The following is a 126,226-nucleotide window of genomic DNA, read 5'->3' as shown; positions in this document are numbered from 1 at the left end:
CCTCAGGTGGTCCAAATTAGTCCGGAGTATCCCACTACGTCGTGCCTCATAATCAGGTCGTGGTTTTGGCACGTAAAACGCCATACTTTAATTTAACATCTATACACATACTATAGCGCCGCACACAAATATACTAGGGCCAGGTTTCGCCCTTTCTTATCTTTATTGACATCATAAATACGTAGTAGATGTTTGTGCGCGATAATCTATCTTACGCTCGCTCTGTCTTACGAACAGGTAGTGCTGCACACACATACACTTATGCATATAACTTGTGCAGAAAAACGAGTATGTTGCAGTTAATGCACATATAACGTCACCACAACATCAGGTGAAAAGAACATAACACCATCAGAGAAAAACACTCAAATCGACCGTGCGAGCAAGGGCATTGATACATAAAGCGTCACATCACTAATACAAACCTAGTAGAAATTACGTGGGCGAAACTGCCTTCCCTCACTTAGAAAACGAGGCCCTTGCGCTATTTCGGCTCCGCCCAATACACGGAAACTGCCCTTGCTTAGTACTCGGGCGTCACCACTGCCATACTGGACGCAACGCGTGCGCGCGTTATCTTCGTCAGCCTATCGATAGAGCTCGCTGCAGGACAAAAGTGACTGTCCCGACAGTCTTTATAACTACCCTCGTCTTTCGCCAAGCTGTACCCAGCCGATCTCCTCATTCCGATCTCCTCAAACCACCTGCCGATCTCCTCATTCCAGCATCGCACCTGAAACGTGGAGACAGCGTTTGCCTTTCATTGCTACGAACTCCGTTATTCAAGTCTGTCATCGGGTTTGTGTTCTACGCATTGTACGGACTGCGCCATTCTGCTTGTTTTGGTTTAAGCCAGAATATAATTCACCCACCGTGCTTTAGACCAGTGGCTATGGCATCGCGCTGCTGAGCTCGACGTCGCGGGTTCGTTCCCGGCCGCGGCAACAGCGTTTCCGATGGGACCGGAATGCAAAAACCCTCGTGTAACCGTGCAATTGGGTGAACGTTAGAAAACACCAAGCGGTCAAAACTAATCCGAAGCCTTCGCCCCCACTACGGCGTAACTCATAATCAGATGGTGGTTTTGGCACGCAAAAACCACATAATTCAATTAATTTAACGTCAGAACGAGCGAGCGCACGTGTACACGCGCACGCGCAGCAATTTGGTATCACGGGCTCTGATGCCGCAGAGGCGCGGCGTTCTTCCGTTACGTAACGAAGTGCGATGACGTGTGACTGCGTTGATAAGGTACACGGCTTGACGTGGGCGCTCCGCGATAACCTCACTCAATCGCTTCTCGTGACTCATCTCGCGTTCCTACGCGTGTGCATTGCGCAACGTACACGCAATGCGAGATAAGCGATCAATGTCTAGGTCACCACGTGAAAAAAACAGTCTGTACAGCAACAATGTTGTAATGCGCTCCTAGGAACCGGTGTCTAGACGTCACCGCCGTAAAGACAGCGATAAGCTCTCGGTAAGAAGAGGCCGCCGAGACGCTCCACCATGTATACTCGCGAGAATACTGCTGTTACTCGAGTCACTCACTTCCTTGCAATCTTTCGCGTGACGACACCGTGGTAGACACTTCAGTCGCGTGCGAGGCGATAAGAGGCCCTTGCGATTACACTGTCCGATCGGATGACTCAGGACTATCGCGGTCTTGATTTTTTTTCCCGACCTGACGATACCGATGACATCGAAAAAAAATAAAAGCATGTGACAAAAAATATTCCATTCGCCTGGCTCCATATCTAAATACTACAAACTACCCGCCGGGGTGGTTCAGTCAGCTAAGGCTGCTGAGCACGAGATCGCGGGATCGAATCCCGGCCGCGGCGGCCGCATTTCGATGGAGGCGAAATGCAAAAACGCCCGTGTGCTTGCGTTGTAGTGCACGTTAAAGAACCCCAGGTGGTCAAAATTTATCCGGAGCCCTCCACTACAGCGTGCCTCATAATCAGAACTGGTTTTGGTACGTAAAACTCCAGAAAGAAGAAATACTACAAACTGGTCTGTTTTGGTGTGCTCCAAAAGCAAGCTTCGCACTTGGGGAAAAAATAATAATGCAATAAACGTCCTCGCCCCGTCTTCAAAAAACAAATCTGTTCGGGTCCGGCTTTGCTTCCGAACTTGTTTCGCGACCAGAGGAATTCATTTTTGGTGCTGTAATTGTTTAAATGGCGAATTTGAAGACATTCACATTTTAATGCATCCTCATTTTCAAAAATCTCGAAAGGCGCGCCTAATTCAAAATATTTATCATCGAATTTCATCGGTAAATCGAGGCAATGTCGAAACCGAGTTGAAGCCATCAAGATATGACGAAAGCGAAAGTTCGACGAAGGCAGCCATGACAAAGAGCGTGAATACAAGCCACGAATTCTGATGAGGCAGGTAATAGTAGCCTGCATTCGAAGCTCTGCAGCTGTGCTTTGCTTCACCTCAGACTTCACGGCTGAGCATGCCGCGAACCTCGATGCCATATAGCGTCGGCTGCAGTCGCATATTCCCCTGGATGAAGTGTGCAGAACAAAATTAGCTGCTTAATCCACAAAGTCTCTCTTGAGTTGATGTTAAATAAATGTTTTATTTTGCTAAACTGACTTAGCCTGCTCTATTACTAGCATGTATGTACGGCGCGTGACCATTACAACGAAGTGACCTATATAACGAAAGTTTTTGGAGGTCACAAGCGTTTTGATATAAAGGCGTTTGGCTGTATAAGAACAGCCAGCAACGTATAGCCCGGCCAGGCCGTCGGACCACTCGGCCAGACGCCGGCGTCGGCAGAGCCGGAGGAATTGGTGAAGTGTGTGCAAAGCCTTGGGTAGATTTCGGGAAGAGACAAAACGGACCCCTAGGACTCCCGAAGGGTGTGAGAACTCCCTTTTACAGCTTCGCTGTCTTTCATGCGAGTTGTTGGGACTGTCATACATTCTGAAAAGCTCTTGTTTTCTCCGGGAGTGAAGGAAGAAACCTCGCATACGCATGAAAATAGGGAAGCAACGATGGTTCAGTAATAGCAATTGAGCAGCTCTACAACGAACACCTCTACAACGAAATTACCAGTATAACGAAGAAATAATTCTGTCCCGGTTCTATTGTGAGCTGTGCGGTGAGCGACCTTTACACCGAAGTCATCTGTATAACGAAATATTTCGGAGGGCCCAAACTCTTTGTTGTAAAGGTGTTCGGCTCTATTTGCAATGCTTCTAGTTAGGACGGGAACGTGAAAGTTTAGCCGCACATCACAGTCAGCATTTCCCCTATTTCCATTGAATGGGAAGTTGCTGTCCTTTACAGTCGCTTTAGGACTCTGCGAAACAGTACGGATAACGGCAGTGTGACATGCCAAAACCCTTAAGTAAATTTCAACGAAGGGCTGTACTAGTTACCCTACACACATTAAACATTTATCGCTTGTCACTCACAAAATACTTCGTGCTTCAACGAAATATAAACAACATGCCTAGCAACGTTCACCGAGGAGACCGATAAAAGGCAACTACATGTCTGGTATAACGCATAGAAATTGGATGAAGACGAGCATTCATTAATTGTTTTCAAAGCACATAATTAAAAAATTAACCTGCGCACTTTAAACTTCCGGTACCCGTCATTCATATAGTGGCCCCCATTCCTCTAAATGCAATATCTCTGCCGTTTTGGTGCTTCCGAGGAAGTGAGGAAACTTTGTAAGCGTTTTATATAACACCTCTAACCGAATCGAAAATCGAGGGTTTAGCAATTTTCATTCAGCCCCTAATTAACACCCACACGGACCCGCGTGCTTACAGGTGACACACGGACGTGTATCACCTGCTGTAGACTTGCCCCAAGGCATGTCCGGGAGCCCTTGCTCAAACGCGCTGACCTCCGCAGCGACTGGCATGATGACTTCAGCAAGTGGAGTCAAGACGGCTCTAATTGCAGAGCCTTGCTGGACTTCCTGCGTGATGGAGGATTGTACTCAGATTTACTAGCTGTTCTTTCTATATATTATTTGATATCCCGTAAGGCAGCACTCCTCAAATTGAATTCAAAAACAGAAAAAGAATCAACACAAACACTTCACAATTCGCCTGCATATTGCCACTAACATTCCCCACATCTCCTCAAAATATAAAGTTTGTGAGTGATCTAGCTTTTCCAGAGAACCATGATAACTGGCATATAACGTTTCTGAGCGCTTCTATAGTCGCATTAACAGCTTCGCTGTAAAAGCAGGCATGAAAAGTAAACAGCTTGTTGTGCGAGCAGTCGTGCGGGCTCCCCTCGTGGAAGCCTGATGGCTGCATCGTCAGGAGAAAGGTGCGCGCAACGAGCCAGGAGCACGAGTTATTCCCCGGAATCCGCTCTAATCCGTTCCTCGGCCTCTTAATCCTCTGCCCCCCACGTCTGAATCTTGGCTTTCACTCGATCATCTTGGATTACAGGCGGGCGCTCAGCGGACCTCCCTACACCGCCCTACTTGGGTTCCATATATGTAGCGCGCAATCGCCGGCATGAGGGGAAAATGACGAGTTCGTCTTCGACACGGTTAGCAGAGAAGGCGTTCTGTAGTGAGCGGGAAAACGAAAGAACCATTTTGCTCTCATGTTTCTCATTCGAGAGGTGCAGGGATTTTGCCACGGTAATGTCACAGCATTTATTTTTATTTATTTTTTTTATTTGGGGGGGGGGGGGGGGGGGGGGGGGGAGGGAGGGGGGCGCTTTCGAGTGGAGTGCGCGTGTATTGCTTGCGGGAGTATACGCGTGTGTAGTGCAGCCGATCCTTTGTGCACAATGAGCAAGCCCACGTGTGCGCGCGATTATATGTGGGAAGCAATAAGCAGTAGACACGCTGACGTGGCATACATGGTTAAGGGGGCAGGGGGGGGGGGGGGGGGGGATGCGCACTGAGGCACTTCCCAATTCGCGCACTGAGCAGAAGAGGAGGAACCCATTAACTCTTATTGGATGATTGTTCTTTTTTTTTTCGATTTGAGTGGCCTAGTAGTTCTCAAAACCAGGTATATTATTGCTTTATATAGTATATTTTAACTGTGAGCAGAGAAAATTGGACGCATAACTAAGGTATTTTGTTTGTCTAGCATTTGTGTATAGGACGTCTATTACTTGTAGGTATTGATGACCTGCCATGACCTCAAGTAGCACGTCAGGGCGTCAGCCGGGCTAGCTGCTTATAAAAGTCCTTGATCTTTCTAAAGGTATTTCTTGCTTCCTTTGATTCTTTCCTTCTTTCTTTCTTTTTTTTTCTTCTTTTTATTCTTCCTCTTTTTAGTTTGTCAACGAGTAATGGTGCCAAATGGAACGTTATATAACCGTACTAGTAAAAAAATGCAAATGATTTTCGTGGATCCATTTCGTAAAAACGTTTCCTACGCCTGCGGCTACTTTGTTCCAGTCTGCGACCTTATAAACATTTCATTATTTGAAGTCCAATTCTTCTGTTTGTCAGATGGACTAATCACAAACAGACGCATTGCAGCACGGTGATTCAAGCGTCATGCTGCGCAGGAATGCAAATAACGCATGAATTACTCTGCAACTGGATTTAGAGTATGGCCAATGTATACCAGTCGGTCGTCTTCAGTCAGCGGTCGATCGGCAATTTTGGAAAGAGGATCAGTCAACGCCTGCCGTTTGCGCGCGCAATAGGGGCAAGCACTAAGGAACAGGGGCGTAGCTAGCCAGGGCGGGGGGGGGGGGGGGGGTTCAAACCCCACCCCCCGAAATTTTTTCCGCAACCCCCCCCCCCCCCCCACCCACTTACCCACCCTCGCCGCTTCGCGCTGACATAATTCATGAAACCGGTGCTACTATCACAATTTCATTCCTGGGCGCTTCCGTTTGGGTTGGCAGAGAGAGAGAGAGAAATAACATTTATTAGCCCGAAGGAACTAAAGCCCAAGCCCGGGCCTCCTGGTAGGCTCATGCCTCCTGGCCCAGCACGTTCTTGACGTGCTGCACCAGAAGCGGCCACCATAGTTTTTCAAACCTTCGTGGGGGTTAGTAATTTACAGCGAATCATGTCTGAATATGGAAAAAACTGTCACGGTGTTTGTCAAGGCTTTGACACTCTGTAAAGTTTTGGGCGAGAATGTGGCGGCCGCATTCTGAAGCAACAAATGCGCTAAGCCGTGCTCCCTCAAGGGCTGCAGAAGATAGCGCCAACCTTTCCTTTTCCAAAAGAACCACTTAGTAACAAATGCGCAACAAATGAAGCAACAAATGCGGCAGCCGCATTTTAGATGATGGCGAAAACGCTCGAGGCCCGTTTACTTAGATTTAGGTGCACGTTAAAGACCCCATGCAGGTGGTCGAAATATACGGTATACATTTCCGCCGTTTCCCTTCAGGTGCCGGTTAGGCCGCGCTCACGCAGGATCTTAGTCTGCGCGAGAAACGTCTCTTGTTTGTGATTGCGCCCCTACGGAAGGCTGGTAATTACTGTTGTGTTGTTGAATCCCAAACCAGCAATTACGGAAGGCTGGTAGTTGCTGTTTTGTTGTGGAATCCCAAACCAGCAATGTACACACAGAGGGGTTGATGACAGCAGTGAAATTCCACCGACTCGCAACAGAATGCACGAAACAGACAGACGACAAGCATTAATTACTGCAGTGCGCAGTACAGCGTAAGTAAACTCTTGTTGCAGGCGCTGACAGTTCTCGTCGGAGTTCACGCGTCCTGAGAAATTGATTATGTGCACTACGCACTGAACAAGACCGGAGTTCATTCCTGCATCACTAGTACACCAATCAGTCGAGATTCTGTGAGGTACAAGGCCGCTTCCTGTTTGCACCGGCGTAAGTGAAGCAGAAATGAGTTGCACGCACTACTTAAAATGCGTACACATGCCATATTTATGCTGTGCGGTGAAATATTCTGTACAATTTTGAATCTGTTGACGTAAAGGCAAATGACGGCTGCACGCTCGCACACAGCGGAAGACACAGCGGCCCATGCACTTGCCGCAGGAAATGCAACCCTCTCGTATGACGGGAGCAGGGCGACGAAAGCTTCGAAAAAAAAAAAAGCCTTACGCGTTTTTGCGCGTATTTAAGTTTTCTAGCGCATAGACGCAGCGAACAAGCTATTGTTATCCATGGGAGTATAGGTATAGCCTGGTCACACGTGCATTTTCACGCGTATAGCCGTCCTTGACTTGTGAAACGCACTTCGCCCCGACGAGGACGACGCCATCTACGCTTAACGGAAATTAACAATTAATGATGTCTTCTCCGATCGCACGGGTCGTCTCAATGATGCGTTTTCGAAGACTGGTCGATTCAGTGGCGCGATGAGAGACCGTTGCTCCAAACGCCCACTGTACCTGTCGTACTTGCTGTATTTACTGAGCTTCCTTTACTTTTTACTTAATTTCTTCACAAGCACACGCACACGCGAGGGGGGGGGGGGGGGGGGGGGGGGGGGGGGGGGGGGGGGGGGGGGGGGGGGGGGGGGGGGGGGGATCCCATCTCTTAGATATACATGTAGAGACTCTGCTTAAACTACCGATATTTATTATCGATCACGTGACGTAGAGGAAAGCAGAAGCTTGCCCCCCCCCCCCCCCCCCCCCGAAAAAAATTGCCGGCTACGCCCCTGCTAAGGAAGTAGTCCACTGCTTCAAGTATGTCACAATTTCAGTTGCGAGAATCTGCACGCAAGCTGCGCAAACGAGCATTCTACATAGATTGAGATTTGGCGTGTCTTTTCTCAACACTATCGCCATCTTACTGGCCTTGCGGACAGCCAGGGCTATGAGAACTGCACCGTGCCGGTTACTATAAAGAGCACGTGCTTTGTGCGTGTCCGCTGTACTTGCAAGAGAGACAATCAATGGCTGAATTGTCTTTGGCACGCATCGACAACCGTCCTCTTTCTGAAAGTTTTCTTTTGGGTCCATGGCCTAAATGCTCCCGAGTTACAGGCCATGAAGGCAATTGTTGCTGTTATCAGGGAAAGTGAAGTTGATATCCTGCTGTGATACTGCTTGCCTACAGGTTTTTTTTTCTTTTTTTTATCCGCATCTGTACTCTTCTCTCTACTTTCCCCTCCTCTTCTCTCTCATCCCAAGGGTTTGAACAGCGCAGTTAAGGCCGGCTTCTTAGATTTTCTCTTATGATCCATATTTCTCTTTCTCTCGGTACGTTAAGCAGATGCACATATATTGTTTGGACGGATTACACCTAATTAATGTATGTGAACAATTGCAAGCAAGCATTTTTACAGCGAAGCTGTATGTGGCTAGCCGATTCGTCCGTCTGTCGCCGGTACACCGAAAACGATCATCATCAGCAATGGCTCGAGCAGTCGTCGCATTCTTCCGCAGCTGGCTCGTTGGCGCCTCTCGGGTTGCGCTCGTGCTCGTGCTCGGCACGCGCTTGTGCTACTGCTCCCTGCGTTCGTCCTTGTCATCTTCTTACACAGCTGGCTGCGTTGCCGCTCATCATTGCAGCATAGAATTTCACTTCTCCTCTGTGTCAAATTTCCCTGCGGGAAAACCTGGGGTACACCAGTCCATTCTATGATGCACCTATACAGGGTACTGTTCCTGGGACTGCTGCGTTACAGTCTACCAATTTTGTCAAATACATGCAAGACCAACATTGGCGCTGTGGTGAGCGCTGCTATGCGACGTGTTCAGGGCTGCCTCGGTGCGTCTCAACAGCAACAATTGCCATCGCGAGAGACCATATGATCCAGACACACGTAGCTGTCGACTCTGAGAGTGCACATTCGCCATCTGTCAAGGATCCCCGGCAATCATTTAGCTTCCCTACCAGCCGAGATACCTCATGCGACCTTTTCAAGTAGTAATAAGCGCTTATCAAACGTGCATACCGTCATCTTACACACCGGCGGCAAAGCCTTCATCTCGCATGTGGTGCCTGCGACAGCCTCAAGTGATTTTTGCTATTCCCGGAATTACGAAGAAGGCCAATCAGCCACCGCCGGCCAGATCTGAAGCAACTAACGCTCCTATTACTGCACCAAGACTATCATGACCGCATACATATATAACCGACGGTTCGACCTCGCCTACCAGCTCAACTGCCGCATTCTTCGTTCCAGCTAAGCAGGCTACAGTTCAATTCAAATTGTCACACATGACTACATCTACGTCGGCAGAACTTGCAGTCCTTCATGCCGCTACGACATATGTCACCGAAGCGCCGGCACAAAAATGGCTCATATTTTGTGACTCGAAGGTAGGCTCTTCACAGTATATCGGGTCTGCCTTACATCACAGAAAATACGAGCGGATATCCAACATCAGGTAAGTGCACCACCATGCTCTGAAACAGGGCACAACATAATCTTCCAGTGAATTCCTGCTCAGTGTGTCATCGTCGGAAACGACTGGGCAGACAGGGCAGCCCGGTCAGCCCCCGACGACACCCAGACGCATCCAATAATTTTCGCCAGGACGGACACTGCCAGGGAACTTCGTCTGCTTGCATGCAAAAAGTCACAAGCTTTCTGAAGTTCAAGTGCCCTCAATTGCCGGTTGCATAAGCTGGACCCCTTGCTAGTGCTACAACTGCCATCTAGCCTTTCCCGCAGCGAAGCAACCTTGCTGTGCCGCTTGTGGCTTGGAGTGGCGTTTACGAACGCTTACTCCTATCGTATGAGAATGGCCGAGAGCCCGATGTGCGACTCCTGCAGGTCGAGCACCTATTGTGTACCTGTCCCAAGGAGGATACATAAAACTTCTATGTATCCTCCTTGACCTGTCCTCGCTAGTGACGCACAACGCCTCTCTCTCAGGACAACTTTAAACGGACTGGACTCGAGACCGTTCTCTGAGTCAAAGATACTCACTCTGACCGTGGCTATACCCGTCACTGGCGCAAAAAATGTGTCGCAGTTTCACTCGAAAGGCGAAGCATCATATATAGCAAATTAGTAGAGAGCGATATGGAGTAAGGATAGTATTTTATCAGCTGTATAAACGTGGACATGCAGCAGCACCAGCAACGCGCAGAACTGTTGTCGACGCCGTCGGCGTTTTGCCCGCATTCGCACCGAACGCGCGCGGCGTTGGTGACTATTAAAGGTGCCTCTCATCGGCAGCTCGGAGGTTTTCGACGAGATCAGAATGGGACACTCGTCGAGCAGAGTCGGAAATCTTATCCACCTTCTCGCCTCGAAACATTTTTATATAAATATGCATTTGGTGCCACAGCTAAACGTCGCCTCCCCTCCCTCCCTCCCGTTCCCCCACGGCCTTTCGCGTGTCGGAAAAAGTCGCGTTTGCTCTCTACATATGGTGATTGTAAAGGAGAAAAGATACGTTTAATTTAATTAATTAATATGGTGATTGTAAAGGAAAAAGATACGTTTAGCCCTTCAGGTAGCACGGGGCAAGACGCGCGTTTGCTCTCCGATGTGCGTTCGCTCCCCGTGAAAGCGCGCGTCCCTCGCGCTCTTTCACTCGCACATACAGCGTCCGGAGCAAGACAGCATACGGAACCTCACGGCGACGGCGACGACGACGGCAGAAGTCCGCTTTGGAGTGTCCATATAATTGCTATCGCAATAAAAGCGATTCGTGCACTAGTACACTACTTGAAGTGCACCGGTTTAAGAGACCGCTTATAGTGTCCCTGTGCATCCTCCCAAGTGCAATCGGTACTCACTCTCTCATTCTTTTCCTCTTGCTATTCCCTCTTTCCCTTACCCGAAGTGAAGGGTAGTAAACCAGACGGGTAGTCAGGTTGACCTCCCTGCCTTAATTTCCTCTCCTTGCTCTCTCTCCTCTGTCGCCTTAATGTGGAGGCCGCGTTTACGGGGGTATGAGCTACTGCTTAAGGGGGTATGGGCCATTCATTGTCTCACGTGACGGACATATTTAATTTTGAAGCAATTTTGAAGAATCCCAAGCGGCAATGGCGGGCGAATGCTGCTAACCAAGCCACCGAGCAAATTCGAGACATCGAACGCAAGCGACAACGGCGGACTGCGGGCATACCATCAGTGACGTCGTTCTCTCCGTCGCAGCCGAACGTGTGTGTAACCTCATTAAGAAACACAAAGACGTAACCAATAATTGAGAAATACTTTAATGAGCCGTCGGGATTAACCCAGTGATAAACACCGGGGCCGCATGTTTCAGCTTTGCTGGTTGACCATCTATACGGTCTGCTTGGGCAGTGATTTTTTTATTCTCAGAAATAACAAAACCCATCACAAAACCGACGCAAGAAACCTAAATCTAGAAACAAATCACCCGACGCGTGCGACCACTCGTTAAACGTAATTCCATGACACCGAGGCTCAAGGAAATCACGCTATCGCACGCGTTTCCCTGCCTAATTATGTTAAAAAAGCCTCTAAAACTTCTCTCCCTGATTTTGTCCTTCCGTAACCCAAGAAAATGGAACCGTCAAGTATCGGAGTGCACTCGCACTGTCTTGAATGTTCCAGTGCTTTCAACGTGCTGAATGTTCCACTGTTCCCTTGTTCCGGCGTCTTATTACGCGGCATAGTGTGGTGGAAGAAATTGTAATCAAAACTAAAGTGGTTAGCCTAGCGACAGGATTAGTATGCTACGGCAGGTATGACGGATGGTGCGAAATGAAAGAGTGTGAGAACAAAAGCACACGTTCACTCCCTCACTCAGCACGGAAGCACGCACACACACACACACACACACACACACACACACACACACACACACACACACACACACACACACACACACACACACACACACACACACACACACACACACACATATTTCAGTTTGTTGTGCATTCATATCATTTTAATCATTTTAAATAATGCTACCACGCTTCATGTACACATGCTAGTTATTATTATTGCTGGTTTTGTTGGCACCTTTGACGATATCTGTCCCGAGAGCTCTCTTCATTTTGTACAGTGCACTATATAACAAGATAAACTCAAACTCAAAAACCTTCGCCAAGAAGCTGTAATGTTATAGTCGAGAACAAACGTCTGGCAGACGATGGCAGCAGCAAAAGAAATCACAGTTTCGCCAGACAAGCGAAGCATGGATTGCGATAACAAATTATTAGACAGCTATACAAAGTAAGATTAATCGTTTTCTCACCTGCATAAACTGCTGTAAATATTCGCTACTAACTAAATTAACAAGCGCGTTGTCACGCGCGCATATGCAAGCACGAACACCTCACTCGATGACCGCGGTCACTCGCCGTCAGAACGCTGTCGTGATGAAGAGCAGCAGCAGCGGCGAAGCGAATTCCCCTTCGTCCTGCGTCTCGCTTCGACGCGAACTGGACACGCGAAAACACGGCGCACACGAAGCCGTCAGCTATATCCGGCTGGCTAGCCTTCGAACCCAGCGCAGATTGCCTCCAAGATAAGACGCGCGCGGCCGCGCTCAGCAGCTGCAGAGGCTAGAGTAGAAGAGGAGAGGCGTACTAACGTGACCCCCCTCCTCCCACACGCCTTGCACCCATGAGAAGACGGCGCGCACCCTCCCCGCCTTCCTCCCTTGCGAGCGCGAGAATACAACTCCGCATCAAGCCGTAATACTTTTCGGCTCACCCTCGCAAGCTGTCGCTCGCACCTACAGCATACGGCGCGTGGCCGCGATGGTATGTGGAAATTCGCCTGGAGTATCCATGTAATCGCTAGCACAATAAAAAAAAAATGTCGCAGTTTCGCCAGAAAGGCAAAGCATCAATTGCGATAGCAAATTGGTAGAGAGCTATTCGGAGTAGGGATAGTAGTTTTATCGGCTGCATAAACTTGGACACATTCGCTTTCTAACTGAATTGACAAGCGTGGTGTCATCGTGCACAAGCAAACATGAATAGATCACACTGAATGACCGCAGACAACGACTGTCAAAACGCTGACAGCAAGCGCAGCCGCTGCAGCGGGTGAAGAATCGTGCGGTCTATCACTTCAACGGAAACTAGCGGCGAATGCACAGCGCATACAAAGGTTAGAGCCGCGTGGAGATAAGAGACGGCGCGGGCAACCGCCACCACAGCCAGTGCAAGCGTATTTGTTGGCAGAGCTAGAAGCTGCTCCCTCCCGCGCTGCCTTCGCGCTTTTTTGCTTTCGCGTGCGAGATTGCGCTGCCAGTTCTCCTTGCGCTCGGTTGCAAGATGCGCATGTGATGCCGTAGCACAGCGTCGCCCCGCCTCCCCCCCCCCCCCCCATACCCCACGGGCCACGGCCTTTCGCGCGACCGTCGCGTTTGCTTTCCGCCGTGCGTTGGCTCTCCGTGATAGCGCGCGTCCCCCGCGCGCTTTCACTCGCGCATACGGCGCGCGGCGACGATTTTATCGCCCTTAGAATCTATACGGAACCTCACGGCGACGGCGACGCCGACGGCAGAAATCAGATTGAAGTGTCCATATAATTGCTATCGCAATAAAATTAAATTTCAGCTAGCACTGACGCACTATGTGGAAACGTCTCGATGCCTTACGCTGACCAAACAGGCGCACGTAGGCTCCACCGCTTGGCTTCAACCTGCATGGCTAGGCTGCGAAAAAAAAGATCGTTTTTCGCGGCATTTATGGTCTATACACTTTGGCTCGTGACTGCATACATAATGCTTCTGGTGTCGGCGCAGCCGCTGCTTCCTTTTTCCCCAGACACGGCTAAGCCCCACCGCACGACACGACGGGTGTGGGTCCAACCCACATGTGCTCGGGTCCGTGGTGTCGCAACACACCAAACGCCTGCAGACAGCAGGCGCCCCTGCGGGGCTATCGCTTACGCATTCAGTATTCACTGTTATGCACGACTGCGTAAGTTAATGATTACTTCTTGTGGTTTCCTATTTCTTTCTGTGCACCCTTTTCAGTCAAAAAGGATGATTGTTTGCTTATAAAGTCAACAGCTTCAGGATTATGCTGAACGGAGTTACTTTCGTTAGGGGCACGTAAGGAAACCGTTTCGTTTTTGGACTTCAAAAGTCATCCTGCCAGGTTATGAAACGTGGCAAAGTTTTTTGCAGAACATACCCTTGCCGTCGAGCAGTCTTCGAGCAAATAGAGAAACCCCCTCCACCATGAAGCTGAACGCCGTCCCAAGCTGCACAAGGGTACAGCGAGCTTCAGACATTATATCCGCGGTTGAAATGAAAACTTCCAGCGGTATTTGAATTCCAACACGATTTGTAAAATCATTTACAAAGAGTGAAGCTATCTTGAACAAAATCAACCGATTCCAATTTACACTGTAATCGAAATAATTTGCGTGCTCACTCAGGTACGTGTACATATCTGCCTTAGTCGACGTGCCCGCATGCGCTTTTCTTTTTCGTAGGAGTACTTTGTGACTTAACGTAACCTCTAACGTTGTGACCAAAGCAGCCTATAACGCAGACACTTTTCTTTTTCATAAGAGAACAGCCTATGTATTATAATTTATCGCTCAGCACCATCCTCATGGATACTCAGAACAAGTGCCAACTGCTGAAAAGCGATATGCAGCGTCTTTGTCGATGTAGCCCACTTCTTTTCACCGACACCGCCAAACTGGCTCAGCGGCTATGACGTTCTGCTGCAGATCACGTGGTCGTGTGTTCGATTACCGGTCACGACGACTGCATTTCGATGGAGGCGTACAGCGAAAACGCTCGTGACACCACAGCTTGTCAGATTTAATCCAGAGCTCTCGCTCTCTTATTCCCGGTGTCACTTTAGGACATTACATTACATGAATCAGTATCTTCGCCAAAGATCCCCGGACTCTATACGGAGTTTAATTATGGCTTTGTCAAAGTGACAAGGCCATAAATAACTGATTAACATAATTAAGTGATGGCCAGAAAACTGTCACATCAGGACGTGTTACGAAACACGACGCGCCGACGTACCCAGTCCAAACGCATTGTATCCACATGAAGTCCATATATGCGTGCATTGCTTTCAACCGCTTTCAGCCATTCTCGTGCGAAACAGCGACGACGACGAAAATAGAGAGATAGAAAGTAGTTCCTTCGCACTGTAATAAGGTGCGATCGAATTGGACAAGTGGCAGCCAGGCATTCACTTGCTTCGTGCCGCCTTAGCGTTGCATTTTGTCCTTTTCTTTAGCTATCCTTGCACGCCTTTGATATCTATCCGTTCGCTGTCGATGACCGTGGTTGGCCATCGACATCCTGCCGCCTTTATGGTTGCGGCAACCATTGCTCTCTCGTAAAGTGTCCTCGCATTCTTTCGACGTTTCGATAACTCTTATATGTCATGACTCATTTCTCGAGCCACGAAAACGACGCTATCAGACGCGACATAGTCACATCTAATGATCCGCCGCCGAACGACCTTTAGGCATTCTAGCTTGTGTGTCGAACAACTCGGGAAGAGTGCGAACCTCGTGGGCTGTGTGAATGGGTCCGTTCACGACGTCGCGCTATCCTGCAGGCACAACTACGTACCGGCCGACGCTACTCAGTACGGAGGAGCAGCCTTGCCATATTTGCTTTGGTTGGTGACCCTCATTTCGAGCACTGCATTCTTAGGCAAGAGAGGCCACGTGTGTCAGCTTGCCATCACTTTATCTCCTAGACATACCTCCCCCTAAAGCAGAAGGAGCGGTACCGCGTCAACGCGCTCCTCAGGATCTGCACTATACCGCATCACACAGCGAAACAAAGGAATTCGCGAACACCATCTATGCAGAATAGTTACAGCATTTGCAGTACCAACCATACTATCATCATCATCATCAGCCTATATTATGTCCACTGCAGGACGAAGGCCTCTCCCTGCGATTTCCAATTACCCCTGTCTTACGCTAGCTGATTTCAACTTGCACCTGCAAATTTCCTAACTTCATCACCCCACCTAGTTTTCTACCGGCCTCGACTGCGCTTCCCTTCTCTTGATATCCATTCTGTAACCCTAACGGTCCACTGGTTATCCATCCTACACATTACATGGACTACCCAGCTCTATTTTTTTCTCTTAATGTCAATTAGAATATCGGCTATCCCCGTTTGCTCTCTGATCCACACCGCTCTCTTCCTGTCTTTTAACCATACTATACAAGCTACCTCACAAGAACGCAGCGCACGAAACTCGACAACCTGTAAAGGCAACTCGCCAAAATCACTTTAGGGCTTCCAATTGAGATATGCGCCAAATCACACATTAAGCCAAACCGACACACTTCCAAATCTTAGCAAACTATTAAAAATCCACACATAATCCCAAATAAATAGATTGAAACGATCCCACCAAGGTCAAAACTGCTTAAAGATCTTGGACATCCTCAAGACAACATGCCTCAAATAGCACTCCCACCTCCACCATGACAAGCCCTTCACAACATTCACATACTGCCAATCCCCCGCAACATGAACCCGCAAACAGACCAAGGAAGAAGAAAAGCGCGCGCAAAACACACCCAACATGACCCCCCGGACACAGCTGTGTATTACACAGACGTATCCCCGGGTACGGAGTCCACAACACACTGCATGGCGACATACAACGCCGCGACCAATGCGTATACCCAAGGCCTGCACACAGGTCTGCCAACCCACGCAACAGCTGAAATAGTGGCAATAACTGAAGCAATCACAGCACCACAGCAGACACGCAACAGCATCCTCATTCAGTTTCTACGCTTCTGGCACCCCACCCACCCGTAACAATCATCTGGACCCCCGCACATGCAGGCCTCCCGGGTAACGAGGAGGTCCACTCCCTCGCCCGAGGTCTTACTTTCCGGGCCGGAGTCAGACCCCCTCCGCCAGCCCAGGAGCGTCTGCTTACCATCAGAGACATCCTTACCCACTACCGAGATACCAAGCGTGTTAACGCACTGCCGGCTCCCTCCCTAACCCAAGCGTTCCATTGGCGCCGACTCCAGAACCCGTACTGCTCCCTACCCTATTCTCCTTCACGCCCGATAACCCGATCAGTTCCTGTCCTCCTGTAAGCTCTGCGGGAAACAGGGAGACTTTCTTCACGTCCTCCTCATATGCCCTACCTTTCTGCACCCTCCATCCCCAACCACGGCGGAGTCATACGTACTGGGAGACTCTCCTGGCCAGCTCCGCTGCTACAGACCAGCGCCGGACTATCGTCGCCGCCATGAAGCGGATAGCTCTCCAAGGGCTCTCGTTTGCTCTATAAGGGCTGTCCATAAGGGCTGCCTCGTGCCATAAGGGGGGTTTTGCCTCCCTCTTCATTTATTTGGCACTAAATGTTTTCACCACCACCACCACCACCTATATAGACATATTGTTGGCCTACTATTAAATAATTATACGTCGATCGTTCGACTAGATGAACTTGTTGTTGCTTCAAAACTTTGCGCTCCTGCTGTCGCTTTAACCTTGACACGTCGTTTTTCTGGTGAGCGCATGGTCGACTTATTCCGACCTGAATTACTGTTGGGCGTTTGAAAGAAGTGGAATTTTAGTTAATGAGGGGACAATTTTTTCTTGCGCTGATCAGCTCATGCGAAAATTACCGAAAAAAAACGTGTTCTTTTTTTTTTTAATTACAGCATCACGTTCGCAACATTATTTCTTCGATCACAAAACGTGCTAGAGTTCTGCAAAGTTCTGCAAAAGTGAACAGAATCGATATACTAGTTCTGAAACATACTAATAACTTACAGATGCGATTTCCTATAAGCAATAAATTAATATACTAAGGAATTCGGCCAGTTTAGACATTCTGGTAGACTTAGTTTGTCGTTACATCGCTTTTAGCTGTAAAGCTGTAAGCTTTGTGATTCCAAGTCTTTATTTCTTTCGATTATTGGGTAGTTCTGTAAAAACAATTAGTACCTAAGTTAACAGCCGCGTCGTATAGCTTCTATAGCCTAACTATCTTTTCTTTTAAAAGCAGCAAATTCAATTCAAGTTTGCTCAGCGGTTGCGAAACGCGAGCATTGCTGTTTTCAGCCAGCGGAAATCGAAACTGAAACTTGATGGCGCGGCGATACTTCACGCATCACGCGAAGCCTAGCGGCAACCGTCTTCCTTATGACGTCATAGCTAAACTCTGGCTGGGCAGGAGGACAGGAAAATGCGCATATCAGCTGCACTCGTTGACGACGAAAATTATGTGAACATGGCTGAGACTCGCTTCGTTGTGGAGTTTACGCCGCGTCCCATACGATTTCAACTGAGTTTGCCGAGTGACTCGAGCTGGGCTACAGTACAGAACACGCTGCTGCAAGGCTGTGGCTTGTCCCCGACTGCGTCCGCCGTCCGCATAACGTACGCCGATGACGAGGACGAGAGGGTGCTGCTTTCTTCGGAGCCCGAAATGCAAGAAGCGATCCGCATCGCCGAGAAGAAAGGCAACGTACTACAGTTGCAAATCACAGAAGAAGATGTGCCATCGGCAAGCGCTGCGACGCAGCCGTTAAGCAGCCCCCACGGCGGCAGCGTCTCTGGGGAGTTCGTGTTTGTTGGCGGAAACAACAACGCGTCGGCCGCTGCGTCGGAGACGCAGACAGACGCGCATGTTGCACCAGCCATCGCTTCATCGGAGACGTCGTCAGCCCTGCCACGAGCCGATGCAGGTGACGGCGGTACAAGCCCACCAGCCTGGTTCGTCGACTTTGTGCGAACGCTCAGGAACGAGCTCAAGGATGAAGTTACGGCAGAGGTTTTCAAACGGCTCGACGAGCGCAAGGTCGACAAGTGGACGGCGGCAGCCACCGCCGCAGACGCATTCCCGGACGCGCCGACGTGCAGCAATTGCCGCTGCCAGGTTCAGGGAGTCCGCTACAGGTGCTGTATCTGCCAGAATTATGATCTGTGCGAGGTGTGCGAATCGCTGCCCAGCGTGCACGACAGCTCTCACGCAATGCTGAAAATTCGCAAACCAGCTGGCTCTCTGCAGCAGATCCCGCGTCGCAAGCGGTCCAATGGTTGTACCTTCCGGCCGATACGCTCGCCAAACCGCGCGTCTGCGATCCGGGAAATGAAGCAAGAGATGAAAATGCAGAAGCTTATGAAGAAGCTCGAAAAATATAATCTCAGGGACAGCAACATCTACAGACTGCCTGGCGCGTCGTCCAGCTCCGAGAACTATTTGAATCCCGACGCCTTTGATTCCGAGTTCGTCTGCGACGACACCATCCCGGACTGGACTCACGTCCAGCCGGGAACGCGCTTCACGAAGCGGTGGAAAGTGCGAAACTCAGGGAACAGAGCTTGGGACGAGAATATCCTTTTGAAGTATTGCTGGGGCACCTTAGGGCTTATGCCGAATGACACGGACATTGAGGCACCTCGACTGATGCCGAATGAAGAAGGCATGCTGGAAGTGCAGTTCACAGCACCTCACGAGCCCGGCCACTACCAGACCCACTGGAGGATGTTCAGTCCACAGGGCTACTTTGGCCACCGACTGTGGTGCAATGTGGTTGTGGACCCTGCTCTCACCCTTGAGCCAAAACAGAAGCACATGTCCAGCCTCAAGGTCGTTGCTGGAGCAGATGACGACTTCAGCCATGAATCTACTCTCAAGCCAGAGGACTTTGCCACTGGACTTAAAGCGAACATTGTGTCGCACACTGCGACCCCGTTCAATACTCCAGCTGCAGTTACTCCTCGCAAATCACCTGAACCTGAAGAGGGGGAAGAGAGTAATGTAGCAGCTCTTGGTTCAAACATGTCTATCCTGGACATGCCAATCCTTCATGATACTGAAGAGTCTGCCAGTGTGCTCAGCCTGAGCAGCGTGGAGACAGAGGCTGACTTTGAAGTTGTGCCTCTGCCATCTTGTTTCAATCTCAACATCCCATTCAATCTCCCAGAACCGAAGCCTGCAGAGGAAAGAAGTGAATCTGCCCTGCAGAGTGCGGCAACTTCTTGCGAAGTGATAGCCAAGCCTCCCAAGTGCAACTACTGTGATCCATTACAGTGCATGTCTGCGTCTGCTGTTGCACCTCCTCAGGGATACAGTGATAATGAAGGAGAGAATGCCGGTACTCCTACCCTCCCTCTGCGATTCAGAGATCCTCTGACTGAGTCTGATGCATCTAACTCTTCAACCTCAACAACCCAGACAAGCACAGCTGACATCAAAAGACCTTCCGACCGTGATGAGAAGCAAAATGAAGCCAGCTCGACTGACGACAACCCAGATGCTGCCAGGTCGGCGACAAAGCCAGCGTTTTCGACTCGAAAGACCTACAAAGTGGAAGCAGTTGGTGATGCACTTCCAGAAGCCCTTGTCAATGGAGCCTTAAATGCTGCAGCCACAGTGTTCAATACAGCCAAGACAGTCTTCACAGGAATCCAACAAGAGAGGCAGCGAATGAGCTCTTCACAGTGGATGCCACCGGCACACCTTGCACCCGAGAACAAGCTCTTTGAGATGGGCTTCAGGAACCGGGAGCTCAACTCGGTCCTGCTTAAGAAACATTCAGGAGACATCCAGAAGGTCATTGAAGAACTCATCAATGCCAATGTTGAAAGCTGGTCTACAACAACACCCGTGGAAGGACCTCCCACAGCACGTCCTTTCATGTGTTCTTTCGACTAAATTTATCTTCATGCTTTGCACGTCTTCTATTGGTTTCATGCTTTTTGCTGATGTTATATTCTTGTGTTACCAATAGGAGCCTCTATTTAAACATTTTTTATGACATCATACTGCCTGCCTTCACCTTTGTTTAGCTAAAAATTTATTTGCACGAGTATGCACAGAATTTTTAACCATGAGGCATGGAACCTCAACTCCTGCTCTGCATGTCAAGTTGAAAATGTATACTTTGGAAGTCATAAATTCTTCATATTCTTAGCTGTGCAACCACTAGAGTGTTTTTATCTGTGCTTGAAAAGAAATTTTGCAGCACTTATCACCAGGGTTTGTGTCCAGCAATGTCACATTCACGTAGATGTAGTTTGTGGCAGCAAATATTTTTTTTTCTTCTTCTTTAGCTGGCAAAAGAAGCTTGCTGTTTTAAGTGTTAGACTGTAACATTTGTAGTTTGCAGTTGAGTTGCATTGCTAAGATGTTTATTTTTCTCTTTCTTTAAACTGCTACTGTTGTAGAATGTGGTGCACATCACTGAGCATGCACAGCTTTGAACACTTTGATGCATCCACAATGTTTCTTCGGAGTGTGTACTCTCCTCAGCTTAATGGTGAAGGCTTACGCCACTGGCATCATCCTATTGTTTCTTTGCCAACATGTAACAGTCTAGAAATAAAAACGTTATAACAGGAATAGCTGGCGTGTGATTTATCTGCTTTAGGAGGTGCAGCGTACCATTCTTGTGTAGTGTTTACAGTATGACCAGAAATGCATAGCTGGCATTCAGGATACAAAACCAGCTTCACATTTACGTATCACATAATTATATTTTATACATGTTCACCTTGGGTTTAAGCTAACATTTAAAGAATTATTCTTCTTCTTTGTGGGGTTTTGCATGCCAAAACCAGTTCTGATTATGAGGCACGCTGTAGCGGAGGGCTCCAGATTAATTTTGACCACCTGGTCAAAACGTGCACTACAACGCAAGCACACGGGTGTTTTTGCATTTTGCCTCCATCAAAATGCTGCCGCCGCGACTGGGATTCGATCCCGCGACCTCGTGCTCAACAGCGCAACGCCTTAGCTAACTGAGAAACCGCAGCGGGTCTAACGTTTAAAGAATAATTAGTGGTTGAATGCTAATACAGTGTTTAATATTTCACATCAGCGTAGATAGCACAGAACTGCCAACCATGGAAGAGCACAGTCTTGTTAGCCGTTCTGTGCATCATGGTGTTATCAACTGTCTCGGGTACCCGCCCTCTCTCGTGCTTGTCTTTGTATATTAGTGATTCTGCTTAATTGCCCTCAAGGGGATGAGTGGCTAGGTAAAGGGTATTTCGAATGAAACCCAACTTTAATTTTTGTGTGTCAGTGCATATTCACTGGCTAGCTTTCTGCTTGCATCTCTGCAAGGTTTATTTGACCTGATGCACTTCTAAATGTGCCTGTTGAAAAGAGAGTATGTCTATAGAAAATAAACTGTGGAGAATTCATTTATGTAAGAGAAGCCTCAAATTCTTAGGTACTACATTGTAAACAGCTGCACCATACTTCATGTTAGGCAAAAAGCAGCTCAATTTGTTTTCCTTCTTCAAGTACTGCTGGAAGTACTTTGGAATCAAGAAAATATTGAAATAGTGTACATTAATGAACATAGTCTTAGTTAATTTTGGTCCAGGAAGTGGTGTTCAAAGTATGCAATGGGAACATTGAAAGAAAAAAATTTCACGATTTTTAAAGTGCACAGATACATTATATAAAGTTTCCATGCACTCATGTGCCACAGTATCCTAAAAAAAACGAAAATGAACTGGAATGTGCACTGCTGTCTGCTCACTCATTTAGTGCTCTGGAATTGATGCTTGTAAGCTTCATTTCCCCTTGGCAACATTAGAAAAATAAGTGCTCACATTCAGGCCATGGGCAGGAACACTCTGGTTGCCTCTTTCACATGCTTCATTGTGCGCAAATGTCTTCAAATATTAACACTCTTCACGCCTGTAACAAGCCATTGTACTGCAAGGCCTGGGGCGGTATTTTCAATCTATAATTTTCAGGGATATTTTTGCTTTTGTATGACGTAATATCCAATGTTATACCTCACTGGAGTGATGGGCTTCCTGTCCCCCCGAGTTATCCAATGAACATGCACTATTAGTGATGTCCCCGAAAGTGATATGGCACCTGTAGCTGTGTAGGCAATTCTCATAAGCACTAAAATGCAAATTCTTGGTACCTAAACTACTTTGCAATCTGATTATGCATTGTTTAATAAGGCACAAGCAGCTTTATGGTGGCACTTGCTCCCCTCATAAAGCCTAGATTGCAAGATCCGAGTAAGGTTGCATGCCACCTCTGAAGACCTGACGAGATCAAAATTGCCAAGAGTGCTAAAGTGTCTTTATGCATGCTAAATAAAACCTTACAGCAATTAGTGGACATAGACAAACTCGTAGTTGACAAGAGTATAAAGCAGGTTTGCGAAGTAGCATTCTGATGCACATAAACACATGAACATTAAGGAAACTGACGAGTGAGCTTCTGTCGCAGTTCAGCTTGTGCAAGCTTACACTTGGAGCCTGTTGCGCTTTCATGAAACCAGATGCAAAGCTTTTAAAGAAGCACTGACATATTTTCAAAGTTGAAGAAACCCTACCAGGCACTTCTCATTGATAAAAAGATGACACTTGTAAGAAAGTCGGGAAGCACAAGACATCGTCATTTAATGTACTTAAGTTCATCTCAAAGTACCAGATATGCTTGTCATTGACATCACCATGACATCTTGATAGTGAACAAAATTTACCAAGATTGTGTGGCAATAAGATTAGGTATGATGACATTGCTCATAAAAAATAATTTGTACTTGTGTTTGTTCTGGGTGCACGAGCGTGTAGCAGTCATGGCGATAGCAGGAACAGATCAGGTCAGTGCATCACATCACAAAGCATACACACCTGCGCTTCCTGGGCACCAGAACTGAAACTGGTTCATAGGAACAAGTACTATAGTAAATTATTTAGTGCGCTCTGATGTTTGCTATGTTTTCTAATGTTTAGATTACTTACCTCCCATGTTCAGAAATGCACCTTAACTTGAAGCCCATGCTTGACTTCGTCAAGTGGATGCCCGAAGTGAGTGCGCCCGAGGAAAGGCAATGAGCTTCTTGGGCACGTTCATGCCGTATGTTATATTCACTAAGTTAAGCAAGGGCTTAAATTAAGGAGAATTTCTGAATACGGGGGTTAAACCTCGGTTTAAGGTAAAATAAAATGACAACTCGAGAACATCATGTCACTACTCCGTTAAATTCATCAGTATAATATCATAGATATGCACAATTTATTTTATCCTGACCAGGACACACAGATATTTTGGAAGGGGTTTATGTGGAAGTCTTCAAGCTCACAGTGGCCACCTATAGAGTAATGCTACTTTAACGTTCCGCAACTGTATTGGCTATAAAGGCACTCGTAACCAAAATGCTGAACTCCTCACATCCAGAAATAGTTGAAGGCGAAAATTTACGGGGTAGGGAGCTGCAACTTGCTACACACTTACCTGGTTGAAACTCAAAATCAATTAGCACTGATAGACCCTCTCAGAAATTGTTTTAAAATATTTTTGTTGTTAGCAGAGGAAAGTAAGTCAGACCTGCCTTCTGAAACTTAAGGCGAAAGCCTTATATGTCTCATCGTTCAGTCCTTGAGCAAAAAACATGTCGCCGAAGCAATATCGTACACGATGACGACTCGCTGTAGTAATCGACTTACTACACCGACCTGGTATCGTGTCTTACCTATATGCAAACACTCGCACAATAATTGTGATAGTGTGTGGGTCACCGTTGTCATCGTCTTCTACGAGTAAGCAAGCAACGCTCACGCAACCATTTTGATGGTTCACGGGTCACTGTTGTCACCGCGTTAAATAAGACAGTTATTTCAGGCACTCGAACCCACGACCTTTGGTGGGAGTCGTACACTCACGCTTGTGTGAGAGTCGAACCCACTACCCATATACACTAATTACCCAAATACAACTAATTAAGGCACTCGAACCCACGACCTTTCATGGAAGTCGCACCCTCAATCTTTGGTGTTAATAAGGGCGAGGTTAATTAAGGAAAAGGTAATTAAGGAAGTCAAGGCACTCGAACCTGCGACCTTTGGTCGGAAAAAACAAGTAATGAGAAGTAACAATGCATTCAAATGAGAATTTAATGAACGTCTCCTGAGTGCGCCTTCACCCTCTCTGGCATATGTTAAACTGACTGTCAATTTTTGGTGTTCTGGAAGCATAATATGCCAATAACTTTATATTTCTTCTCGGTGTCTATTTAAGCCATGCAATGATCGATGGCTCGGCGCATTCACAAAAATTAATTAGCCTAAAGTAGGAATGTGTCATGCTTTTTTTTCGTAAAGGCACGCTTGTGTGGACACTGGTAACAAAAGGTCAAAATTGGGCTGCAGTTACACAAGCACTGAAGAACATAGCCTTTTAACAATAACAGTGCAGCTTTGAATATATAGAATGTCTCAGAAAACAAGTTTGTAGGTGTACACTGCATTGTATTACCCGCCAGGTGTCGCATAAATTTACAACCATCGTATGGATATTTTTTTAATGTATCGGAAAACATGTTCATAGGTGCACACAGCATTGTACTACCTGCAGGTTGCCAGATAAATTTACAACCATCATATGGATATTTTAAAATATGCTCCAAGATCTCCAAGATCTGTGACCCCCCCCCCCCAGGATATTGCCAGATTTGCAAATAAAACTCGCAAAGCTTTGCATCCTTTCATCGAAAAGTAATGCAAGAAAAACAGTTATAGCAGAAAATAATAGAAAGCTGATAAATTCCTGCTCTCTGAAAGCTCGAAGGCACAATGATGCTGCGCTTTGGATGTCAGCATGGGTGCTTCAATTCTCCAATACTTTTAAGAATTATGAGTAGCAAAGCAGAGCCTCGCGAGCAGTTTGACAGTGCTATTGGAAAGTAACACCAACACCAATCGGAAAAACTCTTGTCGCTCATAACCTCCAAATCTAATTAACCCATGCAGTTATAAGGTGTTTGTTAGATATGGAGTTAAATTATTCTCCACTGCAACCTGCACATTGCACATCACTGCACACTGATGCAACATGACTTTGCATTAACAAGCATGTACGCTCACTTTCTTTTTATTCGAATGTTTGTCTCGAAGCATAATACAATATCATATGTATACAAACAAATTTGTTTGACAAGTGAAGGCTAGCAAGGACGGGTTATTCCAAGCCATTCTTCATTGCATATTGACACTTGTTTACTTCAGGTTTGTGGGCGAAATGTTCACCATGCTCCTCAATGCTCGTCACCGCAGCTCCATTTCGTGTTCACAAGATATACAAGGTAGCACACACTCGCATTATAAACCATGCTTCACTGCCAGTGGCGCACCGACGGGGGGGGTTTGGGGGTTGTAACCCCCCCCCCCTTTTGTTTAACCCCTTTTCTTTCCTTGCGCATTTGAGTACTGCAACTAAGATGAAAGACGCGCAATCATCTGTACACTCGCAAAAAGCGCATTTTTTGACAATTTCCCGTGAAGAAATTGAAATTAGTGCTGTTTAGATGATATTGGCACACTGTCAACCCCCCCCTGGCAGAGATCCTGGGTGCGCTACTGTTCAATGCATATTTTAGACGTGAAAATGGAATTATGGGGTTACTACAATCTGATTAGGAGGTATGCCATAGTGTATGCCAAAACTAAGCCTTCAGCTTAGTTTTGACCACCTGGAGATATTTACGTTGCTACACAGTTAGTAGCCACCAGGGATATAATCAATCTGCCCACAGCTTTCCAAATGCCATTTTAAAAAAATATATTTTTTCATAATATTTTGGTCTTTAAAAGACTCGTGTGGGCTTTAACGTGCACCCAATACATCGTACACGAGCGTTCTTGCATTTCGCCCCCATCAGAATGTATCCGCCACGGCTGGGACTGAACCTGTGACCTTGAGCTTGGCAGAGCAACGGCATAGTCATTGAACTACTGCGGCGGGTCATATCGAAGACATCCATGCATTGGTCTATGCTTTTTTCGAGCCAATGCCTCCTCCACAATAAGTACACAATTCGTCCTCATTTTGCTTGTGTAATGGCCCTGGATGCCCCAGGCCACCTTGGTTTGCACTATCTGCTGGACCGGTCTTTAGCCCTTTATAGATGAGTGCTGCCTAAAGGCAACAAACCAAAAAAAAATTTTTTTTGGTTCCTAGTTTGTTTCGAGTATGCAGTTTCTGGCCAAATGTTTTTGACCAAGACCCAATGATAGGCAGCAAGCATCATTTGTTGGATTAGAGCAGTCACAAAGCATGAGAGAAAAGTTTGGCACGTGACTCGCTTTCTTTTAAAAATATGGTCAGAAGAGGATGACTGATGCAAAATACCCGGCGGCAGCGGTATCACACAGATAATGCAGAGGAAATTAAATGAACGCTTATTTCACATTCGATGAGTACAACTTCCAAACGAAGCCATAGGTTTCTTGGGGTGAAGCTTGCTTCCTGTATTCTGCCTGGTGTTGCCCACAGGCAAGAAACGCACTGCTGAAAAAGTTTACAGAAAAATAAAATATTTTTGCTTTCATTTGAAACATTCTTATTCTTGGTGTATTTTGCATATTTCTATGAAAAACGAACACTTCCTCTAGGTATTTCCCTGTCTCGTTCTTACAGGGTGAAGCCCTGGCTGCCTTCAATTGCTTTGGTTTGCACCATCTGCGGGACCAATGTCGAATGACCTTGGTTGCCCTAGGCCACCTTGGTATACACTATCTGCAAGACTGACCTATCGTGTAACATAGCAGCCAGCAGAGCTCTGACCATTCATGATCCATTGTGCAAAACAGTAACCGCAAGGTGCAGAGACGAGGCAAATTAAGGTGGCTGGTTGGGCAAGTTGGTACATGGTATTATTACATGGTAGAATGCCAGCAAACAGGAAGGAAACCAAAAAAGACTGAGTAAGTGCCCTTACTGTCACTTCGTCTGTTTCTTACTCGTGTTTTTCAGCATGAAATGCTTTTATCTCCCGTTGTCGGCGACCTTCAAGAGACCTTGAGCCAAAATCCAGAACCATTATCCGAGCACTCAAGATGATGACAAGGACGAAACAAGAACATCCGGGCATCGTTGCGAGAGCAAAACGAGATCGTCCGGGCAACCAGTCATAACTGGTTGCCCAAACAAGTTACAAACTTGTTTGTCCAAACTAGTTACTGCCCAAACAAGTTACAAAAAAATATTGCTTCCTATTTCTTCCTAATGTTTGTTCACAATATCACTCAAGCTGTAACTTCTGGTACGCTGAAGTTTGTCATTTCCAATAGCAACGTTCAAAAGGTAGATACGATGCACCATACACTTGATTGTCATCTTTTGGTGCTGAGACAGGGTTGCCTGTGCTCTATTCAATGCCAGCGGTCTGCGAGTGCCGCGGCGCGGGTTTTGCGCCACCTCCTTTGAGAAATGGCGCCACGCTGCATGACCAGGCCAGCAGCGTCCAGTGCAGTGCAGTTGCTTGTTTGGCCAAGACAAGACTTGCAACGAGGTTCAGTTCAAAACAGGCTCATTTCGGCTCAGTAAGCTTTCAGGCCCGTGTCGCGGCACCAATCTGCTTTGCCGGTATCCATTTCATGCTTACATTTACTGTCGATTACGGGAGAGCCAGCATTTTTTTTTCTGGTTTCCTTCCCGTTTGCTGGCATTCTACCCCGTAATAAGGGCCAAAGAAAGCTTCACTTCTGCTGTGTAGTGTGCCCAACTCAATATTCAAAAACCTTCAGCTTTAAAACCATGTTTCCTTGGGGCTTCGTCCTATGCCGTGCCCGTGGGTTATGCTGTGCATTGTTGAATGGGCAATGTGGCTACACAATGCAATGTACTGTTAAATACACACATTCAATGGCAAACACACTGCTACAAGACGCCATAGTGATATTAGTCATGAAAAAATGTGCTGTTATGAAATGTTTTTTGCGCAACACATGCACACAGCACAACACATACAAGCAGTTGCATCAGCTCATGTATAGAAGAGGGCAGTGTAATGTCCAGTTGTAAATGTAGATGTTGAATCTTATGAACGGAAAATAAGACAACTAGCTTACCAAATTGTAGGCATTTAAGTACCAGTTAAATACCTGTGCCAATACCTGTGAAATGTCACCACATTGTTCACACAGTGCCATTACACCTTGGCTAATATTAGCATAATGCAGAATATCAATATTTAATAACGTGTAGCCAACGCGGTTCTAAGACATCCTCTGTTCTTAAGACTATGGTTTGTACTTGTGGGCAGATCAAAGGAATAGCACACTTCACACGAAAGATCCTGTGAAGCTAAGATTTGCCCAGACACCACACACTTCGTAAGCTTTAATCTGTGGCGAAAAAAGCAAAATAAGGTGTTCACCATGCGGCAACTTGCGACTCTTGTTGCATGCCACACTTCAAAACACATGTATCAGGGTGGCGTTGAGTACTCAAGCTAGATAGCTGCATTAGTAAAAAGGAATGGCAACCCCACTACGTTTACAATACAGTAAACCCTCATAACCATTGTGACAGGAAATGGGGTTCGCTTGAGCAGTATTATGTTAAAAGCACAGACGTTCTATAAGAGCCATATTGTTTGAAAGTGCACTCCAACGGTTGAGAGGCTTTTAAAACATGCGATCGTGGACAAACAAAATGTGAACACGTTAGGGCTGACTAGAACGCACTATTTCTTTTCCACTTTAAAGTCTTCGCATAATGTCGACATGTTCTGGCTTGTACGCAGAGTTCTACTTTACGACTTGTTCGCACTTCATTTGACCATGATTATTACAATGAAAGAAAGCTGTGTTTTACAGGAGCAACATGATAGAAGCAAGATTCTCATGCTTCCCATCAGCAGCTGCCTCGTCTGTAAGCTACAATCGTGCGATACAGGCATAGTCCCAAGAAGTTGCCACCATGTGTTGGTGTGGCCTTCGCAGTGCTCCTTGCCTGTCCTAGTTGACAAAGAAAAGCAAATGGTCACCATACATGCTGCACCCAGCTGTTCTCATAAAAAGTGAAGTGTGGTGCCACTCCGCTTCGAATAATCCAGTATTAAATGCACGCACTGCAATCGAGACCTCATACGGCTTCGAATGAATAGATGTCGATTAAAATGATTTCATCATAACGAGTGGTTACTGTACTAGCACTCACTGCAAAGTAAAACATAAAAACAATTCATATCGAGGCTAAAGCAGTCAGCGGAAATCCAGTCTAGTTGAGTACCACGAACCTGGCTTCTGCAGTTAAGGGCACCAGCGCTTCACTCTATGCCAAATTAACACACCCCTGGCATTAAAAAAAAAAAATTAAGAATTATATTCGGAGATTTGATGTGCCTAAACCACGATTTGATTACAAAGCACACTGTGGTGAAAGATTTCGGATTAATTTTGACCGCCTAGGGTTCTTTAACGTGCACCCAATGCACGGTACACAGGGCATTTCTGCATTTCACCTCCATCGAAATGCGGCGGCCGGGACTCGATCCCGCGCCCTCGGGCTTAGTAGCGCAACGCCGAAGTCACTATGCCACCACAGTAGGTCTTGGCGTCGGCAGTTTTAGCATAGCATATTTCGCACGAAGCTTTCGCATACACACAATTAGGTAGGATGATGAAATTAGGAAATTTGCAGGCGCAAGTTAGAATCAGCAAGCACAAGTCAGGGGTAACTGGAGATTGCTGGGAGAAGACTTTGTCCTGCAGCGGACATAATAATAGGCTGATGATGATGATGATGCAAAGATTTTGCAGACGCTGTAAAATCATCATCATCAGCCTATATTTATGTCCACTGCAGGACGAAGGCCTCTCCCTGCGATCTCCAATTACCCCTGTCTTGCGCTAGCGTATTCCAACTTGCGCCTGCGAATTTCCTAACCTCATCATCCCACCCGACTTTCTGCCGTCCTCGACTGCGCTTCCCTTCTCTTGGTATCCATTCTGTAACCCTAATGCGCTGTAAAATAGTGGGTTCAAAATGCTACGAGTCTCTTTGTGGGTTACGTATGCATGCGACCTTTTGGACTTGGTACAGCAGGCTTTGTGTGGCTAACATAACCACATGGTGGCAGTGAGGCTGCCCGCCAAGTTTCTGCTCTTAGCCGTGACAGCAAAACAAATGATAAAATCAGCTTTCACCTCTCTTTGACAACAAAGATTCGCGACGTTTTGTGATCAATCAGACCAACCGGTGTTGTCTTTGTTCTCAACTATGGCTCGGCAGGTAGCTTCAACAAAGATATAATCTTTTGCAATTTTTGCACGGCTACTGTTTTAAATGATTGCAGCAAGGTTACTGAATAAGAATATTCAGTTAACCTGGGTTAGCAGAAAACCAGTTTTCAAACTCCAATAATGTCAGTTTTATCGTAAGCAAAGGCTTGACGAGTCAAAAAAGACGAGAGAAATGTGGCAATGCCACATTGAGATTTGTAGACCAGCTCCCTGTAAATTCAAGGATTTTGGCATTATCTGCTTAAGACCAGTTAATAAAGAAAGCAATGAACCAACTTGCAGTTGATGTGCAGCAATGAAGTGCAGCATGACCTTAATATTCTTTCTGCTAGGAATCAAACATGTTTTTACCCAATTAATTACCCAATTAATACCAATACAGTAATCATTGAACACTTTACCAATCTAAACTGATTTAGTGTTGTTGTCACATGCACTTAACAGAAGTGAGCAGAATAATTTTTTAGACCAAATTGAATAGTACCAGAAGCGAATCAAGAACCTTTTGAATAACCTTTGAATAATGAACACCTGTTTTCACCACTATTACTTTTTCTTTCTGGGGTTTTACGTGCCAAAACCAGTTCCGATTATGAGGCATGCCGTAGTGGAGGGCTCCCGATTAATTTTGACCACCTGGGGTTCTTCAACGTGCACTACAACGCAAGCACACGGGCGTTTTTGCATTTCGCCTCCATTGAAATGCAGCCGCCGCAGCCAAGATTCGATCCCGCGATCTCGTGCTCAGCGGTGCAACGCCTTAGCTGACTGAGCAACCGCGGCAGGTTTTCACCACTATTATGAATTATTTTTCACATCATAGTACTTTTGACAAAGTTAGCAAGTTTGTCATTATATTGCATGCCATGAAACATTGTCTATTAAAGGTACAAATTTAGCATGGGGAACTTGTTTGCACAGTCGGGACGGCTTGGAGAGTACAAATGAACGCAGTTCAGTACAATTAATGTGGCTCCCCAAGAGACATAGCATGCTCTGCTACATAACTGTGTTTTATGTGTACTGTGGCTGCACATAGATGAAATTTATCCCACTCGTGCTCCAATATCTTTAATTGTGCATAATTATTAGTTGTGAGTACAGCACTGCACGGGCTCGGGCTTACCCGAAAGCCCGGGCCCGGCCCGGCCCCGGCCCGGCCCATGGGCCGGGCCGGGTAGAGCAGTTTTTTCACGGGCTCGGGCCGGGCTCGGGCACGGCGTGTGCTTTTTGACCCGGGCCCGGGCCGGGCTCGGCTTTTTTGACGCGGGCCCGGGCCGGGCTCGGGCTTTCTGCGAGTTATTCTCGGGCTTCTCAACTCTGAAAAACATGTATTTTTCGGTCTCGGGCCAGGTTCGGGCCACTTTCGAGTCGGGCTCAGGCCGGGCTCGGGCTTAAGGTAAAGGGGTGGCGGGCCGGGCCGGGCGGGTAACGTAGATTATTTCCGGGCCCGGGCTGGGCCCGGGTCTCGCAATAAAGGTTTTGATCGGGCTTGGGCGAGCCGCCCAATGTAAAAACGGGCCCGGGCCGGGCCCGGGCCGCAAAAATCGGCCCGTGCAGTGCTCTAGTTGTGAGATATTGGTGAACTTTGAAAAATGCAGTCACAATCTATTAATTCGATCCCGATGGGACAAACGAAATTGGTCAAATTATCCGGCGGGTTGAAGTAAACACGATGCCCAATAAATGCCAACACACACTACCAATTCCATTTGGCAATATTTACCAGATTCTAACACGCCCCTGAATAAAACATGCCACCCACTTCCTATATGTCCAAAGTAGAAAACATAGGAGAGATATTAAAGCTCCTAAACAAAATAGAAATACAATGCGCACCCAATTTTTTAGCAAGAAAAATTCTTGCACAATGCCCAGTTTCCCAAGTCAGCTTCACTGCAATTCATTTGTATTATGCATGCAATTCTTGACCCAATTTTCTTGAAAAAAAAAATATTGCGACTTAGGATCGGGCAAATACCGTAATCGGACATTGTGAGTTATTGCTTGACCTAGGGCAATAGGGCAGGCCTAGGGAAGGCCAAAAACGGGAGTATTCAACGAGATATACGTGTTCAATGCATTCAGTCCGCTAAGCTCCACCAAGACAGACACTGCCACTAAAATGGTCGCTATTGGGGTCACCATAGGGGTCAGGCCACATGCATTTTGGCCAGTGGTTTGAATTATCTGGCAAAAACCAATTTTAGGATGGAAATAATTAAAGTTTGGGCCCATAGAAATGCATCGGCACTGCCCGAGACCTTTAGCCTGGATCAAATTAATCGAAAAATCAAATTAACCAGAGTCGAATTAAGTTGTATTTATATTGCCATGCGTTAGTAACGGTGGAGGACGAGGTCGAAGAAGTTAGTGACCATTTGATTAAAAAACATCACATAAGACAATATCTGATTTGTTATTTGAAAGTTTGAAATATTAGCACCCGACCATTTAACCAACTTTAGGTAAAATAACAATGTTCATGAAAAACAAAATGGAGTACCAACATGAGACATGATTCTGTGCACATTTTTTTTTATTGCTCCTCAGGATCCAGATTTCATCACTCTTGTACACAACGCGTTCAGCATTTCCCGGGCAAGCGGCTGTTGCCTTGCATGAAATAGGGGCACCTTACCCTTTTGATGGAGGAGCACATCAACAAAATAAGGAACACGATCATTCTCCCAAGCCACGAGTGAAACTTAACTACGCGACGACACCCTTGAAAGCAGCAACAGTGCCTCCCTTACGCACCTCCAAACGGAGAAGGAAGGGGGAAAAGAAAAGGGGGGGGGGGAGCGAACTAACGAAACAACAATAAAGGAATCAAAAGTGCACCTCTAAGCACGCTGTGGTGCCTATAATGAGTGCAACAACAAAACTGTTGCCGCTATCACAAGAGAAATCTGATGTCAAAACCCCTGTAACATGCTCTTCTTTTTGTTGTTTTTTGCTTGCGCTGTTCACTGAAAAAGGAGTGGGGGGGGGGGGGGGGGATTACAGTTAAGACCCATGAGATAGTGGCCCTACAAAAAGGTGTAGTGATACAGAGGCTACACGTATAGGACAAAGACCCTGCAGAGCAGTGTCAGGGACACGGGGACGGAAACAAAACAACGGCGACAAGGGAGGGGGCAGGGCTTTAAAATAAAAGGGGGGGGGGGGGGGTGAGGAGTAAAGACGAGTAAAAAAAAGAAAAAAAAAAGGTTTAAAATGCGGGTTCCACTCAATAAGAAAAGAACATACACTGTTTTGTTTCCAAGTTCCAGGTTGTCATCAGGCCTATGCACAAAAGAAGGGGGTATGTGCCTGCTGCAACAAATGCCAACGGGCAAAGAAAAATGTTCCTAGGGTGCCGCCGCACCACACTGGTGACGCAGCGCACACTTCACACACACCTCGCTTACTAGTGACGTACAGTGGCAACCACCAGCATGTGTTACAAAGTCACAACAGAGGCTCTTCCATTTCCCATTTTGTTTTCTCTTTCTCCCATGCTCTTTGAAGTCTTCTCTGCCATCCTCTCGAAGAGAGAAGTGAACAAGCGGCTGCAGCGGCACGTTACAACATCCACCACGATCCGTCGTCTCCGGCGGCACGTAATAATGCAACGTCGAGTCATTTTCAAGACGCAGGCAAGTTTGTTGGGAGGAGGTCAGCAGGCAGGTTGTCCCAGAGGCATCCGACGTTCTTCTTCCGGTTGCAGTGGTTGCAGCAAACAGTGGGTGAGGGAGGCAAGGGTGAAGAAAATCAAAACTTGGCAGGATCTAAATCATTCTCTCCATGACAACTGGGAATGCAGCGAGGTCTTTTTGAAGGCGAGCCAGCACACAGCACCTGTTTGTTGCCCCCAAACATTTCTTTCTTTGTCGGTACAGCACATCTACAAGAGGAGTCGTTGGCGGTAGCAATTTCTTTGCGGGCCTTTGTTGCTTCCTCGCTCACGCGCACTTCTGGCGGCTGCTGCTGCTGCTTGATGTGCTGTCCCCTGGCTCTTAAGGAACCTGCCTCTCTCCACCCAGCCAGACTTGGCGCCTCACGCAAGGTAGGTGTAAGTGTCCTTCTGACCATCAGCTCGCTGCAGGTACTCCTTTTCTATTAGAATGTCTATGCATTTCTGTCAGAGAACAAAGAGAATGGAGGAAAAGCTGGTTAGGATTTGCACATGAACATAGCCAAATGCTTGCACTGCATGTTTCACCAGATTGTAGGAATAGGATGTACACTCAACAGCAAAAGTTTATGGCCCATGAGATTTAAGAAAACATTGAATTTCCAAGCAGTTTGTGACCGTAGCCAGTAAAACAGTACAACATTATGTTGTTCACATACGCTGAGAGGCGCCTTACGATTGGGTGTAGCTACGGCGACGAATAGCCCGGCGCTGATGGTGATCGAACAAACAACTGCTAGGCCTACTTCAAAAGCTGCATCGATGCCGCCACTTCATCACATCGCGTTTGTAAGCGGTGAATTGATGCTCGCTTCATGAAACAGAAAGTTTGAAAGCGCACCTGCTTTTGGAAAGAAAAGCGCAAGCCTCAATGCCTCCTACACTGAGGAAGAGTAGGCGGTTATCGTAAGCATCGGGTTGAGCCGATGACTGGATTGTGTCGGACCGAACAAGTGAATTTTTTTAACGCGTCGTGCTGTCGGCAATAAAGTGATGGCGAAGGAAACTAGTGTGCAGTGCTGTCTAGTCGTCGACTACATATCAGATCACGACGCGCAGGTATCATTTTACTTCGGAGACCGTAGACGACGTGCTGGTACTTGTTCCAGCGCCTTTCCGTGCCACCCCAGCTTCGTGCAGCCTAGACCCTGTTCCGAGACCAGAAGTGTCTAATGTCCCCCCCCCGTTAACGGAGACAGCATGCTCACAGCTTTTGAAATGCGAATGACACGAAGCAGTGTCCACGGTTTACGGTTTGTAGTTAATATGGGTCCCAGAAGCTTATCTCAGACCACCGATATCGCGGTGACACTTTTGCGGCACGGTTGCAGTTTCTCATTCTCGAAAATAACCGCTTTGAGATACGCGTTGGCCAGGGATGATTGCAAAGCTTTGCCAAACCAATATCGCGCGAAACATTTTGTGTCCGTGAAAATTGCACAACCGTCCAACAGGCCGGCCCCATGTTGGGGATACAGCCCGTGCCCTTGCACTCTGCAGGGTTGCAGCGAAGCATCTGTGGTGAATGAGAAAGGCATCCAAACCCTGCCAAATGAGAAACAGAGGCCCAAAAGTTCGCTCAATGACAAGGACACTAAGTCCATGTATATTTTTCTGTGAATCAACTGCTCCCACAACTTCGTGGCCCAGTTTTTCAAAGGTTTGTGTCTGGCACCTTGCTTGCAGACAGCATAGCATGATAACGGCTGGACGGATTTTCATCCCATTTGTTTTATTGTAATCCCCAATATGCACTTGAAGCCTCAGACTTATTAATTTAGACTATTTTCTTTTTATTTTATTACTTCGATATCACACCGTGCGATGTTGAATAAAAAAAATTGTAATGTATTTTTTTTTTTTAATTTTGGCACCCTCTTGCCCTGAACTGCACATCTGTGCAAGTATCAAAAGTGAATTAAGCATTCTAGCAGGTTTCACTGCCATGCAATGCTTTTTATAAGCAAGCAATATGTAATACTCGTAAAACAATATCTGTTAAAGTAATTCATTTGAAAATTTACATTTATGCTTCTGATACCTTTTTCCAACTGATACCAACTGAAAGAAATAATGCCTACTTATGTATTTAGGTGAAAGCTAAAATGTTTTTATTCAATGTGTAACTGTCGCGTTCCCCTAACTTTGCTAACTTGTGTGTTTTTCATGATAAGAGTAACATTTTGAAATTGTTTTCATTATTATATATTCGCTTTATCAGTTTTCTAGTCAATTAACATAGGAGGTCCCACCAGAGGTTTACAACTTTGGGACCTCCTTTATTTTACCACTAATCAAGACTGATTGATTGATTGATATAGTCAACGTCCGAAAAAACGAATGCATGCCTTTTACTGCTCCCAAAGGCTCAAATTCCCACAGGCACATCCGAAATAGCTCTGAAGGCCTGCCAGTACACTTATTAGGTGTATTGTAGCTCGTACTGTGAAAGAAGACGGCGTGTGCATGCGTGTATAATTATGGAATACATACCGTGTCCCATGACAATAGCCCCTTCTCACTCTTAATATGCTTCAACGCAATAATTCGCGTATGTTTCACTCCTTAACACTGCTGTATTGAGGCGAAGCCGACTTTCGGGAACCGGCATTATGCAACGCGCCGTGCTTTCCGAGTTTCCCAAGACATTAGCGAGGATTACAAAGGCGGAGTCGGCGCCATCGCTAATAGCGACTAATTGTTTCAATAAAAAACACACCACGGAGCCGAAAGAAGCTTGGTAGCGGACGTCGAAGTAGCTAGGCCTAGCACTGCCACGGTGGTGGCTACGGATGCCAGCGGATCTGCATGCGAGAGCACCGGTTCGAGGACACGCGGCAATCAAAATGGCGGCAGTGGTGGATATGATTAATGCGATCTCAGACCTGCGGTCATGACAAAAGGTCCCGAAAATAGAACGGCAAAGGTTTTATGCGTCCAAAATGTCTGACGTTTTTCTACATTGACTCTATTGAGGACGCGGCGGTGCCACGAAGGCGTCTGAATTATCGGGCATGCTCGAAAAATCAGTCATTGACTATGCCAAATTTCAGTGTTCTGCACCAAAAAATAATTAAGATATCTCTATCCCCTCATCCCCCCCCCCCCCCCTAATGGGGATACAAAAGGCAAATTTTAAGTCATGCTAAATTGATAGATTAGTGCTTGAGCACGTCTAAGGCATCAATATTATCGCAAACAGAGCTTTAGTAAACGAGAAATTGAGGTACAGTAGCCGACGAATTTTTCGGACTCCAAAAATTCGGACTTGTTGGATATTCTGGACTTCATAGATGTACCAGCAGGATTCCCATAGAGCTAATGCATTTTCGCGACCGATTTTTCGGACGAATCTAGGTGCCAATGTTCGATTTTCCGGACTAAATCGGTAGCGTGGCTCGCTACCTGATCTTGGAGGCCACCATGTTGGATTTTCCGTTGGCTTGGCCGGGCTTGGCTTCCAGTGCCCCCCTGTATAGCCTTCAAGATTAGTAGACGCACGCTATCTTTTCGTCTCCGAGGCCATGCCCACTCTTCCTTGGCCAACAAAACGTTCCAAAAAGCGGCACAGCAGTTAAGACTGTCTGAACACGCTGCCGGCGCTGATTTCGGACTACGCACCGCACGACGTATTTAATGCTGACAAGACGGGCCTCTTTTTCAATTTGCAACCAGAAAGGAGTTTGTGTGTGAAGGGCCAGGCTTGCCAGGGCGGCCAAAAAAGTAAGGAGAGAATCGCCGTGCTTTTTTGCGTGAATGCCTACGGCTCACAGAAAATGCAGCTTACCCTGATGGCAAGGTGCAAACAGCCGAGGTGCTTTCGATCGGCAGGACGTTTACCTTGTTTGTACAAAGGGAACAAGAAAGCGTGGATGGACGCGTAATTTTTCCGCGAGTTCCTCACGATCCTAGATCGGAAAATGGCAGCAAGAAACCGAAACCTTTTGCTTTTCTTAGATCAGTGTTCGGCCCACCCAAAGGAAACGAACTTTAACGTCGTCACCGTATGGTTCCTGCCTGCCAACACTACGAGCCATTCGCAGCCACTGGACGCGGGAATAATTCGGAACGTGAAGCATCATTTCAAAGGACTTTTAGTAAGGCGTCTCCTGGCAAAGATTGATCGCAAAGATGAGAATTTGCGGATCAGTCTACTCGATGCGTTGCATTTTGTGGCCATGTCTTGAAATGATGTGACCTCGGACACCATCGCGAACTGTTTTCACAAATGTGGATTTAAAACGGGACCGGACGCGGCTCCGACAGGAGATAATGAAGAGCCCGATGAGGACTTTGGAATTGAAGGCTGGGGGAGTCTGCAAACTCAAGCTTCCGCTCACGACTTCGTCACCGCGGACGACAATGTCGCGACCTGCGGGTTAAGAGCCATTGAAGAATTCGTCTTCAATTCGCCATTGAAGAAGTCGAGACTGAGAGTGATGGTGAAGACGCCGACATGTGTGACCAGCTGCCGTCGACGTCAGAAAGCCTTAACACTCTCGATGTTCTGCGCCGCACCGTAAGTGCCGGCAACGTGAGCGACGAAATCGCTGCACGATTTTATGCCTTTCAGACGGGTCTCATCAACGACCCCAAGGGCAAGAAAGTGCAATCGAACATAACAGACTTTTTCGGCCGAAAGTAGCTGTGGCAATAAAGTTTGTGTTCATTTTCATGTTGAGATTGGCTTGTTTTGGCTCCATACAAATTCGGGATGATACGAATATTTCGCGTGCTCCCAAGGAATTCGTATCATCGAGATTCTACTGTACTAGCCCGATGACGAAGGCAAGAAAATGCTGCTTGTCCAGCTCAATTTGGTTTTTAGAAAAAACTCATTCACAATATCCTAGACAACAATACGGATGGTCCAAAGGTTTCGTTTTTGCCACTTGTGCGCTGCCCACACTTTCACGTTTCAGTAGTTTCGTCATTGCATAGTGCTTTGCTGGTTATGCTGGCTCGCGAAACACACACAAACTGCAAGTAGAGAATGCCACGTCCAGGTGATGTAACGGGATTCCCGAACGGCCCATGCCATTTGATCTAGAGCCGCTGCAGCGGCGAATCCCAACGCTCAGTCTTGGCTCGGTTGCTCCATGCCTGCGCATTTGCGTTTTCACAGAGAAATTTTGCAGTCTGCTGGATGCAGTTTTATTCACCGACAGAGCAATGATGGCTTATGCAATGGCACCACTCCCCGCTCGGAGGTGGGCGACTTGAATTGCGCTAAAGGTATGCAAACCCTTCAGATGCAATTTCTTGGCCAGAAACAAGCGCTGCGAGTTTTCCAGAATGGCATTTTAACAGACATCGATTTAGTATTTGCCTTCAATGTCCCTTCCAGCCCATGAAAATTAGGTGAGTGTTAGATTCGGGGACACGTTATAGATGCTCAAGGCGCGTTCGTGACGCTGCCAAACTGTCACAGTATCGCCACGCATGCATGAACAGAGATACACAATTCATCCGGCTGCAAAAGCACTGAAGCCAAGTGGACGCACAGTTGTGCTCTGTTCAATCAGCTCTGCCGCTCTGCCAGAGCCAGAGCAGCATTCTGGCTTGCACTACTGGCATGAGAGCGTTGTGCGCACATACTATCGACCCAAGAAATTTACGGACCAAGGGATCTGACAAAAAGGTGAATATCTCCGCAGCCTCAAAACGCAGCCTGGTATTCCCATTTCGAGCCTCTACTGGTATATGCCAAAACCTTTGTGATGTATGGTTTTACTAGCTACTTTTAAAGGCTGCTCGGATATTTAGCGTTTCCCGAGATCCCGCGGTCCGTAAACTTTTTGGGTCGATAGCACATTAGTGTTCCTGCTGCAAGCATCTGTGTGCATACCGTATCGTGGCGCATGCGCTGGTGAGAGCAAAACAGACTGTAAACGTCAAGTTAAATTTCTTTATCCAAACACTGACTGTTTTCCTTCGGTCTCGTCTCATGCACCATCGAGGTGCGATGCCTGCATCGCTACTAAAGCCAGTGTTCCAAGCCCAATGCTAGCACTTGCAATCGCTTTTAATGTTTCACCCTCGGACGAAACTGCAATATGTTTCTCTGATTACACAGTATGTGAACTTTTGCAGCCAAGTGTACTAGCTAGGAAACACATTATGCAAGCACACCCCTACCATCATGCAAATTGGGCTTCTGTGACAGCAAAGGGGCAACACCTGCTTGAAATTTTATGGTAATGTAGAGGAACAGGCTCGAAGTACTCACCTTAATTACAGGCACCCTGGGTTTAAACCTAGAGGACAGCTGGTTCAGGACTTCTGCCAGGAGCTGCTGGTGTTTCAGTGTCTTGCGCATCTTCATGATACGAACAATAGCTGCCTGGAACACAAAACAGAATGCAATACCAGTTGTCAAATTTTGTAAAGACCAAGCTTGACAAAAAAGAAGACATGTTAAAGTCATAACTGCTGTGCCTTCATTCACCTTGGAGCTTTCCTAGCTCCATGGGCCCATCAAGAACATCACAGGAGCATTACTGTATGATGTTCTACGGTGTTCAACCCAGTAACCAATGTTCAGCTGTACTCCCTTTAGCTGTGCACTAAATGCAGTCCAAAGCCACATGCCTGAATGAGGATCTTCCTGTCCTCTTCAATGTTCTTATGAGTGGTCTCCTGCTCGACCTTCATCTCGGCCTTCATGGGGACGTTGATGTTGACGCGCAACTTCTTGTTCTTGTAGTCCTCGTACAGGGACACGACTGAGTCGGGCCGCAATTCGAAATTGCCCCCCTGCGAGGAGTCCTCGTCCTCCGAGCACACGAGCAGCTTTGACTTGAGCAGGATCTGCAGCACCTGCTGCAGTATGTCCTGCGAAAGCAAAATTCATCACAGGAAATCAACAAACTCACTACACGTAGATACACACTAAGCCTTGCATACTTAGAAATTGGCCTTAATTCAAAGATTTTGTACAACTTCATGGACCGGACATCAAGACACTGCACTTCAATAGCTGCGATTAAATGGATATGGTAGAAGCACATCATATTAACTTTTCGAATTTTACGGTGCCACATGCAAGTCCCAGATGGTCGATGCCATACATTTACGGTGCCGTCTTTATGTTTGAAAAACCTGCCAATTTTTCAACTCTGTTTCCCAGCAAGTGCTGGCACTACGTGTGCATACAATGAAGTTTTGTTTTCACTCCGTAGTCTCTTGGTTTTCATTCCACAGCTTTTTTTAAACGCTGCCGTTTCAGCAACCACTCGCGCAACAGCACGGCTGTTAGTTTTGGTTTTGTCTTGTGGGCTGTTTTCATTCGTTGCACTCGTAAAAACTGATGTCTATCTGGTTTCTAATCATTAAAGGGTCACCACTAGATGTTCAATTGTTTATTGCTCACAGGGGTGCAATTACTTCTGTTCACAGGCAGGAGCTGGTATATACAGTGCAGACCGCTTATAACATAAGTCGCCGGAGTCGCGAATATCTGCACTATAAGCGGTACCGCCCTATAACCAAAACAACGATTTTCAAGCCATGCACGTATGCAAAACATGTAGACCAAGCATGTAGACACGCTTTGTACTATCGCGCGCACATCGCGATTACGTTTTCGCCAGTGAGCTGGCGAAAACATAATTGCGATGTAGCCGGTGCTGTTCAAGCTCAACAGCTTTGCACAGAGTCAAAACGAAACAACTTTTTGCCGCAACCGCTGCGGAAAAAAAACGTGACCGCTATCGACGCGATTATGAACGGCGACTTTGCGGTGCTGGAGGCACATGCCCGACGCATGCACCGAGTCTGGACGAATTAACTACCATTCGTTTCAACACCTGCAGTCGAAACCGCGGTCGCTATCTATGCGATCATCGATGGCGACTACGCAGTTTTTTAGGCACGCGCCCGACGCGTGTACCGAGTAAAAACGAAACTACTGTTCGCCGCAACCACCGCGGAGAAAACCGTGGCCGCTATCGACGTGATCGTGGATGATGACTACGCAGTTACGAAAGCCCGTGGCCAACGCGGTGTTATGCGCGGCGGTAAACTCAAGAATACAGGCTTTAAAGACACAAATAGGCTCGAAGCGTTCCGGCGTTGCTGTCATTCACGTACGATTTCAACTGATGGCTGTGGCGATGCGGACTCCACCGCTTCGTTTCGGTTGGATGCTAGCGCCGTTCTTACTCGTTTGCGTCGCACATTTGCGGCGCTCTTCGCTCACCGAGCTCCGAAAGTAGTCCGAATTAACCAATGTGCGGCCAAATAAGTCCGAATTAACGAGAGTTTGATTGCATTGAATAATGCATACGCCAGCCGGGAGCACGCACCTTGTTAAGAAGCGTGCTCGCTGCCGCCCTTGTCGGCGAGATTTTCCCGCGGAAGCCGCATTATAACCGGTGTTTCGTCTCACGCGGCTGCACTGTAAGCGGTATGCGTATACATGGAGTGCTATGGGAAAATTAACGGGAGTCTGAAAAGACAGTACTATATCCGGTCCTGCACTATAAGCAGTTACGTTATAAGTGGTCTATACTGTACAAACAATGTCGCCAAACAACATATCCGGTCCTGCACTATAAGCAGTTACGTTATAAGTGGTCTATACTGTAGAAACAATGTCGCCAAACAAGCACAATGCTGCTATGCCTGTGTTTCTCTTCTTGAGACTCGGATCACGAAAAGTGATTGCCCCTTGTTGGTGACGGGACGAAGCATTACTGCAAGTTTCTGACTCATTTGGTTTTTCTGACGGGCACACAACCACAGAGTTTTCTTGTGCGCGCTCACATACACGGTTCGATTACGTGGAAGTGAGTCGAGCGGTGATTCCTCCGATGCGAATTACTACCGAAGTGCCGAATCGGGGTATATCTAAGTGCATCTACTTTTTAAATCTTATAAGCATTTATACGAGCCCATCTGTATTCATGAATAAACAATGCATGTTTACCTACAGAAAATATTTTTTGTGACTTCATGGTCACTCAAAAACACTGCGGTAAATTTTTTTTTAAACAGGTCAGTCATTTTTGATCTGCAATAAAAGAATTCACCCCGAGGGAGCGGAAGGGGGGGGTGTCGCATTTGGTGGAAAAAATCAACACTCAAAGGGTTAATTCATCGTATCATACACCACTATTTACGTGAATGCAGATGTAATGAAAGTCCAGTAAACTAACGCCACCTAGTGTCATATATGAATGTTAGCGATCTTACTTTCGATAAACCTGCTTTGTCAGCTACATTCTGTCAGGTTCTCTTAACTCTTTCCGTACCGCACATATTGGGCATGGTTAGCTCTCTATCGATGGCTTGAAACGCCGCTTTTGAGACCTTTCGTGCAGCTCACGGACATACTGCGCTATCGGACACGAAGGAGGAAAACTGTTTTTTAGTGTTCTAAGCCCGGTTTGCTTTTTTCCCGCGAGGCGGTGACTTTCAACGCGCTCCAAAGTTTCGCGATTGTCAAAGGAGAACGAAAAAATGGCCGCCCGCTATCAATGGTTTGAAACGCCGCTTTCGAGACCTTCTGCGCCGCTCACAGACACACTGCGCCATCGGACGTGAAAGAGGAGAAACTATTTTTTGTTTTCTAACCAGTTTGCTTTTTTCCCACCAAGCAGTGATCTTTAAACGCACTCCGAAGTTTCGCGATTGTCAAAGCAGAACGCCAAAATGTCCGGCTCTGGAAACGGCTGATCTTATCGATACATCGAATAGCAGCGAATCAGGGGACGCTGACTTTTCGTCGGACTTTGAGTCTGAAAGCGACGACGACGCAAACCAGCCCGGAACATCGGCGGCCATAGCCCGGCACGCCCAACTGTAGTGCTTGCAGTTAAATTCTTGTAGTGAAGTACCTGTTTAATGAAAAATTTAGATTTTTTTCGGAGATAGTGCCTAATAACAGCAATACATTTTGCATAGCTCATAAGTTTCGTAACATCTTTTTCTTAGTAGATACAAGCATGTCTTTACAAAGCTTGTTCAATTTTATTGCACCAATCTTGATTTTAACAATTTCTTTTTTATGATATACATCTCGTTAATAAAACTTATGCGTGAAAAGTGCATTCATTTTGCTTTCTGTTTATGTACTATTACATTAAATATTAAGTACAGTAGTTCCTTCAGCAAAAAACATCTGCCGTAACATAAAAAAACACCTATTTTCCCCATGGTAGGGAAAGAGTTAATTTGTCCGCGTGCGTGGACTTTTTTATGCGACATTTTGAGAAAATATACTGTATTGTATTACGATATTAAAATTTTGCAGCATGTCCGCAACCATTGCCATGCCTAGTGGTAGCCGAGCACGGTCGTCTCAGGCTTCCTATCTTCTCTTCTCAAGGCGGACTTTGCTGCGTTAATGCCACAAATCAAGTAACTCACCCATGTTAATGTCATATATTATTAACAAAGAAACTGAACGCACGTCATGTAATCGCTAGTAAAAAGAAATATTGAGCGTCTTGCTTCGCAAGCCGCCATTTTTGTTTTGATGCCCAGCAGTGTGGCAGTATCAGCTGCCTGGCCGGTCGTCATCCCGCAGCAATTGCTTTTCCATAATTTCTGATGCGATAGGCTTCCATTTACATGCGCTGCTGAAATGTGCATTCATCTCAAACTACCCCTGTGTGCATTTGTTGAGATATGCCTTTCTAAAGAATTGCCTCGTTTACCTGAGATGCGATACGATACGATAGGCTTCGGTTGCATTTGTCTAAACGCATCTAATGCCTCTCCTCGGTGATTGCTACGATGAGGTGTTGCCAAAGAAATATCTGTCAACTCATTTAAGATTCGTAACAATCCCACAGACACAACACCAAGGGGCAGAGGGGTGGAATACATTAGTTTTTCAGACATTTTCACAGTCCTTAGGAAGTCCACAAAAAATCGGACGTTGACTGCAGCACGCATTTATCTTTAAAGCTTGCCCTGAACATACACCCTTTGTGGGATACCACGTGCACTTTATTAATAATAACTTATCTTCAGGCACAGCCCACCAGCAATAGTAAACTTAACAGAGAACAACAAGCAGCACATCGCTCTTAGATAACAGTGACTTTCAAGTGATTTTGCTGTTGCCAATTTCGCCTGCTTCTGAAACTTGTCTGACTTCCAATGGTACAGTCAGTGACCGACAAGCGAGACGTTTTTACACTAACAAAATTTAAGTTTTATAAAACTTGCCATTCATATTATAAAACAACATTCGTAAAATCGTTGAATAAGCCCAAATTTGCAAACATTACGGAAAATATGGGACAGTTGGCAGGTATGAAAGCGCACCTTCAGTTGAGAGCATTCAAAAAGATGCCTAAAGCACTTGGTTAAAAACTTTTGCCCCAGATTCTTTGTGGAGTTCAGGTGAGGAGAGAAACGGTGTGGCCGTCTGTCTTTTTGAGTCAAGCTGGGGTGTCGAATGCAGGAACATTCCAGAATAAGTAAGTGTGGTTGGGACAATGGACATGGCGGGGGTGCATTGTAGCAAGAAAAACTTGAAAAGTACAATGCAACGCCCTCAACATAGAAGCATGCTTTGTCAGGGCAGTGCATAAAGGCTTTCTGGACATGTCAACTCAATGCCATTTAATAATTCAAAGAAACTGCTGCTGTGTGTGAAGCATGGCTTGCTACTACAGTAAAATCTTGTTACAAGAGACGTGGTTACAAGAGACACTTGGTTATAAAAGACATTTGAAAATGGTTTAGTTGGTTTTCCTATATTTGCCATGACATGATTACAACATCGCATACAAGAGACATGATTACAAGAGACACTTTGTTACTAAGGGCAACTTTTTAGGTCCCTGAGTAAGCACTTCACTATTTAGAAAAGACAAAACCCAGACACGCATTTTCCATCCAACCCAGGATGGCAGATCCTGTGGAAAACTGCCTTGAAGATAAAAGCTTGGGCCTGCATCCAAGAGACCGCAGACGTTCCAGAATCTTTCGAGGAGTTTGTGTCTACAGATGTAGACCTCGCATGCTCCGAAGAGCTTACAGATCATGCAATCCTCATGCAAGTAAGTGGTGCATGTGCCCTAGAAGATGAACCAGATGAGGAGGACGATGACGAGGACATTGCAGGGCAGATAGTGTCGGCAGTTGAGGCTGACGAACATCTAAAAGCACTTCAAAGGTATTGTGAGCTTGGAAGGCTTGTATAGGGAAGTGCTTTACCTCCAGAAGTTGGGAAGGAAGCTAATACAATCTGCAGTCACTAAAAAACAAACTACTATGAGTGACTTCTTTAAGCCATCCTGAGCAATTTCCTGTAGATGTGTTCAAACACACTTTGATAGTGATGTATAATAAAGTGATCTAGTCTGACTACTCAGTGTTTTTAGAATTTTTGGGTACAAGAGACCTTGGTTACAAGAGACTGTTTCCCTGGGTCCCTTGAGTGTCTCTTGTAACGAGGTTTTACTGTAATTCCAGGTTTGTAGTCTTTTTCATCTCTCAGCATTTTCCGAGGGACAAGAATTTTATGTGGTAAACATATGCCCCAGCGTTACCGTTGTAGTGCAATGTGACGGCACAGCTACACACTTTAGCACTGCTAACAAAATTTGGAATGCCATGCTTTAGCATACCATGTGGCCCTCTTATTGTAATCTGTGGCTGCATATTCTTATCTGCTGACATGGAAGTTTCTGTGGTGGAGCAAGCCTTACAACCATGTACTTTTCCCAATCAAAAAGTGGCACGCAGCAGGAGGATGTTCCAGCACACACTGGTTTAAACACAGCCATCAACCAGACGTTGCCACAAGAGCTGTTCCTATTTTCTCTTCGGTATTCCTCTGAAGTGTTAACAGTAATATCCGTAACAGTAACCCACTCTCTGCTGGAAGGCAAACATCACCACGTAATATCGTCTTAACACACCCTCTACTGGAAGGCACACATAACCACAACGAAAAGAAACGGGTTTTAACACAAAACTCAAGCACCAAGTAGAAAGAAAGGGTGTTATAGAGTATAACCAACCATTTTGATGCCAGTCCCTTCTTGAAGCTGTTGTACTGTATAAGACACCTCAATGTTGTACTGCAACAGAACAGCCATCTGGAAGGTGGATGCCTGCGAGCAAAACAAAGCCATTACTATATGCTCCAAAGATAAAAGACTAGGCAGCAGGTTCGCTCAATTTCTAAATGATCAGTCACATAATATAGACAACTGCACAAATACGCGCAGAGTGTTTCTGAGCAATGCACATTTACTGCTAGAGCAAGTTTAGCGCATGCTTCTTATGATCTGCTTTTATGTGTGAATTCAGCCACCAGGATTTCTTGGCCACTGCCAGTACCAGTGCACTTTTTGCTCACCAAGTTGGCTGGTGATGGGTAGGGCTTATAGGAAATAAGGATACTCTTGCTACAGCCAGTCCTGCATCACCATTCAGTTCTATTTTCTTCTTCCTCAGGACGTAATGAAAAGTCACTCCATCCCCCAATATTGCATACAAAAATTGACAGACTTGTGCGGCCTTGCATAATCAACACAATATCTAGACAAGCTGTTAGTGTGGCTAACGTTGGTGGGTCATTGTGGTCATTCCTCCTACGCAGCTGTGAAAGTCTTTCCTCCAGTGCAAGAGCAATATCCTTGTAAAAATCAATGCAGAAGAAACAATTGTAGAGTTTTGTATGCAAGAGAGATGGAACCTCTCTGGAGCTCGGAAAGAGATGCACGATTCAATAGTGGGTCATAAAACACAGGGGGATATGACATGCAACCTACAGCTCAATCATTAGGCGCAGGAATTAAGACCTCAAAAAATCATTGCAACAGTGAACACGTTCATTATCTGTGCCAGTAGTTCTAAGCATGTGAACACCTCTCAAAATGTCACCCCCATTACCTGCAATGTGTAACGGTTTCTGTGGAAGCAGTTGGCAATCAGCTCCCCCTTGGACATGTTGTAGAGCCAGTGGAGCTTGCGGCCACTGTGCTGGCTGCTATAGAACATGGTGAAACGCTGGACGCTTCGCTCCAACTGCAAGAGAGGAAGCACTCGGTGACCAGGAAAGAATAATATGGTCCATTTGCACCAGTCAATTTATTTTATGCAATCAATCATGGTTTGAGCATCGTAATGTGCTGCTGCCGTTGACAAAAAAAAATTTTTTTTTTTTTCCTTTTTCTTAGCCACAGGAACGTCAAAAACAACTCTGAATGGCTATAAGACGTCTCAGTGCTCATTCTGTCACCTGAGACGGCATGCGCACGCATGTATAATTAATCTGGAACACTGCTTTGCAGCTCAAAGTGGATTGAGACAACTGTAGAGCAGCGAAGCAATGTGTAAATGCATCAGAAAGCAAAATATTGCTATTGCAAAAAAGCTGACGCTCCCTTCAATTTGCGAGCAAGCTCAATAGATAAATCAGCAACGAGAAACTGCTTACCGCCTGAGGAAGTGCTAATGTGAATGACTGCTGGAATGGCCATGACCCGGAACTCAGAACCTGTATACTGAAGTCCACTGAAACAAATAAACAAGCACAAAACTTTCGAAAAACACACTGAAGCGAATGAGAAAGAACAAAGAAACTGACAGGCACTATAATTCGGCAGACGACAGCCACTCAAAGTCGGCAGATATTGATGTCAAACAAAGTAGTCAAGAATTGACTTTCTTGCAATTCTACCGTCTAATGCATTAAAGTGAAGAGCTCTGACGAAATCTCATCTGCCCTGAAAATATGCCGACCAAGGTTAAAAAATTCTTCAGAGCCCTGATCTCACCAAACTTTTGAACCTTGGTCTGCAGCTCATCTACAGTCGAACCCCACTACAACGAACGCCGCAACAACGGCGTTCATTGTAGTGGCCAAGATTTTACGATTCCCTGTCAGCTGCCCATAGAAATACAAAAAAAAAAAGTCTCTTCATAACGAAGGCGTTTTATTCACTTCGATGGACTTTTCGAGAAGGAAACTGGGAATGAACTGAAATTATAACTGCCGAGTAATCAAATTATAAGGCCCTTCCAAAACTGTGATGATCATATGTCCACTTGAACAAGGTTACAGTAACGAAGCGTAAATTTCTCTTGATAAAAAGGCACACTTATGATCACCGAAGCAGAAAGTGGACGGAAAATAATTTTGCAGCTTTGCTTGAAAGGCGAAGCATCGATTGCGATATCAAATCAGTAGACAGCTATACAAACTAAGGATAGTAGTTTTATCGGCCGTATAAACTTGTAAGCGTTCGCTTACTAACTAATTACCAAGCACGGTGTCACGCACGCACAGGTAACGATCAACACAGTCGTGCTCAATGATCATGGAAACTCGCTGCCAAAACGCTGGAGTGAGGAGGCGCGACAGCAGCAGTGAGCGAATTGACCTTGGCATTGTTTCTTGCCTCAACGAGAACTAAACATCGAAAGCACAGCGTATACGACTCTACTGGCACTAGTTGCACTTTTGTCCAGATCGCTTTGAAGATGAGGCCCACGCAGGCGCACACTTTGTTCACATCGCAGTTCTTTCAAGATACGGCACCCACACGGCCCCCACCAGAGCGGAAAACCTTTGCTTGCCGTGAAGCGCAAGGAATCCAGGCTGCCGGACTTCTGGAAATAACACTTCCGGTAAGCGTACGCTTGCCAAGCTTGCCGAGTGTCATAAATATGCAGTGAAATTGTGATAATTCAAACTGCATCATTGCGGTGATGCATGTGCCGCAAAATGTGTGTTTCGCGATTGGCCAGGCACGCGTGTTGGGTTAGACGTCAGCCGCAATTTATGAAAAATGCTGTAACAGCAGCGCAAATGCATTCTCTCGTGAAGTTGACACTTTATTGACCGCCTACGGTACGTCTTAACCTTTGCCCCCATGCCATCGCGTAGATATCCCAGACGATGGTTTTGGTTTCGTCCTCGGCTTTGCCGTTTGGCGTACATATATACAGTCGCCGACCGATTTTCCGGACTTCGCGGGGACCGAAATATAGTCCGAAAAATTGAACAGTTCGAAAAACTCGTTCACCCTAAAAAAAAAAAAAATTATTAGGCTTAGGGTCGTATAAAAAAATCTCCTAAAATGCCCTGCCTCGGTATACGTAGTAGAACCCCGCTGTTACGTTTTTCACGGGACCGTAAAAAAAAACAAAAAAACTTAAGAGCCGGGAAACAGGAAAAATTGAGAAATGGGAGTAGTGTTGAACTGCACACAATATTATTTTAATTCTTACGTGTGACAAAAAGTAGTTTCGCCCGACAGCGGAAGTATCGATTGCGATGAGCTATACAAAGTAAAAATAGTAGTTTTATCGTCCATATAAACTTGTAAACATTTGCTTATTAACTAATTAACAAACATGGTGTCAGCGCCCACAGGCAAACATGAACACATCACACTCCATGAGCGCGGACACGCGCAGTTAAGCGCCGCTGCAGAAGCGAGCGAAGTGACCTTCGTGCTGTTGTCTATCACTTCAACGCAAACTGAGCGCCGAGAACACGCAGCACGCACAAAGTTACAAGCCGCCAATGCACCTACACTGCGTAGACTCTGCCCCCACGCAGATCGCTTTCAAGATACGGCCCGCACCACCGCGCGCAGTCGCGCACCGTCGCGCAGTATGATGCCAGAGCACAACGCTACCCGCTATCCCCCCCCCCCTCGCTCCCTCGCCGGTGCCTCGAGCGCAACAGAAGGAGGCGCGCTTCCTTCCTGCTTTTCGTTCTTTCGCGCGCGGCGATGGCGTTATCGCCCTTGGACTTTATATGGAACATCTATGAGCCAAAACCAATTTTAGGGCCGCAACGCGTCATAGACACCATCTTTAGATAGCAAATGCGGATCTCAAAGGCCATACTTTTGCTGGCGGAAACCGAAAATACGTAATCAGTGTCGCCCCCGGCACTATAGGCGGCCAATGCCATCGTCAAGCAACCAAGCCAAGCAACATGAAAAGTCAAAATGGCCACTCGGGCCGGCGCGGTATGGCAGTTCGCAACGTATGATGCGGGAACGGTCCCACAGTTGCGACGTAACAGCGGGGTTACCAATGCATTGGGTTCTATGGGAGCTGTGCCGGGACCGGTCAAAAACGTAACAGCTGGGAAAACGCAGCACCCGGGAACATAACAGCGGGGTTCTACTGTACTACACTTTGAGGCGATCAGATTTGCTCGGATTTGCGCAAGACTGACGACATCTCCGCATAGTCGACAAGAGCATCACGCGTTAGTGTAGATCGCCATTGAGATCGAAGAAATGAGCCCCGTTACTTCGCACGTGACTTCTACGATCAGCTCCCGCAGCGCGTCATTCGCTCCGGCCTTCCCATTCGGCAGGACCTTCAATAAAGTTGATTTCGTTCATTCATTCCCATTTTGCGCGTAGCCCAGTGGAGAAGTGTAATCTTGCTAACTGTAACGGCGAGCTGCCGGAGCTGATTGCGGAAATTACGCTTCCCACCACTTGGCTCCCGCAAAGGCACAGGAGGTGGCGCCGATCACACAAATGCAAAGCCGCACATGTCTCCGAGGCGTGCACACCACGTGCAAAATAGCAACCTAACATAAAAAAAAGGAATAATAAAAACCAATTTCGCAAAAAGTGATTATCACGATAGTGCTGTCCCCTAAAGCATTTGGTCAGCTAAGGAAGAGCGGTTATGGCCTCCGAGACTGGAGGATAGGGTGCGCTCTCGTACGTCTCCCAATCTTGGAGGCCGACCGAATTTTCAGAGTCCGAAAAATCGGTCGGCAACTGTACATAGTAATTTCGCATCAACGAAGTTCCACCACAATGAAATTTTTCGTATGTCTCGTGAATTTCGTTGTGGCGGGACTCAAATGTACTGCCAAATTTTCATAACTATACATGACAATAATATCTGTATATTGTCACGAGCGGGCAATCGTACCTTTATGCTTTTGACAGAGGTAAAGGAACCCATTACATCTAACATCGTCGAGGGGCTAATTAACTAATAAAGTATACACCAGTTGATTTTATTGGTTCCTTATGGGCCCACGCAAATGGCCATATAAAATAGGGTTGAAAAGCCTCAGATTCTCTGCTTTATTGCACAGGCACATCAAAGCACGAGTTAGTCCTCACATATTTCTTGCACACTACCAAGCTTCACAGGCATTTACAGTCCAACACTTGGTGCTTAGAGAAGCAGCCCTAGTTCCTTTTGTCGCTGATGAAGCCAATGAGTGAAAATCACACCAAATCCAAGCTGCTAAAGCCTGTAAAGCATGAAGCCAATTGACTTGGCTTATGTAAGCCATGTGCAAAAGCACACCACCCAGACAGCCAGCCAGCGATAGCAGAGCGAAGAACAAGGCTAGCTGGTAAGGCAGTGTAGTAATTGTGCCAAGTAGAAAAAAAAATAAACACACGAAAATGATAGAGAACATGCGTACAAAACAAGTGCAAACGATTAAAAAGACAGGAGTCCGCCAAAGGTGAATGTACTATTGTCAAAGTAGCAACACGAAAATCCTACGAATTTCACCTTTTTTTTCACCTTTGAAGAGTTTTCTGGGTGAATAAATAACGATAGGCTGTGCTTTATATATACCTTGTGCACTCTTTCGATTCTGTCTCCTAAAATTTTACTCAGTGCAGTTATTACGAGGCATGTAATAGCTGCAATGAATGTGTAGCCAAAGATTCTCGTAGCCCCCAAGAGAGTAAGTATGACTTACATCCAAGAGAATCCTCAGTGTTAACCATGTGCTTCCTGAACTGCTCGTTCAGGTCCTTGCTCACTCCAATGTCCTGGAACATGCGCTGAAGTTTCGAGGTGTACTCAAAGCCGCAGGCTTGCTGCAAGTGCACAGACAACACCAGTCATAAACACATGCAACAAGTTGCTCTACCACATGAACACAACTAGAAAGGTATAGCAGGTGGGGGTGCGAAGCTAAATAATACAGCCTACTCCAAGTGATAATCTGCAAAGTGAAGGAAGTTTTGACATAAGAAAAAACTACCATATGGGAGCGGCCCAATCCTGGGCAGCCATGAAAGCTGCCCAGGATTCCCCAGCTGGGAATCAAAACCACAACCTCCCACAGCCAAGGCAGACACTCTACCCCGATTCCTAATGTACCCCCGAACATAACACGCACCCAATTTTCACAAGGTCTAAAGTAAGAAAATAAAAGTGCACCTGAATGTAAGATGTCCCTAATTTATAAAATAAATATATAGCACGCACCCAACATTTGCAATAATGAGCTTTACACAGTGTCAGAAACATTGGCTTCCGTATGTGTCAACGCATACGATGCAGATGCACGTGAAGTCTAGCATAGGGATAATATGTATCTCCGAAAGTGATCTGACCGAGACTACCACGCATTTGACCAAGTACCGATTCAACCAAGAATACCGCTCCAGATCTTATCCAAGCACATAAACCAACAGTCGCCTTCACGAAAACAGGCTCTGCTGCCCTCTTGCAATGGCGATAACGATGCATCGCCTGAGGGATCCACAGTAGGCCGTTGCTAATGCCGCAAATGCAGTTTTGGTTTCGTATCTGTAATACACAGGCAACTTGAGAACCCATTTTCTTGAAAGAAGGTGCATGTTAGATTTGTAAATACAGTCCCATCCATTTAAATGCAGCACAATGGTAAAAAAGGTGCATTTCGATGTCCTCAAATGCACCAAGACCATCGATTATGAGGCATATGGTAGTGGCTGACTCCAGATTAATTTTGACAACTTGGGGTTCATTAAACGCTCCCAAAGCATGGTACATGAGCATTTTTGCCCAATGCAAAGTACAGTTGCAGAAAAAAATTGTTCCACATTGCAGATTTACAGACTATACTTATAGAAATTTAATTATATTTATACTTTTTAATTAAATTTACTAATGGCCTCAAATCTGCATAAATTGAACATAATCCCTAATCTGAAGAAGCTAGCTGCTTGAATGACAGTCAAATTCCACGATTAAAGAAAAAGAGTTAAACAGCAATGGCTTCGCTGAAGTGCTCGATGTGTTTGCAAAAAACAAGACAAGAAAGTTTAATGCATGGTTTGCCATCCGGCAGGTTATTTAAATAAATGCATGCAATCCTTCACAAAGAAGTTGCATAAGTGGCCTGTGGAACTTAATCTATAATCAACTGTTGAATGCACGAAAATTCACCTTGAGCTTGGAGATCATGCTGGCCTCCGCATCATCACTGGCCGACATGTGTTGCACTAGCCGCTTAGCCAACATTTTGCTGTAGAATTTCTGGAACACATCCTTGTCTTCTATGTACTTGAACACTATCATCTGTCAAGGGCAAACAGGGAGAAAGGAACAGCATATGTGGAGATATTCCGCAGCTAAGAAGCGAGGAAAAAAAAAAAAAAAAAGTGGTTCAGAATTGTATATCAAAGTCAAAAGCAAAGATTTAGTACTTGAGAAGACTGTCTCACGTTTTTCACATGCAACTCGATATAACTCACAAATTATCAGATATAACGAAGTAAATATGAAACGTTTCTTGCCATGTATCTACACATAAAGAATGTACACTCAAACCTCATCATAACGAAATGGGATACAATAAAATACTGAATATAATGATGTAAATAAAATTCCCCTTGAAATCCCCATAGTGAACCATACATTCAAACCTAGTTTTAACGTAATGAAATGGTCCTGCTAATGGATATTACAAATTAGATCTGTCTCAGAAACCAAAAAAATACTTGACCATTGCGCGCCAAGTACATTGCTTTCCGCAGGGTTCAGCACTCATTCGCCGTGACAGTCCAAAACTCCCGCGTACCAGTGTCGAATAGACCCGTCGAGGAGCACCTGTCTCTCTGAACGCTGTGTATAGCGTAGCACAAGAACCAGCTCACCGTCGCACTTCTCCACTGACCTCTCTTCTCCCGAGCGTGCCTGGCTACACTACGCACAGCGGTGCAAAAGACTAGTGCATTTACTTCCACACTGCATACTTCTATACTGCACGCCTACCTGCGTGGCGCGCCACTCAGGCAGGAGCACAGAGCATGGTCTACGAGATCTCCCCAGCACAATCTCGGGGTTGCACCATGCTGCACAGCTACGTGAGGCGGTGCAAAAGATTAGTGCATTCACTTCTCCATTTCCCTGAGGCGCACCGAGCAGGCCGGCGCAGCTGGGCCTGGCCTCCGAGATCTCCCTGGCACAATCTCGGGGGACACGTCCAGGCTGTGCCTGTGCCCTGCCTGCGCAAGCGGCAGCACGGCTACACGCGGTGGTGCGAAAGGTTGATGCATTCACTTCTCTCTCTCTCTCTCCCTGAGGCACACCACGCAGGCTAGCAGCTGGGCATGGCCTCAGAGATTGCATTGGCACCCGTGCAATCTGGGAGGCCACGAGCCAGCAGAGCCAAGCTGGTGCAGCCAAGTTTGCTTGCCTCCTCGATCACACAGCGAAGCACTGTGTTGTGTGCCATACACTGCTCAACCTCGATGAGCCAAGTGGAAAGCGGAAGCAAAGGGCCATAACATAGGAACAGATGGCAGCTAGCTAAATGCTGTCGTGTCAGGTGCTAAGTCTAGTGTTACACACACTGAAGATTCTTTCGTTGTTTTGTTCTAATTTCATCACATGCATGGCCATGTAGCAGTTCCGCAGGCCGCAAAGCCGTCATCTTATTTCCATGTTTACAATACAATTCTTCACCCTATTGGGCATATAATAGCAATAAATGGCAATAATGAAGTAATTTCCGCTCCCTCTTCACCTTCATTATGTCAAGGGTTCGAGTTGTATTCGTAAAGATGTGTCGGATGCGACTTAATTATGACAAGGTTTAACTGTGCAATGAAAGCTCGTCAATACAAAGTTCACAGAACTTAAGAGAAAATTGACAATGAAAACAAGAAATGATTGCTGCAATAGCATGCCTTAATTGAAGGGGTCCTGAACCGCCTCTCGGATTTGGTGAAAAACAGTCCACGGATAGCATATGCTGCTGTGAACATCTCAGACAAATTTCGCAATCGTGCGCTGCGAGTAGAGCTCACAAGCGGAGTGCAAAGCCACCTTTTTCTCAAACGCTTTCTTTTCAACAGAAGCCTGCTCCTCACTCTTTTCGGGTTGCTTTATTTCATAATATAGCATATTCCCACACGCGCGCGGCTGCTATTAGCCAATAGCTGACATCAATCAAGAAATATGTCTGAATCAGTGTGCTTCTTTGTACTGCTACTGCGTATATTTATTGACGCAATTTAATAAACAGGCTGAAGTAAGCGGAAATCAGCTTTCAAATTTCGATAATAAGTTACATACTTCCGGAAGAAGTAGACTATCGCCTGCTCATGCTCTGCCGCAGCTGCCCCGCGTAGGAATTAAAACTTTGGCCACCCTGCTTATCGGTCTCATAGTCGTCAGGTCTCACTAATTTCGACTTGTTTTGAACACTCAACCAGTTGCAAACTATGGGAAACTTGAGGTCAAACCACATGCACGCTGGCAAGCATGTGCTCACTCCTGGCCACCCCTGGTTAGACACCTTGGCAGACTTCGCTACGGATTGAGCTATTGATAGCACTTCAAAATGCACAAGTTGGATGTGGCTACTATTCGTCGGTCAAGCTGGTGCAGGTCAAGGCCGGTCCACACCACGTACCACGGCCAGACTGGAGCATATGAGTGCGAGTACGCATTTAAGCACTGTCCTGCAGACATCAAACGCTGCGTAAATGCACTACAGTTGCATGTAGCTGTGACCAGCTACATGGTACATGGCATAGATACCGTGGCCGCCATGGGGTGCCGCGACAAGTCCGCTTGTAGAGCGAACCACGACTCACTGATGACAACCACGTTTGGCGCCAAAATCAGAAGTAGTGGCATCTATACGAACATCCAAAATAAAATTTGAACTGCATGCCATGGTGAGGTTCAGTAGGCTAAGCGTTGTGAGCACGCTCCGCTCCGCCGTAGCCTTCACAGTCCAAGGCATTTAAGAAAGAACAGGAGCACCGCGAATGAGATCATATACGACCTTTTGATTGTCAATAACTCCGCTTCTGCTGAACACATTCAAGTACTTTTTGTGGCAAAGTATTTAGAAAAATAGTCCATTTTAACTTTAAATGCATTTCTCGACTTTGATAAAAAGCAGTTCAAAGCCCCTTTGGGATAAAGGAGGGGACACGTGGTTGCCAGGAGCAGAGTTGCAAGTAATATGTGTAGCAAATCGCTATTTCCATCATCTTGTGCAAATGATCAACCCTTGCAGCCTGTTGGGAAGGCTGAGATGAAACTATTACTACTATAGAACAGCAAGGGATTCTTGATTCTTTTCACTGTGCGGTTCCAGCAGCAGCTTGACATGCATGTCTTCGCCCAAGTAAATGTGCTTCTCACGATCGACCACACTTATTGGTTGCTTTGCAGTAGTCAGCGACTCAGCCAAGCAACGCGATTATCAATCACTTTAGTCCGAGAATTTACCATGCATGATACACTTCAACCACCTTTAATCGTTTTTGCAGACAGTTTCTATATAATACCTGTCACACCTTGAGTACAATCAGTGGGGGAGGGGGGGAGGAACTATTGCTGCTTTGTGAACCAATTGTTCCACTTGAGCCTTGTGTTGTGCACATGCAATGCCAGGTGTAGTACAAAACACGAGAGGGTGTGGGGGCGTACAAACACAAAGAGTTCTCTCTCTGTTGCTTTCGAGGCATGGATAATTGCAATATGTACTAGGCTGCAACAGTCCGGTGGGATGCTACCGCCACATTTGCTTACACATCTTAGGCACTCGCTAGCTACTTTCCAGGGCGAGCGCAAATTTAACCGATGCACAGCCAGATTCTACACTGCCCAAATAAGGTACATACAATTCTCTTTCAAACTCACCACTTGATTAAGAGTATCCTCAAGTTCTGATTCTTCTGGGTTTTTAGAGCTGCAAGACAAATTTGAAGTGATTAGCTCACAGATACACACACAAGAAAAGCACACCATCTGTGGCACCTAGCCATCAATCCTGTAAGCACTGTACATAAGTTTCCGATGCCACTTATTCTCACATATTTCCATTGCTATCTTATGCTACTTTTCTGTTGTGTAGCCCCTCATGAAACCTGTCATTTGATGGATCGACTATCAGAGGAGCAAATGACAGATTTCCTGCAGAGATAGTGGTATAGGATTGATTGCGGGCTTATTGTAAATTGAATTATCTTTTTACAGTACAGATCTCACACAGTCAAGGAAAGAAACAAACATGAAAGGGCCTTGGAAATCTGTTAGCCTTATGAGACATGAATATAGTGTTATAGCGGAGCGGGTTTACGGGCCAATGGAACAAGCGGGCGAGCGGAGACGGCAGTGAAGCACTGCACGAAAGGAAGAGATTTAGCTCGGCAATCTCTCGCTCAGTTGAGCTGAGTGCTTTGCTGCGCCATCTGTCGAACAAGGTTGGAGTTAGTGCGACCTAGCAGCCAAACGCTCGCTTCAGGTTCTCGATCGCGGTCATCCACTTCAAATCATCGCCAAACGGCCTCGTTGCTGAAACCACTCGCAGAATACAGAGGTCCTCTTCAGTGGTGAAACACCTCCAAGGCATTTTTGCCTGCCAGCACCGCTTTGAAGATGACACCAACGGCATGCCACTGCTGTTCGTGCTGATGGTCGCCGTGTTTGTTTCACAAAAACGCTGGTCTGCTGCGCACGCTCCCCTGGGGTTTTCTCTCCGCTGGGGAGAGAAAACCAGCAGAGCGAGCTGCCTGCTCTGTAAACACGCTGGCCGCCCCAGCGTACCACACGTGCGCAGTGGTGACTCCGCTCACCCACTGGGCCCACTGGCCCGTAAACCCACTCCAGCTATAACTCTCTAATCTTTACACAACGGATCTGAATGAAGGCCCCTAACTTTTTGACTCATCACAGCATTTCTCTACGGAGTTCATTTTAGTGAAAGCCTACTGCACTCCAGAAATATCTCCAACCTCCCAATCTTCATTGAACTTATTACTGTCAACATGAAAATGTACCTCTTTTTCAGCAGAATGTCGCAGTACTTTGCCAGCAGTTCAGGAGATTTACTAGATGAGTTGGCAAGCCTTGTGACAGCATTGTTGTTGATGAACTTACCACATGCCTGGACACAAACACAAGCCGTTAGAGTGCAAGGCATGCATAGTAAATGACATTAGACAATATCAAGGCTCCAACACTGCTTTTTCACTTGTATAACAGAAACCAGAAATTAAAAAGTGGAAAATAAGCTGCAAGTGATGGTCGTTCACAATGACGAACACTGCTCTGGTGAAATCGTTTTGGTTAAATCTTTCTAAATTTTATTATGAGAATGCACACTCAAGACGTGACAAGGTGCCGCCTTTCTAAGACTTCTAGACTTCTAGAATGAATATTTGTTTAAGAACAAACTAAGCAATTATTTGTCCCTGAGTCACCTAAAACCACAAAAAAAAAAAAAACACATGACATCTATGTGTGTGCCAATGGCGCAAATTATTTCTAGTGCACCTAAAAGCTTTGTGGGCAACATACCTAATATGGCCAGCAGAGGAGAGACTTTAGGTATGAAAACACACGCATTGTCACGAGTTGCAAGCTACAAAGGCAGCGCCGAAAGCTCCTCGGCTTCATTGTGCATCAGCAGAAGTTTAACATCAGAGGCAACCATCACGCTTTTATAAACTATATTTTTGGCACGGCATCGCTCAGCACTGAGGTTTCCTAAAATTACTATGTGCAAATTACTATGTACAGACTGAAACAACAACTCCAAATTTGTACTCAAACCATAACAGTACATCGTATTTTCCCTGAGTGACACCCAGTGATAAGCTGAACAGACATTTATTGTGGCTGAACAGACAAGTGGCACAGCACAAGGCAATTTCAGTGCTATCTAGTCAGATATGTGTTGGCCACTGCTGCAGTGAAGGTGAAAAAAATTCAAAGTTCTTGAAAGGGTATGAACAGAATATGGAGTAGGTACAGTCAACCACATAAGCTTACAGGCATGGGATTTGCGAAAAAAAAAAAAAAAAGAATTCATGCGATGCCTAGGCATGCAGCCTCAAACTACAAAAGTTTTAGTCTGTAGTAGTTTTTGTGACGTACACAGTGATCCATTAAATTAAATTCACGCTTTAACAGAGCAAAAATTCCCATTTGTCGCGGAACCTCAGTCCCAAAAACTTTAGTGAACCGCTGTACATATTAAGGGGAGACACCCCACTTTTTTTTTTATTTTTTATTTATGGCCACAATTTGATCAAACTTCCATCACTTCAGTATTTTGACATGCTGATTTCAAATATGCAATTGGTTTTTGCATGCAACAAGTACTTTTCAAAATATAAGCAATTCATGTTTTTTTGTATGGACTAATTTGGAGGTAACTTCTCTCTACAATGCTGGCTGTTATGAAGGAGACTGGCACATCAAAATGATGTTGAATGATCAGAGGTTGCAGTGCTACAAGAATGAATGTTCTAAACTGATTTATGCCGAAATTACAGCATGTCAAACTTTTGTAAGCAGAAGGCATTAGTAAAACCCTGGAGAAATTATAACTTTTTCAAAATTTCTGTAATGATATTTGTTCATATTTTAGGCCCACTTCATTCCCAGTTTGTCGACCTTTCTGACAAAAAAAGAATTATTGCGATAAGATAAGTAGAACCAGAGATATCGTCACTCCAAAACTACACTACCATCAAAAATGTCGTTTTGAGAAAACGAGGAAAAACATTTCACGACATGTTTGTGGTGATTACGGCAAATGCTTGAACACTAAATTGATCTGGGATGATACAGGGGTCCAACCAGGCAAGAAATAATGTTTTTCACAAATTTGGACCAAAATTAGAGCATGTCAAAATTTTCAAAGTAAAAGCTAATGCAACTGCCAGGAAAAATTATTATTTTTAGAAATTTTCTGTATTAATACTTATTCATATTTTAGGCCTACTTCACTCGCCAATTCACTACCTTTCAGACAAAAAAAGAATTACTGCGATAGGATAAGTACAACTGGAGATATTGTTGCTCCAAGACCATGACACCATCAGAAATGCTGCTATGAGAAAACGGACAAAAATATTTGCGTTTATTGACAGATATATCACCAATATCTCTCAAAATGAACCAGGGGAGTAGTCAGGATGCATGCTGTCGTGGTGCTTTTTCTTGACTGCCTTAGCAAGGCCAAGTGATGCTGCCCTTTTTTTGGAAGAACTTGTGCTACGCCGCAAGTCCTTTTCTTTTGCCCTGCTGGACCCAGTGGGTGTTATATTCATGTCCAGCTGTGTTAGCACTGCTGCTGCTGCATACTCGTTGCCGGCATTAAAACGCAGCACAGCTTCTGCAACAGCTGCCTGTACTGCAACTAGAGACCAGTGCTGCTCTTTTGCTAGCAGGCTCCAGATTACAGAGTGCAGAGACTCGTTCGAATTCTGAGTCCTTCCCCTTAGGCACCTCTGCAGCAGGCTCTTTTCTGACAAGCGCTGGTACACTGGCAAAAGAGCTGCAGCCACATCACTAGGCAAATTATACTTGTGCCTAGGCTCTGGCTCCCCTTTGGCCTTTGCTGCATTGTGGGGGCACCAAGACTGCTCACCAGCCGGGCACAGGGCGTGGTTTGGGCAACTGTCAGTGGAAGTCACATGATAAAAAGTTGCCATCACTGCACGGCTCATGGCTTCCACATCACCAACATGCGATTTTAGGGCTCGGCCATAGTAGATAGCCAACCTGTCGACCAGCTCAGCTGTCAATCTCCCCTTGCCACCGAGGCTTCGTTTGCCTTCACCCTTGTGTTTCTGTAATAAGTTGCGGAGTGCAGTGCCCATGCGTTTTCTGACATGGTTAACGCAATCCTCTTTTTCTACTTCAATGTATCCGTAAACTTTTGCCTCTCTAATTGCATTGTATGTGCGGCTGTCACCGTCACACAACATGGTGGTATAACGAAGGTTATGTCGCTGAAGCGACCTCTCAAACAAGATTTTGCCTGCTTCTACTTCCATCTGGCCAGACTTGCAGCTTGTGTTTTTCTGGCACTGGTGGCTCAACTTCCAAAGGTCATAGCCCTCACTGTCTGGCTTAGGACCATTCTCGCACCCCAAACAAAAGTTGGACATCACATGATAATCGAGCACATATCCAGTGAAGAGCTCCACAACAGTTCCAACACCAATATGTGAGGAATGTCCCCTTGTCAACCAAGTTCCGTCGTAGCACACGGCAATGTTCTTTTTGTGTCCAAAACAAATGTCATCATACAGTTCAGTGACTTCTTTCGCGCACCGAGTCATAACGGTCGCGGCAGCTCGGGTGGCAGCAGGCTCTAGCGTCTTCTTCAGGTGGCGCTGAAACGTTTTATTGTGGAGCCCCCGGCGCGAAAGCCCCATCGACGCGAAGATGTCGTTCATGGCTGTTTGGCCATTTCCACTGCTGAGCATTGCACGTGTGGCTAACATGTTAATCTCAAATGGATTACATGTCTTTTCACCATCAACTCTGCGCGAATTCCATTGCGCCGCAACTTCACCACAATTCTCGCACAACACGACCAGTTTCTTGGCGAGGCCGTAGTCACGGTCGCCCGTGACTAGTTTCGCACACCCTCCGCATACCTTGCACTGCAGGGCAGCGAGCAGCACATTCAGAAGGTTCAGGTCAACAATCGCGTATAAAGCAGCATTGTCCACGGCTGAGGCCGATGACGCGTCACTTGCATCAGTGAAAACAGCAGTCTTTCGCGCTGTTGCCGGCGTCGACTCGAGTCTATCAAGCGTGACTTGATCACGGGCACTCACTTGAGCTATTTCGCTGCTCGTGACAGTTCTAGCGTCAACTCTCACACGGCCGGTATCGGCGCGAAGGATGCCGTCGTTCTGCAGATCGGTATCACCAGCGTCGCCGCGAGCCGCAACTATCACACGGCCGGAGTCGGTGCCAAGGAAGCCGTCGTTCTGTAGATCGCTATCACCAGCGTCGCCGCGTGCCGCAACTATCACACGGCCGGAGTCGGCGCGAAGGATGCCGTCATACTGCAGATCGCTATCACCTGCATCGCCACGAGCCGCAACTATCACACGGCCGGGGGCGGCGCGTAGGAAGCCGTCGTTCTGCAGATCGCTATCACCAGCGTCGCCGCGAGTTGCTTGCTGACCCGTTGTAGAGCCGCGCGAGGTTGTGCCCTTATTTAGCGGACTGCCGTTGTCGGATACCCCAGCACCACGAGTCACTTGCGCATCGGTTGCAGGGCCGCGCGATGTCGAACCGCTATCACCTCCATCGCCGTTGTCGGGTGTCTTAGCGACGAGGGTCGCTTGCTGATCCGTTGCAGTGTCCCGCGATGTCGTGCCCTTAGCGCGTTTCTTATTTTTCGCTCGCTTTCGGCCGAACTGATACACAGTGTGGAACTTTTTCGGTCCTCCAGGCATGTTCGTCGTAGCGCGGTCGCAACCAAAGGCAAAATGGCGCCTCTACCAGCCAGATTTTTCAATCCAGTGCCCTAAGCCAATAAGGTGACGCCATCTTAACCACGTGATCCCAACTGGCCAATGACGACTTTCTATGGGCACTTTTTTTTTTCGTTTTATTTGTGAAGGCGGCGACAACAGGGTTGCTTACCGAGTGATAAAAAGAAGCCAAACGCACAAGCTTTCCAACGATACCAAAATGGCCGCGGTGGAGCGAGCCGTTCGCGAGTTACAGGCAGCCGAAATAAGTGCGATTTGTCCACAATTTAAAGGTCTGTGGGTGTGCCAACGAATCTTTGAATTGCTGTTACGCCGTAAATACGTGGTATATTTTAATAAAAAGTTGCAGGCAGGTGCGGGATGGTAGTAGGAACACAGAAATTACAATTCTGAAAACTCGATTTTTGGGCAAATTTTCGGCTCCTAAGAGCCGTGTCTCCCCTTAATTGTAGCAGAATATAGACAGTGCACTTTAACGGGAGTGGCATAAGAAGGAAACAAAAGTAACACACACACACACAATTGCTGTTATCAGATGTGTAACAGATTTAAACCATTTAGACTAGGGCTAGGCAATTAATCGATTAAAGCTTTAATCACGACTAACTTCTTGATCGCAATTAACCGGTTAAGCTCACATGACGAAAACCAGAAGCACCTGCATTGATGCCCCCTGCTTCTCTTGCTGGGCAAGGGAGGGAACGAGTTCTGACAGCACCCAAACATGCACACCGAGTCTACGCTTAGTTTATTAGATGAAAATAAACCAAATGTTTAGTTTCATCTTTGTGTATGCAGCATTCTTTCTTAGCTATAAAAAGGGGAGATAACTAGAGGCATCTTATGTGCATGTACTTATCGAGGCGCCTATAAGATTGAATGTCCATTTGCACAGGCTGTAGCTCAAGTAATAATAAAGGCTGTTCAAAGTGTAAGTATCGTGACAAATCACAAGCTTTTTTTTTTCGATCTCGTTATGTACATACCCAATTAATTTATTATTTATCGATTAAGAGCTAGCATTCATTAGGTTATTATTACTCTATGCCCAGCCCTAATCCAGACAGACTCCATGCCAACACATGCAACCCCAATTGTACCAGACTGTAGGCACCCGACAACCAGGCAGGCATGGCACTAACCTTGTCAAGAGAAGCAACAAAGCCCACGTCATTTGCAAAGGCAGTGAGCACGAGTGCGTTGTACTTGCGATGCACCTGCAGCAAGGTGGCCACGTACAGCTTGGGGTCCTGGGCGGCTGCCTCGCCTAGCCGCTCCACGGCAGACAGGCCCTGGGCCTACATTGCATCACACCGGTACCATGTCAGAAACTGCAATGCTCATGAGATCCGTTGAAACATTCCTACGACAAGACGTATGCAATAATCCAATGTGTCACCTACCTGTATGTGCTCCTCAAGCAGAGTGCGTAGTTCACCAAGCCCGTCAACAATACGTGACACAAGCTGGAACATTCGTCCGAGATCCTCGTCCTTGTCATCACTGAGCAGGTTCTTGAACTCTGCATAGAAGATCTCCAGGTGCTTTTCTATCAGCACCTTTTCGCATGTCTTCGCAAGCGCCTCCAGCGTTGTCTCATGCAGGTACAGATGTACTCGCCGCTGCTCCTCGCTCAGACGCTGCTCCGCCTGTCAAAACAACGAAGAATATAGAGCAAATTCAAAATTAGCATTCAGCTCAGAAGGGAGTGTAAGAACTGCTGCACAAACGCTAACCAATAAATTTTATTGTAACAGTAATCACAGTATAACGAATTCGATAGTTCCACGAAAAGTGGTTGTTATATATGGACTTGCCCTTCAAAAGGCTAAAAAATTAACCACACTGAAGCTGTTGTCAGCAGTTACAATTCAGCACTACTTTGGTCCTAAAACCAGATTTTCAGTGTCATTTTTGTTCCCAGTGCGTTCCCGCACCTAGCTGCAAACTTCCATTAGAAACGTCCATCTAAACGAAATGCGGCGCCGTGTAGCTCTTTCAAAACGGCACCCGGTTCTGATCAACTGTCACTTCAAAACTGCAATCGCAGCCAGCATTTTTTATTCGAGAGCATATGGTATATTTTACTATACTAGCAGGACAAAACGAGTGACGCTGTCGTGCCATCCGACATCGGACCGGTGCATGCTCCGTGCCATGCTGAACGCAGCATACCTATGGCCTGCCTCCGCCCTGGAAGCGTGCCTTGAAAAGGCGTGACCACGCGTGACCTTTTTCGCGGCTTCCGAAATCCGTGCGAGGCGGTCACTCACTCATCTCAAAGGCCGTATCATCGTCACGGTTGGACTGGAGCGGGCGCACGCTGCCGTGCGCCTAGTTTGGTCGTGCTTCCATGCTTTGACCCTTCGCGTGTGCCCTATTTTTAACGTGACCACGTTTGAAGCGTTCAATGTAGCAGTACCGCAAATTAAGAAACTTTCGTTATATCTGGAAGCAGTTTCCATAGGGAGAGTTGGAAAACCGTAAGTGCACTGAAATGTGGTCATAACCGATAGCTCATATCTGGGATCGCTATAAGTGGGTTTGACTGTATACAGACGCTCGCAGCACGTTCAAACCGCCGCCGCCGTATGTCCCAAGGTCAACAGCATGTGCGTGGACCACTTGCTAGCTGTGAGTGCTGCCCAGTTTGTTTGGCTGCAAAAATGACAGAGCCAAGTGGATGAACTGTCATGCTCTACTCAATCGACTTAGAAGCAGGATAAGAGCAGCGTTCTGCCTTCCAGCTGATGGCATAAGCGTTGTGTGCACAGACCGTAGCGTGTCTGTTGAGCAGCTGTCTACATACGCTCTATGCTTATAAGCTGGTCTAGCTAAGTGGAATGGGCCCTAAACATCAAGCTAAAGCTACCTAATCCTTTCTATGGGTGCTGAGAACCGCCAGCAGCTTTCCGTCATTCTCATCTCGGGCACTATAGAGGTGGAATGCCTGTAACGCTGTTAGTAGCACTACTCATCTTGCACTCTTGCCACCTGCTACGCAGCTGGAGTTGCCTCATGTGCTGCATCGTGCCAATATATCACGCCCACATGTTGTTAGAACACTGCTAGAAGAGCTTAAGCGCAACATAAAACCTTGCTAACACTGTCAATGCTTCACCTTTGAGGCGAAACATCCACTCTTTTTTTTTAGAAAGCACGCGCAGTTAACAACTCATTAGCACTCTGACTCAGCAGGGATAATCTAAGCATCCAGAATTCAGGAGTGAAAAAGAATACATTTACTTGAAATCAAACCCAATTTTTCAAGCGGCCAACACACCCGTCAATGAGTTACTCTACTGCCTACACACATGCCAACAGGTACCCTGCATTTCATCTAGTGTAATGCCAACACTGCGGACACAAAGACATGTCAGCGCCTGCACAAAATATGCACCCTGTAGAAACATTGCACTAATTATGCCCACTTTCCACTAGCTGAATCATCACAGTCTTGATTGTTCTTTCAGAGTCTGAAGACTGTACACTGCAAACTATGGGCCACATACATAACATGGAAAAGTCAGCCACATGGATTAGCTAAGCATGGCTAGTTTCTCAGGGCAGCAATTGTTTTTTTTAGAATTTGCAGTGTCGCTGAACTGGTATCATATATGCTGACTGTATATATATGATTTTTCTTAGAGGAATCTATCACAAGAAAATATCAACACCATTTCATGCTTGCATAAATTTTACACGCATAAATTTCCACGATTACACGATAAAGGTATGGAACAAACAGCATTGCAAACATACCCACTGCACAATACATAACCCCTAGCATTTATGGAGGAAAGCACAGCCGTGTCGGATTTTTTCAGTAGCCACTAAATGCTGGCATCTGCTGGTTGCTAGGTAATATTGATATCCTCAGGGGCAACTGAACAAGTTTACATTCCATGTCACCACCCATTACATCTTCCAATTATCACCTATCCACACCTCACTCTGCACTTTTTGAAGAATTGTCTGGCCACCAGCGCAATGTGGTGGCCCAAGAAGTTTATTCTCTGATGTCTTCAGCCAAGTCACTTTAACATAGTAGTGTTTCAAAAGTGAAAACAAAGAGGGCTATCATGCAGAATCTCACCAGCACGACACGACATGAATATTTTGAAAAAGAAAGACATGCCTTTTTCATGTACTCGGTAACAGGGTTCTGCCTCAGGAACTCCATGCTCTCCCTGTTGTAGAAACGTTCAGTGTCCTCCAGGAAAGTGTTCTCAAATGCATCCTTGTACACTGACAGGTTGGGCCCCTTGGCTGATGGATCTTCCTCATTCAGGCCAAGCTCGACTGCAGCAAACGAAGGCATTACCCAACTTTCAGTAAAAGCTAAGCATTTTTTTTTTTACCATTGGTCATTGCATTCCAAAAAATTTGGCGAGCACCTGCACATATACGACCATGACAACGAGTTCCTCACCGTAGCAGAACATGACGCCGCTGACCAGCCTTGTGTTGATTGGCTCACCATTCCGCTCCTTTTCAATTAGCTTCAGCACTGCATTGGTCACCTAAGTGGAATGAAAACAGCAACATAAGCACAAGACTTTAAAAAATTAAGGCAGAAGGCCAGGGCTACTAGCACAATGTACACATAAGAGATTTAAGCATATCAAGGTACACACCTGCTTGTGCAATGGTGTGAAGAAGCAGTCCCTCCAGGACACCAAGGCCAACTAAAAAACAATGAAATGAAGAGAAAAGAGCATGGCAGAATGTCGTAAACATGAAAGTAGTTACCAAATATGCATTTACAGAAGTTTAGGGATCCTGCATGCAAGCAGCAGGTTCAAAAGTGTCCCAAAAATGGCAATTCAACTACATAGAACCGATTGGTTTTGTTTTGTTTTGGCTTGGCTTTTGAGCTTAGCTTTAGGTTTGGATCTGGCTGGCTTTTACATCCTAAACCTACAATCGGGCATTAACGACCCTGCAGTACAGTGGAATCTTGATTAACTTCATGTTGCAAAAAATTCATTTGAACAAAGCAGAGTTCAAGCTAACGAGAGCCCCTTTGAAATAAAGCTACAATGCCATCTGTGTATTGCCCAAATGGGGATCATATTTAATCATGCTGAGACATAACCTAGTAGAGACCCTTACTGCTAATATTTTTTTCACATCACAGCTGCACCGTCTTGTATGGAATTCACATTTAAGAGGAAGCTTTAGTTTAGGCTTAACTCCGATGGCACCTATTCAAATGCATGTAAAATGCAGAAATACTTTTCCGAGATAACCCCTGGGCTGATTTTAATGGAATTTGTTGCATTTGAGGGAAAAAAATTAAATTCGAGTGACTGTTGAAAGCAAAATTTTGGTTTAAGGCTCGAAGTTTGTTTGCAAGAATTATTAAACGATTGTAAGTTTAAATAAAATGGAAGACCGAAGTTTACAAATTTGTCCCTCTGCATCAAAAACAGATATACTGTTACTTTGTTATAACCTAACAGGATATAACGAAACAATGGCTATAATGATGTAAATGTAATTCACCCTCAAAGCCACATAGAGATCCCTGTAATTAAAACCTCCTTCTAACAAAGTAAAATTGTTCTGCTAATAGATATAACGAACTAGATGCGTTGCCGAAACCAAAAGTACCAACCGCTGTGCACTGAGCATATCACTGTCCACCAGGTTCCACACTCGTTCGGCACGGCAGTTCAAATTCTGGCGTTGAATATGCCGTCGAGCAACACTGGTCTTTCTCACCGCCCCGCGTACAGTGGCTGCACACAAGGTGCACTCCTTTCTTATCTTATCACACCTCTCTCTTGCTGCGGCACGTAGCTGGCAAAGCTAGGCCGCTAGGCGCAACCTCCGAGATCACATCTCGGAGCTGCACTGCGCCACATATTCATGATGCGTGTGAGCGGCATTCCAAAAATTGTGGTTGATCCCTCTTATATAGGAATCGGTATAGAACACGAAAGTGAAACGTGTCTTCACAGAAGTAGTGTAATGTTTATTGCACATTGATATATAATGTGTATTGGTGTTTTGTGGCTAAAGCGCCCTTGGGCGTTGATGCACCCACGCTGACGCCTGGTGGCACGTCTCCTCCATCACGACTACCAACGTCGATGACCATGAGCAACCGTCGTGCATATGGAAGCTGCACTACGCTGCACACGCTAGCACAACGCGAAAGACGAAGCACGTAACTGACACACTAATACAACGCGCAAGACAAAGCACGTAACTGAATCGTCACCGAGTCAAATCAGCGCGTACAGCGCGTCGTAATTGCAGCCTCCGCGATCAACTTCAGAAAAATTTTCAGAGCTAATTGCGGAGGCCACGCTCCGCTGTGCTGAGTACGGTGAACGCCACCTAGGCGTTCACCGTTGGTAGTGCTTCTTGATGCCAGCGTCCCTTCGAATGCTGGCATCGAGGCGTCGTAGTGCTGAGACCACCGAAGCGTTCACTGTCGGTGCGCGTTAGTGTCATAATGCAGTACTTCTCTTTTCTGCTCGTAGGCAGCGGCACCGCCCCGAGCAAGAGCGCGGGTACACGGAGGAGTGTTAGATATATAAAGCGCGCCTGTGTAGCTCTCTGCAAATGCGTTTGTGGCGCAATGGGTTAAACGCTCGGCGATCTATCGTCGCGGACCGAGAGGTCGTGGGTTCGATTTCCAAATTTTGCATGTTTGTGGAACTTTTTCTTCTGGTTTCTTTCTTTGTATTATGTTCTATGACGTATTTCCGTGACGGAAATACGTCATACGTCACGTATTTCCGTGACGGAAATACGTCAGTGAAGTCTTGGTGGACCCCGGCATAAAACACTTTCGTGTTAAAAACCAGTGCCTCCAGATCTCTTTCCCTCACTGCGGAACGCCACACAGCGGATCAGATAGTTTCGCTTTCATGGGCTGAAAGCGTCTGTGTATATAGCCGACCATCAGCCGACAGTGTGGCGCTGTCCAAACTGTCAGCCATATACTTCGACAGGTTTGCGACATCACGCGAAAGTCGAACTATCTCTGGAAGTCATGAAAGTCGCCCCAGCTACGTAGTCGGCGTACCATGTTGTGTGCCATGTGCTGCTCAAACACGACAGACTTCGTTCACATTGCAGCGTGCTAGCTGTTCCCGTCGACTGCGTCGGTGTTTCTCCAGTTTCGCGACAACATGAGCGAGCCAAGTGGAAAGCAGTAGCGAAAGACCATCACATTAGAACATGAGGACGCTATCATAAAGGCTGTCGCGTCAGGTGCCAAAAAATTGCGCGCTACACATGCACTAGAGTCTTTACCGTTGTTTTATTAAAATCTCATTGCATATGCGGTTCGGCAAGCTGCGGAGCCACAGTCTTCTTTGCATGTTTAAAGTTGTGCGCACCATTGGGTATATACTGCAGTAAAAGACAGTAGTCGATACAATGAAGTAATTTCGGCTTCCCCTTTCAGCTTCATTATAACGAGGTTCGAGTGTATCGCTGTCCTGTAAACTTACTTTTTAAAAGGAAGAGATCCGGACAACGACCAAAATGGTTTTAAAATATATTAGCATTTCAGCTCCCCCACGGGAGCCTTCTTCACAATGAAACAAGCGGCAGAGCTCACGCCCTTTTTATGTGCGACTCAAGACATGATTAAGGCATTTTGCATGCAATAATGACAGATTGCCGTTGTTGCAATTAAGAGTGTGCGCCGTCGTGGTTTGGATGATTAAGGACTCAAGATAAAGACGCATAGAATGATTTCGTTCCTTGGCAATCACACAAGATTTTTCCCAGTTTATCGTATGTGACGTAGCTGCATCCGTTAAAGCATCTAAAGCGGACAAAGTTGATATATAAATTCAGCTTACGTGAATGTTTCAATGTTTAGAAGGCTTTTGCAAAACTAATACTCACATAACGGTATTCAGTCGAAACCTGCGATAACGAAATCCCATGACTACGAAATATTTTCGTATCCCCAGCAAACGCCATAGGATTCAATGCAATTCCTACCTCTCGACAACAAAATGTTGCCAAGCTGCAATCCCACAACAACGAAAATTGATGCGACGTTTCCCCAAACATTATTTACTCGCGCAAGGTCAGCAGACTCTAAAATGTGTTCAAGTCCCTTTGTTTCACACTTAAAACTGTGTAAAGTACCACCACATCGCACTTGCGTGGGCGCCGCCATCTTTGTTTACAAAAACGGCCCGGTGCTAGAAGCAGCTGCATGTGCCGGAAGTTGTCCTGGCCACCGTTTTGCTTGTTTACACTGCTTTTTTTTTATGTATAGCCGCATCGCCATCGACCTGTTATTGGCAGATTCCGCCGTCACGCACCACCGAAGACAAGAATGACGCGCGCAGGAGAGACGCTGATGCCAAGAAAACTACCGACAAAAAGGTAGCTCCATGTCACCTCCAAAATGCAATGTTTCTTGCTGTTTGTTTGTTTTCAGACTCCTTGCCATAGAAACCATACCAGTTTCGCTGGAGGCGGACACCTGAACTATGCCAAAGCGCACGTAAACGACACCATTCGGAAAGTGCAAAGTGCGACTGTGTGACACGCCCATGGCGTATCCCCGCTAGCACAGAGGTTACATTTCTCCGTGCGCGTACTTAGTACGGCCGCAGAAAGAGGTGCGAAAGAAAGAGGCGTGCGCGGAAAGAAGGGTGAAAGAAGGAAGAGACATGCCTCCGTTGCTAAGCGACACTTTTCTGGGCGGAGCATGTGCTTGCAAAACTGGATGCGTTGTTGCTTCCACAATCGCATGCATTTTTTTTTTCCTCAGGCGCTGTTTCAGGTTTTCTGGACCCATGTGGCGCTGCGTCCACTCTCCGCACCTTGTCTGCTAGCCTACTGTTTCGGCTCCCGCCGAAAGATACACGTAAATCTAAGAACCCCAGATTTCGAAATTAGTTTATAGTACTGAGGCGTTAACATGAAAAGGAAACTGAATAACGATCGTTATTCTGAAATGTTCGGCATTCTGAAGTTAGTAGAACTGAAATTTTTTACATTGATACTATAAGAAGTCAGCAGGGGATTTCTGAATAGTTCGTTAATGTGGTGTTCATAATAACGAGGTTACACTATACTTGTTGTGTTGCTATGGAAAATCTATGCGTTTACTACATGGCAAGGATCTACAAGGCAAACTAACTGAATTTGGCATTTAATTTGTGTTTTGCTGACTATGTCCCTATTTGTAGTGTGTTATTGCACGATAACTTAATGCTCACGATAGCTAAAATTTTCGGTTTCCCCACCAATTTTGTTATTGCGGGGTTCAACTGTATTGCAGAGCAATGTATAATACATTGATTTTGTCCGCTTTAGATGCACTATTAGATGCAACATTAAGAATTGTAATGTCAGTTTTTATTGGTGAGTTAGAGAGTTATACAGTTTCGTTTCCTGAAAATTTGCAATTTTCAACAATTTTTATTAAAAAGTTTACGGCCTAAACGAAAAATCGGTTTCCAACAGCCGCTAAATTTTAACATTTCCTTTTAAATACAACAAACCTCACCAAACTTGGTGCAGTGGTTGCCAAGAAAAACAATTTCTCCTTTCCCCTGTATTTAGATAGGAGCCCACAGGCTAAAGCTTCCTCAATGTGTGGACAAGGAGTGAGAACAAGAAGTAAAGCACTTTCAATTTTCTTGAGACATTTCATAAAAGCCTTAGACAAGACATGATTTGGACGATTAGAGCAATGACAGCAGTGAGAAAAATCGCAATCGCCAACTCGAATGGAGCTGCCAGTCCCACTTCCCCTCTACCATATGACCCTTGCCAATTCACACTTGAGGAAATCTCGCTAGAGCTGCTGGAGTAGCCAGAGCATGGTGCAAAAGAAGCACACTACTGCAGGCACCTGATCGTTTCAGATTGACCCGGAATTTCAATTCTGCATTCGAGCATCAGATTACCATGATAAGCAAGAAGTGCAAACAGGTAATTTCATTCAAGTTACCTGTCTTAATACCAAAAGTTTTACCAAATTTAAATACATGGCGGCTGTGGCAGGACTGAAAGGTCAGTTAGAATCCCAAGTGAGAAAAGCAAGAAAGCAAGCGCACCTGGTAAATCTCATAGATGTTCTTCCTTCCCTCATCGCACTCTCGCTTGACCCAGTGCCGGTTGAGGTAGGAGCAGATGCCATTGAGCACCTTGCTGGAGAACTGGTACTCTTCCCACTCCTTAGTGTAGAACCGTAGGACATCTTCATCCATAAGGTCAATTCCATCCTGCATATAATGCACATCGCTTACAGCATTTTTAACGGGCTTGCAGTGTCATATCTTTAATAGGTGCGTTCGACATAATCTAACCTAGACGGCTGCCAAGAGATGGTGCTGCTACTGAACTGTTTATATGCTTGTGATGTATTGGAATAAAGAGAGCAAGTGCATGGCATGGGTTGAGTTCATTTTACATCCAGTCAGTCTGTGTGGTGACACAACAAGGTTTCTGCACACTATTTCATTCTTTAAATAAATTGCCCAGCTTTTCCATTGATTGCTTCATACTGCAACCAACACTGCACATACTGTTTTTCCAAATCAAAGGGCATAAATAAGCCTGTCTTTAGCAAACGGACTCTGTGCAAATTAGATTAGAAAATTTCACCATTTGAACACATAAAATAATGAGAAGATTTAGCTCCTTGCAACTACAACTGTGCACTAGAGACAAACACTAATTTTCCACCACATTTACATAGCTGCAAACACAGCTTCAATGATAAGATTGCAATAAAAACCACAGCTTCGAAAGAAATACGCCTAAAAATGTCAGAAATGGCTCTGCTGCAGTGAGAACCCTTTAGCGAAGAAACACAACTCCAACACATTACGATAGAGAATCACTTACCCTAAGGAGGGTGACAAGGTAATTCTTGAGGAACTCTTTCAATCGCTTGTAAAGCTCGTAACCAACAAACTGCGCACCACCAACAGGCTGGTTCTTCTTGGTTTTGGCAGTTGGCGTCGTCCGTGAGCCACCTTGATGCACACTGGTACAGTAGTCGTAGACATGTCTGAGCAGTTCCCAGCGAGTCAAGAAGCACAACTCCACAACTGTAAGTACTACGCAAAACTGGCTCAATCAGACATAAACAAATGATATAAGTTAGTTACAATAACTAAGATGATATAAGTTACAGCTTCTAAGAGAACAGTTTGGGGCTATTTGCTCGAACATGTACATGTTGAGTGAGACAAGTTACTTTAACAATGGTACTGCTTTCTGCGTTTTTCTTCTGCATCTTTGCCCTTCAAGTAATACTGTACAATGCTTCGACCAACATGCCAGCTTCTGTTAATCTATACACGAAAAGGAGTCATGGAGAGAATTGACACTTGCATAGATCTCACAAGTGCAAGAATCAATACCATAGACACTGTGGCTGCTAAACAGAAAACATTTCTATGTAATGCAACAATGTGTCACATGATCAGCAGTCAACTGCAATGGCTGGCTTATGATCATATAGCTGCTGCTGGTAACAGGTTAGGGTCTTTAGTACAAGCAACATGTTTTTAAAAAGAAGGATACGTATAGAGCTGCATGTAGCGAGTCTTGGACATGTTGTCTTGTTTGTTGGTATACACCTGCTCGATACCCTCGCGCAGGTCGCCCCATATCTGGTCCAGGTCGATCTGCTTTAGCCCATGGCTATTCTGCGCACGTACCGACTGGCTGCCAGACGCCATGGTGACTGGCTCAGGCCCCACCTTCTAGTCAGCTCTCCTGCGGTAAAACCACACCAGACAATGCACAATGACTGCAGAACAGTAGTGCTTGAACAGTAAACAAGCACTTTCATGGCAGATCTACAGACTTGGTTACGATGTAACTATACCTGCATCTTTCCATATGTGTCCAATTCACAAAGGGCAAACACTGTCCACAATCTACACACACAATGCCAAAAGACAGTACTGATGGCAGTCACCCGTTTTTATCTTACATGCAGAAGTGTGCAGCATGCTGGTGCATAAGCATACAAACTTGAAGAAGCCACACTATTAGTAAGCCAAAAGATAAGGCCCTTGTTGACTGAGCTGTCGTTACCCACCGTGTTGCCGTAGTGACTTTGGTGCTGTGCTGCTAAGCCTGAGGGTGCCGGATCAAATCCCGGCTGCGGCAGCTGCATTTTTATGGGGGCGAAATGCAAAAACGCCCGTGTACCTGGCATCGGGTTCACGTGAAAGAACCTCAGGTGGTCAAAATTAATCCGGAGTCCCCCACTACGGCAAGCCCCGTAATCATATCATGATTTCAGCACTAAGCACCTCCCGATTTTTTTTTTTTTTTGAAGCTGTCGTGCACACCTAAATCAAGGCCACAATTAACAAAACAAACCTTCAGTGAAACGCCAGACAGTTCTACAGGCCCACGGGCACAAACTACGTGATATATCAACATAGGCTCCACATGATACCAAGAGACCACAGACAAAGGTTCTGATTGATCCTACCAAGAGAATTCAGCTTAGATTGTTCCAAAAATGTATAGGAGAAAAATTATTTTCAGCCATGAGAATTCCACAGAAAATTTCGGAGCCCCACAGCGCGCATCTCCTTAAACCTGCGCACCTCGATCAGGAGTGAGCTTGTCATTTTACCAGTTAGTTTCTCATCAAGCTGCTCCATGATGGATAATTGTATTCCGTTACTGCCAATGCCCAGATTTCAGTAAAAAGTGAGGCACAGTCATCCTGCACACATTGTTTTAAAGGGACACTAATATATATATATATATATATATATATATATATATATATATATATATATATATATAGTAAGTTGACCTGCACTAGTAAATTTCCCTTCTACAATGCCAAAAAGCGACTCTTGTTGTGAGAGGAGGTTTCATAAGCTAGAAAGGATGCAATAACGAAATGCAGGTGGCGCCACCTCCTTTTAGCTTCCATATCAGCTTGCCGTGACATCGTGGATTTTGACGACGCCTGTTCGGGCATAGTTATTTATCTTCTAAGATGGACTACACTGCACTCTAAAGGACCCAAAGACTGAACTTCGCAAGCTTTGAGAAATTTTACTGTGCCACAATGACCTGAATACGACAAAAGTTTGAAATGCATGACATCCAAGGTGTCGTACTAGCTCTGGGATTTTGGAACGAAATTGAAGAAACTTATGTTTAGCCTTCACTTTTTGGGGAATATTCAAGACCATACAGCAAATGAAACAATGAAAACAGAGTTCTGGAAGAATGCCTCATCAGCCTAAACTGATTTAGTGTCTCTCTTTAGTGTCCCTTTAACACTGTGTGAAGACTGGTGCACAACATTGTTGTTAACATTTCGGCTGTGCTTTCTGCTGCACTGCACGCCATGCTTTTAGCCAGCATGAGTGATTTGGTTAACCCTTAAAGAAGCCCAAACAGCAGCAGCAATATTGAAACCACCATCATCTAAGGTAAACCTACTTACTAAGTGGCTCAGCTCAATTGTAAGTTCTAGAATCAGCAATTGGCGACTAGCTGTGGCGTGATTTTGCTCGAGCATTTCATTTTGCTCTGGCAAATTGGCCTTTGTGAAAGTAGAGCACCCACACTATGACTCAGGTAATGCCGCAAATACTTTGATGCATTTTTTTTTTCAACAACATCGGGGTACTCAACAAATTTTTAGCGAGCCAAGTGAAATGGCAGCCTATGTGACTGCACAGATACACAGCGCTGGCATGCAGCAATTACAAGTTCATAAAGCAACTCTTTGTATCACTCAAATCCAATAAACGTCTTTTTAAGTCTTCTTTTTTGTTTCAATCCCATCTAATTCATTGTGTCATGGCTATTTGGCCGCACCAGGAACAGCAGATTTTACTGGGCAAGATTTGGAGTACTTGTGGTAAGATGAACTTCCAATAAGATGAACAGATATTCACGGTCCCTTCAAGTTTGCCTTAACGGGGGTCTACTATAACTGTTAGGTGGAAGGCATCGCATATGTAAGCCTATTTACCACTGGTAGAGTTGAGTGGCACACAGCACTTCACTTGAGTTTGTGACCAAAACATAGTATTAAGAGTTTCAAATTGGGCAAGTTGGCAAGAATCTTAGTAATGGTCCACAAAACATAGCACAGCACATACTGAAAGCATGTGTTTTGACGTAACCTGACATCCACAAGTTGTAGTAATATATGAAGTAGCTATTCCGTAGAATGCATCACTGATCAAACTGCTACACAGTAAGGCTTCTATGACCATGCTACTTGCATGGCTTCTGCAGAGTTGCCTGCTAAGGAGTAAACCATGGCAATTCGATCAGCAGTCTCTTGCTAGGAAACATTTCCAAAATAAAGTGGCCTCAAGAAATGACAGGCCTCAAATATGCTGTGTAACCATGTAGTATACTTTCAACTTGGCAATGAAGATACTAATAACTTTCGTTCATCAGCTAGTGTACAATTGATTGGAGGGGGCCAACCGATTCACTTCATTTGTATATTTCACTTGAGTTCTGTCACTAGCTCGTGCTTTGCCATACCAACGGAATTGGCCACTTCCCACAACGAATAATAAAAGAAAAAAAGAGGAAATAGAAAATAACAAATCATTGCAAATAACAAATCATTGCAAAATACAGCCTCTGTCATGAAGGTCATACTTGCCACTTCATTGCCATAACCAAGCTCCAAAGGTGAAACACTACTTGTCAGATGCAATCTATTTTTCTAATTCTTTCAAATCAAACAATGAAGTAAGCAGGCAGCACAGATACAAATTTGTCACTCAAATGGTATCTCATTACAAAATAGGGAATGTTGATGCTGCTATCTTGTATACATCCAAAGGGCAATATAGCATACAATATATCTAGGGAGCCAGAAAGTTACCAGGAGAACACTGTAGATGTTTTATATGCATTGTGAATATTTGCTTTTGCATAATGACTGAAGAAAGGACAATTTGCCCTTAGAGGACCTGTTGCTTTCCACATTGAAACGAGACACTGGAGTACAGCCTTTGTGAAAAGAAACGAAGTCTCTAGCCACCTGAGTGCTGCCAAGCACCAACTGTGTTCAGGTCACTCCCATGAAATCCTAGTACTAGAAAGCTCTGGGGCGTTAAGGACCCGTTCGCCCTTTTGTATAAAATTTTCTCGCAGTACAGACAGAACAGACAGTTGATGACACAAATTAAGAGTCAGCTGCAGCCACCCACACAGTTGCTTTGTTCTTTCTGGCAGACTGTACTACATGCAAATCTTAAGTTGTGTAAATAATGTGGTCAGTTATTGTGTGTGACCAACTAACAAGTGCATCAATATGAAAGCTAAAGGAACTAAGCCAGGAGTCAGTTGCTTGATCAATGTGAGAAAAGCGGCTGCAAATATTTCTGTTCCCACATAAGGAAAAGGTAACGCAAGGTGCGACAGATGTACCTGACATTATCAAGACCAAAGATTGTATTAGTAGCACCTGTGTAACACTGTACAGACACTCCAGTAGATATATGAGCTGTTCTATTGTGTTTGTCTGTGTGTTCTTTGATCTTTTTTTTTACTCCTTGTCCCTCATGCGAAGGTTTAATTAGGGGCAGCTTTTGCAACTATATGTGGTCATTCCTTGTAACATAGCAGTCATCTCCCTATCTATTTATCTCCCCATCTATCTTTCCATCTGTTTATCCCTTGGTACTTTGGTTTACAGTAATAAACACGAATGTGCTAGCTCCAAGTCTCAGCTCAAGTATCTATTCTCAATGCATTGCAGGGAACCATAAAACGGGAGCAAAATGTAATTTTCTTCCTTATTCAAGAGGACACCATTGATAGTCCCAGCAAAAGCAGCTACAGCAGTACATGTGCAGCTCACACATGTCGTTGTGCATAATATTCACACAGCTGCCCATATTTACAGCATTTCTGCAGCAGGCGTGCAACATCATTAGTGAAGCCACCAGGTGTTTGTGACTGAAGCAAGTCAGCACTGCAGCCAGACATGCAGTACATGGTCTTGGCTAAATCTGCAGGGTACTTACATTCCTGCAGCAGTACACTGAGCATTTGGACTATGTGATCATCACAAAGTGCCTTGGACCTTTCCATTGTTTCAAAATGCACAAACTGCATAAGACCAATTCAACAACAACAAAAGCACCACCAGAAAATAGTTGCGCGCAGCAGAGTTTTAGTGACTTAACCATGAAGAACAATGGCCGTTCATTTTTCGAGATATACATTTTAAGCACACAACAGTCACTCCTTAGAAGTGCACCAACATCTTGAGTACAGATGCTCAAGGCATTTAAGAACCTGTGCATCTCCTTGTACACAAAGATAAAGTAAGCAAAGCTAGTTTAAAGTTCAACTTGCAAGTTAAAAAGTACTACTACTGTCGCAAACTGACTTGAAGACAATGTTTCTAGCGGATTTACTGCCAAAATATGTTTAAAATTACCAGCTTCACAACATCTGAGTAGTGCAGTCGAATGCTTCTACAATGAACACCTCTGCAGCAAAATGGCCTGTGTAACAAAGGATTTCGTACGTCCCGCCCAAATTCCTATCTTGCCATGTGTAGTGTTAACGACTCTACGGCGAAGACCCCTACAATAAAGGAATATCGGCAACCCTGATAGCTGATTTGTTGCTTTACAGCAACCACAGCTGCCATAGAGCGGCAGTGCACATAGGAAGTGCTGCCACGTGGGAGGGTTCGGACACTGCCATAGCTATGGTGGGGTTGCAACATATCCAAAGGTTAATTGGTTAACCTGCACACTTACACAAATGCAAAGCAAAGAGGGTTAAAGATATTACAAGTGCCTTATCTAATACCTTTGAGAGCTCAGGTGTTTATACAGGTTTCTGAGTGGAACTGGACTATATGAGCGCTTGTGACAGTGGACCTTCCTCTGCGACTGACTGTGTGAATAACTGACTCTTTATGTGTGTGTGTTTTTTTTTCGTATTCTCGCTCCTTATCTATTCTTCCCCTTTCCCTCTCCCCAAACGTAGGGTAGCCAACCGGGCACGTCCTTAGTTAACCTCCCTACCTTTCCCTTCTCGTTTCTCTCTCTTTCTCTCTCTCTCTGAGTGGAAAGGAAGTTACCAAAAAGGGAGGCAAAAGTTTGGCGAATTATATCCTTGCAAGACCCTCTATGTGTTACCCAATGCACAATAATGCATATCCCAGATATAAAGTCAGATGCAAGCGCGTAGGTATGGAATTGGTTTATCCTATTCTTGCCATCAGGTTTCCTGCAAATTAACACCAATTTGATCTAGACTATTGTGCCATCCAAAGACAACAAAATGCACTTAAAACCAAAGAACTCTTTTTTAAAAAGGCGACGAAAAGCAACAATGGTGTGCACTTCGAATACTGCAAGTTGATATGAAAATCTAGAATGTGCCATCAACATGCCAACCTATCACACAATGTCACACCTCCCCCTCCGTGTTTAAGCAATGAAAAGAAACATGAGTAAACAGTTACTTTCTCCACACACATGAAGATGCTGCTGCCCACATCTAACCGTGGTACTGCAAGAAACACTAAGACAACTTAATAGCACTTGACAACTATGAAAAACAAGGTCTTCTGGGCGCATTAGTGTACCATGTGGTTTGTTTAGGCTGCCCTACCTTCAGAAACAGCCCACATTTTTAGACTGCACTACCACTGGGGTTGCCGCATAGTTTTCGCAGAGTAAAGCCACACTTTCAGTTCGAGTTTAGGTGTGCGCAGTTTTAATGAGCGCATCTGGGTTTAATTTCGTCCTTTTTTGCCCTAATTACGCATCATTACTGCTCTGTACAAAGCTGTACACTAACCTGGTGCATCTCTTTCATTCCAAGCTTAATTTTGACGCTTTTTTCGTTGTCCTACATGCACTAGAAGGCCTCAAGACGTGTAATTTACGAGACAAAAGTGTCCAGAAATCCAGATGCCGCGAATCCAAAATCGATCTGAAGTAGCCGAAGAAGACCTTGTCTTCAAAAATGAGTTTCACGTTTGTAACATCATTGCTCGCAGTAAGAACCAACTTGAAAAGCAATTATGTCCACGAGCCATCTTTGGGCCTGTGGAAAATGAAATACTACGAGTTACTAAGTTTGACATCTACAGGTGACCCAATACAGCAGTTCTACTTATTCACAGCGCATATACAACTTTGGTTGAAATGCATACGGAGGTTTCCAATAAATCTCATTAGCGTACGTGTCACTATTCCACTGCAGTCATAAAAAGAGTTGCATTAAATTGCATCCATTTGTGTCATCTAGTTTACTATTGGCTTTAGTTATCCACATATGTGCCGTGAGCTGACGTTATTGCAGAAATAGTGGCATGCTCTTTGGATAAAACGTTGGAGCACCGTGCGTGCAGGTGCACCTTCAGCCTGAACAGTTATATATAGTATGTTGGGCATCGAAAATAAAAGGGGGCACGTTGCTTGCAATTGAAATAAAATTAACTAAACTTCCATGGCATATTGTTGGAACTTGAAGATTGCCAGGAGAAAATCCTAGGCAAATTCAAACAACAGATCTGTCACATTGGAAGGTGCATCTGCAATGCCCAATTTTCTCCCTATAAACTGCGAAAAACTCTTGCAATAAACTGACTTGTTGACTACTGATGGTACAATAATATTCACAATTTCACACGACAAGATCACAAGGCGGTGGAGGGAGGCAGGTATGACTGCCGATGTCTGCAGACTCAATATGTAAGCTCAAGACCACAAACTGGGGGTAATTAGAATTTCAACCTAAAACAAGTTCCTTTAATGCTTATCTACCACTTTGCAGGCAAAATAGACATTACCTCTGTGGTGCAGTGGTGCTTGTCATTGATGTAACGTATCTGAAATAGAAATATTAAAAATGTGAGCCATTATTCAGTATTCCCTCATCAAGCTTTTATGTCTCAAAGGGACACTACACGGAGCAACTGTATCAGTTTAAACCAATATTCTTCAAAAAAGCTAAATCTTTGCTTGCGTGGCAGAAAGCTTACTATAAGTGGAAAAAATGAAGTCCAGACGTATCATTATCAAATTTAGAACCAGAACCTGTTGCAGCCCATTGGTGTGATGTCACAGATATATAAGTATTTTCTCGTATTTGGGCTGTTTCTGAGCAAAAGTTCTCAAAAACTTGCAAGGTTGGCTATTTTGTTGCTTTAGAACGCAATCTACTCCGTCTTTGCCTATAAACAATTAAGTAGACCTGAATAGACGCTATCAAAATCCATAACTTCATGGCAAGCAGGTATGGGAACTTCAGGGTGCCACCACCCCTTGTCTTTCTTTTCTGCATCTTTTTTGGCTTACCAAGGCAAATTTATTGCAGAAGCGTAATTTACAGATACGGCTGGACTTAATATACCAATTCCTTTTAACCCTTCAGTGTCCAATGTTTATGATGCACACACGTGCATGTTACAGAGGCCAATTTTCAGTAAGTGGTGCTCAGAGAGATATGAAATATGCTTTCTGTTATTTTGGCTAACCTTAACATAGCTAAATGAAGCCTAAATGGCCAAAAATGTTTAACTGGAATTTATGTTCACTGGAACACTTCCCTTGCTTAATTCAGTAAGCAGTAAAATTTGAACCTCTCCACATATTGCACTTCACATCTCCGTGCAATCTGTGATCATCAATTGAGTTAAACTGGGCTTCTCAACATCCAGAAATAGCACAGTGGATTATGAGGGACACCGTAGTGGAGGCCTCCAGATTACTTTTGACCACCTGGGATGCTTTCTTTAACATGTGCCTTAATCTATGTACACAAAGCGTTTTCGCACTTCGCCACCTCAAAATGCGGCCGGGAAGCGAAACCATGACCTCGTGCTCAGCAGATAAGTGCCGCAGCGACTGAGCCACCATGGTGGGCTGTCTTCAAATGAAGATGCAATTATTGCGGTGTGCTTATAGCCAAATTTTAATACACAACTTGCTCGTAGACCCACCTTTCATTAATTCTGTAAGCCTAGAAAGTACCCAATTGGCATTAAACTTTGCACAATACTTCTTAACTGTGTATTTTCAGAAAGGCCGACTGAAGGCCCTAATGTAATAATGTTATTAAGAGATAACGACAAAATTAAGGGAGGTTTGCTAATAATGTCGAATACTGTTTAATATCTTGACAAACAAGGGCACAAGATAAGAAGCAGGACTTCTGTCTTCCAGGTGTCCTTAACATCAAAGCTAAAAACAATTCAATACGAGTAATGGCTACTTCGGTAGCACGACCTGCTAAGAAGACCATAGTATGAACGTCAAAACAAATGCAGTACAATGAAGGCTACTACAGCGTCTACGATGACAACTCAGCCGCCGTGATAAGACAGCTTGCGTCCGCACCGCTGGTAGCGGCCAGCATAATCGTTTTGAAAGAAATAAACACACACCTAAAATCACGCAGCACACCCCGCCCGCACAAAGAGCCACGAAACAAGACAGACTGCGAGGAACAGAACTGTCCACAGACAAAAGAACTCTTGAATTATGTCTCGTTTTCGAGGGACGCCGCACGAGCATGTGCGACCCACGCCAAAGCTGTCGTGCTTCTCACAACGTCAGCAGATGAAAGCGCGGTCTCAGTTGCGTTAGGTAACGTGAAACCGCCAAAAGACTAGTGGGTCCACGGTGATGAGACGCTTTTCCGCTGACCCTTAGCGGTCAGCGGTCAAATCTAGGCCACTGCACAGTTGTCGCGTAACACGGTCATTGTTTGCGCAGACGCGGAGACAGGCCCCGACGGCCGAGGCGAAGCGAAATAAATGACAGACTGAGTAAGAAAGCGGGCTAGTATGCTGAACAGAAGGCCAAGAAAATCTGGCAGACAATACAATCGAAGGCCGAGAAACTAAATTCATCGTATTAAGGAAGGTCACTGCACCAGTGAACCGGAGTTGTGCAGAACCGTAGGAACAGGTTTCACAAAACAAGCAATCCACGTGAACGTGACTCATCCCGCAATGCACTTAAGAAATGATGTAAACGCGTCTGAATTGAGCGTAAGTTCGGCTTCTTGAACTGATTGGCCAAAGGACTTACTGCTGCGCCTTTTGGCGATATTGTCCAGTATTCGCGTGCTGGTGTTCTCGCACTCTGCGGAAGCCAACAAAACGAACACACGGACGTTCATCTGACAAACACTGGTCATGCACCAGTTCGTAAAGATATCTCACCTTAACAGAGATCCGTAAGCTTCAACATAGGGGATTTCTAATCATGAAATGTGATCGCATGAGTCCCCTCATTTTTTGACAACAGCCCAATGCACTACAAAAAATGGCGGACGAATTTTTTTATGCAAGTAACTGCAGGCCGGTCACAAAACAAACCAACAGTCGGAGCGTAGCTAGTGCTCATGCAAGATGAACGAAACGTTGAAAAATTATACTCACTTGAAGGCATAAAATCAATTTCAAGTGATAAACTCACGGCCGGACCTTTGCAACCACTGCACAATAATTTTACTTCCTACCTTCTGTAGGACCTCTGCCGGTCAGCAGAAGCAACTCTCGTAATGCAAAAACAAAGCAGTTATATTACCAACTACAACGCAGAACCATCTAAAAGAACATCTGTACTGTAGATCAATTTATTACCAGATCTAAAGCTTTAGAAACAGTTTCTAAGCGTGGTTATCTATTCCTAATAATTTTTAAAGCTAGCTTAGTAGTAGTTTCAGTTTCGAAACACCAGTAATACACCCTTTTGAAGATTTGGGCCTCTCAGTGCTCTCAGTATTCCTCCAAATAATCTCACTGTATACATTAACGTTATCAAACATGTCTGACCTATTTAGTTCGTTCGCGCTCAATGTTGACTAAAAGTACGCGTCATTTCGCTGTGCCTTAGGGAACTAAGATGTCGCCAAATTAACATGGCCAATGCATGGAGGAAGGGGAAAAAACTTCCTCTTCCTCCATGGCCATATGCGGCAGAGCTGCAGTACAGTGTACTCTGGCTGTGTTCCAATTCTTTCCATCATCGTAGACAGTCTACTTTGATGTCTACGAAGACAGCCAAGACAGCTTCGAGGCCAAGTTACAGTTGCCAAGTAATGGAACGCGTTTAGAGTCGTCTGGTAGACGCTTCTGCGACGTAACGCCACCACGCGGCGACAAAAAGAATGTTGAGAAAAGCACACATTAGTTCTGTATTTTAAGTATTTTCGCCTGCGAACCTATGAAAAACATGACGTCACTTATATTTAGGGTATATAAAAGCGTTTCTACGTTTTTGTGTGCGCAGACTACTTTCCCGTCGAGTTTCTACTAGAGTGTACTAGATAATGGTCGAGTGGGCCGAACGGCGCTCTCCCGCTGAGGCGCCGCGTGTGGAAAAATTTTGCGAGGGCGCTGCGAGCGAACTGGATTGGGGCGGAGACGCGCTCCGCGGCATATTCAACGCACTTTCGCTGCGGGCGCCGAGGCCGATTGCGCATAGTACGCTCTTAAAATAGTGCTTTATTTCAACTGCAAATTTATGTTTACACCATCTTGCCAAACATATATATTTGAGGCATGGATTATACAACGCGTCGTCTTCAGTTTTGCTGTCGTTGTCAAGCGCGTCGTCTGCTAGCGAGCGCGCGTTCGCTACGCGGACGCTGGCGGCGCCCAGTTTTTCTCGCAGAACGTCTTTGTAGTACATTTGTTTTTATGTTTTAGTTGCTTTGGTGCGCTCATGACTCTTCACGGCGGGTACCAAAGGTAGTTTCAGTCAAGTGAACCATTGTTTTTAACACTGTCTTCTAAAAGCAACTGGCATCTCTGCAACATGAAGCTACGTACGAAAATTTTATTATTGATAGCGTGTCATTTTACGCGCGCTTCTTGTCGGTGGATATTGATCAGGAACAATGATCGAAGCAAACAATATTAAAGTGAAATAAACCAGGTTTATTAGCTGCGTGGCGCGAAGAATGACCGATGTATTTCTACGTAATTAAATCAAAGGGTACATTGAGAATGATACAAATGGTACAGTGAGAACTCCCGACCGTGCACGTTTGCATACGAAACACACGTATTAGTGAATACTGCACATAAAACTCTCATTCGCAGAAATATTATTCATAGCAGGCAATTAAATATATATATATATATATATATATATATATATATATATATATATGAAAGTGTTATTGATATGCTGTACGACGCCGAACAGTCGTTTCCGTAGGAATGTAACGCATAACCGCACTATTGCAGTCTCAAAGGTGAGAGACCGATGCAAGTGCGGATTGTTATTCCGAATGATTGTGCTGCCGGAGAGTTGTGGCTGTTGCGCAGAGGCGCAGTTCCTGAGAAAATTAACGCAGGAGTGTTAATAAGTCCGGCTAATAAGCTGCTAATAAGCCCTGCTAATAAGTGTAATAAGCTGTCATTCAATATAAATGCCCCGTTTTGGGGCAGCCTGTAAATCTGCTAACTTGATTCAGGCACGGAAAACTTTTTTTCTTTTTTGACAGTCTCACCATCTTTGCAACCCATTAAAACTGGGTGCCCCATGTGGTACCACACTTATCTTCTTGAACGAACGCAGCAGATCTACACATATCTGTACGTGTGTGTGAGGTGTGCCGTTTCTCTAATTGCTTCATTATTGTCGTTATGATAGTGCGTCGAATAACTGAAAGCAGCCGTTTATAATATACAAGCTGCTTAGTTGAGCGTACAGACATTTGGGAATGGCATTACATTTATGTATGAAATATAGGATAAGCGTAACATGTTTTTCTCGGAAATCAGACTCGAGAATAATTTATTTTGTTTACACTCCTAGCAAAAAGACGAAGAACGCAGCCACCTGTCTTTTTTTTTAGTTCAAACAAATTTGTGGGTTTTACGTGGCAAAACCACGATATGAGTATGAGGCACCCGGTTTAGATTTCCCCACCTGGGGCTTTTTAACGTGCACCTAAATAGAAGTACACGAGTGTTTTCCATTTGTTCCCATCGAATTCCGCGACGGATTGAACCCGTGAGTTCCAGTTGAGCAGCGCAACGCCGTATATCCACTATACCGGGTGTTCGAAATTTAGGTTTAGGGGATTTTTAAAAATCTCCTGTGGCAGTTAGCACAATTCTCATTGATGAGCTGGGTTATTCGAAGAGGCGGACATTAGTAGCACGAGAATCGAAACACCTATTCAACTTATTAACAAAATTGATTAATGAACTTCTTAGTTAATTACTTTACGACACATATTGCAATTTAATAATTGTAGCCGGTGATGTTGCAAAACGCATCCACTTCAAATGAATTTCCAGAATGACACCAGAATGACACCGACCGCGATAAATGACCCCGTACCCATTACTCCGCATTCTGTTACGCGAGTAAGGCGGAAACTTGAATAGAATGTTGCGCTGCAGTTTTTTTTTTTTTTCAATAACAATGCTTCCCGCAAATCTGAGTACCCGCCGCGGGGGCTCAGTTAGCGCTGCTGAGGACGAGTTCGCGGAATCGAATCCCGGCCGCGGCGGCCGCATTTCGATGGAGGCGAAATGCAAGAAGCCCGTGTGCTTGCGTTGTAGTGGACGTTAATGAACCCCAGGTGGTCAAAATTAATCCGGAGCCCTGCACTACGGCGTGCCTTATAATCAGAACTGGTTTTGGCACGTAAAAAACCCCAAAAGAAGAAAGAAATCTGAGTACAAGGTGCCGGATGGGGCAGATATGCTTTACTTGTTTGAAGCGGCAAGCAGGAAGGTTACATATGTTTCTCCGTTTGCGTTCCGCAAGACCTACTGATGGAAAACTATATGCGGAACAATACACACGAGAGATACATGCTGCTTGAAGAACGAGAAAAATATTTGTTCTCCAAAGGGAACCGTACAATAACATAGTAGAATGAAAGCCGACACTGCGGCCGCAATGCACGGGCAATCACCGAGCGGCATTAAAAAATAAAATGAAGAGAAAGAAAAGCATTTGTTCTTAAGACATATATACATGTCATATTCGATTATGAACACCGTTTGAAAGGTCTGAACGCAAATACCAGCGCGCGAAGTAGTGCGATTGACCCTGCCGAGCAGTATCACCAGCAGTTTCCAACGGCGCGACCTTGATGCGGCCCAATGATGATGATGATGATGATGATTTATTGGCATCCCCTTTGAAACGGGGCGGCGACAAATAGTCACCTAGCCTGCTTGATTTAATCAGGTATACTATACATGTTCTTTATCTTGCATTTTTGTATACCTATCATTATTTTTCTTTTTCAAAAATTTACCTTGTACCGCTGCCTATGATTTTAAGAGATCAGGTCGAATCCAGTTCGATCGCAGCGCCGCCACAGTATTTTTCCACGTCGGGCGCCTCACTGCAAAGCATGCGCCGCCCCAGCCGCTCGTCCCACTCGACCATATTCTAGTACACTCTAGTTTCTACGTCCTGCTCAGTCGCCATCTTGTTTAGGCAGGAAAGTAGCCTGCATCGTTCTTGGCTTCGATGCTGTCTTCGCGATACTGTCTACTTTGACATCTTCGTGAGAATTAGAACGAGACCACGAACGAGACCGCCGTCCGCTTAGCTGTCTATTTAGCCGTCTACGGCGAGTATTGGAACCGATTGGAACTATTGGCGGCGGCGGAGTGTTGCAAGTAGAGTGTACTACACTCTAAAAACAGTTGCACCCTTTGGGGCGTATTTTTGCCACAGAACAATAATAGTCATCTGACTTGCGTGGCTTTCCTTTCTTTAACGCTGTGCGCCCGGCACTTCTCGGTCACGAACGACAAGAGCGTTATCAGCGTGACACAGCCTTCTCGACAGGAAAGTAGCTAGTGCAGAGTTTTCAAGATAGGAAACGCAAGCAAGAGAGATGACGATTATTGTTGTGTGGCAAAAATGCACCCCAAAGGGTGCAACTGTTCTTACAGTGTAGACAATGGTCGAGTGGGCCGAACGGCGCTCTGCCGCTGAGGCGCCGCGTGTGGAAAAATAGTGCGAGGGCGCTGCGAGCGAACTGGATTGGGGCGGAAATGCGCTCCGCGGCATATTCAACGTACTTTCGCTGCGGGCGTCGAGGCCGATTGCGCATAGTACTCTCTTCAAATAGCGCTTTATTCCAACTGCAACTTTATGTTTACACCATTTTGCCAAACATATATATTTGAGGCATAGATTATACAACGCGACGTCTTCAATTTTGCTGTCGTTGTCAAGCGCGTCGTCTGCTAGCGAGCGGCGTTCGGTACGCGGACGCTGGCGGACGCCCAGTTTTTCTCGCAGAAACTCTGTGCAGGATATTTTTAATGGTTTAGTTGCTTCGGTGCGCCCATGACTCTTGACGGCCGGTACCAAATGTAGTTTTAGCCAGGTGAACTGCTGTTTTTACCACTGTCCCCTAAAAGTAACTGGTATCTCCGCACCATGAAGGCTACGTGAGAAAATTTTAGTATTGATATCGTGTCATTTTACACGCACTTCTTGTTGGTGGATATTGATCAGGGACAATGATCGAAGAAAACAATATTAGAGTGAAATAAACCAGGTTTATTAACTGCGTGGCGTGAAGAATGACCAATGTATTTCTAGGTAATTAAATCAAAGGGTACATAGACATATATTTTACGATATATATATGTAAGGGAAAAAATAACGAATATTCGAAATGCAGTAATCGAAAAAGTGAGAACTCCCGACCGGAATAAGTGCACGTGTTTGCAGTAACAAACACACTTATTAGTGAATACTGGAAATAAAACTCTCATTCGCAGAAATAATAGTGACAGCAGGCAAAACCATCTAATATATATATATATATATATATATATATAATGTGTGTGTGTGTGTGTGTGTGTGTGTGTGTGTGTGTGTGTGTGTGTGTGTGTGTGTGTGTGTGTGTGTGTGTGTGTGTGTGTGTGTGTGTGTGTGTGTGTGTGTGTGTGTGGTGTGTGTGTGTGTGTGTGTGTGTGTGTGTGTGTGTGTGTGTGTGTGTGTGTGTGTGTGTGTGTGTGTGTGTGTGTGTGTGTGTGTGTGTGTGTGTGTGTGTGTGTGGTGTGTGTGTGTGTGTGTGTGTGTGTGTGTGTGGTGTGTGTGTGTGTGTGTGTGTGTGTGTGTGTGTGTGTGTGTGTGTGTGGTGTGTGTGTGTGTGTGTGTGTGTGTGTGTGTGTGTGTGTGTGTGTGTGTGTGTGTGTGTGTGTGTGTGTGTGTGTGTGTGTGTGTGTGTGTGTGTGTGTGTGTGTGTGTGTGTGTGTGTGTGTGTGTGTGTGTGTGTGTGTGTGTGTGTGTGTGTGTGTGTGTGTGTGTGTGTGTGTGTGTGTGTGTGTGTGTGTGTGTGTGTGTTTGTGTGTGTGTGTGATATACTGTACGACGCCGAATGTCATTTCCGTTGGAATGTAACGCATAACAGCACTATTGAAATCTCAAAGGTGAGTGACTGCATGCAAGTGCAGGACTGTAATTCCGAATTATTTTGCTGCCAGAGAGTCGTTGCTGTTGCGCAGAGGCGCAGTTCCTGAGAGAATTAACGGACGGGTGTTAATAAGTCCTGGTTAAAAAGTTCCTCACTCTCATTCGATATAAACGCCCTGTTTTGGGGCAGCCTGTAAATCTGCTAACTTGATTCAGACAAGAATTTTTGACAGTCTCACCATGTTTGCAACCCATTAAAACTGAGTGCCCCATGTAGTACCACACTTATCTTCTTCAACGAACGCAACAGATCTGTACATATCTCTACGTGTATTTGAGACATGCCGTTCCTTTAATTGTTTCCTTATGGTCGTTATGATGGTGCACCGGATAACTGAACGCAGACGTTTATAATATACAAGCTGCAGAGTTGAGCGGTCATGCATTTGGGAACGGCATTACATTTACGCATGAAATATAGGATAAGCGTAACATGTTTTTCTCGGAAATCAGACTCGAGAATAATTTATGTTGTTTACACCCCCAGAAATATAAGCCGAAGAACGCAGCCACCTGCTTTTTCCTTTTTCGTTTTTTAATATAAGCAAATTCTTGAGTTTTACGAGGCAAAACCACGATATGATTATGAGGCACCCGGTTTAGTTTTTGCCACCTGGGGTTCTTTAACGCGTACCTGAATAGAAGTACACGAGTCTTTTTCCATTTCGTTCCTATCGAATTCCGCGACCTGGATTGAACCCACGAGCTCCAGAATTAGCAGCGCAACGCCATATCCACGATATCGGCACTAATTAGGGTACCGCGCAGGCTTTCTTTCTTTCTTTTTTTGAAGTATCGACTGGAAAAAAAATTCCACGTACGGCTTACGGCCAAAGATTAGCATATAGAATGGCTAACTAAAACCGTTTTCGGTGCTCGAGGTCCGACTGCAATAAATGACCCCGTACCAATTACTCCGAATTCTGTTACGCGAGAAAGGCAGAAACTTGAATGGAATGTTGCACTGCAGTTTACTTTTTTTTTATGTATACCAATGCTTCCCGTAAATCTAAGTACAAGGCGCCAGATGAGGCAGATATGCTTTACTTGTTTGAAGCGACAAGCAGGAAGGTTACATATGTTGCTTCGTCTGCGTTTCGCAAGATCTACTGATAGAAAACTATATGCGCAACAATACACACGAGAGATACATGCTGCTTCAAGAACGAGAAAAAATATTTTTTCTCCAAAGGGAACCGTACAATAACATAGTAGAATGAAAGCCGACACTGCGGCCGCAATGCACGCGCAATCACCGAGCGGCATTAGAAAATAGTAAAAAATAAACGAGGAAGAGAAAGGAAAGAAATTTATTATTAAGGCATAAATACATGTCATATGCAATTATGAACCCCATTTGATCGGTCTGAACGCCAATACCAGCGCGCGAAGTAGTGCGAATGACCCTGCCGAGCAGTATCGCCAGTAGGGTGTACTAGATAATGGTCCATATTCTAGTACACTCTAATCGCCAGCAGTTTCCAACGGCGCGACCTTGATGCGGCCCAATGATGATGATGATAATGATGATGATGATGATGATTGTTGTGGCCTTTCCCTTTGTATCGGGTGGGCACTTCATGTTGCCCTGACCAAAAATATTTTAAAAAATAACGGAAAAAAAAACACTGCATCAGTTCTATGAACAATGCGCATGCGCCTTGTTCCCTGTCCCCCTGACCACCACTTCAGAAGCCTGGCCTTCGTGATGGAAGTCGCCGACAGAGGGCGCACGTTTGTGTTCTGGGGCCGTATTCTGAAACGTTCGCCTAGGCGAAATTCCTTTTTTCGCTTTCAGGCGTGCGCCGATTGGCTGTTTTAGCAAAATTGGATGAGCTGATTGGGTGGTTGAGCCCGACGTCATTCAATTTTGCTCAACCAGCCAATCAGCGCGCACGCTGATTTCGCCTAGGCGAACGTTTCAGAATACGGCCCCTCGCCGTTTCGCGCTTCCACAAAACCAAGTGCCTCGGGAAGTGTGGTGCCTTCTGGTTGACGAGGGCACAAGCGATCACATCGCAGCACAACGCAGCACAAGTTAAGATGCATGCTTCTGAGGTCACTCGACTGGACAGCATGCGCCAGTCGATCCACGTGTTTCCGTTCGCCTCAGTGGAACACAGAGTTGGAACCGGTGCTGGCGCAACAGAGTGCGCTGCGCCGCGGACGGCTTCTGTTGTCTCCATGGTTGTTTGCCTTGACACCTTTTCCGTCGAGGCAATCCAGGGATCTGATGGGCTTGTCTCCCTGACGACCGACATGGCTGTTTGTGTGAAGCGTGAAATAGCACGGTGTGCGCCGCTCCACAGCGGCCCCCTTGTCCGGACCGTTGGCCCAAACCAAAGCCCCCCACCCAGTCAGCCCGGGTAGGGGGGGGGGGGGGGGGGTGCCGGGGTCAATGTACCGAATGATGCTGGGTTGATGAGTACATGAACGCTCTGGGGCGCGGTACATACGGGTGCCAAGTCCCCTTCCCATCTGACAACGGCACAATGTGTTCAATGTTCTCCTCGTCATCCCCGCATGCCCTGCACTGCACAGTACTGTCGCCCACCGACTGGTCGAAGCGGCGTCTATACACCTTCGTGCGCAATGCTCCCGCACGAGTCTCGAACAAAAGGGCACTGCCAGCACTGTTGTTGTACAGCCGCTCCACAGAGATGGTCGTTTTATGTACTCTATACAGGGTCAGGCTGGACTTTTGGTCCATAGCGGATTGCCACATCGACGTCTCTGCTTCCTGTACTCTGGTTCGCACCTCCATCGACCATTTCCTTTCGGTGTCCTCCTGGACGGGGTCTGTAAAGAGGGAGAACTTTCTGCACAGGTTGTAGAGACGCCTGCTCCACTGCGTGCTCACGCCCTTTAGAGAGGTGTACCGGAAGTCCGGAACACGCGCCCCACTTCGACCGCAGCGCCGCCCCAGTACGTATTTTTCCACGTCGGGCGCCTCACTGCAAAGCATGCGCCGCCCCAGCCGCTCGTCCCACTCGACCATCAGGCACCGAGAAAAGGGATGTTTTTTTTTTTTTTCTGCTTTTCTAGCAGAAACATTGCCTAGCTGTTGTGCATCCCGGCGCAAAACAGTGCGTCTGTCGTTTCATGCGACTTGCCATGGCTTCTTACGGCATGGCAACGTGTAAAACTATTGTCACCACAAGGAGGTACAACTGCACAGCGTGAATGCAAACAGAAATGAGCCGTGGAGCTAAAAGAACCGAACAGAACCATGCAAACCAAGCGCACTCGCTGGCTCCGGCAGCAGCCAAGCCAAACTACAGCGGAGGTATCTGATGATGATGATGATGATGATGATGATGATGATGATTTGTGGCTAATGAACCCTTTGTAACGGGTGGACTCAATACATTAGTGTCCTAGCCAAAAGAAACCCCTCAATAATTGAGGGGCTTTAAGTGGATTCATAGTGGGTATTACCTCTGTACCGCGTCCGGATGGCCGAAGACGCCGCCAGAAAGCAACGGCTGGCCGCCGTGTGAGGAAGGGGAGGCCTGGGGGTTAGTCTCCCAACCCCCGTCGCCCCCAGACCCCATCATGGACACAATAAAGTTTTATCTCTCACTCTGCTTTCTGTAAATAAAATTATCTCTCTCTGAGCGCACATTGTTTCTTTTTTTTTTGCTGCTTGTGACGATATATGTACGCCAATTTCCTCGTTCTTTTTTTTTTTTTTTGCTCTGTGTTAATATTTTTTTATATTCATAAAGGCAAATTAGATTGCTAAATGATTACCTGATTTGCTAAATGATTACCCTGAAAGTGGAGGCACTTTATCCCTGTTTATAATCCTTATTCCTCGTGTGCTACTCCATTAGTCAGCCACCTTTTTTGATACCTGATTTTAAGTATTGTAGACTAGCTGTTGCTGTTTGCCTACTTTCATTATGTCTACGTGCCGAACTATATCTCGGCGCAATAGCCTCCGTCAGGCTGTATAGCAGTTTGCTTCGATTTCTGTTGGTGTACAAAAAGAAATCAATAAATCAATTCGTTCAAAAGTCAGCCCATACAAAGCATGACCCTGCGCTCGGCGGACTCGGAGTGTTATTCTGAGGCGCGATCTTGTAACGGTTGTGGACAAAATCGCACACTTGATTGCTCAGTATCTTAACATCAGTGGTCCAATTTTTTAATATTTTAAGCTTTCGTGGTCGGTGTCCATTTTAATTGTTGTCATCAGTGGTTCCAGTGACGAAATCGTGCTTCTGATCAATTGGCTAAAAGGGCCGCTATGGCCTATCTGACTGGCTCAAAACGTCGCCATTGCAGAATTTGATAATTTGAATAGCATCACAGCTCGGTCCTAAATTTCGCCGGAAGTATCGATATAGTATCACCGAAAGTGCTCGTGCGAGAGAGAGGTATACGTCCCCAGGAGACGTATTCTCGCGGACGATCACTTTCGGCGACACTATCGCCTTCGCGTGACGTAGTGCTCAACCAGCCAATCCACTCATCCGGTTTTGCTTAACCAAGCGCCTACTGAAAGTGATACCGCCGAAAGCGATCGTCCGAGAATACATACTCGGCTAAAGCTTCTCCATCCACGTGCCTCTGACGCTTGAGAACGTGTATATGCAGGGGTTTTAGGTTCATCTAGTGTATTTGTTTCCGGAAAATTTTAATCGATGTACACTTGTTCGGGTTGCGGTTTTGGTGTTTTACCAACCACCCTGTGCACATGTTTTCTCCCGATTTGCTCGTGAAACATCGGCCGTTTACCTTTGTTGCAAAGTGCGAGTATGGAAGCATCGATCACAGCCGCACGTTTCTGTCGTTTAGGAAAAGCGTTTCTGTCTGTCGTTTAGGAACAGCGTGCGCTGAGATCGAGCGGCGGCAGAATACATTAAACTGACTGACACATGATGGGCCGACTTTTTTTTTTTTTTTTTTTACTCGGTGCATTTTCCTTCATGCAATTTCCTCCACATTCTTTCGTGGAATTTGTTTGTTTTTATTACCCCGCAAAGCAACCACCCGCGCACGCCACGCTGGCGCCTGTGTCCTTTTCACCCGGGCTACAGGTGCGCAACAAATCCGAATGGAGTAAATGGCAAGCTGTTTGCGGCCATTTGGAAGGGAATTTTGGAATGGGGTGGAACAGAGGGAGCTCACAGCACAAGCATGAGCTGAGTAAAATGAATAAGTTATTGCAGGAAATACAACAACTATATATGCAGAAACCTAGAATCCGTCCTTATCTCAGGCGACAGCATCGCACACTTTCAAAAGCACGCCGTATCGTCTGAGTCTGTGAAGCCCCGAAGGCACAAGGGGCGGCCGGCACCTCCTCGTGCCTGTCCCACCACCAAAAAGTGGCACTGACCGGCAGCCATGTGCTGCCGTAGAGATCGGCTGAACCTCCATGGCCACGCGAAGCGCAATGGATTTAAAACGCGTGGTTCTCTTCATAACAATTGTCACGGTGATTACATTTGAAAGGAAAGGGGGGGGACTCGAACAACGCGCAGAGTACACTGCGTCCCTGCTCTCCTGGTCAATCCACGCAGCGATGCATCGTTGAAGCTTTCGCCACGGAGGGGGAGGCGTTGTTTCCTTCACACAGTGGAAGCTTCGCGAAGGAAATTCAACGTAGCTGAAAAGCTGCGGAGCAGTGTTCGAGGAACATCCAACACCTTACTCAGTGCAACTATATATAGAGTGTTCTAGATTGCTCTAGTGCAACCCTTGTGGGCACACGAAAGCGTCAACTAGCGAAAGAGACTATACGGCGACAGCTCGTGACACCTCTGCTGTCTTTTGCACGATCGTTTATCACCTGTCCATTCCTAAGTACCATCGTCGTCAAATGAAACGCGGAACAGCGGACCGTCCAGTCGTCACCATTGCCAGGCGCACACATCCGGTTTGACCGCACAGCGCTAAGGTGGCCACCCTAACTGGGCGATGATGCTCCCCATTTTCGTTTCTGTTCCCGTTCTGTTTTATTTGAAAGCGAGAAAAGAAAAATGGAAGAAACAGAAGATAAAATATCGCAATATATAGGGCGAGTATTATCACCCAGTGCGGTGAAACCGTATGTGCTATCGACGTCAAATCAAACGCCAACAGCAGTGTGCGCTACGCAGTTTGCTCAGTCATCGATACTGCGCCGTCATCTTTTCTCGCTTTCAAATAAAAGGGAACCAGAACAGAAACGAAAATATCGCTCTATTGGGGGACCATCATGGCGCAGTGCAGTCAAACCGGAGGTGCGCGCATCCGGTTTGACTTAAGTACATATTCTTAAACATGTGCGTTTGTATTATAGTCCTGCTTTTTCAAATTACAAAATCTATCATTGTCAAGACATTTTAACGGAAATAGAGAGTCTGAAACGTGCGTTCTGATGATGCTGATAATAATAATAATAATAATAATAATAATAATAATAATAATAATAATAATAATAATAATAATAATAATAATAATAATAATAATAATAATCACTTGCAGTAACAGGATAACTGTGGACGACATGCGAGGCTGGGGCAAAAAGGTAAAAACCCATGCGCAAGTGCGCCTGCCAGCCCGCCGTCCAAGGCGAATATCAATAAATCAATCAAATAAGTTTATTTTCACAAAAAATTTAGTCACGGAAAAAGTTATAGTTACAGCAATATTCTGCAAAGGAGACAAGAAGGTCAGAGATTTCTCGAGGGAAGAAAAGGTCACAATTAATCAAAAACAAAATTTATTACCTTAGCGTTTGCCCGTGTGCGCTTTCGCGCCTCGTTTTTGCAGGCTGCAGGGCTAGAGAAGATGCATATAATCTCTTCTCGTTTCAAACAAAATTTATATTTTGAATACTCCTGTTTGCCAAAGAGAAACCATATATACCACACAAACAATTCTTTTTATTACAGTTTGATTCCAAAGGCGGCTTTGGAACAGGAAGCAGGTTTAAGCGGCGCAAACAAGGTAGTGAGGGAAAAAAATGTGAAAATTGGGCTATTGACGTTTGGTCATGGAAAAGGGGGGCCGGGAATAAAGCTATCATAAGTGCCTGCATCGTCAGTGATGAGAAAAAAAATATAACAAAAGATTCATTCTCTGATTGGCGTTTTAGTAGTTTTATAACTGCAACGTTCCAAACGAAGTCTAGCGCCGTCTTCACCTTCACCCACAGTCAATGAAGGCTTCTTCTCTTCTCTTTCTTTTTTTGCCTGAAATGGCATTCAACTCATAAAGAGCAGATACGAAAAATGATTTCTTGACTAATTACTCAATTAGTAACTTCAACACTTGCGGACATATCTCCACTGACAGCCTTTGTCAGGTACTTAATCAATTCTGTCTCAACCGACCAGTAAACAGAAATCACACTTTGCAATTGATTTGTGTGCGTGCGTGTGTGTGTGTGCCTGCGTGCGTGCGCGCGCGCAACAAGAAAAATTCATGCACATTGGTTATTAGGCCAGCGCTGACGATAACAATACGCGCGTTCTTTCCACGACGCGCCAACAGATCCCTGCGATTAAGAAAAATTTATTAAATTATGGGGTCTTACGTGCCAAACCCACGATCTGATTATGAGGCATGCCACAGTGCGGCCGGGTGTCCAACCCGCGACCTCACTCTTGGTCACTCACGGAGACTGTTTGATATCCCACACGCGAAGAAAAGCAGGGAAGATATTGATAAGACCAGAGTCATCGCAAGTGTAGCTAATGCTACAGTGTAGTGATGCAGATTTCAAATACGAAAGCGATAGATCGAGATTAGATAGGCAAAAGGCTAGATCGAGCAGGCTAGGTGATTATTTGTCCCCACTCCGTTTCAAAGGGGATGCCAATGAACATCGTCATCATCATCGAGGCTGCGTAGTCGCATTATATTTTTATTGCGATAGCAATTATATGGACACTCCAAAGCAGATTTCTGCCGTCGGCGTCGCCGTCGCCGTCGCCGTGAGGTTCCGTATGACGTCAACGGAGATGAAATCGTCGCCGCACGCCTGTATGTGCGCGTGAAAGGGCGCGAGGGACGCGCGCTTTCACGGGGAGTGAACCCACGGCGGACAACAAACGCGCGTTCTGCGCTGTGCTCTCTTAAGGGCTGCAGAAGTAGGCGTCTCTTTCCTCCTTTACAATCACCATATATGTAAGCAAACGCGCCTTCTTCCGGCCGCACGAAAGGCCGTTGAGGGAAGGGAGGCGACGTTTAGCTGCGGCACCAAGTACCTATTTATATCCGAGGCTCCGGCAACAGTCACCAACGCCGCACGCATTTTGTGCGAACGCGGGCAAAACGCTGACGGCGTCGGCAACAGTTCTGCCCGCTGCTGGGGCTGCTGCGTGTCCAAATTTATACAGCTGATAAAACTACTAACCTTACTCCGTATAGCTCTCTACAAATTTGCTATCGCAATTGATGCTTCGCCTTTCAGGTGAAACTGCGACTTTTTTCTATTTTGCGACATTTCACTTTCATCCCTGGAAAAAAAATAAACACGCGATGTGTACCCTGCTGGAAACATCTCATTTTGATGTCCCTTACAATTATCTCCAAATCCGTATTTGACGTCTTGGCGATTAGGACAGCAATTAAAAAGTTAGATGATTACTTTAATTAAGAAATTATATGTCTGGGAATAAAGAAATTACTGGCGGTTTCTCCGCCGCACTCCAAACAACCTGCAATTGGTCTTACCGCGTAAAAATAATCCGTCTTTAAAAAAATATTTAGGAAAACAGCTTGGTGCATGACAGATGGGACAATTATTTCAGAGTTCTGTCTGCACACTCCATTAAATTCTAAAGTTGATGAAACTCTTTTCTATTTTGTACACTGAGGATACCCAAAAAACCGAAAAGCTTTTTGTCTGTCATCATTTTTTTTTCGTGCACGCATCCCACAGTAACCGTCAAGTGCTTTATATATAGTTACACTTTATACCAATATTTAATGTCAGCACGTTGGACATAAGAGATGATTGCGTCTACTGCTTGACAGGGTTTACAAGAAACGCGTAGTCCGTATTACCAAAAAAAAAGGGGGGGCGGGAAATAAATACAGAAAGCTATTTTAGAGATGACTTCGTTAAGGCTTTATATGTGTAACCAACGCGCAGCAGATCGAGCTCTACAAGTGACAACCCTCCTGCGTCTACGGCGAACATGGATCACCTTAATTCTGCGGGTGCGCCCTGCTACTCGGGATATTAGGCACAAGATGCTCAAGGAGCCCAAGCGCAAGTCAAATGTTTCAGAGGACTGTGCCTGTTGGATCATCACCATCATCATCATCAGCCTATATTTATGTCCACTGCAGGATGAAGGCCTCTCCCTGCGATCTCCAATTACCCATGTCTTGCGCTAGCGTATTCCAACTTGCGCCTGTTGGATAGCGGACAACAAATGCGCCAACGCATTGCTGCAGTACTTCCATCACACATTGCAGCATGCGGTTATATATATATATATATATATATATATATATATATATATATATTCATTAATATTTGTCTTGCGGCAAGTTCCCCGAATTAAAAAAAGAAAGAAAATGTACATAAGCACCTTGAGAAAGTATGAAAGGTTATACAAAGTGGTATCTCGTGGCCCTGCCATTCCATTGGCTCGTAACACAGTTGTCTCTATCTTGGTAATATTCTGTAATTCAGAGCCCGTCCACTACTGTGAAGATGGAAGCCAGCGACACTGCAGACTATGGTGGGTCTGTTATAGTGAATATTGCTATAGTAAATTTATACATATTATCATTATTGACTATATTGAACGTCTTCAGCATGTTCTTCAAATGGCAAGGACACCGGCGTCTTGTTTTCGCCCGGTACGATGGCCAAGTAGTGCGTTTGCTGCACCAAGTCCGCCCCATCGTCATAGAGTAGCGTATGAGCCACAGCGTTCCTAGCCATGGCACGCTGCACGGCATCGTCGGGATCCTGACGTCAGGATCATGGAAGATGTCCTTAAACGAGCGTACGTCCCATAGCGAGTCCAAAGGACAACTGCTGATAACACCTCTAGCGCGATCTCTACGTCACGAGACAAATGAGCACAACGATTGGTGGGACGTGCCGCCGACGAGTATCGCGACACTTGTGAAAGAGGCATCGGCGGTGGCGAGGACAATGGGCAATCCTCATACGTCTTGACACCTGTGCTAAGGCACAACTGGCGGGAAACCATCAAGCAGATGGATCAGAAAATTGTTTATCTACTTCCGGTCTATCTATGTACTTCCGTTGCCGGACGCGATCTCCTGGAACCAAGACTATACCAGGTTCGCTGTAAAAAAGGCAAGATCAAGCACTTAGCGTGCACGAGCGTTTCAGTGTACTAGCCTTCTGTTTTTCCCTTCTTCGAAACCCAAATGCCGAATCAAATGTACTACGTAGCTGCCTGTATGGCCTCCAATATCGGCCAACGCGCAGGCGCGCGGATCAGTGAGGACATGGTTTGTCCCATGTCCCAGCGCTCTTGACCGCTCGCTTCTGCACGCGCTCCCGTGCTTCTTTACTGGGACTGAGTGGTGGCTGTTTCTGAGAAAGCGCGGTCGTCCTGTAGAGTTCGCGAGACTCTTTCTCGGAAAGAAAGCCGCCAACGCACGGTTAGCAGGCGTCGAAGGCGGGGCTCGCCCACACATAATTTCTAAATGTGGAGAAGCCTGATTTACAGGGTGACTGCTACATACGTGCAGAATAGGCGCACAATGACAAACCTGCGAAACCTATCGCATACAGACGAAGTCGCCTGTAAACCAAACAGGAGTTCGTAGCCACAACATTGGGCTGTAGTTAACATGTGTTAACCACCTATACATACAGCTTTATGTGAACAGTGTTTCGTGTGCGGCTAACACATCTAAATAAGCACTTGAAGGTGCCATCTAAACATACGCATCTAAACTTCAAAATGAAGCAGCTGAAAGTAAGCTCTGTCCTGTCTACTCGTTTCTACCTCGGTCCTTGTCCTAAAAATTCCCACCATTTGATCTTCATTGCTGAACTTAAAATGGCTTAGAGGTTGTAATTGTTAATTATAGTCACGTCTTCGATTGTGATAAGCAGCAGTTTTTCGGCCAATCTGTCACTGTGAGTGTACGCCATGATTTCACAGGTCAACAATAACATGCTGTGGTCAGGTATGTGGCGCGCCAGGCAGCTCAGCCGGCCCACCCACCACAGGATATATACGAGTATACAAAGTAAATGGCAGGTGACCCCCGTCTCTGTTGACCACCTATACATAGTAATCAATACAACCAACCTTTCTTTTGCATAAAGGTGAACTTCGAGGAATCGCGGTTCACTTTATGACATGTAAAATACTTTTCTTTTTCACATTTCAAGAAAAGCGTTAATTGGGAACACAAAACGTACAGCACGAATGCGATCGCAGTCCCGCCTGTGCATTTATTTGAGCTACAAGGTGTTTGTTGTCATACTGTGATGATTTCAGCCCTAGTTTATGGAAAAAAAAGAAAATACAAAGAAAATACAAAGAAAAACGGCGATAAACACTGAGTCCCCTTCAAGAACATAGCACACTTTTATTTTACGTCATCACAAGTCACTCCTGTTATCTGATAGAATCAGGCAAGCCAGAGGCCTGTAGACCGCCAAATGCTATAATAAAAGCAATGAGCAACTAAAATTCAACATGCCATTTTTGTTGCCATGGGAAAAAAAACAAGCTCCCTTCTTTTGCAGGGTCATTACTATGGCACGAAACCCCCCCCCGAAAACATCCATTCCTTTTAGCACCTGAGCACATATTATACTGAAGTCGCAGAGCCTCACTCGGACGTATAGTTGGATATGTAAGGCAACCGTAGCATTTCTTCACTGTTGTGTGCCTCAAAGTAGTTCCACGCCTTAAAGGGTCCATCGCTGTCATCATGGTGGTCTGTTAAAAGCTCGACATCCACCAATGTGCGGTAGTAAAGCTCGGGAACGGACTCGAGCTCGTCCAACTTTGCCAGCATCTTGTCGTCGACCGTATAAACTTCACCAACTACTCTCTATATTGAAAACGGGAAAAAAGAAAATACGACATCAACATGTATTCAACTCAATTCAATGAATTCAATTAATTTGTGTGATGCATTGTTCGAGTATAGCTGGAATGAGACGAGGTTGAAGTGGCGTGAAAGCACATTTGAACTGCAGAGGCAAACGGAACGGTGATGGGGACAGCTGCGAGGATTTACGGGCGAAAGAACATGTCCCTTAATTTCATGACGTCCTATCTGCGTTGCTTCGATGCATGCACTATAATACCACTAGCACGAACTATATACAGATCAACGAACATTTACAGTCGAACGCCGCTACTAGGAAATTACTTGTATATAACGAAGGATTCCGGATGTCCAAACCGAATTCCTATCTATAGTGAACGCTTCTACAACTAAGACCACTACAACGAATTTGCTTGTAAAGCGAATAAATTTAAGCGTTTCCGACGGCTCATTTGTTACTTTATAATGAACGTACGTAGTGGGGCCGCCATTGCCCTCCGCAGCCGCTATTATACTGATCTGCGGTGCACATGTAGGAATAATGTGCCTGCGGGCGCCGTGACAAAGACCGCGCGGGAAAGTTCGCACTCCCATGGGTAACTATGACAGCAGATATGTTGGTGAAATATTACTACTATTACTTACTAATACTACCATACTACTACATATACTATATTAGTATAGCAGTGGTAAGTAGTAGTAATACAAGTAGTACTACTTCGGGTACTACTAAGTATTTGTAGTAGTAGTAGTAGTAGTAGTAGTAGTAGTAGTAGTAGTAGTAGTAGTAGTAGTAGTAGTAGTAGTAGTAGAAGTAGTAGTAGTTATACTATTCGAGCAGCTATGTTGGCGAACTAAGCGTGACAAAGACTGTGTAGGAAAGTTCGCACTTCCTGGGTCACTATGAGAGGAGATATGTTTGTGAACTATTACAACTACTTACTAATAATACTACCCTACAACTACTACATACTATGTTAGTAGCAGTAGTACTAATACTACTAGTACTACAAGCAGTAGCACGTCGCAGTAATAGTTGTAGTACAGCAAGTAGTAGTAGTAGTGGTAGTATACAGTTATACATATATTCGAGCAGCTATGTTGGCGAACTAAGCAATTCCGAATTGTGCTGATCGTGAGAGCGGTATGTGACGCTAATATAACTTGCCCGTATCTAGATAATTAGTGACCATGCTAATTAGGTATAGCTAGTAGAGCCGACCAGGCGAGTAGCCAGGATTTTTTTAGGGGGGGGGGGGTAAGGTTGCATACGCCCACTAGGTAGTTTCCAAGAACAATTCAGGTCACTCTTATGATTTTGGCGTTATTATGGTTATGTAATGACAGGTGTAATTGTAAACTGGACAAAACTGGACACAGGCTCCTTGTGCTGTGCGTGCACAAAAGGGAGCAGGGCGCCGGCCGAAAAAAATTCGGGGAGGGGGGGGGCGAAGCCCGGTCCGCCCCCCCCCCTGTCTACGTCACTGGAACCGACCTAATTAGCGACCATGTCCGTGAGCACTCTTCCAGTCTTAAGTGTTTCAACAGTAATCTCCTGCGCTCAAGTTTCGAGGTTTTAAATTGACGTGTTCCCCCTTTTCTAGGGCTGGGCACAGCCAGAGCATGTGGCCGAAAGAGCATGAATCGGCTCCGCATTTGGGGCACGACTGCGGGAAGTCTGGGTCTATCCTGATAAGGGACCGCGGGTGGGGTACGCGCGGGTTTGTAGCATTCTGAGCCTGCTATCTTGTGGTTTGTTTAGATTAGTTTAGGTGTCAGTGAGAAAATTGTAGAGCAACGTGAAAAACTTCCGATCCAGATTTGTATTTCTCAATACGTGGTACATAAAAGTGTTTTTTCCTATAGCGTGAGAGAAGTCCGCGAATACACGCAAAATTGCTCCGCGCTTGGCCGCTTGAGGTACTTTGCGTGTATTCGTGGGCTTCTTTTATGCTTGGAAAAACACTTTTATGTAGCGCGCATTGGGAGTTTTAGGGGCGAAGCTCCTTAGGGTCGAGCCTTGTACCTCGTCACGCCGTCGTAGCCACGCTAGTACTCGCCGCTCCCGCTAGAGGCACAGCTGTGCTCTCTTTCTCTTTCTTTCTCGTTCCCGACGCGCGCGCTCTCTCTCTCTCTCGTCCGTAGCTAGGGGCGCTGCGGTGCACAAGGGCGTTCGTTTCTCTTTCTCTCTCGTTCCCGACGCGCGCGCGCTCTCTCTCTCGTCCGTAGCTAGGGGCGCTGCGGTGCACAAGGACGTTCGTTCCCGACGCACGCTCTCTTTCACTCTCGTCCGTAGCTCTGGTTTACCCGAATGATCCCCCGGTGCTTCGCCCACTCATCATCATTCACGTCGTGGATATGCGGTGATTTTTTTCATGTTAGTCTAAAATTTTATCATGGATACTTCTCATCTAATTATAATGCTTTAGAAGTTGATAATTAATTAAGACTAATTATGTAAGTAGGTGAAATGCGAAGTATAATCTGAGTGCCTCCAAGCGACTTCCAACAACTTTACCCTGGTTCTCTGCATGCAGCTACGGGAGATTTGCATATTTTTAAAGTTTGGCTCAAGTTACGTGGGACAGCCAGTATAGACGAACTGCGGAGTGTGATGTCATAAAATCCTGACAGCGCAGCCGTTAGTTTTGGTCAGTTTAGGCAAAGCAGCCGCAGTTAGCCTGCGCAAGATCTTTAGAGCAGGATTAGCAAACTTACGGCATACGCAAAAACTTGCACGGCCATTTTTTTAGAGCGCAGCTCTTAGGCGGCCGTTCCTGCGGCGATCGTTAGCGTCCTCGGCGTAACCGAGCGCATGAGCAGAGCGAAGTATGAAAGCGAACGCGGAGCGCAACCGGTGATGGAAGACGGCAATGGCGAAGAAATCGCGAAGAGGAAAGCGGAGGAGGGTGCAGTGGTACCATGAGGTGTAAGCGGAGAAGGAGGGTATGGCGAAAGCGTGAGAAGAAAACCCTGGTGCCGCGCAAGACGTACACTGCGGCGACGATCCCTAAGAGATAGCGCCACAGTAGCGCGCCGTCGTCTGTTTAACAATACGACATATGGAAACAAAGCGCTACATGAGCGGAGGTCTGTCTGCGGCGGCTGCTGTGAATCGCGCCCACGCGTCACCCACGCGCTGCCTCTCGCGATCTCCCGATTAGTGAGGCAGTCGCGCCACACTGCCGCACGAGAAGGATTATCCGCGCCGGTCAATATATCGCGAAATGAAGACACGTATAGAGCTGAGCTCAAATTTCGCATTAGGGAGTATCGTAATCGTCGGCGATATTTTTTGCTTCTTTTTCAAGCGAAGCTATCTTTGCAATATTTCCCGGGCTTTTCTGACCGTGACTATTGGCTGGGTCAATGCTGCTGCTGTCTGGCCGAATATAGCTCGCACACAAGACGGCACTACCGTCTACACTACCCTTGTGGTTGTCCAGGCTGCTCGCCTTGTTTTCTACGGAATTAGCCAATGATAAAACAAATCATATACCTAGATATCCTCATTGCAACAAATATGCGTCACCAAGAGGACAATTAATTTAATAAAGCAAACCTTTCTATGCCTACTTTCCTAATCATTAGGCCACAATCGCGCGTATACTTCTATTGTACCAACGCCAACTACTTCCTTGAGGTGATCGCTGCGTGTAATGATAATAATGATTTCTTCACTATGGCACATACCCGCAACGGGTCACAGAATCGGCTCCCCCGGGCCACAGTTTCTCAGGAGCAAATAAAGGTTTGTCACGGTCAGCTTTCATTTAATTATAATATTTGAGAAGTTGATTAAGACTAATTAATTAAGACTAATTTCTAATTAGGTAGTCTGAGTATTTGCAAGCGACGACCAACAACATTACCTTGGTTCTATCCAGCTACGTGGCATCTGCACATTTTTAACGTTTGGCTCAAGTTACGTCGGACAAACAGTTATATGCCTACATGCATTTTCAAACATAGCTCGATGCACTGCGCTGCTATGTTTGAGACTTTAATGCGGTACACAATTGAAAGAAATAGGTGCAGTTTACATAACGCAGCTGCTGCAGTCTACAAAGCAGCTGTCTTCGGCACCACTAAATCTCGTGTGCACTTACTCATGATCGAAATACGCTTCATAGATTTCACAAATTGGCAATACGACGCACTTTGACATCAAAACTAAAGTACTACGTGTACTTTTGGAGTGCGCACGGCAGCCCCTTGCGGACTATAAAAGCAACCAAAACGTCATAGACACTTACGTATCCTTGGCCCTTAATGTCAAGCATGTAGGGTACGCCGGAAGATGGCAAAATGACGAGGGGCCACTTGTCAATAGTTATGGCTGCTCCAACCAGATCTGCCATTCCGTTATCCGGGTCCGTCAAGGAGCTGTGGTTTATCTCGCCAACCTTCAGTGTTCCGTACACGAAAACCATGTGTGTGGCCTGGGCGAACGCGGCTGCGAGAAGGCGTCGTCTTTAGCAGAGATCAAGTCGACAAACATCTTGATAGGCATTTGCGCCTTCCTACTAAAGCTATAGCAACCAATCATTTCAACGTATACATATCCATTTGTGTCAAAAGCTTAAAGGCCACTCCTCAAGCGGCTGCAATGAAGCGGACTTTCGCATAGCTGATGACGACGCTCCGAAGACGTATGAAGTAAGACCTCTGGGGGTTAGGAGTATATCAAATGTTCCGCTTATCCCAAACATTCAAAGATACCGATAGAGGAGGGGGAAGGGAGAGAGGAAAGAGAAGTCAACCAGAAAAGGAATTCACGCCGAAATTCCTCTGGGAGTGAATTGTCTAAGTATGCGTAAGCATTGTGCCACTTGCTCATCTCCACGCAGCCCGATGTCATTACAAAATGTCCTGAAACTTGATCCGACCAGTAAAGGACAGCGCTGCGGCGACACGAACTGCTGCGGGCGGCGGCGCAAGGTGAATTGATGCGGCAAGTAAACTACTGCAGGTGGCGGCGCCAGGTGCGCTGATGACGTTCAGATCATTATAAGCCGGTATCGCTCTTTAGCGCCTTATCCATCCACGTCGAACCATTATCAACTGTGATCAGCCGTTCTCCGGCGGCGGCTGCGTATGGCACAGCCGCCGCGGCCGCGCGGGCCCCCTATCTTGAAAGCGATCTGCGATGGGGACACAGTGCGGCGCGAGCTGATAGCTTCGTGCGCGCTGTGTTCTAGCCGCTTAGTCTGGCTTAGTTGCGTTGAAGAGAGACGCGCGGTCCACTATCTTGACAGCGATCTGCGATGGGGGCAGATAGTGCGGCGAGTGCTGGTAGCTTCGTGAGCGCTGTGTCACAGCGATGGCTGAGTTATCGCCGCTTAGTTGGCGTGGAAGCGAGAGGCAGCACGAAGGTGAATTCGCTCACTGCTGCGGGTGCCATCTTGAAAGTGATCGTCTTACGCGACGGACGGATAGTGTTTCACGTTGGGTAAGCATATATAAAGTTATGCGGATCCCACGCACTGTGGGAATCGATGTAAGCGAAGCTTTCTGTGCTGTTTGCATCGAAGCACAATAATTGGCGGTGATGTTTACGGCGAATGTTTAAGTTCTTCAGCGTTTAGTGGCAACACGAGAGTGGTGAGTTGATGTTAAACGTTACCTTGCGTGCACCACTTGTGTTTATCAACGTAGTACACATAACACAGAGCGAGACATGTTTGCTTGAGGCAATGTTGTGCGCCATTGTTCATAGCCTGCGAGAAGATTAGTGCTGTGATTGCCTCAAACGGCGCATCGCATGTGACAGAAGTGTTAAACATTAATTAAATTATGGGGCTTTACGCGCCAAACTCACAATCTGATTACGAGGCACGCAGTAGTGGGGACTCCAAATTAATTTTGACCACCTGGGATTCTTTAACTTGCACCTAAATGGAAATTTACACGAGCATTTTTGGATTTGGTTCCCGTCGAGATGCGGCTGCCTCAGTCGGGATCACGGTGTAAGTCGGGATCCATCCCGCAACCTCTAGCAACGCCATACGACCACAAAGCTATACTTCGGCGGGTACAAAAGTGTTGATTTGATGGGCGGCTGCTTCCGTAGTGCCGTCTATATACGCTGCGGTGCTTTAATGCAGCTTTGCATCGGCACGCCCTGCGTCAGTTGACTGCCTCACAAAATTGCATGGTGTTTATTTTACAGCGCGGGCAGTTCACCTCTAGCCCCCATATGCATCCCCCGCATGCGGTCCCGGGGGGGGGGGGGGGGGGGGTACCCTGGGCGGCCTACGTCCGTATCATGGCGAGTGGACAGGAATGGAGACGGGTAGCGGAGAGGGGGAAAGTGTGTGGCGACAGCGCCTGTGCACGTGGCCTGCGCTTCTGCGGTTATAACGCTACGCGTGTCGGAGGTGCTGGCGCGGCTGCAGCAGCGGTTGCGGCAGATGCATTGGAGGTGTGGTGAGCGCGGCGGTGCTTATGTTGGCGTAGTGTGGTGCCGTATGAAAAAAAAAAAAATGTGTGATTTTATAATGTGTGCAGCCTAAACAGCTTCACCGGCAATCCGTCCCCATTTGAATGTTGCGGCCTCACGAATGTTTTTCAGAAATAGCAGAAACCGTGCCTTGAATTTAAGTTTATCGAGTTTGTTTGCAACTGCTGCCGTGTCTAGTAATAGCGATACATTGCGCCGAGGGTAGGATAATCGGCTTTAACAAAAGCTTTAACAAAGATGTTCTCGCCTGCCAAGTGGGCGAGAACATCTTCCCCAAGAGAAGAAACTTCCTCTAAGTCGAGAATGAAGTCGCTTCTCTTATCACTCTCTTCCGACTGAGTGATGCTTTGTGCTTGTTTAATTTTTGCTGAAAGAAAAATCGACCAAGTAGGTACTGTCATCGATCGCGTATCCAGAAAACGAGTTTACAAGTGCCCCAATACTTCTAGCTACAAAAAAGGTCAATTCACAAACGTCTAGAAAAACCTACGCCGTTGCAACAAGTCAAACACGGCGATCACACCATAATGCAGCGTTATAATCACTAGAAAAGGCACGCCAACATATACAAGCAACTTCTCTGTGAAAATGAGAAGGATTAGAAAGGGACATTATCGTTAACAAAATCATGATGCTCACTCGCATATCTTCGTTATGTCCGTCGGTACCCAGCTGTCACGTTTTACTTGCGCTGCCCTTTTCTTCCTTCGTTCAACGTCGCGGGGGTAACAAAATACCCGTGGCTCTTTCACGGTCGATCCAGTGCACAGAGCGACAAAGCAGCCCATCAGTTTCGTTAACAAGCACGAACATCACAAGAGACTACACAAAACACGAGCTCTCGCACCACAACGCCACAAAGAAAGCAAATGGAGCGCGCGTCCGTTCAGCTCGACAGCCGGCGCGAAAGAACCAACATGGCGCCGAAAAGCCAGAGCGGCGGCGCGGGGCGGTTCACCATTGCGTAGGAAGTGGCGCCATCTATGGGCAGTTGGCATGCTGGCTTGGGCGAACGCCCGTGTTGTATGCTGTGGTATACGCTCGGCGGCAGTTTCTGGTGGATTTTTTCGCACATCGCGCGGTCTATTTAGCATGAAATGGTGTCTTCTATGTGGGGAATGGTCCTGTGAGGCATAGTGAAGGAATTTAAGTCTGAAGTAATTAAGCGGCTGGAGTAACTGCTGGTGTTAGGGTGGACGGAGCACCCAGCGCGAGGTGCACGCGTTTGTTTGAGCTTACAATCAGCCTCGGATATCAGTTAGGTATTTATGAAAATTCGTTTCACGAATGTTACCTTACTGCAGCATTCTCAGCACTGTAATTCTAAGCTCTGGTTTAGCTGCAACGAGTAGTTACGAAGCATTTGACGATCCTAACAGCGTGAGTACCGTTCTGATGGAGAATAAGTCGTTCTGTTTACTTTGACAAGCGTTCAAGTTGCTATGTGTAGGTACACTGGGCGACTGCCTTGTTTGCTGGGCAAGGTTTCCACCTACAAATAAAATAGTTTGGTTCATAATAACCGCATACCGTACAGTGTGAATCAAACTTTTCGAGTGGTCGAACGACCAGCTGCAGACTGTGCGAGCGCCCGAGGCAGTACTAAATGCTGTGTTATAGATCTGTTTGTTCTATATAGCGTATGGTCCAAGTGGTCCAAATATGCGGCACGACCATGCGGAGTCTTATTGCGTCGTTATCCCGTGTTCTGTTTTATTTTGCCGCAAAAGAAGGACATACGAACTCTTTTTTTTTTTCAGTCTTCTATGTTCACTCATTTACGACGCATTCACCCACGTTACGGAAGTTGTGTCCCCACAAAGAGCTGTTGGATTCTCTTTATGCGATCCCCTTTGTACGTGCCTTACAGGGAAAAAAAGGCAATGCCGATCTAAGCACGAAGCAGTTGTTTGTATCATGTTGGTTTGCCAATCGCCGTGCCCGCTGTGTCGAGCAAAGCCTTCGGACTCTTGCAGGAGGCTAGCGTAGACATAGTGATTTGAAGTCTACTAGACTTAAAATGCGTGAGAACGATGCCGGTGGCTGATGTAAATGTTTTGCAACTCTTCATCGAGTGAAAACCGATACATCCAACATAGTTCACAACACATACACACACCGCGGCTGATGATGCGCGTCGCATTTTTGCACATCCAAGAGAAATTCCCAGATACTGTGGCCACTGCTGCACCTAAAGGCTACACAGTGGTTGTTCGACGACCTCGTAAGAACTGACATCCCGTAAATTGCACTCAAAACTAGCTAAAACACCTCCGAATCGTTCCGCAGCGCACGACCGGCAACACATTCAAGCCGCGCCGCGCCGGCTCGCACAAGCCAGAAAGGAGGAAAGGCTCGTCGCGCGCCCTTTCCTCCTCGTCCTAGCACATTCTCTAATCCTCTCCTCCTCGCGCCCAGCGCGCCCTCTCATTGGTCACCTCCTCCCCGAGCACGCCTTCCCTCCTCTGCTTGTAACGTGATCTGCACTCCCCTACGCGGCTCTCATCCTCTCTTGGTCACGTGACCTGCGTGACGCCGCACAGAAGGCGAAGGGTCGACTAAGAATAGCTTGGCTGTTAAAAACAAAGCGCTACAGAACTTTAAGGTGACTGAAAACACATTCAATAGTCAGGCAAGCACGTACAAGCGTCCAATAAAGACATCGAGTCCAGCGGCTTTTCTTGTGCAGCGTACACACTTCGAACGCGTTACGAACGTAAGCAGCAGATTTCCGAAAAAGCGACCGAGTGCCACGCGGTGGTTCAGCGTGCCTGTCACACATTTTACTACGCCAAAGGCTATGTAGGCCAAGTAATATGAACATGTCATATGATGGGTCACAGGGATTTTTAGGAAACGAATTGTGTATGGTGTGATATGTTAATATTTTTTTTAGGTGTTCTTTGGAGAATGTCCCAGGAAAACACGGCATCCCTACAGTCTACAAAATAGTGATCAATCGTTTCAGCGTGTGAATACAAACGGCAGTTAGTTGACCATGGCACGACACAGCCCCTTTTTGCAAACAGGTTTTGACAGGTGCTAAAGAACTATAAGGGCTTATAATGATCGCAGCAATTCTGATAAGGTTGATAAGGACCGATAAGGGTTGATAAGGGTCAGATCGAATCCGCGAAGGTTGATAAGCGCTGATAATAGTTGATAAAATAGGATCGGATCATGGCGATAAAATTTATAGGGACAGATAACGGTTGATAAGGGTCGGATCGAGTCCAACAAGGCTGATAATTAACAACCGATAAGGATTGATAAGGGTCGGATGAAGTTCTATAAGATTGACGACACAAGACTGTGTGCAGATGAGCAAGTGGCACAATTACACATAGACAACTCCAGTGCAGTTGTTGCGTGAACGTTTTTACATTACTGTAGCCGACTTCCTGCCTTTCGGCCTCTTGTTCTGCTTGTCTATACGGGCACCTACCCAGTGGAACATACCGATCCTGGAGGACTGGTCAAGAATGTTCACACACCTAGTGTCACATATCCAGTAGACCAAGTTGTCTATTCTTGCACGTGCCCAGTTGCAGATACCCAATGGCCCAAGCTGTCTATTCTCAAGTTGGCATTGGAGGACCTACCCAGTGCCCCAAATGGGTGTGAAAGAGGTTAGATACGAACATACCGAAAAGTGCGTGAAGTTGCCAAAGGGTGCTAATAGCATTAAGACTACGGCAAAGTTCCCAGTGCTGGTGAAAACATCAGAACTTGGTCTGCAATATTAACAAGCACTGCCACACAAACATACCAACCTGGTACGGTCGAAAAAACAACAACAACGGTGGCAGATATAAACCACAGCGAGGTGATAGGCGGCGTCAAAAGCATTCGCCCGTTTCGGCCCTTGCAAGTCGAAGTTCCAGTAATCGGGCACATCGTGTAACCGTGTTGCGCGTCTCAACAAACACGCAAATTTCCTTGCACTCGTATGAGTCTGGATCGCATTCCACACCCTTGTGAAATTTATACTGACCTGGCAGTCAGTCCCCCCAATATGTCGACATGGTTGAACGACACCTGGTGCGAGTTTTGCGGCACCTTTCCTGTTTCTCTCTTTTGAAAAGCATACGCACAAACACATGATGCAACGACCAGCCCTGACTTCGCCGAAGCACCTGACGATTGTTACACGCAATATGTTGTCGGCAATATTTTTTATGATTAACTACGGACGAGACCATGTGCGTATGTGTGTTTGTGTACAGGAAGCTGCAGAGAGACTAGAGGTTTCGTTTGAAAAAAAAAAAAAAAAAAAAAAAAACAGGGGCGACGGCCGTTCGCAATATTTGTGGCTGTGCGGGATCCGTTAAACTTGTGGATGTGTGTGTCAGGTTGTTGGAAAAGGTGAATACTTGAGGATGTGTATGAACCTATTTGGGCTCAACGATTGGGTTCATTCAAATCAAATCTGACCAGTTTTGCGGCAGAACAACATTCCATACAAATAAAGAGAGAGCGAGAAAACATAATAAAACCGTGTTCGCGTATTTAACGCCTCCTTTTCTTTACAGCGCAAGGGTACAGTGCTCTAGACAGCGGTGACTGAGGCTGTATACAGCCTCAGTCACGTTAAATATCGAAAGCGTAAATCAAATACAACATCCGAGCGACGGTACAATAGATTCATGGGACTTTCCTTCAGCTCTTAAATTTTAGCAACATCTTTCATACCTTAATCATGCCCTCGAGTATGCGTTTCAGAACTCATCGGCAGCATAGCGCTCCCTCGCTCTAGATAAAAGTGGCGGGGCTGTACATATAAGATTATACCATGGTTTATGGCTTATTCCTCTATACTGCCTCATAAAACGTATATTTCTGTCGTTTTTCGGAGCGCGGTACCGTCCCAGCACAAGGGCGCATGCGTGACGTCACATATGTGCTGTTCCTCCTCAAGAACCTCGTGAAAGGGCAGCGCTCTGTTGCCGAGCGCGCTAGTTTGCATGCAGCCTCCACCATGGTTTTCGGTGGTGAAAACTAAGTATCTTGTCCAGTTGAAGTGGACAAGTGACTGACAAGAAACAGGAGGTCGATAATGTAATTATTCAAGCAACGATGGTACTCTTTACTCATGGTAACAACAACGAATGCGACCATGTGCTACGACCACACGTCAATAACGGCGGAATGAAAAAGTCGACGTTTCGCACGAAAGACAAAGCATCGCTTGCGATAGCAAATTAGTAGACAGCTATACGAAGTAAAGATAGTAGTTTTATCGGCCATATAAACTTGTATAAACATTCGCTTACTAACTAAATTAACAAGCACGATGTCACGCGCGCACATGCAAGGATGAACAATTCGCACTCGATGACCGCAGAAATTCGCTGCCAGAACGCTGGAGTGAGGAAGCGTGGCGACTGCAGCGAGCGAATTAACCTTCGTGCTGCCTTTCGCTTCCACGCAAACTATAAACGGCGAGAACACAGAGCACATAGCAAATCGCTGTCAAGATGGGGCCCGCACGGCCGCGCCCTACGCAGCAGTAGCTGGAGTAGAACGCCCCCCCCCCCCTCCCTCCGGTTTCTTGAGCGCGACGGAAGACGGTGCGCTTCCTCCACGCTTTCCTCCCTTGCGCGCGCGACATTGAGCCGCCATAGTCGGCTCATCCTTGCACGCTGTCACTGGCACATGAAACATAAGGCGCGTGGCGACGATGTTATCGCCCTTAGACTTTATACGTAACAACGGCGACGGCAGAAATGCGATTGGAGTGTCCATATAATTGCTATGGCAATAAAAAAAAAATGAGGCGGATCCCACGCACTGTAGGAATCAATGTTACGCGAAGCATTTTGCTCGTAGCGGGCTACCCAGCATCGTTTGGGATTACGCAAAGCGTTACCAAATGGACCAACGCGTTTGTGTAAGACGAAAAGCAATGCATCCGACGCAAGCGTTTGTGTCACGACAGCAGCAATACGATCGACGGTGACGACGATCGTGTGGCGCCGACGGCATTTCTACTCTAGCCGTTCGGCGCGTACTTGAGACATGACGAGTTTGGTTCTACTATACACAGTAGTTCTACGTAGGTATTGCGTGGACGAGCGCAAGTGAGAAACACGAATTGTGACGTCATCAGCGACTACGCATTATACAATCGTACGTATACCTATAACAATATGTCATGTGGTGTACGTTAAAACGACGATGGCATTTAGCTCTGAGCCGATGAAACGTCAAACCGAGCTCGGCCTGGGCCGTTGATAAAGGCGGCACAGCTTCGAACAGTTTCTAGGCAGCGTTAGCTGCTACGAGGAAAATACTGGGACATGTGGGCGGATTCCTGGAGACGGGTGCAATCTAAATATGGCGTCTCAGATCGCGAGCTGTCATGAGTGATGCCCCTTCGTGATGTTTTCCGCCGAACAGAAGAGCGTCGATCAAGGGGATTTAGCCCCGAGGGAAAAAAACACGAGAAACTGGCACGTGACGCACGCGCTAATCGTCTCAAAGAGCTATACTTATCTTCGCAGTGAAGCGAAGGTAGTGGGCGGAGCTTCTGCACAATCGTGTTACTCCGCCGAGTACGGTAGCTTGCAGCTGATTTTAGTTCTAGTTTCAGTGTTATTTACACGCTCTGTACGCCCTTTTCCTATATTCAAAACCTTCGTAGTAGCTCTGGTTGTTTAATAAAATTGATGAAATATGTATTTTACCATTAAAAATGTCATATCTAGATTTCATATTCTTGTGTGAACTACGTTCTCTTCAGAGGTGTTTTTCCATTTCATAGGTTTTTTTAACGGGCGCAAGAGCGCATGCGCCCGTTCCCGCGGCGAGCGTCGGCGGCGTAGCCGAGCGAGTGAGCAAAGCGAAAGATGAAAGCGAACGCGGATCGTAGCGGGGGATGAAAGACGCGAGGATGAAAGCGGAGAGAAGGGTGCAGCGGAACCATAAGGTGAAAAGTGGAGGATGGTAAGGCGAAAGCGTGAGAAGAAAAGCGTAATGCGGCAAATGGCGCCAGAGTAGCGCGTGTCGTCTGGTAGATTTGTCGGCGGCGACTGCTGTGAATCACGCCCTCGCGATCTCCAGATTAGCGAGGCAGTCGCGCCACATTTCGCTCCGTTTGCAACGCGCAGCACGAGACGGATTGCCCGCGTTAGCCAATATATCGCGAAATGAAAACACGTGTATTTCAAAGTGCACAATGACTTAATTTACATTATGTACGACTTCCCATCACACTGTCAACGTAATAATACATCAAGTAAAATTTACTTGAGCTAGGGAAATCTGAAAACTATTAATAAATTTAGGGAAATTTTTCCTGGCGCGTAGGGTACGCTGCATTTTCTCCTATAGCATTCCCTGCACTGCAAGAAAAGTTGTCCTCGAGCACTAACCCTTTTCGCGGAGCTACAGCCACTGTAGCGGAGCAGTTTGCGCTAGAGGAACGAGATGGCGATCACCGTCGGCAATGCAAGTGGGTGGTCACTAACGCACTGATACTGTGCTCCATTCTTGCTGCATAATGTGGAGCAGTAAAGGGAAGACGTGCTGTAGATGGCGGCAAAAATAGTAATTGGTATATTATGAAATGAAATGAACCTGTGTGACCAAGTTCACGGACTGATACTTGATAAGGCCCGCCTGTGTTGCCGGCTACCCTTCGCGATGCACGGCTTTCCCCGAGGATTAAAAGAGGTTCATACATCCGTCACAGTTGTATCGATAACCTCCAAAGAAAGGACTTCAACCCCGGAACGCCGGCAAGAGTGAGCACGCCGCTCGCTACACAGTGACAAAGGGAGTAGCGCCGCTTCCTGGGATAGTACTATTCTCGCATGTTATCTACACATACTCCAACTCACACAAAACCTTACGCCCACTCTATCGCCAACGTATCACGATTAAGTGAATGGGTGCACACTTGAATCAATGCACCGAAGCATGGGTGACGACGGCGACTAGACCCACGTCACACGAATGTTCGAAGCTGAACATGCCGTGACGGTCCACAGAGCAAGCGAGTGACTAGCGTTACTATGTATTTGCTACAAGCCATAACAAAGTACAGCACATCTACGTTCCAAGCCTTGTGCGTAGGAAGAACAAATCTATCGCAAATGAGCACACTCGCGAGCGATTAGGCAGAAAAAAGTCGCAGTTTCGCCCGAAAGGCGAAGCATCAATTGCAAAAGCAAATTAGCAGAGAACCATACGAAGTAAGGATAGTACTTATATCGGCCGAATCAACTTGTGAACATTCGCTTGCAAATTAAATTAACAAGCATAGTGTCGCCGCGCACAGCAAACAACAGATCACACTCGATGACTGCGGACACTCGCTGTCAAAACGCTGGAGTTAGGAAACGCGGCAGTAGCCTGGAAGGATCACCAGCCCAAACGCTACCCCGAGTCCCAACACTTGAAAGAAGCAGCTATAAGTATATATAGGTTCTCTTCTGTGACGACTAACCTGAAACGCCGTTAACAATAGTAAATATTCTTACAGAACTGCTTTTAATCATTCTGTGAGAAAAACATTTGTAAATGCTATTAGTTGAAGAAACGAAGACCGAACTTTCTTTTCAGAATTTTTCACCGAAAACTCAGAGCCATCGCGTAAATTTGACGTCACGAATTTCACATCATCACATATTTGAACCATTTTGGCACCAAATAAGTATTCAAAACTTGCTAGCTTGAGCCAAAATGCAATGCAGACTATCTTTGATGAAAAACATTTGAGTACAGGTCCATGCAAACGCTGTCAAGCCAGTGCGGTGCAACTCGAATTTTTACGTTTTCTTTCTGTCTTACTTCTTAAGGTAAAAGGGTTCTTTTTTGCCATTTGTGAGGCTTGACATAAAATTTAGTGAATAAATTAATTTTTTGGAAACAACACAAATTGTGGGTCTAGAATTGTGACAGTTCGATTTATGCAGCCAGACAGCCAGTCACCTTAGAATATGACAGCATAAAGGTTTCCATCGAAATTGAGAGTCAAAGAAAAGAAGAAACTTCTGTAGAGGTTTCCTTTGTTGAAATGAGACAGAAAGCCAAGTGAAGCTGTTTGTTAGCATATATAGAAAACCTACTGGTGAAAAAGTCAGTTTCGCATGACAGGCGAAGCTTCGATTGCGATGGCAAATTATTAGACGTGTCTATACAAAGTAAGCTTATTCGTTTTATCAGCTGCACAAAATGCTTTAAACATTCGCTTACTAACTAAATTATAAGCACGCTGTGACACGCGCACAGGCAAACACGAACACTCTGTGACCGCGGACACTCGCTGTCACAACGTTGGCGTGATGAAAAGCGGCAGCAGCGGCGACTGAATTCCCCTTCGTGCTACCCATCGCTTCAACGCGAACTAGGCGCGCGAGAACACAGCACAAATGAAGCCATCAGCCGGCCGTCTAACCTTTGAAACCAGCGCAGTTTACCTCAAAAATAAGACGCGCGCGGCTGCGCTCAGCCGCCGCAACTGGAGTATAAGAGGAGATGCGCACTAATCTACTCCCCCTTCCCTCCTTACCGCACGCACATCTCCCGCGAAGACAGCGTGCACCCTCTCCGCCTTCCGCCCTTGAGAGCACAAGACACCGCCTCATCAAGCCACCATCCTTCACGGCTCACCCACGCAAGCTTTCGCTTGCGATGTTATCGCACTTATGACTTTATACACAAAATCACGGCAACGTCGGCGATGGCGGACTGCCCTGGTGTATCCACAATTGCCATCGCAATAAAAATTTCTTAGAATACTACGATGGGAAGGGAGAGGGTATGCTTTCAATCGTGCCTAGCGCAGTGAAAACCAGACGGAACTAATATGTGATGGTGCCACTCGCTTTACAAAAGTGCAGAGGTATAGCTACTCAAAAACACTGCACTGAATTGTAAAACTCCCAGCTTTACGTGCGCTTTAGCACTGGTTAAGGCAATGGCAAATTCTGCTCTGCATACTGATTCGGACATCCACTGACGGACTAGGCAAGCAATGTTGGGAATGCTGCTACAATTGCTCCAATCTGCTACATTCCGGTAAAGCTGCAACATCCCTTGCTACAAATGACAAACTTCTCCAAAGCTGCTCCAAGACGAGCGGCGCCACATACTCTCGGAGCCCACGGTGAAGAGGAGTTCTGGTGAACATCAGGTGGCGGTCGCCACCACCTTAGGCAAAGAGTGCCGTCACATCTCCTGCAATTCATAAAGCTAAATGGTCACTGAGCTAATCCAATCCAGTGTGTACTTGCGTATGTTCGCAGCACACCATTTGGCAACTCTAAGCAGCATATTCACGGGTTGTGCTTAGTTTGGGATGAAGTTCCATTGGGCCTAAACGCTCTCAGCCCATTCCATGTTGTTGACGTGTCCCGCATTCATACTTCGCATCGGCGACGTAGACTTGGTGGGAGAAGTGTTCCTCAACTGACGACGCACACTCAGCAAACTGAAACATCCCCTTTCATGTTATTAGCTGCTTTTTTGTGTCGCGTTTACCTGTGCGTACTTGTAACGCTGCGGATTTGTAGCTCAGCCATTTTACTATAGCTGTTAGATAATTTCAGGTCCAAAATAAAATTGCTCGAATGGCCATCCAGCATACGATGTTACTATTGCCATGAGTTTATTGTACCTTTCTTCTTCTTCTTTCTGGGGTTTTACGTGCGAAACCAGCTCTGCATTGTACATTTGTATGGCTTGCTTTACTGCTGGGGACGCCCAGTATTTTATATTTCGAGCGTGCAATTCAACTCAGTGTGTCTGCGTGATGGTTGTAATTTGTGCATCATGGTCGCATACGTGGATTATCTTTGTCGAGAATATTTGCAATGACGCGTGCCAGTGCTCTGGAACCATTTTTGACATGCAGGAATAGTGTCCAGCCAATAATAATTCAGAATCATCAATGTTGACTGCTACAAAATCTGTTCCAAATTGTCATTTTTCCTGTTACATAATCTGCCCCATAACGCCCTTGGTCATTCCCACCATTGGGCAAGGCATCTAACGTGGCTTTCAAAACTTCTTTTTCTATCATTATGAATGATAGCCTTTCCTGGACTGTCCTTGTCGTACTTTCATCCGCAAAAGATCAAATCCTGGGTCCCGCGATATGTGACCCATGTCGAGGTTGCGTTTCTAAGCAACAAACGATGAAGATGAAGCACACTGACACAAAATAAAAAATGTTGCACAGACTGGAGGAAACAATATGTAGCCTTAATGTTTGTACCTGCAAGGTGACGCCATCCTAACATGAGTCACATTAGTGTACTTCATTTTATTGGTTAAGTTTGCACCGTTAGCTTTTCCCCCCCTGCGTTTTATATCCCGAGGGGAAAAAACGAAAAAATAAAAACGAGAGATAAGTGCACCTTTCAAATTGTCTGCTTTTCTCCAAGCCCTCGCATGTCTAACTGTCGGTCATGAATTTCTTTTTATTACATGATGCCCGAAGCATGGCAAAACAGGAAATACCTACCAACCTCTCACAAAGTGCTTGAAATGAGGCAAAGAACACTTCGCGTATTAGGAAAACGCTTGTGCACTGTGCTTTCAGTGCACATTAAGACACATTTTTAAACGTTCGCTATTTTGTCACGATCCAATCCTTCAATCAATTTATTTTCAGATCGCGAGCGCTAAGAAACCAGATGTGGTACTCATATAACGAAACGGCTTATATATCTGCCCTGCTTCTACAAATGTACTGGCGACTGGCTCTGTTGTTTAGGTACGGAACGGAAAAAAAAAAAAAACGAAAAATTTGTGCGGGCGTTTATTACGCATGTATTCATCTGTATATTATCATCATCATCCTATGTTGTTTGATCCTCATCTTCAGTTTTGTGTGATCATCCTCATTGGGTGTGTGCCTTTGCTCGTTCGATGCCGAGTACTCAAGCCGAATAAGCGTCGTGCCAACAAATACGTCATAATATATATATATATATATGTAATAAAACTGTACTTAGTAGCTGCACAACACAGACTCCATTGTGTTCTATCTCACATTTCTTCATTGTCTTCACTCCCTCTGCCCCTTGCCTTGTTTCAACTTCTTTTTGCAGGCCGCCATAGGATTGCTTCCAAGAGAGAGAGTGAGAGAGAGTGTGTGTGTGCATGCGTGTGTTCAGAGAAAGGAACATGATGCTAGTATTTTCTGCTACCCATAGGGAGCACGGCTCAGCATTGATGAATTGCCAGCCGTTTTTGTGCGATACGAGCGGGTGCGAGAGAGAAAATCTGGGGGCATTTGCTCCTTGAATCCAATTTGCTCCTTAGTCCTACGTACCTTAAGCTTCTGCGATTTGCGTACATCCGACGTACCTTTAGACACAGCGATCACCAACAAACACACCACCTCACTCCACAATGCCGGCACGTCTAAGGACAAATGCATACAAAACGAGCAAAGAAAGGGTGCAGTGTTGCACCTGCTCGTACTCGCACCTGCGCACAAATGGCTGGCGATTCCTGAAATGAGGACACGGTCATGCAGACACTAACGAGTTCACGTGTTGGGGTTCAAGGGAAAAGCGAAGAGAATGGTTTCACGGGACGTTGGCTTGCCAAGGCTGGCTGTGTGACGTAATGCTCCCTCCTAGTTTCCTTTCTCAATGGCAAAAAACGATCGACGAAACGGAGAGGACACACCGTGAACGCTAGCCGCAGCATTCCGCCTTCAGCTGCTGGCATGAACGTTATGCGCACGCACACTATAAGCACACTAGTGTTCCTGCTGAGCTCCTGCGTGCATATGCTCTGGTCTGAGAAGTAAACGTGAAAATTACCTTGTCTAATATTCCACAGGTTGCCTATTTCCCGTCGGTCTCATGTCGTGCACAATCGAGGCTACACTACGCGGTGTTGCTACAGGCCATAAATTTTTGCATAAAAAATTGGCACAAATAAGCAAGATTTCTTTTGAATTATTTGTGTTAATGGTGCAAGAGATTTTTTTTTTAAATCCTGGCAGAAGCAGCATTTTAAACGGAGTTTTTGAATGGCACGTAGTTAGTTAGCTTGTTAGTTCTACAATGTGCTATATACAAACCGGTTAACATGTACAATGACCTAAAAAAAAACCCAAACCCCTTGGTCCAACATTCAAACTAGAGGGCCTCAGATGACATCTGTTACCTGAAGTCTAATGTGTTCAGAGTGTTTTCGGACTATGCTTAAGTTAAACACGAGAAAAGGTGCATATCGCTCGTTGCTCGTGTGCAGGTAAAAGTTGATTGTGGCTAATGCAGTTATATATTGGAAAAGAAAAAGTGCAGAAGTTGATTCTGTATATAATAGAAGTAGACATTTTTTTTTTTTTAGTTTGTAGTTATACTAGTAATTTGCTTGATGAGTGGATTATGTTGGCAGCTGTGCTGTAGCCTGTAGAGTTCATACTTTTTTGCTGAAAACTTTCGCAGTGGTGCTGCATCTAGCTGACCAACTAGTGCAGCAGCAGCTGGAGAGCTAGGGTATGAGCTCGATTATGAGAACTCTGGATCACTGGATATCATGCAGTGGCAGTGCACCAATTGCTGGAGTGATGCACATTACAGAATCGTGTGAAAATTCCTCCAGGCAAGTTCTGAGAAGAGACAGTCACCCCTCAAAATGAAAGCCGAAGCTGCCTTGAAACATAGAGGCTCTCCTCGCCAAGCTTGGCTGGAGTTTTTTATATTTATTTTAATTCACACAGCCTGACAGATTTCTGTCTGATAGGTTACATTGAAACAGTAATTACGTGTAGGCAGTTCAAGAATTTATTCATGCTTACCTGGCGCCACCTCATACGGGCAGCTATGCGAATTCCGCCATGACCTTCTACCAGCTTTTGTTCATATAACTGTCAGGTGCCCTTTGAGCGAATTTGCAGTACTGACTGCACAGAATGTGGCGAATGGTGGTGTTTATGTGTGGCCAATCATGACAAGAACCTATGATAGCTAAGGCGCCAATGATTGTGCATCACTTATGGCAAAGTACAGTGGAATCTCGTTCATACAATCTTCACGGGATCCGGAAAATAAAGCGTATCATCCGAAATCGCATCATCCAACGTATTACCCACCTAAATCGATTATCGGGAAAAAAAAAAAAAAAAAACGTATAATCCCCAAAAACGTATTGCGCAGAATCGTATCATGAGGTTCCACTGTAACAGCTGCGGAATAATCAAAACTGCCCACACATAGAATGCTTGATTTGACTAAACCAGCAGCTTCGCTAAACTATACAAGTGTGCTAGCATGTAACATAACATCACTTCGCGAATTACTACTGGCTGCAGGCTGGCCTCTCATGACAGCAATGCACAATAGTTGAGGCATTGGTATGTCAGTCACAAGAGATGGTGCCAGCCTACATTGGCCAATTAGCATGGAAAATTGCTTAGACTTTTTTGAGAGAACTGCATCTCTTCATGCTACAGTTAAAGTGGTATCACATGACAGAGAAGTTTCCTGTAAGCTCCACGTGACATCACGCAGTGATGGAAGTCTCTCGCATGAGTAGCAAGTGTAGCATTTCGCATGTGTAGCACGGAGGTTGGAAGGACGTCAGTGTTACCTAACAAATTCAGCTGAACACTTCGTAAACGACAATGTCTGCGTTGGCTGCGGGAGGTCGCGAGTTCAAAATGGTACTGCCCTCAGTCCATCATCTTCATCAGAGCTTATATTTATGTCCACTGCAGGACAAAGGCCTCTCCTGCGATCTTCAATTACCCTGTCTTGCGCTAGCTGATTCCAACTTGCGCCTGTAAATTAATAACTTCATCACCCCATCTAGTTTTATGCCATCCTCGCTCTGTTCTCTTATTGGTATACCATTCTGTAACTCTAATGGTCCACCGGTTATCCATCTATGCATTACATGGCCTGCCCAGCTCCATTTTTTTCTCTTAATGTCAATTAGAATATCGGCTATCCCCGTTTCCTCTCTGATCCACACCGCTTTCTTCCCGTCTCTAAACGTAGGCCTAACATTTTTCGTTCCATCACTTTTGTCAGGTCCTTAACTTGTTTTTGAGCGAGTGTGAGGTAAGGCACAAGGCAACCAGTAAATAAGCTCTCTCAAGTAGCAAAGGACTAATAAAGAAACGACAAAGCATGAATTAAAGTGTCAAATCAAGAGATCAATGAAGAATTCGCTGAACTATCAAAATGAGAACAAGAAGATATAAGGGATATCGAAATTATAATGTGGGAAAGATTGAGGAAGCCATAAATATGGACGCAGCATGAAAATCAGTGAGAAGAAAACTTGGCATAGGACAAGGCAAGATGCATGCACGGAAAGATAAGCCGAGTAATATCATCAGCAATTTCAATGACAGGTAAAAGCAGCAGAAGAATTCTATACTGACCTGTACAGTCTCAGAAGCCAAGCTCTTTCATTCGAAGTACTGATGAACAGGATGCAAAGACTCGTCTAAATCGAACTGAAGCGATGAAGTTTAAAGGCCCTTGCAAGACATGACCCAGGAAAAGCTGCTCGAGAATCAACAGTCGTTTAAAACAGTCGATTTAATCAAAGATGGAGGAGATATCATGCTTGAAAAGCTTGCGGCCCTTTATACACAATGCTTCATGACTTCAAGTGTACCAGAGAGCTGGAAGAATGCAAACATTATACCAATCCATAAGAATTGAAAATTATAGACCATTAACTTGCTTTCAGTATTGTATAAAATATTCACCAAGATAATTTCCAATAGAATCAGGTAAACACTTGACTTCAGTCAAGACGAGAAGCTGGCTTCAGGAAGGGATATTCTACGATGGATCATATCTTGTCATCAATCAGGTAATCAAGAAATCTGCGGAGTACAATCAACCTCCTATATGGCTTTCAAAGATTATGAAAAGGCATTTGGTTCAGTAGAGATACCAGCTGTCATAGAGGCATTGCGTAATCAAGGAGTACAGGAGGCTACGTGAATATCTTCGAAATATCTACAAAGATTCCACAGCTACCTTGGTTTCCACAAGAAAAGTAGAAATATACCTATGAAGAAAGGCGTCAGGCAAGGAGAGACAATCTCTCCAATTCTATTCACTGCATGCTTAGAAGAAGTATTCAAGCTCTTAGACTAGGAAGGCTTAGGAGTGAGGATCTACGGTGAATACTCAGTAGCCTTCGGTTGCAGATGACATTGTCTATTCAGCAACAATGGGGACGAATTACAGCTAATGATTGAGGACCTTAACCGGAAAGTGTAAGAGGTGGGGTGAAGATGAATATGCAGAAGACAAAGACAATGTTCAATAGCCTGGCAAGGGAACAAGAATTCGGGATCACCAGTTCAGCTCTAGAGTCTGTAAAGGAGAATGTTATCTAGGTCAATTACTCACAGGG

The 126,226-nt window shown here is 45.7% G+C and overlaps 3 protein-coding genes across 4 annotated transcripts; 1 reads left to right on the top strand and 2 right to left on the bottom strand.

Annotated features, from left to right (window-relative positions):
• The first annotated feature begins 17,985 nt into the window (after positions 1–17,985).
• LOC119456054 (next to BRCA1 gene 1 protein) lies at positions 17,986–21,179 on the top strand. Its single transcript, XM_037717650.2, has one exon. It carries the CDS (start codon positions 18,018–18,020, stop codon positions 20,490–20,492), a length of 2,475 nt encoding a protein of 824 aa, XP_037573578.1. The 5' UTR covers positions 17,986–18,017; the 3' UTR covers positions 20,493–21,179.
• Positions 21,180–33,365: 12,186 nt separating this feature from the next.
• On the bottom strand, positions 33,366–85,490 carry LOC119456052 (cullin-1). 2 transcript variants are annotated; one of them, XM_049669518.1, is made up of 21 exons: positions 85,371–85,490; positions 82,773–82,811; positions 81,989–82,024; positions 75,518–75,712; positions 74,834–74,999; positions 74,041–74,208; positions 68,626–68,676; positions 68,421–68,511; positions 68,127–68,290; positions 65,392–65,637; positions 65,131–65,286; positions 59,519–59,625; positions 58,380–58,428; positions 54,663–54,794; positions 53,203–53,323; positions 48,931–49,007; positions 48,384–48,518; positions 47,507–47,599; positions 41,111–41,357; positions 40,753–40,862; positions 33,366–34,967 (listed from the first exon to the last, which is right to left on the bottom strand). In XM_049669518.1, exons 4-21 carry the CDS (start codon positions 75,673–75,675, stop codon positions 34,887–34,889), a joined length of 2,352 nt encoding a protein of 783 aa, XP_049525475.1. In that variant the 5' UTR covers positions 75,676–75,712; positions 81,989–82,024; positions 82,773–82,811; positions 85,371–85,490; the 3' UTR covers positions 33,366–34,886. The 2 variants fall into 2 exon arrangements, with proteins under 2 accessions (XP_049525475.1, XP_049525474.1); XM_049669517.1 differs by lacking the exon at positions 81,989–82,024.
• Positions 85,491–103,001: 17,511 nt separating this feature from the next.
• On the bottom strand, positions 103,002–107,849 carry LOC119456903 (gamma-glutamylaminecyclotransferase). Its single transcript, XM_037718718.2, has 2 exons — positions 107,670–107,849; positions 103,002–103,413 (listed from the first exon to the last, which is right to left on the bottom strand). Exons 1-2 carry the CDS (start codon positions 107,844–107,846, stop codon positions 103,189–103,191), a joined length of 402 nt encoding a protein of 133 aa, XP_037574646.2. The 5' UTR covers positions 107,847–107,849; the 3' UTR covers positions 103,002–103,188.
• Between the last annotated feature and the right edge of the window lie 18,377 nt (positions 107,850–126,226).

This window comes from Dermacentor silvarum, chromosome 6, assembly GCF_013339745.2.
Source record: "Dermacentor silvarum isolate Dsil-2018 chromosome 6, BIME_Dsil_1.4, whole genome shotgun sequence".
In the NCBI taxonomy this organism is placed as follows: domain Eukaryota; kingdom Metazoa; phylum Arthropoda; class Arachnida; order Ixodida; family Ixodidae; genus Dermacentor; species Dermacentor silvarum.
Note: the sequence above shows the minus strand (reverse complement) of the source record. Positions and strands in the feature narration are given on the sequence as shown.

Coding starts and splice junctions, on each gene's coding strand:
- LOC119456054 (XM_037717650.2), top strand. CDS start 18,018: ATGCGCATATCAGCTGCACTCGTTGACGACGAAAATTATGTGAACATG.
- LOC119456052 (XM_049669518.1), bottom strand. CDS start 75,675: ATGGCGTCTGGCAGCCAGTCGGTACGTGCGCAGAATAGCCATGGGCTA. Junction 68,291..68,420: donor CGGCGTCATGTTCTGCTACG/GTGAGGAACTCG, acceptor CGTTTGCTGCAG/TCGAGCTTGGCCTGAATGAG. Junction 58,429..59,518: donor GACATTCTGCTGAAAAAGAG/GTACATTTTCAT, acceptor TTTGTCTTGCAG/CTCTAAAAACCCAGAAGAAT.
- LOC119456903 (XM_037718718.2), bottom strand. CDS start 107,846: ATGGTTTTCGTGTACGGAACACTGAAGGTTGGCGAGATAAACCACAGC. Junction 103,414..107,669: donor ACATTAAGGGCCAAGGATAC/GTAAGTGTCTAT, acceptor TTTTCAATATAG/AGAGTAGTTGGTGAAGTTTA.